Source organism: Dreissena polymorpha, chromosome 10, assembly GCF_020536995.1.
Source record: "Dreissena polymorpha isolate Duluth1 chromosome 10, UMN_Dpol_1.0, whole genome shotgun sequence".
Lineage (NCBI taxonomy): Eukaryota > Metazoa > Mollusca > Bivalvia > Myida > Dreissenidae > Dreissena > Dreissena polymorpha.
In genome coordinates this window covers 60,033,899-60,178,077 of record NC_068364.1, presented here as the reverse complement: position 1 = coordinate 60,178,077, position 144,179 = coordinate 60,033,899, and the positions used below count along the sequence as shown (strand labels likewise).

The following is a 144,179-nucleotide window of genomic DNA, read 5'->3' as shown; positions in this document are numbered from 1 at the left end:
ATTATTGCAACTAATGCAAGCTGTAATTAATATGTGACTACTTGCTATACAACCAGTATCATGCGAAAATTGATCTTATTTAATTGTGGTTCCCTCTTTGAATTTATGTTGCCTGTCGACTTTTAGAATAATGTGTCAGTAAGAAATGTATTGCTTGCTCTACAACCAGCATCATGCGAAAATGGATCTTATTTAATTGTAAATCCCTCTTTGAACTTAAGTTGTCAGTCGACTTTTAGAATATTGTGTCAGTAATAAATGTTTTTCTTCAGTTTCACATGTTTTTTTAAGAAAATTTAGTGAAAGATGCAAATGTGTCTTATTTATTTTTTTCTGTGTCTTCAATGTATCTTATTTATATGTGACTGCGTGCTTATTTTTTTTTCAAGAAATGAAAGATGCAAATGTGTCTTATTTTAATTGTATCCATGTCTTAAATGTGGCTTATTTATATAAGATAAAATGATATACTGCCAGTGTCATGCAAAAAAGGATCTAATTTCTTAATATCCACATTCACGCTTTGTTCTTTATTAGCACCGTCTTTAATTAGGCTATTTATTTAAAGTACAGATTACTGTGAACTTAATAATTGTGCAACGGTGATGTTGATCCATTATCGTTGTTAATTTAAAATGTAGACAACAAGTTAGCAATTAATGAAATCAGTTATTTTGGAAGTAAATCTAATTTTTTCTGTACAGTAGCCAGGTGGATGTGTATTGAGCGGATAAGATAGGGATCACCACAACAAGTTTCTAATACACAGTATAGACTTCCCCTATTATTATTAATTACCTGATTGTAATAAATAAAGTGTTAAAGATCATTTCATGTGAAAAGCAGGATTTCTGACATAATTTCAATCGTTTTGCTTTTATACACAATTTCATGGAACAATGAATATATTGGCGCGATGGAACACAATTTATAAATCAAGCTGACAGTATAGTATCATTTTTTAATTATGTGTAATTTAATTCGCATCTCTCCCTTAACTCGTTCAATGACACGTGAACTTATATCAATTATAAAACATCACGTGCATCATTAAATATTTTTTTTAATTATGAAAACATATATGTTCTACATGGTTTTGTTTAGTTTTTTTTTCTCAACCAGAGAGACATTATAAAACATTGTTATATATAAAGCGCTTTACTTTTCTACATTACATAAAGATATATCGATTTTTTTGTTAAGTGTACGTGCTTGACATATTTATAAAAAGGCAGTGTTTATTTTTGTAATAAAATCGAAAATTGACATTTAATTTGATGCATTCCACATTGTTTAGCGGCCAAGCGCAGTATTCCGCTCTCGGCGGCCGATGGTGTATTGCAATATATACAATGAAAAGCTGGGTTTCTGACATAATTTCAATCGTTTTGTTGACGCGGAAGTGCTTTTTGGTGGCCAAAAATACTATTGTTCCCTTTATTTAAACCTAAATCAGTATTTTTTTACACTTGAAGGTTTGTACAGCGGGGATTTCGGTACCGGCGCGGGTTTATGTGCTTGTTAAGAATTACCGAAATCCCCGCTAAAGGGCAACATATTATCCTGATTTATGCTTTGATTAAACATTGATAACTAAATTGCAAAAGTGTATAGCATATTGTAAATAAGGTAGTACGATATCATTTGTTTCATCAGATTTGTTTGGAAAATACTTTCTGAAGACTTATTATTACTATGTCATGTTATATTTACATATACTTTTGTGTAACCAATGTTTTAAATGTACATTTTACCTTTTTTACATTCGTTTACACATTTTTCACATTAATAAACTATTTAATAATGGAAAAAATATTCTGATAAGAGTGTTTAAATGATTAACACTAATATGATTGTGTACAAATCAACATTAATGCAAAGCCAAAACCCAAACATAATGACATATAGACCCTTTAAGGCGTAATATGGGGGATTGGCGTAAACATGGGTGATTTCGGCTCTGGGCGTACGAATGTAGCAGTACCGAAATCCCCGCTAATTATTTTCCAAAAGAAGTAACCGAATGGGAGATAATACATGTCACTGGTTGCTAATGAAAAAAAAACACTATAATAATTTTGTTGACACTTGAAGGTTTGTACAGCAGGATTTCGGTACCGGCGCGCGTTTAAGTTCTAGTGTAGAATTACCGAAATCCCCACTGAGAGGCAACTTAATGCTGTCAAGAGTGCTTAATAATTAAAATTAATATCATTTTTTTGCACCTTAACATTCATGTGAAGTCAAAAACCATTCATACCGATGACCTATTGACCCTTTAAGGCGTAAATATGGGGATTTCGGTACTAGGCGGGCGAATGTAGAATTACCGAAATCCCCTTTTCATCATCGCACATTAGTGTAACATAAATTTTAACACAATATATGTAGGGAAACTCATATGATTCGCGTAATGTGAAAATGATTATTATGCTATAATTCGACCACGAAACTTGACGTGACTTAATACCGGACATTATGGAATGGAGCTACGCTTGCCGTATTTGACATAAGACCCATTTTCGCAAATTATCTTATCAATTCTTACATGAATTTGATTGCTATAATCTAATGCGTATTCGACACGGAATTATTGTCAAGGTTTTTCATTTTGTCAATATTTATCATAGCAGGGGACATTGCTGACATCAATATGGATACTGTTTTCATTTTCTGTCGAGAAATGATATGACTTATTATCAAGATTATTTTATAGTACGGTAGCGTTCTCTTCACAAGTGAGATTTATTTGTACTGGTAAATTGCTCTTATACTCACCATTCGGACTCGACGATCGGCTCGAATAAAAATGTTAGTCGCTTAAAAGTACAAATTCATCATATTGAGCACGATTATTATTATTATTATTAATATTATTATTATTATTATTATTATTATTATTATTATTATTATTATTATTATCATTATTATTATTATTATTATTATTATTATTATTATAATTATTATTATATAGCTTTTAGAAACTTATACCTTAAAAAAAATCCCATTGGAAAAAAAATCCCATGGGAAAAAAAATCCCATGGGACAAAAAAATCCCATGGGAAAAAAATCCCATGGGATTTTTTTATTATTTTAAAACACGATATAACGCGTTGAAATCGCGAGAAATGCTCACCATTTGTTAAAAGGTAGTGTTTCTGAAGGTTACATGAATAAATCTCTAAAAATCAGAAAAAAAATCCCATGGGATTTTTTTTTTCCCATAAAAAAATGGGATTTTTTTTCTATCAAAGTAAATTGAACGAAAATAAGCACAAATGCTTTAACAATGCTTAAAAAAGATAACTAAGCACAAACGAACGTGTTTTATGTTTTTGAAAATCCCATGGGATTTTTTCTCCCATAAAAAAGCTGGAGAAAAATCCCATGGGAGAAACCAAAATTCCCATGGGATAATGAAAAATCCCATGGGATATTACAAAAATCCCATGGGAACCCCAACTTTGCAAATAAAGTTCATAGTGAAGAAAACGCATTTAACAAGCAAAAATAACCAATTATTAATCACAAGTTAGACTTTTATCTTATACTTTATCACAAATAAGCAAACCTTCAAGAAAAAGGGTACTTAAGTTTGCGAAATTTCGGTTTCGCAAAGTTTTTCCGGTGGCCGTTTGTATCACTTTTTTTGTTCGTAACACTTGTTGTTATTGACTTCGTATAGTTCTTTTCATCGTGTGACTATATTGGTCTACCTAAATAAATGGATAGTACACATCTATGGACTTCATATGCAATGTGCGTTCTGTCTATACCCACTACAAATGTATAAATAGAACACACGAAGATTTTATTTCTTGTTTAAAAATAATCAGTTGACAGCATTAATTGTGAAGTGGGATGTCTATCCACATAGCTCATGCCTTGTCGGAGTAACTATGCTTAATAATGCATTCTTGAACTGAAAAATCATGAACTTTAGATGTTAACATGCATACATGTTTTAACATAAATCGATTTGTTTTTGACATGAGTAAAAATGTAAACCATTGTGGATTTCGGGCATATGAGCCTTGTGGTCACATGTCTGTGTGCGCTATTTTTTCCAAGACCCAGTACCGGTTCTGTTTTAAAGTAAGCAAACACAATCGTTTGTATGCCATACAAATCATCCTAAATGTGCTATCCACACACATCAATTTTTTTGAAAAATCAACAACAATATTTTTCTAAGCAAACACTCAGTCGGTGTTCATATTTTCTCTCTAGACATACACTGTCCGTCCTACGTTCGACATTTAAATCAGCAACATTTGAAAAGTTTCTTCTAATTTACATAAAATATTCCAAAAACATTGTAAAGTTGCCATAACACATATAATATCCAATATCAAGGGAGTGCTGAAAGATTTAAGTTTATCCACTAAAATCATTCACCAATGTGTCGGCTACATTAATGTTCACATTTTTTAATATCCGTTCATTCCATTTCTAGTAGAAACACGTTTTTTTTTTATCAATGCATGCCACATGGCTAATCAGGGACGACACTTTCCGGCTTAACTGGATTTTAGCTAAGATGATACTATCTTTAATCGAACAATACAATAAAAGCTGAAAGTGTCGTTCCTGTTTAGCATCTAATGCTAATCTGGAACGACACTTTAAACACATGCATTAAACCCCCTTTTCACAGGGTACGGTCCATATATAAATGTTACAATAAGTTATTGATTTTCTTTTAACTCATACTTATAATTTTGTTTTTATTGTGTTTCTAAATAGATCTATGTCATGCTTATACTTATAGTAAAAACTTTGTATTAAACTCGTTCAAGTAATCACAGCCGAATACTTTATCAGAAATCTTTCGACGTTGTAGTATGTTTAAATCTCTTATAACATGTAGATCAGTTCGAGATTTGGTTGTTATCAAGTTATTAGGCAATATATTATCCTGGGTACGGGTAAACTGCAATTGATCTCAAATCAATGCCAACTATAACTTCATTTTCGTAAATGCATTTTCAATACAAGGTTGATTTACAAAAGCATTAAGTAAGATACGCAGCAATGTAAACATCTTTTAACGGTCTTTTTACCATTCTTTGTTCGTTGTGATTTGCACATCTAAACACCTGATGATAAAATATTTATCGTTAAATGGTATGTTGAAATCGATTTGTACAATTTTAATCTCGCTCGTTCTTTCAATGCTGATTTCATAATAATGCCTACACGCGGCCGCGTAAATAATATTACCATTGAACGAAAAATGTAACATAATATTATATAAGATTAATTCACATCATCAATATATCAATAAGTTTTACTTCAAGTGTGTGTCATATTCAATAATAGCAGCGTGTCTAAACTACATACAATCAGTAAAATTACCTAAACTTTAAATAAGGATATACCACAGCATGAACTTGGTAATGAACAATGCGCACTATACAATATTTAAGAATTGAATAGTATTTTTCTGCATTTCATTGGTCTATGAACTGTCGGGAAAATTAACGCCTAATTTGCATAAACGCCGACGGCGTTTATGCATAAATTAGGCATGTTTTTCCCAACAATTCATACACCGATGAAATGCAAAAAATGCTGTTCAATTCTTATCATTACAACACGAAATGATCTTAAAACTGAAATTCAACCGTGGTTAGGGTAAAAAAAGTCCATTTTAGTCTAGCGTCTGATTCTATTTTCAGTTTCGGTTTCATCTCCCTCAAACGGGTATATCGTTGAAGTTCGCGCAAAAAAATATAACGTCATTTTATTATTGACCAATAAAAAACAACGCCATTAAGTTTCGCGCAAAACATAACGTCATTATGGCACCTTGTTTATGACCAGAAAGTAGCGCCATGAATATTCATGTTTAAATTGGCATACGATGTGGGTTCATCGGAAAATGAAAAACCGGTCAAGTGAACAAATTATCCAATCAAAATGCAGCATTCATATGAATGTGACAAAAGTTGAATTATACTGCCATGGTTTAGTAAAGTAAGACATAATATTGAATTTAGTGCGTATTTTAAACCTATTATATTGATTACATTCCATTATAACACGTAAACGAAGGTATTGGGCACGGGGTGTTATGTATAAGGTTTGGCATATCTGAGCGACGTTTATGTGCTTGTTATCCAAAACCGCATGAGTCTTACCATGTCTTATTTTCTTAAGAATAATTCCGGTTTTTGTCGACTTCTGGTATAAATATAAATGATTAACCGACTGAGCGTCACAATACAATTGGGAACAGTTTTCAAATTATCGGAAATAATTAGGAAAAGCTCCGATCTCATTAAGTGGCTGTTTGACTTGTTGATGTCACAAGGTGTTGTAGATGTAAGCTAAGGGGTTTTACACGCCTTAAAAGTTATAAATACAAACTTGCGATGATAGTGTGAGACTTTGTATTTTTCATAATTTCTCTATTAAGACTCAGTCAAGTGTCGAAATAAAGCGGAATGCCCTCTTACTGTAAAATGTAGACATAAGTTAACCACACTGTTTAATAACTTAGTATTTGTAAAAACACAAAAGGAAATCGCGAACCATTTTTAGTTTAACTATATATGCCAATTGTAGATAAGCTTATTATTTGAAAATAACACGTAATGTTTTCAATGTTGCTGATACAGATGTCGAGCGTATGGCGGAAAGCGTTATGCCACAAAATAAAACTGCCAATAAAGAGTGTTTGCTCGGACATATATAGTGTTATTGTAGTTTGTTCTCAAGAAAGTTCATAATGGCTATGCGTAGATTACAGTTTTATTAAGATGTTAGTGAGATACAAAACTGATCGTCCCCTTTCGCCAATGTTTTTTTGAGGAACCAAAACCATTTAATAACTCAACTGAGACACCGTCCTAATAAATGTCCTGACCGAATTCCATGACGATTACACAATGAATATGACTTCAATAGTGGTCAATTGTTTTCTTCTTTTATTTGACCTAGTGATGTAATTTATGACCTAAAGCAACCCAGTTTAATACTTAGCCCATATATCACTGTGACACATGTTCTTGCCTGTAAGATTGGACAATATAAGGCATGTATAATGTTCACAAGGAAAATGTTTACTACGCACGACGTACAATGCTCGACGAAAGACGGACAAAATGCGATCGCAAACGCTCAAAATGAGCACGATGTGCTCAAATGAGCTATATAACTACATCCATTACTAAGAAATATGTTTCAAACAAAGCGTCAAGGATTGTGAATTTAATTTAAATTGCATCGTTTTGTCGTCTATGTTCAACCAAAGTAGAGTGTCATAAGTTTGTTTTTTTAATCTAGCACATTAACGCACGCCCATAACCATAGAATCGAGAACACAATGCATATTTCACCCAGTGACATAACTGTATAGTTAAATCAGTATTGAATTAACTGCGCCTACATTTAAATTTCACCAGTCACTTTCCACATTTTCATCAAGACACATAAAGACGGAAATCTTTAATACCAATCAACACCTATCCGCTTAAACGTGTTCATGATGCGCAGTTGCTTATATTCTTCTTTACAAGCTATGTGGAGTGGTTTACATACTACCAGTATTTGCTTTGCTTTTTGGTACAACATTGAGGCTATTTTTGAATGTGAATGTATTCACCAAATTAATGACAATACACAGCTTTCAATGGTATCAAAACAAAATATGAGTACAACCAATTATCGATGTATTTAATTTCTATTTAAAGCGAAACCTCGTCATATAAAGGGCTCTTTTTTATAAAGGTGAGTTGGTATAACGTTTGTTTTGAACAAATTTTATCGAATATCTGCATTCAAAAATAACTAACCAAATAAAATATACATGTGTATTAAAATTTTGTTACACTGAACATCGAATTAGGCATGCATAGAATGCTTTTAAATACCACGTACATAAGATACGATGAAAATCATTAACAATTTCCTTACACAAATAGTTAACTAAACAATATTACGATAGTTCAAGTAAAAATGAACAATATGTCAAAATCAAAATACCTAGTAATGAACAGTTCAAGGAGAATTATGCAATCAGTTTTATGATCTTCAACTTATTTATTATCCATGTATGACAATTAAATTGATGCATTTAGGGTATTTATTACACATATTTGTTTTAAAAATAAACATAAGGATCTCTTAAGCGAGATACTTCAGTTTGATTGCAATTCGTCCCATGTTACATTTGGTACCTCTACCTTGCATACAATTAATCACTTCCTCATCAAATAGGTCTATATCATTTTACTTGCACATTAAATAGCTAAATTGGATTGCATTTGTATTGTTTTTAATTGTAAGCGATAATTCGTTCGTAGGTAATACGTAAACTGAATTAAATCGGTATCGTATTGTTTACTTTATTATCTGCGACTTCAAAGCTTTAATAAACTCAACACCCTTTTTGCAATCATTTCACGCATACAAAACGATAAATGCTCAAATGTGTTCTTAAATATCATAAATATGTTGTCATTTTAACGTTTATTAAACGTGAAAAATATATGTTTATATCTAAGTTGCAGAAACTTTCTTACATTAAACAATTAAAACGAACCTCATTAAAAGGAGAAACATGCATTAATCGTCACAACAAATTGTTGGCAAAATTTTAACAAGACAGCGAAAAAATCCTTAGTAGTATAACCGTCATACAAACAGCGCAATCAGTTATCCAGTCAACACAGTGCATCGACTTTTTTCAAACAAACAACTAAAATAAAACATGCATAAAAGAATTAAAAAAGCATGTACATACATAATCTAATGAAAAGGAATACTCAATTATAGTGTCATGTTTTATATAAATGATTAACGCGACCACCACACTCCCAGATTCGATACAAATGCACAGTTTACACAAACCTTTGTAATATCACCACATGATCAAATAGCTCGTCATTCATTGGTCAAATATGAATTACGAAATTCATAAATATATCGGGATACTGTTTCAAAAGGTTTATGGTATACCGGCGGTCGAGCGTGCATATTGCTTCAATCAGATACAATAGTTGTGTAACCGTTTTCTCCCCACGGTCAGTAATATCGCATGGCCCAAAACAACATGGATTAATTTGGGCAAACAGCGGTAAGTTTGCTGCCACCAGTCCACGTTGAATTTGTGAACAATTATTAAATCCAAACTCAAATGTCTTCTACTAATTTTATTTCACAATCACACATTATTCAAGAAAGCACACTAGAAATACACTATTATGGTTAGTAACAAAAAGTATTTAAAACATTTAAGTATCGATTTCAAGACACAAGTTTTCAACAATATATATTTAAAGCATCCCCTTGTTTCCCTCCTCCACCCCTTTTTAATCCCCAAAACCCTCTTTATATACTAAGGCTGTATGCAAATTTTCGCTAAAATGCAAATTTTCGCCAATATGCAAATTTTTGCAAATATGCAAATTTCTGGAAATTGCAGAAATTGAGAGATTTATAGCAATTAGCAGAAATGCAGAGGTACTCATGGGAGAGATGGCCTGCACCTGGTATTAAACAGAGGTCACTGTGTGACCAGCAATAACATTATAGAAGTATCCATTACTCCCAACTTGAACATAATTAAATGGACAAAATGAGCTTATTAAAAAAATGCAACACTGCCCTCCTCTCGGATTGGAGCCTCCTGGCGACAGGATAATAAGCATTTACTAGACACTCCCACATTCAAACAGTAAATGTACAAACTACCTTCTTTTTTTTTTTTTTTTGCTACTCTAAAAAAAGATAAAAAAATATATGGATAAATTTAAAAACAAAATATTTTTGACCAGGACTATGCCATTCAAAAATTTCATCCACACAAGGTCATAACATATATGTGAAATTCATCCATGAACTGTCCCTAAAAAAAACTGTTAAGAATTATTTCAAAAATTTTTCATCACCATTAAGAAAAAGAAAAAAAAAACAACAACACCCAACAACAACAAAACAATTCAACACAATATCCCTGGCAGATAAAAAGAAATCAGCATCTTAATATATATACCTCACCTAAAGCAAAGCAATATTAAAGAAGTAATGAGACAAACATATTATAAGGCTAAACGGTTTAAGAAAACAGTTCACAATGATAATTTTATCATTACGTTGACAATTTCTTAAAAAGTTATTAATTGCATAAACTATGATACAATGTCGCACACAATTATAATGCATAGAGATAAACCATGTAAAAACTACAACATTTAAATATCAGTTTATTTAAAATATTAAATTGAAATTTCAAAAATGTTAGCGTCACTCAATATTACAGTTCATTTCTGTCTGTAATTATTGTCTTTTTTTTTCTGGTCACTCATTTTAAAATCCAACACATACAACACACAGCGTCAATAAAGTTTTCCCAGCACAAAACTGTTTTTTTGCCTCAGTATACAGCAGTCCATCCCGAACGCACGACCAAAGACCCAGCTGTCCCTCGCATTAGCCACGCACGACCCAGCCACAATGTCATCCTTCGCAACACCCACGCACGATGAAGCCATAAAGTCGTCCTTCGCATTACCCACGCACGAACCAGGGTTTCGAAGAACAAAGTAATCCAAACATTCAGCTACTTAGAAAAACCTTAATTTTGATGATGACACTTAGTTATTCCAGAATTAGATAACACAATTTTTAATTACACCACACATAAATCCAAGAATGGTGGAAACAGGTAAATCCATAGATGGCACAACACATAAATCCAGGATTGGTACCCCGGACACACAAAACCAGGAAACTGACGAATACTGCAACTTAAATCCAGTAAATACTTATCACAAATTCGAATTAGCACTTATTTAAATAAATTTAGAGCTGGAAAACACAATTTTTAATAGCACCAAACATCTGATGAACACTGCAACTAAATCCAGTTAACACTTTTCATAGATTGTGACCATTAACACTTTTATTTAACAGCACTTTTACATGATTTCAGAACTTCAAATCCTGAGCAGCAGAATTACTTTTCTTCACACTGTTATCTGATTTTATTGATGACAATTACTTATAAATAAATACAGAACTGAAATACACAATTCACAATATAATCACACAATAAGTCTACATTTTATCTTTGTGTTTCTGATGTTAACAGTCCAAACTCAAATTTAGAAATGGTTTAACAAAGGTGCTCTTCGCCCAGTCACTGTTCTGTTTGTTAATAACATTTACTGGCTTAATTTTCTGTTAATTTGAGTGTGACTTTGAACAGATGTCTTAAACTAACAAAGCTACAAGCAAGTGTTGATAGGGATAAACACCATTCCCTAGGACAAGAGTTCATTACAAAGATTTGGTTGTTTATCATGGTCAAAGTACTAACAATAATTTGATTGCAGAGACCCTTGACATGATACTAATGGTCATTACTGTCTAATTCCTGGAATGTTCTGCAGTTTGAGATAAACAGTGAAGACATTAGCACTGACAGTGTGTTTATGATTCAAGCAGTTTGAAGAAGGGTTGTTTTGCCAGGCAAGTTAAATAAACATTATACGGTCTGAATAATGTTGCCATCAACATTAAGAGATTCCAACCATCCCATTATATTGCCTTGAAGAAATCAGTCTGTCTTCTATTTCGAAGTTCCCTTCTTAATATTGTAACAGTTGGTGGGGTTGTGATTTTTGTTGTTTCAACTAATCATTTCATTGGATACCAGTAAAAGAATAGTTTCACTTGAAACTAGAACACAATTTTTAAAAAGTCCATCCCTCACTTGAAGCATATTCTTTGAACGTAGAGGCTTGACAAATTAAAATAATAACACGATTTTAAAACATGCTTCCTTAATAATCCAGGTAACACCATGTGATCCCGTATGGTCATGTCCTTATATGGATATCTTCTTAATAAGACGTACTCCATCAACTTAAGGATATACAAATTCAGCAACAAATTGCAATCTGCTGGTGGTTAACTGGTAAAATCATCCATTGATGGTTGAAGGCATTTCACCATCCTGGGATGACACAACCCACGTACTTCTGGGTCAACACATTACAACATTGATCCATCCTCTATCCAGTAAATGACACAACCCATGTCCGTCTGGGTTATTGCAACATTGTAACACCTTTCGGAGAATGATTCACAAAAAGCGAGGACTTGAGCTGGTCATTAGCATTGACAGTTATGTCGTAATCATTCATGAAAAAAATGATATGCTAGATCGTAGTCCAAGTGTCGTTCCCTCTTCCACCCCTTTCGGAGATACTTCTTGACCACTGTCCGAACTCTACCAGTGTACCTGTGAAAGTCCGTCTTCACACTTCCCACACATTATGCAACTGAACACATCATGATTTAAAAAAAAGAGTAAACGTGAATTCAAAGCATGAGAACTTTGCCTGGAAATAGTAGTGTTTCCAGTGTACAGAATATCACATTTACTTTAACAAATTTCGACCATTTTTGTATTGATTCACACAAACACTGTAGCTCTTGACAAGCAGTCATTGTCCTGTGCTGTAACAATCACACTCTGTTGGATCACTTGTGAGGAATTCTGTTTAAACTGTCACAGTTTAAGTGCTTTTTGCCCATTTTGATGTTCACATTTAAAATTGTTTCATAATTTCCACTTGTCAAACCATCTATTTAACTGTAATAATTATTTACTTTTTTTGATGAATTCTTCTTAGATTCTTGCACATAGTTTCATACACTGAAGAAATTTCCATCTCACCAGCTTGAACTTTCTGTGGTTATTCCGATGTGAAGTCAGTCTGAAAATTTCTACATGTTCCATTAAACATCTAGCAGGTGACCCTGCGCGTAATAAATCACTTTGTCCCACAATAACAGCAATTTGACAAATTGAAACAACCACAATTATCAAAATCAGACATGGTGCAATTGCCATATTTCCACTGGCAATAAAACAGTCCCCTGAGGGTTGCTTCCAAAAGCTCAGTTTCATCCTGTTGTCTCTGATTGATGGTTGCTTTGAATATATCCTACTGAAAACTTATACCTGTCCAAATCACAGTTGATTTTGATTATTCATTTCAATTTTATAGTCCAACGTATATCAACTAAACCTTCTAAGATTTAGTTCCAGAGCACCAGCACTGCAGAAATCTGACGTAATGAAGTCTGTACATTCGTGAAAATAAAGTCCTTTTTATTTTCACAAAAATCCTCGAAGTTTCACGTGTTGAAGTCCATATATCTGTGACAATAAATTTTCACAGAAATCCCGCCGCTGCTCACCAGTGTAACCGTTTTCTCCCCACGGTCAGTAATATCGCATGGCCCAAAACAACATGGATTAATTTGGGCAAACAGCGGTAAGTTTGCTGCCACCAGTCCACGTTGAATTTGTGAACAATTATTAAATCCAAACTCAAATGTCTTCTACTAATTTTATTTCACAATCACACATTATTCAAGAAAGCACACTAGAAATACACTATTATGGTTAGTAACAAAAAGTATTTAAAACATTTAAGTATCGATTTCAAGACACAAGTTTTCAACAATATATATTTAAAGCATCCCCTTGTTTCCCTCCTCCACCCCTTTTTAATCCCCAAAAACCCTCTTTATATACTAAGGCTGTATGCAAATTTTCGCTAAAATGCAAATTTTCGCCAATATGCAAATTTTTGCAAATATGCAAATTTCTGGAAATTGCAGAAATTGAGAGATTTATAGCAATTAGCAGAAATGCAGAGGTACTCATGGGAGAGATGGCCTGCACCTGGTATTAAACAGAGGTCACTGTGTGACCAGCAATAACATTATAGAAGTATCCATTACTCCCAACTTGAACATAATTAAATGGACAAAATGAGCTTATTAAAAAAATGCAACAGTTGCAAGCCAAATAAAGACGAATTAGCGCTCAAATAGACAAACAGCACAATGTAAAGTGTTTGAATGATCAATTAGGTATTTGGTTTAAAACCTGCATGCACGCATCTTGGAAGAAACGTAGGTAGTGAATTGCATGTCTGTTCGCAGTAAATAACAGTTTTGTAATATGTTTTCGTGGACTCTAGCTTTCATTCATTAGCCTTATGTTTGAATTAGGAAGTTGTCACCCACATACACTATTCAATTTGTTGTTTAACCTACTTGATTTTAATTGTGAATAGTAATACTAGAAATATTGTACTTGTAAAAGTATTTTGGTTATTATGAAGTATTTCATTATTTATTGTAAGAATCCGTGTTCGGTCGCAGTGGTGTAGTGGATATTGTGTCCGCCTAGAGATCGGGAGTTTAAGGGTTCGATCCCCTATGTGGGATCAGTCTTAAGATTTCCCTTATAGACACCAATTACTGGTTCTAGTCTCAGGAAACGGACTTGAGAGCGTTTCAAATAAGCCTAAGGCTTTCTGTGAAAAAGAGCTTAAATAAATATGTTTAAACTAATTCTTGTTGAGTCTTGACACCTTCATATTGTACATTCCCATTTAAAAGTTCCCACGATGTTCCTATTTTCGATTGTATTGATCATGTCATTTATAACCTTATTTGAAATATTGGTCTACTGTAGATTGGAAATTAAGATGTTAGTTTAACAATTTACAAATGATTCTATGCGGAATATTGGTAAATATCAACATATCTTATGATTTAAAACATTTTCTTTATATTTGTACCAGTCATAACATTCTCTTTTCTATATGTGTCATTGATAATGGAGAAATTAATTTTAAATCGACCTCGACCGTGGTGACCTTACAACTCGATGACTTCAGGTATACAGTGTAATGATCAACATTCAAGTCAGGAATATTGGATTAATTGCGTTTTGTTGAAAATTAGGTAGGGTGTTGGATGATGTGTGATTAATGTGAACTTCGATCCAAACAGCTAGATATAAAATTGTTGGCATCCGAATACACATGTCAAAGTCTAAATGATAATGATCATTTCTAACGTCTGTGTTAAGGTTGTGTATGCGTTTTGAAGTTATATTTTTATCACTCGGCTTTTTTTTTAACTTTTCGATGTGTTATTTTTCCCAAATTAAACGTAATGTTCTAGCGTTTCATGGTCAGGAATAAATATAATTTTTCATTGAAATAGTTACGTCATATATGCTATTTCTGTATGTTTTTTATTTTTAACTATGATATATCATACTTTCAGCTTTGTTTTTTGTTTGTTCTATAAACATCAATGCAAACTATATTTAAAGGAAATGTGTACTTTTCTGCAAATTTAAAAATTTACACATTAATTTATTTGGTAATTTGTCATTAATAATGACCATGTGCATGCTTCTCTATGATGTGTTGTTGATTTGGTCGTGTTTTTTCTAAATTATTGATAATCTATTTTATTTGTTGATTGTTGAGACCAATATAGATGTGTTTAAGGTAAGGTGTTATTGTAATTTGTATATTTTAAGATGCTGCGTATCATCATATGTTCTTAATGTTTTTAAAAATTTGTTCATTTTAACCGAATTTTATACTGATCATATTGTAGAAAGTTAAATTATCTCTAATGTGTTTTCTCTTTGCTATAGTATTAATGTGAGAAAATATGTACAGCTTTGTGCTTAACTATTTAAGATGTACATCAAGGTTAGGTTTGTTAAGTTTTGCAACTATTAATTCATTTGTATTCGTATTTCCTTAAATTAAAGGCTCTATAAAGGTGACAAATCCAATTATTATACATATCAACTGGTCTGATTTTTACCGGATTTCAGTTACTCTTGCATAAAAAACTGCTAATAAAACAGCTTAGGTACAACGTTGTCAAGAATTAGGGAAGATAAACCCGTTTTATAATTGGAAGAAATGTTTACATGTTTGCAACTAACGTGATGTGTATCCTCAGAGCGGTGACATATGCTAAAAATAGCCGAAAAAAAAATCAATTTTAAATCTATTTTTAACAACTTTTAACCTGCAGAAAGTAACTTATTAGATCACTACAAACGTTTTAACCATTTAGAAGAGACCTACTTTGTGGGTGATACCGGAAAACGTTAAAAATCATCGTTATATTTTTGGTGACCTGAGTTACTTTCACTTTCTCTTTTCCGAGTAAACAGCGATGTAAATAAACTGATTGTTTGTAAACACAATTGACTTGGAGGACACTTTATTTTTAGCTCAAAACAAGTTGTATTGCTAATTTGTTATGGTAATGTCCAATAGCATATATATATATATTGTTTTTTTGATAACCTTTATAAATAAAATATGAAAAAAATATTTAAAAATCGGTAAATAATTACGGATCTTCACCTTTATAGAGCCTTTAAGGCTAGGTCGATGTAAATGAAGAGGGAACATAGTGTAGTGCATGCACAGTTCCTGTATTCATTTATATATTATATACTGTTTATACATTTACTTTTTGAGGGAATTCTTTTAATCCCCAGTGTGCATTTTACCATCTAGCTGATGCAATAGTTCTTTACTCACAAAAATCAATTGCTCCGATGCATTATTCTCATTATTCAGCAATTAAAGAGACCTTTGTAAGAAATTGCAAATTGTCTGACCACGCTTGCCTTTGCCAAGACCGTCTTGTAGACGCAACTGAATTAATTGTGGTCGACTTGTATTTTAACCTGTTGTGTTTAAATAGTGCCCATATTGAAAGAACCTCATATTGTTTTGTTTTATAAAATGTATGTAACAAAATTTGATATTCGTTTCATTCATATTTCACATCATCAAATGTTTTGATCTGTTCTTAATAATTGTTGTTATTGATTTCGTATACATGTAGTTCTTTTCATTGTTTGACTATATTGGTCGACGTAAAGAAATGGATAAAACTGTTACGCAGCTATGGACTATGTATGTAATATGTCCTCTGCCCATACCCACCAAATGTATAAAGAGAACACACGATGGAACACTACCGTTATGCTTTATTTCTTGTTTAAAAATAATCAGTTGACAGCATTAATGGTGAAGTATGAAGCCTATCCACCTAGCAGCTAATGTCTTGTCGGGGGAACTATGCTGACTATTGCATTCTCATTCTTGAACTGAAAAAGTGGGAACATTGGTCTAATGGCAGTACGCTGGCTTAGAGATCGATAGGTCCCTGGTACGAATCCCGCCCTTACCACTGGAATTTTCCTGAGAAAGAAATTTATCCAACATTTGCTCCTCTCCACCCAGGTGTATAAATGGGTACCTACGAGGGAAATAAACCTATGTGACGTGGCTGCATTCTGTTAATGTTAATGTTAAAAAAAGCATGACCTTTATATATTAACATGCATACATGGATTAAGATAAAGCGGCTTGATTTTGACATGAGTGATCAAAGCGCTGAAGGCATTTAGTTGTTCGCTATTGCATAATCTTAAACGTAACTCAGTTTATATGAACACAGCCCATTAAAATGTGCACTGTTTATCCTAATATTTATGTTATAGAGATAACGTAGACAAAATAACAACAATATGTCTCTTTTTTTCGCAATTGTTAGCTGCACTGGAAACCACCTTTAGAATTTGTGTTGCCTTGCTAAAGAATAGCAAGCCTAGAATCATGTACATGCTGTGTTGTGTGTATCTAATACTTTATATTTTTCTTTAAATTATTGAGCAACAATTTTGCCGACCTGACAGACTTGTAATGCATTATGACTTGCTGTGAGCCGGAATTCAATCATATCCTAGGCCTAATTGATCCACAGTCGCCAATTTGTATTCTATGTTGAATTGTATTGAGTTGTTTAAGCTTTGAAAAAGCTAGCTGCCCTGCTGGTTGCCCAACTGTAACCAACTTTTGAAATTGAGTTTCCTCGGCTTAAATCTACTGGTCCCAGGCTAACAGGCAGCCACTAAACCAGTAAGTTATTCATGATGTAAGATCTGACCGTGTATTGAACTCATTCAATCTGCAAGTCTGAAGACATTAAAGACACCTTTTCACGTTTTGGTAAATTGACAAAATTACACGATTTAATAATTTGGAAAGCTCTGTTGTTTTCGTTATACTTTTCCATACTACGAGGATTGCTTATATAAAGTATAAAAACATCATTGTATGGCCGAGTGGTCTGAACGATATACTTTAATTCCAGTGGTCAGTGGTTCGAGCCTAGTTGAGGGTAACCGTTTTGTGTTTCTAAAATTGTTTTCTTGTTTTTTAATGGAGCTTTTAAGAGCAATGTTTTAATTTATCAATATTAAGCATTTAATGACAAACTGTGAAAAGGTCCTTTTAAAATGTTTACTAAAATGCCACAAGGGAAAAATTTAGAAGTCATTGGTTGTTTATTTGATTTAAAAGTGATTTTGTTTATTTGCCTTGTCAGCGATGTTACTTTGAAGTTATTATCATATAATTTAAGCTTCATTTTGGGAAAACAGGGCTTAATGCATATGTATTAATTGTCATCGTCAATTCAATACAAAAGAAGAACTGAACACTCATGGGATTTATTAGTGGCACATTGTCTGGTCAAGATGTGTAAGAGTATTTTTTCTTAATATTTCAAGACATGCATGACCTTTGAACTTGAATTATAACCTTGACATTTAACCTAGGAGCATGTGAGGTTTTTGTAACTCATTATCTGGTCATGCGGAATATAACACAAAGTTATATTAATATCCCCATAAAAATGTAAAAGATACAGAGCTTACAGTTACGGACAGAATTCCCCCCGACACCTACTATGACTAAAGGGCAGACAGTGCGAGAACATGAAAAATTGTGTGAACAATCCCTTAAATTGCTGATTACCAGTGGATATAATATTTCCCCAAAACGTACTTTATTTGCAGACACTTTAAAATTGCTCATTATAGAAGTTTAATATTGATCCAATATTTCAACAATTACATTTAGTCCAAGGCTTCAAGTGTTTCGGAAGTAATGATAAGATTAGAACGCACTGTAATTGAGTGTTAATATATTTCAAATTACCAGGCACTACAGTCACACAACGAGTTTGACAGAGCAGTCATGTAATCAATAAATTATGACCTTAATGGATACACTGGGGAGGGTAATTTCGTGTTTGGACTATTGAAAAGATTGAGAACTGAATAATGTTCAACCGTCATAATTGGTCCACAGAACATTTGGTGGTACATAATGTTCACTATAATTATGCAGACGTGTGATCAACTGAAAGAATCAACTTAGCAATATAATGTCTGTGCTATAAGTGTACTAAATAGAAATATGCTTTTTTGCTTTCAAACAAAAAATTTCACATTTCAACAAAACTCAGTTAAATAAATATGAATATAAATTTTAGCCATGTTTGGTTGACAAATCTATGGTCATTATTAACATTGGAGACAGATATTGACACTTGAGAACTTTACAATATGTAATTGCAACCTATTCAGTTCCTCCATATTCTCAAGGGAATAGAACATTTTCATATGACACGAATTGATTGATTGTGCAATAAAAATTTGCGCCCGTTTTTGGTCTGATTTGCTAGATTTTGTATCTTGAAATATTTTTTCATTTTTGCAATATAAAAACCGTCGCCCGTTATGCATTGTTGCGCGCCATACACGGAAAACTAAAGTATAATTTAATAATGCAATACAACTTTTTATATGGTGTGTTGCAATTACTTTTAACTTAAATATAATTGTAGCTGTGCTACTAATGTCCCTTGTACTATAAAGATGACTCGTCAAAAGTTCTTACCATGGGTCATTTTACTCCTGGTTGTTTAAGTCTAATGAAATCAATGAATGACGATCTTTAGAGTTGGACAACCTTCGGACTTGGACGACCTTCAGAGTGAGAACCACCTTCAGAATTGGACGACATTAAGAGTTGGACGACCTTCAGAGTTCGACGACCTTATAGAGTTGGACCACCTTCAGAGTTGGACGACCTTCAGAATTGGACGACCTTCAGGGTTGGACGACCTTCAGAGTTGGACAACCTTCAGAGTTGGACGACCTTCAGAGTTAGACGACCTTCAGACTTTGAGGAGCTGTAGAGTTGGACAACCTTCAGAGGTCGACCACCTTTAGATTTGAACGACCTTCAGAGTTGGACCACCTTCAGTGTTGAACGACCTTCTGAGTTGGACGCCCTCCAGAGCTTGACGACCTCCAGAGTTAGACGACCTTCAGAGTTGGACCACCTTCAGAGTTGGACCACCTTCGAAGTTGGACGACTTTCAGAGTAAGACGACCTTCAGAGTTGGACAACCTTCAGAGTTGGACGACCTTGGGGGATTTTGAAACTACTATGACAAGCTGTGGACTCATATATTCCGGAACATATCATGGATCTTGGAGGCTTGATTTGTATTATCTGCTCAATAAAATTACACTTGCAGTTTTTACATTCTATTATTGTACTGATTGTATTATTATAGGATGAAACATCATTTACTGTCCGTTATAACGATGTGTTAAAAGTAAAAATCGCCAATACAGTTAGTTCAATGAAGAAGAAACATGCGGAAATAAATCCCTTGGGTTTGTTTTACATATCCTTCATAAAGAAATACATTTGTAACATGAATATTAATCAACTGAAATGATCCAACAAACTGAGTTAACGAATTCGTCACGTGAAATCACATCAACCAGCCCCCCTTGTACCATTTCAGCCCACAGGTGGTTAGCGTGTGGCTTTGGTATTAATTAGTAAAAACATCATTTAGAATGAAAAATAATCGAATTCTAACAAAAAATCACATGTTCTTATTCAACGCAGAAATGAATTGCCTTTCTGGCAATGTACATATCTTGCAATATGTTTACCAGTTATGATGTGTCAAATTTTAAGAAATAACATGATACACAACTCGCGTGACCTACTAGTCATCGATCAGACCCGATCGAAAACTGAAATCTTCACGGAGTTAAGGGCATTTTCCCTGCAAAGTTCACGGACCTAGGTAATTCAATAAAACGTATGTAAAAACAGTCTTATCGTTCTTGCCGTTGCATTATGCAACAAAACTAACTGTCCGGTTATTTTACGGTAAATGACTATTTTGTTTAGTTTGTTGCTGAAACTTTTGAGAAATGTTTTTCTGTTTACTTGTGTTTACATTCTGATTTTCACAGGACTATATACTCCGTTTAAGCTGCTGTTCTTCAAACTTGAATTTTTGCTCATTTTATGTGGACCTGTGCACTTTTTAACAACCTAAAGAGTTGTATGAATCTATACTTAAACACAATTCAGCTATTTTCCAGTAATGACGCGGTCATTATTTATGTGCTTGAAAATTCCATTCTTTAGCGGTCACAATATATCCATTTTACATCGTTCAATATATCAATTACATAAACTTAACAAGGATAAATCATAATTAATGCAAACATTTAATGTCAGTAGCATTTGATAAAACATAAATATCGGAATCAAGCTTATAAAATTAAGACATTAAGTTGCAAAACATTTCGTGTCAACTTCCGTATCAGAACTTTTCTATACATCAAAGTTGTAAGGGTAAAATAAGGGTATATCTATTTAAACGAAAGCTGTCAATTACAAAGTGCAAACACACATTAAAACGACCCTGTTTACAACTACCGTTACCAGCGAAAAACTTAAAATGAATCAGGAAACGATAAATTATCTAAGACATCAGATGATATAGATACATAAATATGAAGCTGAATTGTAACATTCACTTTCCCTAGATTTTCTGACAATCAGTAAATGTTTCATTTAATTTTAAGTGTTATAATTAAGATTAAAAACTAAATGTTGAACAACTAACACCAGCGGTATCAAAGAAGAGTTTAGAATGTTATTTACAATAGTCTTTATAAATCATGTGACCCCCGGTGCATGATTTGAACAAACCGAAGTCGGTAGAAGACCACCTTCATCTTTACACCAGCTCTAAATGCATCCATCGTTTGTGGGACACATTCGGGACCCCATGCTAATCATATTCACGGTCACACCATGAATACGACTTATGACACACACACAATTTATATATAAATTGTATGTAGTATATAAATTGTATGGAGTCTGGGGAGTCACTTAGTTCATAATATTGGCACACCAGGAGTGAGGACATCTGAAAATGTAAAACCCTGAATTTGCCTATATTGCAGGCATATCTCACATAAACTATTTAGCTCTTTAATTTTTCAAATGCAAACCCATGAAAAAATACAAGGGCTGTTCATAAACAACGTATTCAATAACGGTTCATAAATATGTTAAAAAACTATTTATAATCGCATTCAAGAACTGTGCATAAACACGTTCATGAAAGATTCATGTACAAGTTCAATACATTTGTTAAAAATCTTATAAACTTAAAGTTCATGAACCAAATGTTTATTAACATTTGGTTAATTTCATGAATGATACTGGTCATAAAATACACAGTAAATGAACTTAGTAGTTTATTAAGTACAGTTTAGAATATTTTTATAAATTTTCTGTAAATCTTGCCAAATACTTGGCATTAAATTATTTCAATAAAACAAACTTGTTACAGTGTACCATGTAGGGTCCAATTTTGTATTGCCTTTTTAAACAATGTCACCAAAGAAAAAAAAGACTCATAATAAACAATAACTAATCTCTTTTCGCAATATTTTCAAGTGTTATTAAATAACAAAACAACTAATTTGTGGTGCTAAATAGCATCTTATAATTTAGAGTAAGATTGAATGCATTATCCTCTCATTTTAATGGCTTAAGTCAACATATTTATTTAACTCTTATGGATTTTCATTTTTTTAAAGTTCTTTACAGGTCATTAACTTAATGTTTATGATTTTGTTGAATCTTGATAATGACATCCAACGGTTGAGTTCATGAATTGTTCATAAATTGACTATGATGTAAATGTATAGTTCATGAACAGTCATATAATCTTTCTCGGGAGCAGAAACAGTTATTGGCAAAATTTACTAGTACAGAAATAATTTTAAAAATTAAGTATTATGGACAACTACTTGCAGATAATTTAATTGGAAGTACAAGACATTTCAAAATTGTTAACTGAATAGGATTACTTTACTTGTAATTTGATTCCATTCCAAGCATGGGGCTATTTTTCATGGATGTTATGAATGTAAAACTTGTAATGAAAGCATTCAACGGCTTTCAATTGAAATTGCCTGACATGACAATTTTGCAAAGAGTTAAACAAGGTGGTTATTTAGAAAATATTTAACGCAGATCATTAAGTTTGTATGGATATAACTGTATTCAACCATTCTGAAATATCCTATTGATAGTTTTGACAACTAACGTGTAGATAATCAATATAATTGTGTGATTATTACGAAGCATGTGGTTATTTGATCAGACCATATTCACCATAAATATATTCACTTGGGAGGGTGAATTCAGTTTTGAGCTATTAAAAGTATTTTACAGATTTCAAATATAATTGGACCATAGAATAAATTGAAAATTGTTATTTGCACTCACGTGTCAAATTATTTATTCAACTCAAAGGATCCGATGTTTTGCAAATCGCATACTAAAGAGAAATATATAAACACATCTCCCATTGTTCTGTTCCCACATTAACATTTAAGTGACATGAATGAAATTGAGATAAGATAAGTGACGTCTAAAGGGATCACTTTTATTCATAGATGGGGTTTCAATACACAGGGTTAATGTCAATTAGTTACATAGCTGGGTCATTACAATGGCACGTGTAATGTGTACAATTGATGTTGAATCACTAGTCACAATTTTGATGGGTTGGTACTTGTAGTGTTTCATCTACAGAATACACTAGTTAGCACCATTATAGGAACTCCATTTAAGGAACAAACACCATTGAAGGTTATACTGGTTTTATTTACATCCGTACTCGTCAAGCATACAAAACAGTCTGTCTCTGAACATGCTATCAAAGAGGCATTCATGCCGTAGGCGTGTCCTGCATGTAGGCGTGGCCAGTGCAAGCTATACCACAATCCCTCCTTTTTTTCAAACCAAATAATGCATGATCAACAAATACATACTCTAAACATAAACCCATACGTTCACAAACAATTCATGATAACAAATTACACCATGCATTTATGAAACAATCTAAACTAAATTTAATCAAAACAAAAACATCACAAATGAAAACATTTTATCAATGAAAATAAAATAGCACGCCGCTTGTACTAGCAATGTTCTCACACAATTCCCTTTTATCGTTAACATGAAAGTAATGAGCGACCACACTGGCTGTTAATCAATTTCCGTTTATAAGCCATTTTACACTCGGAGCATGATACACATGTCAGTTTAATAGAAATTTACTAGCATCCGCGGGATAAGCGCCACGTGTGTTGTCTCGAATGAACACCAGTAAATTACATGCCTATTTAGCGGTGCATTTACACCAGTTTGAAATCATTAAATTTCTCGGGCATTTTCCGAACCCTTATCGGTCTGTCTTTACCCGCAGATGATACATTAATTTGACAATGTTCACTTTTAGAATTGTTTACATTTGAGTCTGTCTGAGGATTTTGTTCATTCATTTTTTTCATATGCGTTACATTTCGCCGATACTCGGTACCATCATCGGCACGTACAACCACGCTATTCCCGTTCTTATCTATAACTGTGTACTTATCGGAACTGAACGGAGTGTCGAGTTTATTGTTTCTATTTTGCTTCAAAAGAACCTTGTCGCCTGGTACAATTTCGCTCTCTTTTGCATTTCGTTTCGCGTCGGAGTATACTTTCCCTTTCCCCTTTTTCTCGGAATCACGATCACGTATTTCGCTATCTTCCCGCCTATACGTATTAATTTCAGGAACACATGTTCTTATCTTACGACCGAACAGCATCTCAGCAGGTGACATACCCGTTACTGAATGGGGTGTGCTTCGATACATTATCAGGTAATCATCGAGGTCTAATCGCCAATTACGATTTTGACTTTGAGATATGCGTAATCGCTTTAGTATTGAACGGTTCTGACGTTCAACCTCCCCATTTGCTTGCGGCCACAAGGGAGTATTTCGCCTGTGTTCGATTCCTTGAGACTGCAAATAATTTTCGAAATGCTCGCAAACAAAACTACTAGCATTGTCTGTACGTAGAGATAATGGCAAGCCATGCGTCAAAAACCATTTCCTTAATATTGACACTAGTTTTTCGCTAGTTATTACTTTGGTGACCTCAAGCTCTACATACCTACTGTAATAGTCGACACAAACAAAAATGTAATCACCTGATGGCAACGGACCTAATACGTCCGCGGCTAAATCTTGCCATGGGGCACTTGGTAGCTCGGTTCTCGTCATCGGTTCGGGATTTGTTGACTGGCTTACCAACTGACAGCTTTAACACATTTTACAGTAATTTTCAATTTCCTTATCAATACCCGGCCACCAAACTTTGGTCCTCAAGTTGCTTTTCATCAACACGATTCCCGGATGACCTATGTGACCTAAGTCTAATACGCGTTTGCGTAATTCACGCGGGACAACGATTCGCGTACCCCTAAGTACTAAGTAACCAATTACACACAGTTCATCTTTGATATGTATGAACTGATTTTGCTCGTGTCCCGTTCGTCACGCTTTCGCGTAATCTGCTTATCTCATCATCACGAAATGATACCTCTTCTATTTCTCGAGTGGTCATAGCACTGGGTGTTGCTTCGCGCGCAACAAATTTAATGTATTCGTGGTCATCTACACTATCTATTGTCCTAGAACTGTGCTTGAGCGGAAGTCGCGACAGTGCGTCTGCAATATTGTCTCAACCGTTCACATGTTTAACCGTAAATCGGTACGGTTGCAGCCTAAGAACCCATCGCTCAAGTCTAGCGCACGGTTTTGACCTTGGTCCGTAAATGTATTCAAGTGGCTTGTGGTCAGTAAGAAGCTCGAACTCGATACCATAAAGCCATGGATGAAAACGCTCTAATGCCCATACTACGCTTAAACCCTCTTTTTCAGTTTGTGAGTATCTCCTCTCAACATCAGTTAAGCTTCTACTGGCAAAACTTATTACGCGGTTTTCCCCATTTTGAACCTGCACGAGCACAGCACCTAGTCCTACTGGACTCGCATCGACTATGACCTTTGTCGGCGCGGTTTTATCGTAATACCCCAATGTTTCGGCACATGCTAGCCTTCTTTTTAATTCTTTGAACGCGTCCTGTTGAGACCGACCCCATTTAAACACCGTTTTCTTTCTTAACAGATCATTTAACGGCGCGGAAATCGTAGACAAATTCGGTATGAATCTTGCGCAAAAATTCACTAAACCGAGGAAACTTCGAACCTCGCTCGCGTTTCGCGGCTCAGGCGCGTTTACTACAGCATCGACCTTGACCTGCGTTGCCCCTATCCCTCTCTCAGACAGCTCATGACCCATAAACACTAACTTATTCATGTAAAATTGACATTTTTCCTTGTTAAGTGTAAAACCTTTGTCTCTCAATACACATAGCACATTATTTAAACATTTATCATGTTGTTCTTTCGTTGCAGTATGGACAATAATGTCATCGGCAATGCTGTTAACACCCTCACAGCCTTGCAATGTTTGTTGCAAAATCATCTGGTACATCTCTGGAGCACATGTTATTCCAAACATTAAACGTTTATACCTGAAAAGTCCACTGTGTGTTGTAAACGTCGTGATTTCTCGTGATTCTGGGGACAGTTCAATTTGATGATACGCGTTTTTAATGTCCAGTTTGCTGAAATACTTGCTGTTATTCATTTCCTGCAACACTTCGTTCACTGTTGGTATTGGATACCTAGTCCTTTGTATGGCTCTGTTTGCCTGCCTCATGTCAACGCAAAGTCGAATGTCGCCATCATTCTTTGGTATTATGACGACAGGGGACACCCACTTCGACGGTCCACTTACGGGTTCAATGACATCTGAGTCGAGTAATTCTTTGATTTTAGCTTCCAACTTCTCTCGTAACTGATATGGCACGCGTCTGGTCGGTTGCACTACAGGTGTTACAGCCTGGTCAATGGGCACTTCAAGTTGATAACCTTTCAGTTTTCCAAGTCCCGTAAATAATTCGTTGTAATTATTAACAACATCCGATATTCCCGGGGTTTCCATTTGACGCACTATTTTAAGTACGCCAAGTCGCATAGCTGTATCACAGCTTAATAAGGACTGTCCAGATCCCTCAATGACAACAAATTCTGCGTCATCTACCGCTACACCCTTGTAAACAATCGTTGACCAAAATACACCAGCAGTCTTCAGTGGTTCCTTAGATCCATAGGCATACAGTTCTGTTTTCCTTGGCTCGTCCCTGCATTTTATGTCATTTCGTTTCAAGAACTCCCACGTTTTCCTATCCACAATGTTGCAGCTGGAACCGGAATCAATGATCGCCTTTATTTGTACACCACCAATTTCGACCATTATCGATGTTGCTGTCGGGTACTTATTTTGTACAGTAAACGTGAACTGTCTGTCATCAGTTGTGTCCACAACTTGACGCACAGTAGGCGGTTTCTTTTTCGACTTTTCACCCGATCGGCATTTAATCGCAAAATGTCCTAAATGTAGGCGTGTCCTGCAAGTAGGCGTGGCCAGTGCAAGCTATACCACAGTACTGTAGAAAAAAATGCCTTCTGTCAAAAACAAAGCAAATTCAATTTAATTGCGTCAAAATACAATAATCTGCGGCTATTGAAATCTCTAGTCATATTTAGAAATGCTTAAAAATAAACAAATTTGACCAAAGGCAGTGTTTTTTTTTCAACGTTTTGGGAATGGGGCCGGGTCCCTTTGCATTGGGAAAATTCGCGGCGTTTGGACTAAAATCGGGGAAATTAGTGATGTTGTTGTTGTGCAAAAAATGCTTCAAAAATGAGGATAGCAGTGTGTCAAGTATTATATTTACTAAGGTTGAACTTATATGGATGGGAGATGAACAACATATTGAGATCTAACAAAAATCCCATATGAGAAAAATATATACTTTTTTTCCATTGGGAATGGGTCCGATTACGGGACATGATTTTGAATGGTTTACAAACACTGCAACCCAGTACCATAGACTCTCTTTAAACGAAAAACACCATTAAATCAGAAAGTGTCGTCCTTGATTGGCTTGTGCGAATTGCACAGGCTAAGCAGTGTGCACAGGCTAATTTGGGACACCACTTATTTGACATGCATTAAGCCCCGTTTTCCCTGAAAGACGCCAATGTGTACAGATTTCAATCTGTCTTCAGTGTACCAGTGGTGAAGTATAAACACGCAAATGCGGTGGTTTTCGTTCTTAGCGTAGTAAAGAGCAGACTTTCTTGCAACGCATACCACTAACCTTAGTTGTCCGCGGCGCTAACTAAAAATTGGCATCAGTGTTCAATGCGGGAATCTTTGCCCTATGGTTACATGTCTTGTGCGTGCTATTTTGTCTAATTTGGCTCTGTACCAGTACCTTTCCCAAGTGAGCAAACAAAATCGTATGTATACCATACATATCATCCTGAATGTGTTATCCACACATATCAATATTTTTTCAAAAATCAAATACAATATGTTTTTCAGCAAGCACTCAATCTGTGTGCAGAATTTGTCTCTCTAAATATACTGTCCGTCCTACGTTCAACATTTTAATCAGCATCATTTGGAACGTTACTTCTTATTTACATAAAATATACCACAAAACATTGTACAGTTGCCATAACACATGTACCATCAACTATCAAGGGAGTGCTGGAAGATTCAAGTTGATCCACAATAATCAGCCATCAATGTGTCGGCTACATTAATTTGTACATTTTTCAACACCCATCCATTCCATTTCTAGTTGAAGACACGTTTTTTATCAATGCGTGTCACATGGTGTTGACTATGACTTCACATCGCACTTACCTATGACTTGACCTTCCATGAGCTCTACGACTTGACCTTGCTCTGACCCATTATCACATTTGTTAAAAAGTTCACGATGGCGCCTGCGGGGTGCGTGTGGTCAAGCTCGCAGAACAGGTGGCAGGTATTATCCGACAAAGAGCCCTGTTTTCTCGCAACGAGGCCGAAAACCCTGTAAATAAACATTTTGGATCTCCCAGGGGTGATACGTTTCCTCCTTTCAGCTGTTTTGTTGTTTTCTGGATGTGGCGGTAGGACTGTCAGAAGACCAGTTCGTTTCTGATTAATACCTTGTGAACGGATTGACCAATCGGCTTAATACTTTTCGTGTGCATTGGCCTTTGCCAGTAAATGACCCTTATTAAAATTGGGGTCAATATGTCAAATGTCAAGGTCACTGCCTCACTAAGAATGAAAACTGTTTCCGATCAAAACCTTGTGAACAGTGGGACCAATTGGCTTAATACTTCCCATGTGCATTAGCATTTGACAGTAGATGATCCCTATTGAAATAGGGGTTACTAGGTTAAACGTCAAGGTTACTGTCCCACTAAGAATGTAAATTGTTCCTTATCAATAGCTCGTCAATGAGTTGACCAATTGGCTTGATGCTTCACATGTGCTTTGGACAGTAGATAAACCCTATTGACATTGGGGTCACTAGTTCAAAAGTCAAGGTCACTGTGACATTAGTGTTTAATTGGTTTCTGTTGGATATGTCATCCAAGGATTGAGTGATGGGCTTCATACTTTGCAGAAGTCAGTTTTGTTGCAAAAATCCTGTGTCAAGGCCCTGTTTGGGGGCATCTGTGTCCGAACGAGCAGCTCTTGTTCTATTAGTGTGTTTGATTTTCAAGGACCTTTAAATATTGCTATGACAAAATAGTAATAATTAATTTCCATTCTGAGAAAACTGGGTGTAATGCATATCCATAAGTGTTGTCTGAGATTAACAAGTGCATTTCACACTAGCTAATCAGGGGCGACACTTTCCGCCTTGATGGTACTTTTTGTTTAAAGTAGGTCTCTTCTTAGAAAAACCGTGTCTTGGAAGAAAGTGTTGTCCCTTAATAGCCTGTGCAGACTTCATAGGTTTATATAGGACAACACCTTACGCACATGTTTTAAGTGACATTTTCCTAGAGGAACGCATCGGAATTCTATGAAGGAATATCCTTTGATATTCCCTTTTTTCGTTGCAAAATGAAGAAAAACAGGTGTTTTTTTCTCACTTTTATTGCATACAAATTTAACCTTGAATCAAAATGCATGAACAGGAATTATCAAACTTGTATATTTCCTAAAAAAGTGCGTAAATTTACGAACATTTTTAATGCAAAAAGAACACATTTGACATCAACTAAGAAATTATTCGTAAATTTACGAACATTTTAAGGGAGAAAAATCAGAAGTTTTTTTCATTGCTTGTCACCATGTGGCATAAATTTATGAACTTCTTTTTTTTTTAAAGAAATATATGATTAACAAAACCATACTTCGTAAATTTACGCACTATTTAACATTTTCATTGGTAAATTCATAAATAAAACCATACTTCGTAAATTTACGCACTATTAAAAATTTTCAGACATTATTGGTAAATTCATATTCTTAGCAATACCATACTTCGTAAATTTACGAACTAGTAAAACTTTTCAGAAATACTTCATCAATTCATATATTCTCAACCAAATCTTACTTCGTAAATTTACGCACTATTAACAATTTTCCGAAATATGAGGTCAATTCATATTTTCTTAACAAAACCATACTTCGTAAATTTACGCACTATTATATATTTTCAGAAATACTTTGTAAATTCATAGATTCTTAACCAAAAAATACTTCGTAAATTTACCCACTATTAAAAAAAAAAAACAGTCATAGATTCTTAACAAAACCATACTTCGTAAATTTACGCACTATTAAAAACTTTCAGAAATACTTGGTGAATTCATAGATTCATAACAAAACAAACTTCGTAAATTTACGCACTATTAAAAACTTTCAGAAATACTTGGTGAATTCATAGATTCTTAACAAAACATACTTCGTAAATTTACGCACTATTTAACCTTTTCAGAAATACTTGGTAAATTCATATTCTTCTACATAAAACCATACTTCGTAAATTTACGCACTATTAAAAACTTTCAGAAATACTTGGTAAATTCAAGATTCTGAACAAAAACATACTTCGTAAATTTTCACACTATTAAAAACTTTCAGAAATACTTGGTGAATTCATAGATTCTGAACAAAAACATACTTCGTAAATTTACGCACTATTAAAAAAATTCAGTATTTGGTGAATTCATAGATTCTTAACAAAAACATACTTCGTAAATTTACGCACTATTTAACCTTTTCAGACATACTTGGTAAATTCATATTCTTCTACATAAAACCATACTTCGTAAATTTACGCACTATTAAAACTTTTCAGACATAATTGGTAAATTCATATTCTTAATAATACCATACTTCGTAAATTTACGAACTAGTAAAACTTTTCAGAAATACTTTGTCAATTCATATATCCTTAACAAAACCATACTTCTTAAATTTACGCACTACTATTTTTTTTCAGAATTACTTCATCAATTCATATATTCTCAGGAAAACCTTACTTCGTAAATTTACGCACTATTTACAATTTTCAGAAATACCAGGTCAATTCATATATTCTTAACAAAACCATACTTCGTAAATTTACGCACTATTATATTTTTTCAGAAATACCCCGTACTTTGTCAATTCATTTATTCTCAACAAAATCATATTTCGTAAATTTATGCTGCATTAAAAAATTTCAGAAATACAAAGTCATGTACTTGGTCAGTTCATATATTCTTAACATACGTCGAGCATTTACACACTATTATATATTTTCAGAAATACACGGTACTTGGCAAATTCATAGCAAAACCAGACTTCCTAAATTTACGGATTATTAAACAATTTCAGAAATACTTGGTGAATTCATAGATTCTTAACAAAACCAGACTTTGTAAATTTACGCACTTAAAAAACCCCAGAAATACTTGTTTAATTCATAGATTCTTAACATAACCATACTTCATAAATTTACGCACTATACATTTTTTTCAGAAATACTTGATAAATTCATAGATGTCATCATTGTTGGTATTTATACGAACATTTTCAGGGAAAAGGTCTTTTTTTTTGCATTAACAATCAACATTTTTGATGTTTCGTATTAATACAAACTATTATTAACTGTCATCTTTGTTGGTATTAAAACGAACATTTTCACAAACAAAGTCATTTTTTGCATTAAAAATCAAAATTTTTGATACTTGTATTAATACAGCTATTATAAATTGTCATCATTTTACATATTCATACAAACATTTCCAGGGATAAAAAGTCAGTTTTGTCACTAAATATAGTCAGTCGCGAGAGAGCCAAGTCTTTTTTAAGGAGAAATTTGCACAGATTTTCTCCCATATTAGTGTCAGATACTGTTGGATTGTTTGTGGATTTCTTGAACTAGATTGTCAGGTTTTACAACAGGCAAAGTTTGCAATTTGAATTTAATGTCTGGTGCAACATGACTTTCTGACCCATCAGAGCCTTCGACATCATGCTCTTGTAGTACCTTAACTTCTGCAGCATCGGCTTCAAAAGCTTTTTGCTGAGAAAAAACTTGAAGATTCGCTTCTGATTCTGCCTTTTGTTTCAAAAGAGCTGCTTCTTGTTGAGTATATTTCAGTTTTATCTTGGCAGATTCGGCTTCTGCTTGTTTCAATGCGATGAGTTCACTCCTACGGCTAGAGGATCTCGAACTGTGTGTCTTCACACCACCATGGACAGAGTTTGGCTTCATGCTGGATATGACTTTTTTTAATATTGATTGTTTATTTTGGTCAATCTTTTCCAGCGCATGTAACTTTGCTTTTTCCTGTAGCGACATGTCTGTAGCGAGAGCCGATAATTCTTTAAGACTTGCTTCACATTTCACATTTTTTAAGTACACTTCAAATTCGTCTTTAACTTTTACGGAACTTTCATAGGTAATTGCTGTTCAATCAGGTTAATTTCACCAACATTACTCTCATAAGTTAAACTACTTACTATGCACAAACTTTCAGTCACTTTGCGCCATGAAGCAGAACAGTGCTTCCTAAAGTCATCAATTCTCTCTTCATATAGAGCCCTTCCTTTTGCAGAAAACGGACGTACATGCCGTGTTGACATACAATAAACTTTCTTAAGCCGGTTGAAATACAGATGAGACTTTAGTGCGACCAATTTTGAACATGGATTTAGTTTAATGTCCAGTACCAGTCATCACCATCTGCTACTAGCAAAGTGTAGGTCAATTTACTTTTCTGTTCTGGAAACAGATAGCGGACCGATCGTGTCGAAAAAGAATACTGTATGTGGTGGTATTCAGTATTTATTCTTAGATTCAACTCGATGTATGTGGTAAATTGCTGCAATAAAACAAAATAAAAGATGTTCAGTTCTGCAGTAAAGAACAATGAAAATGATGTATTGTAATCAAAAAATACTTTAAATGACTGAAAAAAGGTAAAAAGTATAGCCTATACCTAAGTAATAAACAATGACATAGTTACGAAAGAAAAGCTTTGGAAATTACCCTAACATATAGGACATATAGCCTCAACTGGGTCGAAAGGGTAGGTACGACGTAATTTGGGTACGAATAGCATTTACTGAAAAAACCTGAATGAATGAATATACCTCATAAATAATTACTGCCTTAACAAAATACAAGTTATATAGCATTGATAGCATGTGGAAACTTACACCATGCAGGGCTATTAACCGGTATAAATGTCTTAAGAAAATGCCGAAATAGCAATATCGGCAAACGCCTCGATTTAAAATTCGTAGGTGAACAAACACTGATATATCCAAGGGAAGTAAGCAGCGTAATATTATACGGTTACATATGATCGATATAGCCAGCACACAGGTTTTGTTAAAAATGTATACAAATTGCTAGAATAATTAGTTTGTTTCTCATTGATTGTGTTTTGTTGTTTGACAATACATTTTTAAAAGGATAAAAAACAAAACAAAGAAATGACATAGAAAAACAAATTTTGCTTTCGTGTTCGCTGGGTCGTCTGCACTGAGGAAGGTATAGCGTCCATGACCTTAATTTATGGAAGACAAAATTGTAAATATCTTTGATCCTCATCAGTTTTTTTGCCAAAAATTATATACATGTACTTAAATTAGTATTGAATTCAGTATTTATGAAGATGGCTGGTCTTCTGATAAACAAGAATTGTAATCAGGCCTTCTTGTATAAATTAATCATGTTAATATTGCCAGAAACCAGCTTTTTATGGCTTTGTACTTTTAAATAAAATCTACCAATTAATCGCTATTTACAAATAATGTTTGAAATTAGCAGGAAATGATTTTCAGTGCGCAAATATTATGATTATGCATTAAATAAGTGCAAGACATATATTGAAGTATAAAGAATAGGCAATAAATATATATTGCTCCATTTTTTTTTTATCTATAATGAATAGGCAATAAATAGTGCTCGATTTATTTCTATTTAAACAGGGGCGTAGATAATGGGGGGGGGGGGGCAGGGGGCGGCCGCCCCCCCCCCCAAATATTTCGGCTAGTCATCGTTATATTAATAAACGTAAAATCCCAAAAAAATCGCCCCCCCCCCCCCCCCAAAAAAAAAAAAGTATTTTTGTAATCACGCGCCGTCAGTGCAGAAGCCATGTGTCCCCTCTCCCTCTGCTCTGAGGTTGCCAATAGTGATGTGTCATTATCCCTTGTTAGGTGTCATAAACTAGGGGCCTGGGTAAATGTCATTGCGTTAATTGTTTTATTGTTCTTTTCCGTGATTGCACTGTCGGTGTTTTGATTAGAGACAGGCGATTCTTTTAATTTTAATTGATCGCTTTAATTCAAAGGTAACTGCCACTTAAAACAATTTTGAGTAAATATACGCGTGAAAAACAGTAATTAGTTTGAAAATATGTTTGTTCTCTTAGTAAATCAGTTATTATTTGATTAGACATCATTGAAACAATATCATATATGTAATTGTTTAATGTTCAAAATGAGTATTCCTAATCAGCCTCGAAATTTTGCGTTTCCTAAGCGTACAATCGGGAAGAAAAAGCCAGAACAGCGTTCATTCCAATCTTGTTGGTTTGATTCCTTCACATGGCTCCACTACGATGAGGTATGTATATAAGTATTAAATTTTAATTTGCGATCGTTCTTATCTTTTATGAACCTTACATTGATCTAAATACAAACGAAATTTAGAAAAAAAGACACAACATACAAAAAATACTCGTATTGTAAAAAAAAATATTGCTTAATAATGTTTCTTATTATTATCATTAATATTTAACACAAAATTTATTACAATGTTATTCTTTTCAGAGCCGGGACCTTGCGTTCTGCCATCTCTGCATGGCGGCCAAGAAGTTGGGCAAGATCGGCAACACGAAGGTGGACGTCAGCTTCATCAGTGACGGCTTCTTCAACTGGAAAGCGGGTACCGAGAAGTTCCGGAAGCACGACGAAAGCGAGTGCCACAAGGAGGTGGTCGAGCGACTGGTGACGCTTCCCGCCTCGACGCGTGACGTGGGAGAGATGCTGTCAGCGGGGCACGCTAAGGAGAAGGCCGACAAACGGAAGCAGCTGCTGCAAATCCTACGCAGCATACGGTTCCTCGCATGCTCGAAATGTGGATACATTATTTACTAATCATGTCATATTGTATTGGTTGTTGTGTATTTTCATGTGGACGAATGTCAAACGAACCTCTTTATGTTTCAGAAACTGGACCGCCGCCCCCCCCCCCCCCCCAAATGTTGGGAGGTTATCTACGCCCCTGACTTATAATGAATTGGCAATAAATAATGCTCTATTTTTTTATCTATAATGAATTGGCAATAAAAAGTGCTTGTCTTTTTATATATAGTGAATTGGCAATAAATCGTACTAAACATTTTTCTGTTACAATGGATGGGCAATAAAGAGTACTCAATGTATTTTCTTTCTCAAATAAAGTGTACAGAAATCGGGACTAAATAATGAGTTGACAACATATAGGGTTAGGGCTTTCACTGAAGAAACCAATTTATTGCTTATTCGTTAAATGAATTGGTAAAAAATGCTAATGAATTGGATTTCTCTGATTTATTACCAATTTATTGACAATTTTGGTACAATTTGCTTAAGATTTTTTTTGTTTGGGATAGTGTTTATTTCTCTCAAGTTACAATCCTCAACTCGTTTTTTTTGTTTGAGTACAATTGCAAAAACACAACAACTCAGCTTTGTTCAAATAATCAAGTATGATATAAACATTATTGTGTCCGATTATTTTAACAATTACGTTCCCAATTATATGAAAAATCCGAATTTATATAACGCGACCCTGTAAACTTATTTCCATTTTTAGTAAAATATATTTATTATTAATTATTATTTAATTGACAAATATTAAAGGCCACTAATACAAAAACAGTTATCAAAGGCAAATTAACATATTAAAAATAACAGTGACCAAATAACAACATGAACTCATCACAGAAAGATTAAACAACGATATTTATTCGCTAGTTTATCAAGAACAGAACAGAACAGAATATTTATTTGACTTAAGCATAACAAACTTATCGTTAATCGTTCTGTTCAGTTTATCAAGAACACTGTTTGTGTGGTATTCATAAATTAATTAAAGCGCATGAAATTGTAACGTAGCGGTTTAGCACAAATTGTTAAGATACTGTTTCTTCGAAATCACATCCTTGTATACCAAGAGTCTATGCCATAGATATGTTCTGTTCTGTTCATTATATAGTACTATAACGACTGTACAATCAATTATCGCGTGACATTAACCAAGCTCGTCGAAACGATTTAAACTTCAAAAGACTCGAAGCGACTTCGATCCAAACAAACAAGACTTTAATGTATTATAGCTCAATAAACCCTCTACTGCCATACTAACTTACACTCAACAGCCACACATCGACACGCACTCACGCACGCACGCACGCACGCACGCACGCACGCACGCACGCACGCACGCAACGCACGCACGCACGCACGCACGCACGCACGCACGCACGCACGCACTCACGCACGCACTCACGCACGCACGCACGCACGCACGCACTCACTGCACTCACGCACGCACTCACTCACTCACTCACTCACTCACTCACTCACTCACTCACGCACTCACTCACTCACTCACTCACTCACTCACTCACTCACTCACTCACTCACTCACTCACTCACTCACTCACTCACTCACTCACTCACTCACTCACTCACTCACTCACTCACTCACTCACTCACTCACTCACTCACTCACTCACTCACTCACTCACTCACGCACTCACTCACGCACGCACGCACGCACGCACTCACTCACTCACTCACTCACTCACTCACTCACTCACTCACTCACTCGTATTCATATCACCTACCTTAATCCCACTCTTACCACTCTTATTTACACAATGATACTCACTCATTCACTCACAGAATACATGCACTATGTTTTACCATAAATGTTCATTGTATTATATTGGATTTTTAATGTCTCTTATAATTCAAATTTGAATGGTCATTTACAGTTGTTGTAATATATGTGTTTTTATATCTTGTATATACTATGTTGTAAATGTAAATGGATGAGACTGAAATAAAATAAAATAACAAAATGTAGTGTACAAATTGTAACCGGGACTACGGAAGCGCTTCGAGCCATCAGAAAATATGACCCTTGCGAATCCGAGAAAAACGACCAAAAAAATTGTATGTATTACAATAAAAGCAAATGGTACTTCGAGGAGACTTTGAGTCAATGGGAAATTCGAGCGAATTGATTACAAGCCAACGAGATTCGACTTTAATTCTTTAATTTTGTTTATTCGCATCGAGTATTGTATCGGTTTATCAAACATTAAAGTTCAGATTGTTATCTATATATCTTGTATGACGGATAATTCGGGAAGACATACAGTTTTATGAGGGCCATAAATAATCAAAGTTCGCAAGCTATTACAATCCTGGGTCCGAGTTCCTTAAGAACTCCACATGCCTCCTATCCACAAAAAGTGGTGCACGCACAAAGTGAGCTGATAACATCGATGATGTCTCGTGATCTTGGCAACGGAGTGTTATTTAATTCTTTTGACACAATCTCTTAATGTTTTGTGTCTCCAACTTCATTTTTTTTTAGAATGTGACCACCTGAAATATGTTCACATCTTTTCTTAAATAACTTATCTAAATAATCTAACTAAATAATCTTTTACATTTTTCATTTCATAGATCACAGTTTGAATACTTTTTTAAAATATTAAAACTTATATACCTTGATTGTTTTATATGATATTATTAACAACCGATATTGAATATTATGTAAGTGGCTGAAATGTGTGCCTGATACATATATTAAGACTTGGACAGTGTACTGTTCTTAACCTGAACAGATAATATCTGCAATCAACTTATAACTGCAAATATTGAGTAATGCAAAAAAAAAAAAAAAATGTACATGCAAACTGATTGTAGGACATAAGCCCCCCAGGACAAACACCCCCCCCCCCAATGAAAAAATGAACATTTTGACAATTGCCCCCCAATAGTAATAACAGGTAGGATATAAGCCCCCCCCCCCCAGTTCTTATTTTGCATCTGGATATTTGCCCCCCAGTGCTTATTTTAGGAGTGGACATTTGCCCCCCCAATGCTAATATCATATGTTGTTTCCATTAGACTAGTATATCTCTGTATTTGGATTCAGTATTATTTCATATCTCATAAATATATAATCATAGAAACTTGGATCATTATAATTCGAAATAAAAAAGGTCCAGAAACTCACTTTAATTGCCTAAAACAAACATCTTAAAGAATTTGAATTGTTTTTTAATTAATCAATCAAAAGGATTATCAGCTTGTTGAAGGTGTTACATGTGGCTTTGATCATATACTTGTTAATGAAAATTAAAGGCTTCTGTATTTAATCAATCAAAAGGAATAAAAGGTGGTGATAATTGGACATGATTATCTGCTCAATCGAGTAATGTCGTTTAAAATTAGGCACTGGGTGGCAAATGTCCACTTCTAAAATAAGCACTGGGGGCAAATGTCCAGATGCAAAATAAGCACTGGGGGGCTTATATCCTACCTGTCATTTCTTCTGGGGGGCAATTGTCCAAATGTTCATTTTTTCATTGGGGGTGTTTTGTCCTGGGGGGCTTATGTCTGGATCCCATGCAAACTTGTTCACACTTCGTTTAATTGTCGATTGTTTCCTATTTAAGTGTGGGAATATTTTATATCTTAATTAAGTTAATTAACCTGTAAGTAATTTTTGACCGTGATACAGGTACGTCCACTTGTAAAACCAACGGTTTGTATCTGTGGTTTGCCAACTTCACATTTTTTCTGTTAAAATGGAATTTATTTGACGTGCGCCTTCCAATGAAGGTGCAATATATATATAATAGAAAATTTGGAAGATTTCCACTGTATATCGAGAGTTATATTAGAATGATTAAAAACGTTTTGACACTTTACTCGGTTTAACATGAAAATAGTATTTTAAACACCATTTAAATGATCAGTTGAATAACATTACTGTTAACCATTCTCGTACAAACTGAGCCTCACTGGTAATATCCTCACTCGGTTAAGATAGAAACATTCATCCCGAAGCTAGCCCAAGTCTCACTATTGCCGGTAGAGCCCCGGTCCATCCCGGTTTGCTAACGCCGGTCGACCGGCGAGAAGCGGGATGATTTGTAGATTTTTTTTAACGCGATCACACTATTTCCCGGTGCCGCCCAGGTTGAAGCAGGTCAACAACCCGGCAGAGTCCCGGTCAACCCCGGACTAGCTACAGTTTATCCCGGTGAAGCCCCGGCAGAGCCCCAGTTGTCGTCGGTAATGCCCGGGTGGAGCCCCGGTGAAAGCCGGCAGCGTTCATGCAGAGCCCCGGTATACCGTAACTCCACCGACACTCACCGGGGCTATACCGGCATCAGACCCTGGAAGAACTACGGCAACGCCCCGGTTTAACCACGGTCGTCGCCGGTAATGCCCAGGCGGAGCCCCGGTGAATGCCGGTGGCGTCCTGGCATGGCGCCGGTTTACCGATGTACCGTAGCTATACCGGGACTCTGTCGGCATTCACCGGGGCTCCACCGGGGCAAAACCGGCGACAACCGGGGCGTTGCAGTAGCTCTGTATGGGCCCCGGTGGAGCTACGTTGCCGTCCCGGTTGTTCCCGGTGCCGTCCCGGTTTTTTCAAATAATTTAATACTTTACCGATGAAGCCCCGTTTGTTCCCTGTTCATCCCAGTCGTCCCCGGTGAAGCCCCGGTTCACCCCGGTAGAGCCCGGATCACGCACCGGGGCTCAGCCGGCATCATAGTGAGACTGGGCCTTAAGAAATCGACTTCGCAATATCTATATTAGCAATGTTTTGCTAATTAAAATTTACGTGGTGGTCGGGAATTTTTCTGGCTGGGTTACACAGATATATATTTGCAAAATACCTTTATCGTCCCACAATTAAATATGGAAATTGGTCGGAAATATATTGTTTAATATCGAATCCCGGACAATCGCTCCTACGGACTATAGCTCCTACGCTAAATTTGACAGGGCGGACAGTCGCTCCTACGATGATTTGACAGGGCAGACAGTTAATGTTATTATGCCCATGCATACTCAGGAAACATTCGTTGCGTAAAAAATATACAAAAAAAATCACGAATGAATAGAGACTGCACGACTTTGTTAAATATTTATGAATTTATATAAAATGTGTAAATCTTGTGAGCTATTATATTCCGAAAGATCACCAATAACTTCCTTTCGTATGTGGTCGACTTTGGCGTATCATTCGTATGAGAGGGGATAATACAAAAATTAAACTTAATTATAACTGAGTGTCAAATATATTGAGGTATTATTTGATTAACGTCTTGACATCATAAAATTGTATTTTCCTGCACAAAACAAAAACACATTTCGAGTGTATATATAAAACGAATCACCATACAAAACAATCTTTAAAGAATCTGATTTTCTGACCTAGTTTTGAGTTATTTCACACGCGCTGTTTTTTAGTTATTTCAGACGCGCTGTAAACGGTTTGTTAAATTTTACAGAAAGGTAAGTAATAAATTGTTTATCTAAACACTTTTTTTCTAGGTTTATCCCGCTTTTATTGTTACCGATATGTATAATGAAAATAAACAACGGATTTCCTTTTATGTTTATCTATTCCAGAACTTATAATAAATATATGAAAATAGCATCTCCATTCTGTATAGATAATTGATATGACTACATTTTTTAAATAACTCTTAATACATGATTATTTACAGTTAACGTTCTCAAAATCATGATGCTTTTCCTTCGATATTTTTACAACAGAAATGTACCTGTTAGAATGTAACATATCTCATGCAAAGAATATTGTTTATTTGTTGAACGATAGGCGTTACTGCTTAAGGTGAATAAATATTTTGGTTTGGTGATTTGGAAATGTAATTCACGCTTCCTTTTGAACTTGCGTAAAATATGTTTTGCAATAAACAGAAGCTTTTTTTATCGAATTATCATGTCTAGTGTGGAAATTAAACACCTTACAACAAGTATACAATAACGTTCATATACTGTCTCTCTATTCTCTTTTTTTTTACTTTAAATTACTGAATGTAAAATAATTGATACATTTATTTGAAACAGCACAACTAAAAAAATAATGCATATGTTTAAATCTGTTAACGGATCTAAATGCAGTCTGTAATATACTGTTCATTATCTCAATACATATTTTATTTATGATTATTATCGATCTTGTATTTCTGATTACTTTCTATGAATTTGGTTCAGTGCGAAGTAGTTAACAAGCTATTAGAATCTTAGATCACAGTTCCTTTAGAACTCCACATGCCGCCTATCCACAAAAAGTGGCGCACGCATAAAGTGAGCTGATAACATCGATGATGTCTCGTGATCTTGGCAACGGGGTGTTATTAAGTTCCTTTGTCAAAGCCTTTTTGTGTTTTGTAACTCCAATAAGATATTTATTTCCCCATTTTTTCAATTCTTATCTAGTCGTTTTCGTTACATTATTTAAATCGCAAAGTTAAACACGATTCATGCTTAATGTCAGTCATTATTGAACATGTGTTTGTAAGCGTTTAAACAGTTATATCCGTTATATGGTATGTACATGTACTCGTTCTACATTGTATTTCATTTGTGCTTTTTGCGAAAAAAATAATTATGACTGGGGCGGGTCCATTTAATTTTTCTATTAATTTCAAGTAGTTTTCAAAACATCAAGAACAAAACACTGTTACTTGAAAGCAAAACTACTAATTAGTAATTATCAAAGTTGCAAATAATATAAAACTATGATTGTACACAATATGCCCCTAGACAAGAAACCAATACACGTGCACATTTAATTATAAAGTTTTTTTCTTTTAAGGAGTAGATCTCAAATGTTTTAAACAGTGCAGGATAACACTAATTTTCATTGCGGTTATAAACAATTCGAAACAAATAATTACTCTCGTATATCAATGATATTTCCATACGCAGGAAAGCATATGACAAAATGACATACTTTTATTTTATGCTTTCCGGTGGTTTATAGAGAAATATCAGTGAATTAAAACTGATAATTTCACTGTTTCAAACAATGAAAATTATCAGTGAAAATTATCGATAATTTTCACTGTTTGCTGTGAAATGACGTCATTGTTTTGACGAAATGACGTCATTATCCCAGCGAAATTCTTTATTTAACTCTTTAACAATGTATATAAACTGTGAAAGCATAAAATAAAAAGAACATTTGTTGGATTCGGTGGAATATCGATTTTAATTCACTCGTGATCATAGAAAATATATATTTTCACTCGTGGCTGCGCCACTCGTGAAAATATTATTTTCTATGATCACTCGTGAATTAAAATCGATAATCCACCGAAGCCAACAAATATCCTCTATGTAATTGGACCCAATCTCAGGTACAAGCTATCAATACATATTTAAGGAATGTGGTTTAGTGTGGGTTATACAAAGTAAAAGCGCGCATACTATTATTATCCTTGACTCGAGTTGCCTTACATCTCAACCGACAACCCACTAATTAGGTTGCACACAATCTATAAAGCTAAAAAGGTTCATGGCTTACTATCTTTGGAACATTACGTTATTAAATAATAATGATATTTTAACAATTTTATTGTTTTGAACATCCAGACAGTATTTTGTTCTTTCTCTAATGATGATGATGATGATGATGATGATGATGATGATCATCATCATCATCATCATCATCATCATCCATCATCATCATCACCATCATAATCATCATCATCATCATAATCATCATCATCATCATCATCATCATCATCATCATCATCATCATCATCATCATCATCATCATCATCATCATCATCATCATCATCATCATCATCATCATCATCATCATCATCATCATCATCATCATCATCACTTGGGAAAAAAATATAAGAACGGAAGTCTTGGGTAATAAGAAAACCCGCATCTTACAGAAAATTAGATCCATATAAACAAAGCTATGTACTGACACGTCTCTTACTAAGAAACTATTATCTTGTTCATAGTTAACCGTTGTTTAGTAATAAATATCACCAGGGAAAGTGCATTTGATTTTCAAACTGTTATATATTTTGTCTTACATGTAAAAAATAATTATTATGATCCAATTTAACTAATCATGTATCTAGTTGTTCAAAAATAACTATGTTATTTCTAATTAATTAATTTCTCTTAATCTGTGTTTTTTTCCATATATCAACATTTTCAATTATTCAAATGCATCATCTGTATATGAAAGTCGATGAAAACTTTAGTTCATTATAGATAAAAAAAATAGAGCATTATTTATTGCCAATTCATTATAAATAGAAATAAATCGAGCACTATTTATTGCCTATTCATTATAGATAGAAAAAAATGGAGGCATATATATGTATTGCCTATTCGAATGTAGGTAAAAATGCCTGAGGTAAAAATGCCATAGGTAAAAATGCAAGAGGTAAAAATGCCATAGGTAAAAATGCCAGATGTAAAGTGGTAAAAATGCCATAGGTAAAAATGCCATAGGTAAAAATGCCAGACGTTATATAGTAAAACAGATTTTTGAGCAATGTTTTTTAAGGATAATGAGTATTGTACGGAAACAATTTTTTATTTGAACTTGTTCAAGTGTCTTACTAATACATTTAGACTGTAACTTTGTTGTTTTGTGCTTTATTCATTCTGTTTATTGGTTGGGATTTTTTGTTTCTTTGATGAATCGGTCATTAAAGGAAACTTGTTAAATTCATTGTAAAAGCTATTGGATTTTTATTGATGTAATGGAATCTTTAGATTTTTAAAGATAATAAATTATTAAACTATTAAAGCAATAAACAAGCAGGGTTTTGATGGTGATTATGTTTACATTGATTATTAAATGAGGCATGTATTGATACGTCTTGCTAATTACAGCATTTAAACTTAGAGCCGATAATATAAAGATTTTTAGAGAGTAAATTTTCCCCCCACAACTAAAATTTTGTACATAACATCTAACTGTATTTTTTTCTTTATCAATTGCGGATTTTAAAAATTCACTTAACTTTGTTAAAACAGAAAGAGCTTTCTCTTACATCATACATTCTCACAAGTAATATGTTTGTACAAAATGCATAAACATATTATTGGTGTTATTTTGATGCATGTGTATTGTGTATTTATTATTATGGTTGTTTGATGTTTAGCTATATATGCTTAATGTCGCAAATAAACTCGCTGTTCTGTTCTGTTAATTTTATAATATTGGGATTTATTGTGCTCGAATCAAAGTCAGGGGAAGTCTACACTGTGTATTAGCAACCTGCTGTGTTGATCACTTTCTTAGGGTTACTAGATTTACCGAAAGCGCGCGCTTTCGGTATCGGGATACCGAAAGCGCAATGGCATTACCGAAAGCGCATTGGATATATGCGTTACGTATACAATAGCAGGAGAATGTGTGTGTGTGTATTTCAGAGTTTATTTACAGGTCCTACTGGCCTCTTCACGAGGTTATAGTAGCCCGACCTGCCCCTGTGACCTTTCAGGGGAGAAAGATTAATTTAGAGCCAAAGTAGGTCAAATTTACCCCGGTTTCCCGGGTATTCGCCAAAGAAATAATTTAGATCCAAATAGACCAGTGCACGGTGGCCAATGAGACCTTAATGTGCACTGGTAGTTAGACAATCTCAAAAGACAAATTCATGTCTGAACGCAGCACCGCTGCAGCACACAGCTCCGCCTTTATGGCCCACTTGTTGTCATCAGCTGTCGTCTTCATCCCCGAGACGGTTTCCCCAGCGCGTTGAGCGCACTAGGTACCGCCGCCCCGGGGTCCCTCTTTAAAGCCACCCCCTCGATGTTCTTGGGTTCCCCCCTGGCGCAGAAGCGCAGGACCCAGGTCCGTCCCGTATGTCCCCCACACTGGTGGTCTTGCTGTCCCGCCGTCCCCGGCCCTCTTCAGACGGGACCTCTGGCAGGTCCGGGCCGGCGAACTCTCGACGATAAACAGCGGGTGACAAGTCCGCTGCATCTTGGAGAAGACAGCAATCCCAGCAGTGTGGAAGACGTCCGGCTCGAGGGTGACGGACTCTGCTGGATTAGCAGAGCCACCCGCAGAAGTTCCCCTCTATAAGGAAATATGTACAGGTGAGAAAATCTTCTGCGGGCGACTCTCGCCTCGGTCGCGACGCGCACGCTCCAGCAGCTGACCGAGAATAGCAGGAGAATTAGGAACAAACTGTTAATATAAAATAGGGTTACTAGATTTACCGAAAGCGCGCGCTTTCGGTATCGGGATACCGAAAGCGCAATGGCATTACCGAAAGCGCATTGGATATATGCGTTACGTATACAATAGTAGGAGAATTAGGAACAAACTGTTAATATAAAATGTTTCTTGCCACATATTTAAATGTTTATTTATTTGAAATTTATTGAAATGCATGCACGTTATTTGATTTATAAATCTTGTTCCATCATGTTATTATTTACTTCAGTTGAAATTATGTATTTAATGAAAACGCTTTGAATATTTTTTAGTTGTCTTTAATATAATTTCGAACTTCCAGAAATAACACATCGTTTTGGTTATCAGTTAGTTCTGGGATACCATATAATAGTTTGTTTGCATTAAGAATGTGGTATGGACGAATTTTGGTAAAAAGCACGATACGTTGCTCGGAGAAAAGAGGACATTTGAAGAAGAAGTGATCTACGTCCTCGACATGACTATTACAAGCGCATTTTGGATTGTCACGTAAGTGGTTTAAATGTGAATCGGAATTTCAGTCGCTACAGTGGTTTCTTAGTCGAGCATGTAGAATGTGTTGCTTTCGTTCGCCAACTAGGAAATACGAAGGAACTGTAGGAGGATTGCACTTTCGCTTTACTGCACTTTTAAAACTAGAAAGCGTTGGTAGAGACCTTGTTCCGATGTCAAGGTCGTTCCATAATTTAAGAGACGTGGGAATAGTTGAATTTGAGTAAATCGCAAGTCTGCGGGCAATTGTTGCATAGTCGCCACGATTACGTTAGAAGTAAGGAATGTTGTCTGTTGTGACTGAGAACCGATATCCAATCACCAAACGAGAGTTGCATCCTTTTTTTCACTTCATAACCCAACAATGATATTCAGTTGCAAAGCAAGTATCAAAAATACACTAGCATCGCATCAAGTCTTCTAAGAAAAGCCACGTCCTCCTTGTTTACCAAACTTCAAATTAAAAATAAAACGCTCTTTCGAAATAATGACAAATGTTTAAATTCACACTTAAAGTTTTAGTAATTTTGCATCAATCATTTACTTATTTGTGCCAGTGCATTTACGTCGCTAACTATAAACGTGATGTTTACAATATTGACAGAGCGCGTAACATGCTTCTGAGAAAGCTTCACGCTTCAATGGCAATATATATTTTTTCTTTATGTACAATGCAGAAATTCGCTTTGCATCAACATCACCCTTTGCAAAACATGTTTCGCGGTAAATATTTTGTAATAACGTTTAGATGTAAACAGACAGACCACAAAAACATATTAATCAAATTTTTTTTTAACAGGTTGTTATGGACAAATGTTTAATTTCGTAGCTATTTTCAAGTGCACCAGGGAAGAACGAACTGCTGAACAAAAACGTGCATCCTGCACGACATTGCCTAATTAATCATTCGTTGTTTTGCTTTGAGGTTAGAAGCCTGCACAAGATTACGACATTGTCTAAGTAATCATTCATGGTTTCGTTTTGTGGTAGGAAGCCTGACAAATGATGTGCGGTAGTCGGGCGTATATGTTTCTCACTGTCACTGATTTGATTTATTAAAGTTGCACATTTTACATTTCATTACTATTCTTGGAACATAACGTTTTGTTATTGAAATTTACGAAACGATTTACGAAAAAAACAAAAACCGGACACGTGTAAACTGTTTGGTAAAATGACGATTTTCAAAATAATTATCATATATGCAAAAAATAATGTATGCATTATATTGAAACAAGCGAAATTCAGAAAAAAAGTTTAAAAATATTGGTTCATTAACGGATAATCATTATTCGAAATCGGTAGAATAATAATCCGTTTATAATGCTAAGTTGCAAATTCGTCGTGTTAGTAGAGCGGTTATGCTTTGCACATAATCTGGAAAGGCTGCTTGGAAGCGAGGTAGATTTTGCTTCTAAAGGAACCGGGTTAGAATCCGGTGAACAACAATATTGTGTATTCAACTCAACTTATGTTGCTATTATATTTAGTGAGATTGTTTCCAAAATACGACAATCCGTGAACAAGTCCGTTTAAATTGATTTTATTTACAAGAAACACGTTTCTTACTCACATACAGTTTGATGTAGCACTACCACCACACCAAATATCATACAAACGCTCCTCAAAAATTGAACCCGCGACCTCCCGGTCTCAATGGGGAGCACAACTACACAGTTGCTCCGAAATAAAATGTTTGTACTTTATTAAATGAATTCGATTTAAACTATCGTATTTAAGCTATCCCAACAGCGGTCGAGCGCAGATTCATGCACTTGGCCACTAGATGAATAATGTTATGCAGTTATTCTGGGCAAATTTATAATTTCAAAACATTTTAGTTGATGATTTTATTCACGTTCAATAAATACATCAGCCTGCTACTGTGCTACAAATGTGTGTCTTATGCCGTTCATAACTACATGATAACTGAATTTGTTAACCGTCCGCAATAATAATAGCGCCTTCAAGCGTTCCATAAATAAACTGTGAAGGAAACACATTTTTTGTTGAATAAAATGGTCGAAAATCAATGATCACTGTGTTTGAGATGGGTTTTTTCCATAAAATAACTTCAGTGTCGTATTCAGTTAAATCGTGAACGGCGCTACTTTTCAAACCGTATACCCTTAATTTGTATTTGACAATTGTAATCCATATGATAAAAAGTGTATTAGCAACCTGCTTATACACATGTGTCATCTTGAGTTTCCTTTGAGATTTAATGTCACATCAAAATGAAACACATTGCCGCTTCAAATTGTGAGCTTTTGGAAACAACAATATATATGTGCTATAACCGTATGCTTCTAATTATTCGGATTTTTCTTATTAAGTTCTCAGTAATCTGCTCCTTAAATATAGGTCTCGATTATTAAAGACGGCGCTAATTACTTGTGGAAGGTGGAATATAATTTCTTTAGCGCATTACACACTGTATGTGTCAATTGTTCTTGTGCTTGAGAAAGTGTGTGCTCGGGCTGGTTTTTTTTTCAGGTGTTAAGTATCTCATTCAATGCAAGTGAATGGTTGACTTTGTATTATTGTGCACAAGAGTGACGACAAATAAAATAACACACGTTTATTTATTTTATTCATTTCATAACAGAAATACTCTTTTTATAACTAAACAATCACTACTGTGAGGAATGCAACATGTTTTTAAACAATTAACCGGTTAAATAATTTTTGACATCCATTAATTGAGTCGCGTTTTGAGAAAACTGGGCATATTGCATGTGCGGAAAGTGTCGTCCCAGATTAGCCTGTGCGGACTGCACAAGCTAATCTGGTATGACACTTTAAGCACATGCAATATGCCCAGTTTTCTCAGAACGCAACTCAATTAATCCGTTAACTGAAAGACTGAAAAAAACTAGCTATTCGATGTACTGCTTTTAAGTCGGGTGGTTGGAGTGCATAGGTAACAGGAAGCCCATTTCCTTTCACCTGAAACACATACACATGCAAATTAATAAAACATATTTTTGAGAAAAAAAAAAGAAAAACAAATAATGTATCATCATATTAATCCTTTACGGATGTTAACAAGTATTGCGATCTCAAACGCTTCCAATAACTTGTTTAAACGTACCGTAGTGCGCAACTGTAAAATAGTTCGATAAATACTACAAATAATCTACCGATACCGAAAGCGCGCGCTTTCGGTAAATCTAGTAACCGCTTTCTTATTAGCTCAATACACAGGCACCTGGCTACTGTACTGGAAAAATTGGATTTACTGCCAAAATAACTGATTTCATTTATTGCTAAATTGTTGTGTACCTTAAAAATACTTCAATAAATAGTAAACGCTCTACCATTGTCTTATATTTATACCGTTTGAAATATTTAATGACAATTATTGCAAGCGTCCGTTTTATTTACCATTATTATTTTAAATACGCTTTCAATGGCAAATAATACAGGTAAAATCATTATTTGATGTGGATATCAGTACAGTTAATAAATGTTAATAAATGTCTATATATTCTAACCATATCATACGCAATTGTATAATTCTGAACTAATATTATTTACTTAAATATGATCGAGCTAGAATCAACATCAACATGGATCAACATCACCGTTGTACTTTTTATTTAGTTTTCAGTAATCTGTCCTTGAAATAGAGGTAGCCTAATTAAAGACAGCGCTAAGTGTGAAAGTGGAGATTAAGAAATAAGATCTATTGCATCGCACTGGCGGTATAGCATGTAGTCTTAAATAAGACACATTTAAGACATGGATAACATACAAATATGACACATATGAATCTTTCATTTCTTCAAAAAATAAGCACGACGTAGTCACATATAAATAAGACACATTTAAGACACAGATACAATATAAATAAGACACATTTGAATCTTTCATTAAAAAAAAGCATGTGAATCTTTAGAATACATGTATTACTGACACATTATTCTCAAACAACATGTTCAATTAAAAAAATGTTTCCGTACAATACTCAATATCCTTTTACAATGAATTTAACAAGTTTTCTTGAATGACCGATTCATCAAAGAAACACAAATTCCCAACCATTAACAACATGTTCAATCAAAAAAAAAAGTTTCCTTACAATACTTAATATCCTTAAAAAATATTGCTCAAAAATCTGTTTTACTATATAACGTCTGGCATTTTTACCTATGGCATTTTTACCTATGGCATTTTTACCACTTTACCTCTGGCATTTTTACCGCTGGCATTTTTACCTATGGCATTTTTACCTATGGCATTTTTACCGCACACCGCCTATTCTTTATACTTCAATATATGTCTTGCACTTCTTTAATGCATAATCATAATATTTGCGCACTGAAAATCATTTCCGGCTAATTTCAAACATTATTTGTAAGTAGCGATTAATTGGTAGATTTTATTTAAAAGTACAAAGCCATAAAAAGCTGGTTTCTGGCAATTTTAACATGATTAATTTATACAAGAAGGCCTGATTACAATTCTTGTTTATCAGAAGACCAGCCATCTTCATAAATACTGAATTCAATACTAATTTAAGTACATGTATATAATTTTTGGCAAAAAACTGATGAAGATCAAAGATATTTACAATTATGTCTTCCATAAATTAAGATCATGGACGCTATACCTTCCTCAGTGCAGACGACCCAGCGAACACGAAAGCAAAATTTGTTTTTCTATGTAAATGAACATTTCTTTGTTTTGTTTTTTATCCTTTTAAAAATGTATTGTCAAACAACAAAACACAATCAATGAGAAACAAACTAATTATTCTAGCAATTTGTATACATTTTTAACAAAACCTGTGTGCTGGCTATATCGATCATATTGTGGTGGAGACCGGTTTGACTTGGCTGTTCGGACCCCAAATGCGGTGACTTCTGGGAAATGGTCTTCAGTTCCGGTTCTGCTATTCCTAGACGACTGTGTTGTATTACGTTCTCCTTGGAAATCCAAGATGTCCTGGGTGATCCTCAGTTCGAGTGATCCAAGCCAGCGACAGAGCGTAAGTACAGCTAATTATCTATTGTCTGGTTTACAATAAATGGCGCTGCGAGCAAAAACTCTATACGTATTTTAAATTTCTAATTGGCCATTATTAACAAAGTAAATTGTCAGCCATCTTGAATTTTATTTAACAACATTCCTGTTTGTCTGTTATTTTAAACATTTGTTAAGTAACTTTAGGTCATATAGTCCCTATTTACCCTAATATTAAAATAGTATTACGCCTTTTTCCGGAACTCAGGCTAATTACTATATTTTAAGTGTGTTTGAAACTTTCAGATTTCGTCGAACAGCGTACTATCGAACCGTGTAATTGCATTCTAAATTTAGTCTTTCTGTAAATAGTTATCTCCCTGTTGTTCAATTGTATTTCATATTTGGTTTTCCACTAACGTTGTCGTATTTCAGGCAAAGGCAAGTCATTATCAACTGTATTATATTCAAATTTGGGAATTTTTTACTTTCGTTTTCTTAAACGTAAACACTTGAGGCTACACTACAGTAAACACGTTTAAGAAATATATATTTTCTTCTCAGTTAACTTTAACACAACTTCTGTATAAACTGCTGTGCTTTGTCGGCTGGTCACTTGGTGTAATTATTCACTCGGTGAATGTTGTTCACTTGGTGATATTTTGTTTCACTACGTGATTTATTTCATGTGGTGAATTTTGTTTCACTTAGTGACTTTTATCTGTTCAGTGACAGTAACATCACTTGGTGATATTGTAATCACTCGGTGATATTTCCACCTAGTAATATTTTGTTTCACTGCGTGATTAATCTCATGCGGTGAATTTTGTTTCACTGAGTGAACTTTGTTTTGCTCGGTGATATTTTCACCGTGATATTTTCACTGTGTGATATTTTCACATGGTGACAATTCTTTTCACCTAATAATACTTTGTTTCACTGCGTGATCAATCTCATGCGGTGAATTTTGTTTCACTGAGTGAACTTTGTTTTGCTCGGTGATATTTTCACCGTGATATTTTCACTGTGTGATATTTTCACATGGTGACAATTCTTTTCACCTAATAATACTTTGTTTCACTGCGTGATCAATCTCATGCGGTGAATTTTGTTTCACTGAGTGATATTTATTGTACTCGGTGATATTTTCACTATGTGATATTTTCACTGTGTGATATTTTCACATGGTGACACTTCTTATCTTCACTCGGTGATATCTCCACGCTATCATATCTTTCTCATTTAGTGATTCGTTTCACTAAATGGCATTTTGATTTTTTTGTTTCACCAGTGATATTGACATCACTGCGCGGTATTTTGAACTATTGAGTTGTTATTTATTTGTTTATTTAGTGATTGTGTTCACTAAATCAACATTTTGACTATTTTTTTTAGTTTCACTTCGCGTCATTTTCGCTGAGTAATATTTCCTCTTAGTAACAGAGTTTATTTAGTGATTAAATTCACTAAATGTCATTTTGATTTTTTTTTCTTGAGAATTTCTTCATAATTGCAGTTTATCTTTTATGATTACGTAGCATTGCTACTTCAGCATTTTCAAAGAATACATAAAAAATAAAGGATCCATTTCAATTTTGTTTTTGTTTATTTCTGACTGCAATTTCAGCATTTCCCAAGTGACATAATAAAATAAATAAACAAATAATATTTTGAGTTTGTCTTTAATACTTACAATGGCAACCTATAATCCCGCTGTCGATATAGACACGGCCTCATCGGATGAGTTGCAAACCTTGCCAGGCATTGGCAAAAAGGTTGCAGACGCAATTGTACATATTAGGGACAGTAAAGGTTGCATGACAAGGGAGCTTATAACTCAAATCCCACATTTTCGGGAATTCGAAGGGTTCTGGAGCATGGTACGCTTCAGCAAATCGGAAAAGGAGAAAAGTGAGGGTGAGACTGAGGTAAAAATGAAAGAGCAGGTTGACGATGACATAGAAACCATACAAAGGTTGACAACGGTCATCGATCAAGCTCGGTTGAGTGGACCACCGTCGGCCCCAGTCGACTCTTTTAAAAGTAGAGAGTCGGGGGCACGGCTAAGGTATAAGGATGGTTGGAATGAGAGCATAGAACATCCATATCCGGAGTACCCGCCTATGCCGACGCATTCGGGGATGTACCTGGGTAAACACGGAAAGGTTGAAGAAGGTGGTTATTCATACTCGGGTTTTACGCCGATGCATTCGGGGATAAACCCAAGTAAGGAAAGCAAAATGGAAAGTGGGGGGCAGTACCCGGGGTACCCCATGCCCATGTATCCGGGAATGCACCCTGGTAGTTGGCAGCCAGGTTATCCTTATCCTTATGCTTGGATGGGAGGGCCAGGGGGGTATATGTTCCCACCCATGCCGCCAATGCCGCATGGGTATGGGGCTACGCCACAGGCGGTGCCAGACAGGGTACCCACTAATGATGTGCCCTTGAAGCCTGAGGCCAAGGAAGGGGCACAGGGGGCTCGAAAGAAAATTGCACCCTCAAACGGGGGCAATATGGGAGGAGCCGGGTTGGGACAACAAAAGGCCAGGCTCCAATCTTTGCCCAAATCATTGACGTATGATGGCAAAGGGAGTTGGCAGGCTTTCTTGACGAAGTTCGGGAAGTTTGCCTCCATCTTCGAATGGACGGAGGAGGAAAAGAGAGATTATCTCTGCTTGTGTTTGACAGATAGGGCCAGTGAGTTCTATGCACTGACTACGGATAGGAACGTAGAAATGACCTATGCGGCAGTGGTGGAAAAACTGGAGAAGCGGTTCGGTTACCGTGAGTTGCCGGAGACGGCAATGGTAACATTCTCGAGTGCGACACAAAGAGAGGAGTCCCTTGATGAGTGGGCGGATAGAGTGTTGACGTTAGCCGGTAAGGCATTCCGGGAACTTCCGGATGCCTTCATGACCCAACAGGCCATATTGCGGTTCTGTATGGGGGCCCGTGAGAAAGAGGCGGGAGAGCAGGTGATTAACCAACGCCCACAAACTATAGAGCAGGCTATAGATAAAATGAAGTGGGCAATCCACACGCATGGCCTGATGTATGGACGTCCAAAGGCGGTGAAAAAGGTAGTATGTGCAGAGGATGTACAAGTGGCGGAGGTGAGGGTTGGAGAACAGAGCAAGATAAACGGGAGGGTTGATGCTCTGGAGAAACGAGTTGGAAGGATGGAGGAGAAGATGGATGCGGTTATGGGTAAGTTGGACAAACTACTGGAAAGGCGGAGTAGGAGTCCAACGACTTCCCCAAGCGGGCAATGCTACAATTGCAACGAAATCGGACATTTTAAGCGGGAATGTCCGAAGTTGTGTAGCAGGACTCTGTCACCTGTCAGTAATGACCGGTGTTTCGAATGTAACGGATATGGGCATATGAAGAAAGATTGCCCGAATGTCACACCTGATGAGCAGGGCAAAACCCTTGGCTCAAAGGAAGGCAAAACAGTAAGGTTTGCAGATTTAAACGGAAAGGGGGTCAGTGTAAGTGGTCCTAACATGACCCCAAAGGAAAAGGGCCAATCTGTTGTTGTATGTCAGATAAGGTCTGGCTCAATGTTTCGTATTAACGCGACATTGGGTGATGGCCTTGTGGTACAGGCTGTTATTGACACAGCGGCGGAGGTGACTTTGGTGTCTGATAGGGTGTTCAAAAAAATACCAGGTGATATACCGGTATTAGAACAGGTGTCGGTTATGACCGCTGGTCGGGATTTGTGTATGAAAGGCGCAATTGTTGGCCCCGTCAAGATTGAGATTGGGGGTCAGACATTCACTGAGAAAGTGTATGTCGCGCCAATAGAAGACAGCATGCTTTTGGGACTGGACTTCATGAGGAAGCATGGAATAAAGATTGATATTCCTAGGTCCACAATAAGCATCAGGGACACAGTAGTGTCATTGAGCGAGGAAGTGGTGAGTGATAGTCTTAGAGTGGCTAAGATTAAGGTTAACAAGTTTATGTCAGTTCCACCGAACTCTGTAGCATTGGTACCCTGTTCTGTGGAGACTAAGCTTGATACCTTTGTTGTTGAGGGGGTAGGAGTGGACCTCATAGTGCCTATGTCGGTACATACAGGTGAGGGAAAGTTGAGGCTCGCTATGCTGAACCCGTCCGATCATTCGGTAAAGGTTAGGAAAGGGCGAGTTGTGGGTAGAGCGGAAGAGGCTAGGCTTGTAAAACCGGTGCCACAGGAGTTTTCTCCTGACCGGTTTGTGGAGGGGCTGGAGAATCGTACTGAAGCAGAATTGCCAGAGCACCTTCATGACCTTATGGAAAGGGCACGAGTAGACCTGACCATAGGGGAGCGACTGGCCAATGATAATGATTTCTGTTTTACACAGAAGTGGCTGATGCATGGAACTGAGCCACCTGATAGTGAGCGTGACTTGGTGGTTCAGTACGCATGCATCAAATGAGATGATAGCAACGGTGTGAAGTGAGGTCGATTGCAGTGACAGGTTGAATAACACTCCAAATGGTGGTTCAGCCGTGTGATGCAATCAGTTGGTTGAGCAATATAAATGTGGTAGGCTGTGTAGGTAGAATCGGAAGGCTCCTTTTGGGGCTAACTCTGGTTGTTGGTAGAGGAGGTGTTAGTGCCTGTATCGGGTTAAGTTCCGAAAGCCAGACGTGGAGGAGGTCCTGTCTATGCCTAATGGTATAGGAAATGGCGGAGGTGATCGTGTAGAGAATGCCATTTTCATCTGATTGACAGGTGAAGGCAGAGCTCAGTTTGATGGTTCACTAAAACCTAGTTAAGCTGAGGGGAGCAAGATAGTTTCCGGTTTGGGAGAAGTAGAAATTATTTCAATGAATGACTAGACTTATTGGCATGTTCGGTTGAATGGTCTCTATAGTTGTGACAGTTTGCAGTGAGTATGAAGTGATTGTATGTTGATGGATTGGCAACAACTTTTTGAAACAAACGAATCTTTCTTGAATTACAATAATCTTTCAGTTACTTTGCAGTATATTGCATGTCGGATTATACAATATTAAATACAAGAGTAAGTATCTTATGCAACCATCCCTTAAAAGTTATTGACGTAAGGTACTCACAAATTGAAAGGCAAAGTATGGTTTTAGAAATACTGTCAATTATTATGATGTCCTTAATAGTGGACCATAATTGCTGAGTGGTAATTGGTGAAGGCGTGATTACACATTTAGCTTTCAGAACAACTGTGAACATTCCCTTAACGATTATTAACGTCTTTATTTGTTAAGTTGTGTATGATAAATTGTATGGAATATGGGTTGAATTGTGCAGGTTGTTCATCATTATTTAACAAGAAATCTACGTAATTGTCGGCACTAAACGTCGATATAGGATGAAATAATGATATGAACCGGGATTCAGATGTGACATTGATAAGTGTGTGCGAGTGCTTGATGTGTGTAAATGGGGTTACCTTAGTGAGGGTTTAGGTATTGATGCTATCCCAAACAAAACAGCAGATTGGATAGGGGTTGTTAGTTATGTGAGGAGTACATTGCAAGGCCAAGCATAGCCTTGCTGAAAAGGCCATCGTCATCTCTGATTCAGAGGTGGAGGCGGAAGCTCCGGTCGAAGTTATACCGTAGTCTCGGCAGGCGGAGGGTGCTGATAGTTCGGCTCTCCTCCGAGGTTGAGGACTCCGGTTGAATGTTAGGCAGTGTGGATGGCAAGGAGGTGAGGGTGACGTGGGTGTTGGCTCCAACCGGAGAGGACACAAGACTCAGTCTCTCAGAGATGGAGGTGGATATTTCGGTTGGATGATGAGGTGGAGGTGAGAGAGATGGCCGTAGTCCCAGAATCTGGGAGGGTCCAGTTTGAGGAGGATATGCAGGTGGTGGGAAGATGGTGTGGTCTGAGAGTGGGGGTGCCTAGAAATGCGGCGCCGTCCGCATTGGGTTGTCACTTTCACTGGAGCCACACATTAAGTAATCGGTCATGAGGGCCCAGTGGGCTCGTACACCGGCAGGGGGGGAACTAGAGTGGTGTATAGATTGGTGTGGTTTTGACCAGATTTCTGGTGGGTCATGTGGGGGAAGGGCTATGAGCTGTGTGGTGTAATATATGGTGTAACCTGGGGACGGGCAGCTCAGTGGGTGGGAATAAATAATTTTGATATTCTCCTGATGACTTAAATGCCTTAGATTTGGTTATGTATTAAAAAATTATAAGGTTAAACCTTAGACGGGGATTGGAAAGCTAAATTGGGCTAGGGAGGGGGGCTTGTTAGAACGGGGAGGAGTGTGGTGGAGACCGGTTTGACTTGGCCGTTCGGACCCCAAATGCGGTGACTTCTGGGAAATGGTCTTCAGTTCCGGTTCTGCTATTCCTAGACGACTGTGTTGTATTACGTTCTCCTTGGAAATCCAAGATGTCCTGGGTGATCCTCAGTTCGAGTGATCCAAGCCAGCGACAGAGCGTAAGTACAGCTAATTATCTATTGTCTGGTTTACAATAATATGTAACCGTATAATATTGCGCTGCTTACTTCCCTTGGATATATCAGTGTTTGTTTCACCTACGAATTTTAAATCGAGGCGTTTGCCGATATTGCTATTTCGGCATTTTCTTAAGACGTTTATACCGGTCAATAGCCCCGCATGATGTAAGTTTCCACATGTTATCAATGCTATATAACTTGTATTTTGTTAAGGCAGTAATTATTTATGAGGTATATTCATTCATTCAAGTTTTTTCAGTAAATGCTATTCGTACCCAAATTACGTCGTACCTACCCTTTCGACCCAGTTGAGGCTATATGTCCTATATGTTAGGGTAATTTCCAAAGATTTGCTTTCGTAACTATGTCATTGTTTATAACTTAGATATAGGCTATACGTTTTACCTTTTTTCAGTCATTAAAAGTATTTTTTGATTACAATACATCATTTTCATTGTTCTTTACTTCAGAACTGAACATCTTTTATTTTGTTTTATTGCAGCAATTTACCACATACACCAAGTTGAATCTAAGAATAAATACTGAATACCACCACATACAGTGTTCTTTTTCGACATGATCGGTCCGCTATCTGTTTCCAGAACAGAAAAGTAAATTGACCTACACTTTGCTAGTAGCAGATGGAGATGACTGGTACTGGACATCGAACTAAATCCACATTCAAAATTGGTCGCACTAAAGTCTTATCTGTATTTCAACCGGCTTAAGAAAGTTTATTGTATGTCAACACGGCATGTACGTCCGTTTTCTGCAAAAGGAAGGGCTCTTTATGAAGAGAGAATTGATGACTTTAGGAAGCGCTGTTCTGCTTCATGGCGCAAAGTGACTGAAAGTTTGTGCATAGTAAGTAGTTTAACTTATGAGAGTAATGTTGGTGAAATTAACCTGATTGAACAGCAATTACCTATGAAAGTTACGTTAAAGTTAAAGACGAATTTGAAGTGTACTTTAAAAAATGTGAAAAGGGAAGCAAGTCTTAAAGAATTATCGGCTCTCACTACAGACGTGTCGCTACAGGAAAAAGCAAAGTAACATGTGCTGGAAAAGATTGACCAAAATAAACAATCAATATTAAAAAAAGTCATGTCCAGCATGAAGCCAAACTCTGTCCATGGTGGTGTGAAGACACACAGTTCGAGATCCTCTAGCCGGAGGAGTGAACTCATCGCATTGAAACAAGCAGAAGCCGAATCTGCCAAGATAAAACAGAATTATACTCAACAAGAAGCAGCTCTTTTGAAACAAAAGGCAGAATCAGAAGCGAATCTTCAAGTTCTTTCTCAGCAAAAAGCTTTTGAAGCCAATGCTGCAGAAGTAAAGGTACTACAAGAGCATGATGTCGAAGGCTCTGATGGGTCAGAAAGTCATGTTGCACCAGACATTAAATTCAAATTGCAAACTTTGCCTGTTGTAAAACCTGACAATCTAGTTCAAGAATTCATCAAGAAATCCACAAACAATCCAACAGTATCTGACACTAATATGGGAGAAAATCTGTGCAAATTTCTCCTTAAAAAAGACTAGGCTCTCTCGCGACTGACTATATTTAGTGACAAAACTGACTTTTTATTCCTGGAAATGTTTGTATTAATATGTAAAATGATGACAATTTATAATAGCTGTATTAATCCAAGTATCAAAAATGTTGATTTTTAATGCATAAAATGACTTTGTTTGTGAAAATATTCGTTTTAATACGAACGAAGATGACAGTTAATAATAGTTCGTATTAATACGAAATATCAAAAATGTTGATTGTTAATGCAAAAAAAAGACCTTTTCCCTGAAAATGTTCGTATAAATACCAACAATGATGACATCTATGAATTTATCAAGTATTTCTGAAAAAAATGTATAGTGCGTAAATTTACGAAATATGGTTATGTTAAGAATCTATGAATTATACTAGTATTTCTGGTGTTTTTTTTAAGTGCGTAAATTTACGAATTTACTGGTTTTGTTAAGAATCTATGAATTCACCAAGTATTTCTGAAATTGTTTAATAATGCGTAAATTTAGGAAGTCTGGTTTTGCTATGAATTTGCCAAGTACCGAGTATTTCTGAAAATATATAATAGTGTGTAAATGTACGACGTATGTTAAGAATATATGAACTGACCAAGTACATGATTTTGTATTTCTGAAAATTTTTAATGCAGCATAAATTTACGAAATATGATTTTGTTTACAATATATGAATTGACAAAGTACGGGGTATTTCTGAAAAAATATAATAGTGCGTAAATTTACGAAGTATGGTTTTGTTAAGAATATATGAATTGACCTGGTATTTCTGAAAATTGTTAATAGTGCGTAAATTTATGAAGTATGGTTTTCCTGAGAATAAATGAATTGATGAAGTAATTTTGAAAAAAAATAGTAGTGCGTAAATTTAGGAAGTATGGTTTTGTTAAGGATATATGAATTGACAAAGTATTTCTAAAAAGTTTTACTAGTTCGTAAATTTACGAAGTATGGTATTATTAAGAATATGAATTTACCAATTATGTCTGAAAAGTTTTAATAGTGCGTAATTTTACGAAGCATGGTTTTGAATTTACCAAGTATTTCTGAAAAGGCTTAATAGTGCGTAAATTTACGAAGTATGTTTTTGTTAAGAATCTATAAATTCACCAAATACTGAAATTTTTTAATAGTGCGTAAATTTACGAAGTATGTTTTGTTAAGAATCTATGAATTCACCAAGTATTTCTGAAAGTTTTTAATAGTGCGTAAATTTACGAAGTATGTTTTGTTATGAATCTATGAATTCACCAAGTATTTCTGAAAGTTTTTAATAGTGCGTAAATTTACGAAGTATGGTTTTGTTAAGAATCTATGACTGTTTTTTTTTTAATAGTGCGTAAATTTACGAAGTATTTTTTGGTTAAGAATCTATGAATTTACAAAGTATTTCTGAAAATATATAATAGTGCGTAAATATACGAAGTATGGTTTTGTTAAGAAAATATGAATTGACATCATATTTCGGAAAATTGTTAATAGTGCGTAAATTTACGAAGTAAGATTTGGTTGAGAATATATGAATTGATGAAGTATTTCTGAAAAGTTTTACTAGTTCGTAAATTTACGAAGTATGGTATTGCTAAGAATATGAATTTACCAATTATGTCTGAAAATTTTTAATAGTGCGTAAATTTACGAAGTATGGTTTTATTTATGAATTTACCAATGAAAATGTTAAATAGTGCGTAAATTTACGAAGTATGGTTTTGTTAAAAGTCTGGTTTTGGTAAGAATCTATGAATTCACCAAGTATTTCTGAACATTTTTAATAGTGCCTAAATTTACGAATAATGGTTTTGTTAATCATATATTTCTTTAAAAAAAGAAGCTCATAAATTTATGCCACATGGTGACAAGCAATGAAAAAAACTACTGATTTTTCTCCCTTAAAATGTTCGTAAATTTACGAAAAATTTCTTAGTTGATGTCAAATGTGTTCTTTTTGCATTAAAAATGTTCGTAAATTTACGCACTTTTTTTTAGGAAATATACAAGTTTGATAATTCCTGTTCATGCATTTTGATTCAAGGTTAAATTTGTGTGCATGCAATAAAAGTGAGAAAAAAACACCTGTTTTTCTTCATTTTGCAACGAAAAAAGGGAATATCAAAGGATATTCCCTCATAGAATTCCGATGCGTTGTCAGGGTAGTTTATATATACATTTTCTAATCCATTTGTTTCAAACTTGTCTAAACCTTTACCAATTAGATACGTATTTAGAAGCATTTCTAATCCCTTATGAAGTTAAATTTAATTAAAGACCTTTCTTACAAAACTTAAGTTTTAAAAGCTTTATTTCAAACACTTAGTTTCTAATGAGCAGCAAACAGCATAAAACCTGAACAGACTGCGACTTACTGGTTTTATGCTGGTTGCAAAAGCCATTTTCGCTTTGTTTCTTATGGGGGAAAGGGTTTAAAGAAATGTAACTTTTGTTACTGTTATCCATAGAGTACCATATGAACAGACGCAGTTTTTATGCAAAATGTTAGTCTAGAATACTGCATGAGATATCCACATAACTAAATTGCTGTCTCTTATTGAGTGGAAGTGCAATGTAAAAGAACAACAACTCTGGCTTTGATATTATCAAACATATTGGTGTTAATAATTGATGCTTAATTTTCCTACATGACATTCCTGTATTTTTAGTATGAATACCTCAGGAAGATTATTCGAGCTAAGAAGAAAGGGTTTAAAGGGATCTTTTCACGCTTTGGTAAATTGACAAAATTGAAAAAAGTTGTTTCAGATTCGTAAGTTTTCGTTTTAGTTATGATATTTGTGAGGAAACAGTAATACTGAACATTAACCATGCTCTAATATAGCCATTATATGCATCTTTTGACGATTTTAAAACCTAAAAATTATAAAGCGTTGCAACGCGAAACGATTGAATAATTTGGAGAGTTCTGTTTTTGTCGTTAAATTTTGTGAAACTACGAAGATTGCTTATATAAGGTATAAAATACATCAATAATGTGTACTCGGCGGAATAGCTCAGTAGGCTAAAGCATTTTTACTTCAAGACTCTGGCAGGACTCCAGGGGTCACTGGTTCGAAACCTGCCCCGGGCAATGTTCTTTTCCTTTTTATTTTTTTTTTCTTGATTTTTTTACTGGAGCTTTTATGATCCAATGTTTACATTTATCAATATAAAGCATTTAATGAGTAAGTTAAAAAAAATGCCAAAATCTCTGAAAAGGCCCCTTTAAAGAGTTCCAAGAATATATACGCACGCTCAACTTTCCCATCTTAGCTCTACATAAAGTGGTAAGATATATATGCATTTCTATATGGTTTACAATTTGTTGGTAAACACATTTTTCTTCTTTTTGTGTTTATTTTGTAAAATCTATAAAATCAAAATAATGTGTTCAGTTGTATCATATAAAAGTAGAAATGTATAATATGCATCACTCAAATCAATTTAGACATTTGAAGATGAAATTCTCAGAATTATAGAAATTACAACAGTTCCTATTTGGTAACATTATTCCAACAAGAGCAATACAATGTTCACTGTAGTTTTACAGTGTGTATTTTTATCAGTTTAGGAATGGGGCCTTGGCTATTCGAATTCTGAAAAATCGCATTGTGTTGACTTTCATTGGGGAATTTTGTTGCTGTTTTTTTTCCTAACAAATACATAAAAATTGAGGATAAGTCTTTTCAATAATATGTACTTACTATTTTTATTATGTTATGTCACTATGTTGTGCTGGATAGGGGTATGAAAAAATGTTACAATGTAATTGAAATCTTCAAATAGCAATTTAAGGGTGTCATTTGGGAAAAAAATATTTTGAGATTAGGAATAATACCTAATTCTGGCTCCAAATTTGAAAAAACAAAAAAACACTGTTTTATATAGTGGATCTTTGACTGTAGACTCTTATTTATTCACAGCTATGCCGTTCATGCCATCTTATCGAGATCTGATATTTCTGGCTGTGGATTATGGAAAATAAGACATTGCTTTCTATCTGGCCAACACTGGTGCTGACTTGATCAGCAAAGAAAAGGTACTTTAGTTTAAACCTATTTATTTTAGCTTGATTGCATTAAAAGCCTCAGGCTTATTGAAACTCTCTCAATATAAAGAAGTGAAGTCCGTTTCCTGGGCCTAGAACCAGTACTTGGTGTCTTTGGGGGAAATCTAAAGAAAGCACCCACATTGGGGATCGAACCGTGACCTCCTCAATTGCTAGGCGGACACCATATCCGCTACACCACGGCGACCTATAAAAGGCACTTTAAATATTCTTTTTCACCATGTATCCTAAAAAACATTAGCCAGTAGTGCAATGAAAGTCATAAACACAATTAAAAGAAGAACAGTGCACTGTATAAAAAAATAATTGTTGATGACTTGATCAAGACAGAAAGATATAAGCTGCTCTTTGTGTTGAATGTGCCATCCCTGCTTAGTCCGTGCAGTATGCACATGCTAATAAGGGACGACACTTTACGCCTGAACTTGATGTTTGCTAAGAAGAGAATTAATTTCAACAAAAAATGCAATAAAATTCGTGAATTGTCTTCCCTGAATAGCCTTTGCCGATATCTAGCCTAGCTGGGAAGACACTTAACCCACTTGCATTAAGCCCCGTTTACGCACAACCAGACTCATATGATACGGCGTTTGTCATCTGTTTGTAGTGAAAGGATTGAAAACAAAAACACGTGGTTCTGGAATGTCCTTTTATCGATCCATACTGCTGTTTAAAAATAATTGTTGAATATTCCTAAGAAATCAAAATGCACTAAGAGATAATATTTTAGATAAACATGACGTTTATGTGCACCTTTTGCAGTACGAGAAGACACAACCAGACAGCACAAAAGACGTGAAATTGTACAACCCACCCGAGAGAGCAGAACACCTCGGCATGACTGACCTGGCAGCATTCCTTCAGGTCAAGTTGACCTATCAACGAGAAAAGAGGCGACAGCAGACTCCACTCCTGCCTAAACGTGCCATTCAGAAACACTTTGATGTCAACGTCAAAGAGTTCGAGCGATCCAAGTCGTGCGCGTTTGTCACTCAGTCGGTTGTGTGACTTCCTGGATTCTCTACTTTGTGACATTTTGAGTGCCCAACTTAACTTACAATATACTGATTTTATACCATGATATAAATTGGTGCTCATAGGAATTTTTACATGGCTTATCGTATATTGTGTAATATTGCCTAACTTTTATTCTTCAGCGAACTTGTTTGTGACTGAGTGCTTTTATTCTACACCCCATGGCCTCTAAAATACTATGTTTGTCACGTTTGTGTTCTTTAAAGTCATAACCCCCAAGGTTAGACAGGGTGACCAATGACTAACAGCAAGACAATTTTATAAGAAATTTGTAACAGAAAAAAAACTTGTTATCAAAAGAAAGTAAACTATAAATTAAATATTGCTTAATATTGGAAAGATATATAAATTTATGCCATCACACTTAGCTGTAATTTTATTAGTAGTTTGAGAATGTCATGGATAATTACATTTAGATTAAGGAAACAGGAAGATTTTTACGGTCACCTTGTTTAAAGCACATTGTATTCCTGTTCTTGGTTTTTATGTCTAGTCATTTCATTTGCATGAATAATAACCACGCACATGTTGAGTATGCAATGGTTTAAGTGCTGAGAAATTGTTAGATATATTCGTGTTTTGATGTGAAGTTTAGTCTTATAATAAATAAATTATAATTTTGCAGTTGAAATTTTCACCAGACTCAAAGGGTTGAAAGTTTGTTTTAGCTCCAAGTCATATCATCTCTATATACATTTCACCACAAGACATTCGGCCCCTACATCTGTTTTTAGTTCATCTAATGAGGTATAGGCATTACATGTCCATTGGCAGTAGTCAGATATTTATATGTACATCCTGGACAATACATCTCCTTATTAGACACTTTTTTTAGTAGTCAGTTGTGTTATTCATAATCCAGCCGGAATTAAACCGTCAGATATTATAATAAGCATCACTTCGATATTACAGTCCCCTGAAAACTAAAGAGGTGCTTAAGATCATCAGATATGATAAAATGCAGTCTTACCGAATTATAATCACCACACTTACCTTCGCGAATACACTTTTTAGATCATTTTGAACATCACACCAAATGAATGTACATAATCAGTTATGTTTATGGTCATAATGTAGAATTAACGATTACGCGGCATGACAGGGTTTTGACAAACACTCAAAAACAGAAAAAAAATTACTATGGACATGCTTTGATTTACAATCGTTAACAGCTTTAAAGTATTTATGCATCCTATTTGATAAAAAATCAACATATTTAATAAGTTATGTTTCAAGGTTTTGTAAAAGATTACAATGGACAGTATATTGTTGAAATTTACGACAATAATTGCGTTATGTAGCCCTTGATATATGCAGCAGATATGGCACAATAATTCGGTTACCAAACAGCGCGCGCTGTGTTTTAAATACGATGTACGGTCAAGATAAAGTTTGTCATTAAGTAAGGAATATGAAGGTAAGTAATTAAACACACATATCAACGTGATTCCATAAAAATCATACTTAATAACTACAATGACTAATGATGCGTTAGCTTTTTATTTGTGAGCGTTAGCGCACAAATAATGTAGAGGCAATTTTGCAAATAAGTATGGGATTAACTACGCTAGGAACCGTAACCCGTGACTGCCTGTGTGGATAACTGCAGTAAAATTAAGCAGACGACGAATGCTAAACGCGTCTGCTCTAACCACCGCATCTGCCTGTTTATAGTTCCCACTGGTACACTACATAGTGTGTATGTATTCAAAAGTATTTAACAGCTTGTAAGACAACGTTGGCCAGTCTAGTGTTTATCATTGAAATCTGTACCTATTGGGTGCTTTCAGGGAAAACAGGGCTTAATGCATGTCAAATAAGATTAGCCTGTGCACACTGATTAGCTATATCAATGATTTGAAAAAAACAACAACACATCTCGACCTGTGTTTTAAGACACACTCTTTATAAATTTGAATTGGTTGTTGTCATTTCAAACTTGCAATATAAGAAGCTGTAACATAATTTTGAAAACGGAGTTGCGTCTAAGATTATACAACAGCAAAAAAATTCAGTGCCTTCAGCGCTTTGATTTAACAGATCATACATAGTAAGAGGTCTGTACAACAAAATCTTAAATGAACAAACACAACACGATAAAACAATCCACTGGTGTGTATGCGGAAGTGATATTGAACACGTGTTTATATTTTGACACTATTGAAATATATATAAAATATATATATACTTTAATGCCAATGCCATTATTAACATTGTTAGATATTTAAACAATGCGTGACTACAATTTGAATAAGATAGGACATTCTGGAGCTGGATAAATACGTCGGAGAAACCTATTCTGGCGTTTACTCGACGGTGGACGGCTCTCAAAATATTGTTGAAGGGAAACATGCACAATTCATATTAATGGTCGTAATTTAATTCACATGATGTATGTTAATGTATTGGTACAATGATACAAAAGCGTGCACTATATTATTGAGTTTATTTGTTTTTCAATTAAATATTGTCTCTTATTCACCTAACGTAACATATGTATTACGTATGTTATATTTTATTTCCTTTTTGCTTAAAACGACTTTTGCAAACAAAGACATGTCGTTTTCTATAGACTGAAAGCGGTAACTAAACCCAATGTATGATGTTTACTCTTCACACTGTTCAAACATTGGCCTCGTCATTTAATGTTATCTTAAAACACTTTTTGCCATAAACACGTACATGTGGCCGTTTTATTTGAACAAAACGACAATATTAAAGGGACCGTCAACCAAATTGACGAAAAATGACAAGATCTAAAATACCGTTTTTTTTAAATTATTAGTTTGTATTAATTAAATAATGTAATAAAATTTCGCGATGTGAAATCGAAAGTACATCGCTAAAATAGGTGACATAACGATATGCACACTATAAATAACGCAAGTAGATTGATCATTTTGTATATAAGATATATGCAATTCACTACGCATGCACAATTTGCATTCCTGGGTTTACCACGCGACGATGATGATCAATCTATTTGCGTTATTTATAATTAAGTGGTAGTTACCTGGTACATATACCCAGTACAATTTTATTACCGAATATACTGAACATATGAAAACTTAACAACTTTTTCAAGTAATGTAATTTACCAGTCGTGATATTTTTAATCAATATAAACTATTAATTAAAAAACACACGGTATTTTAGAACTTTTCTTTTTTTCGTCAATCTGGTTGACGGTCCCTTTAAAATTGATTATCCTATGAAATAATGTACACGGAGGTAATATTCGATTTACTGGCGGTTTTTACTGACATTTGTTTGTTATCTGTCAATCGATCGTTTCGTCAGCCTGTATACATGCCTTCATTTATATTTTTATGGACGTATATATTTCACATGTAAAGAAAATATTCATTATTATACAAACACGAATTTATATTTAAAACATATCATATAAGTTGTAAAGTTTTTTACTATAATATTGTGTAAGAATACCAGGTGTGATTAAGACACATGTTTTTTGTCGTGCTTGAGCTAAGAAAGTTTCAATGCGTTTATCTTTAAACGTCCTTATGTTTACGACATATGATTGCTTGTGCAAATAAGGCCCCGAAAGTACGAACATTTGTTAAGTTAAAGTTAACTTCGCTCAGAAATCTATTTGTAGAAAGGTATAATAACAACTTTGAACCAGAATAAACATGCGTCATAAATGAAACATTTTAATACAAGATTAAAATTACCCTATTATATATAGAATGTTCGTAGTTGCGGGGCATTTCTTTATACTTCATCCTGTCATGTAACAGCTTATAACATATCGTTTACTCTTATAAGTTTATTCTTATGATGGAAATTAATATGGAGATATATCTTAATAATATGTATCTTATAACATATCGTTTATTCTTATGAGTTTATTCTAATGATGGAAATTAATAAGGAGATATATCAATAATATGTATCTTATAACATACCGTTTATTCTTATGAGTTTATTCTTATGATGGAAATTAATAAGGAGATATTTCAATGATATGTATATGCAATGTTAAGATGAGGTTTGAGAATTTAATAATACATTTTTGGGAGATATTTGCATAAACTAAGACCTAATTTAAGATTTATTTCAAGTAAGAACAGATATACGTTTACACCCAGGGTGGGGTTCAATAAAATGAAAAGTCAATTAGATAAAAGAATCGAAGGACATATACTTAACAATGAGTTCAGGGTCAGCATATAGACACGAGATTAAAAGTACCCACACATGGTCATCAAACAGCACAGATGAAAGGGTCACCTATTTGTATAGGATACACAAGTTATGGCACTGACAAATATAACCGGATTACTCTATATCAATATAAATTGATTAGATTTTAGTATATTTGCCAAGCAAGTAAATACATGAATAGATTGTTACTTTTAAAACATTCTAATAAGTCAACCAATCCGTAATAAGCCCGGACCTTGGTGACCAATGGAAATTACAAGTAGATTTTATGTAAATTAACCTGGGGATAAAATGCAGTGTTTTAGTTAGAAGTGGAGAATCTGCGGTTAGATTTGAAAAGAAATTGGAGAGTTGTCACGTCTTCTTGACGTGGCGGCCATGTTGGCTGCCGCGCTGTAAAATTGTATTTCGTGTACATTAGCAAGCGTTGTGTTAAAAGAAATATTCGACATTAATAAATCGAGATGAAATCAGAAATGAACTTTGGTTGTTACTGTGTGTTATCAACGAACAATGTGTAATTACGTGACAATCCCGACTATGTAATAAAACTTAAAAATAAATAAGCTTTAACACTTAACAACTCTATACATTATGTATACGTATTATGTAAACGCCGTCGTAAGTACAGATAAGGGACGAACCTTTTCTCTAAACGATAAACAAATGTTATCAAAAATCGGTTACGACTGATTTATCACTGCGTGTAAAAATCAATTTTTACACAGCAAAATATATCAGATGATTCGCAACCTACAGCTTTTGCGGAGTGAAAACAATGTAACGGTATATTAATATACTACTACCGCTACTACTAGTTCTATTACTATTACTATAACAACGTCTATTATTATTATTATTACTATTATTATTATTATTATTATTATCATAAATGTTAGTTGTCGTATGGTTGTCGTACAACGTTAAGTAGTAGTTATTGTAGTAGTTGTATTTGAAGGGGGAGGAATTCTGTGCGAGTTGTTTATGCTGCTGTTGTTGTAGTTGTTCATTTGGCTTTATACGTTAAGTACGTTTGCTTTTTCTTTGTGCTCATGTTCTTGCGGCATCATACCTATTTTAATTATTTGTTGTAGTTTGTTATTTTGCTGTTATTACTGCAGTAATACTTCTATCGTATAAAAATTGATGGCTTCAATAGATTTGAAGTAGGAGATCCATGAAATCACATGGACATGTTATTTTAAATGGCTTAACAATTATTCGGATCAATTCGCGTGAAGCAAGCCAACTTTATGATCAAGCGGCAATGTAAAATATAGATAACTTGCCTGATATCGATCAGAAAGCTTTATAGAACGTGAGAACTGAATTTCGATCGAAAAAAAGGAAACAACCGTGGACGGAATGATTAATGAGTGGCACTCTCAGTGTAAAATACACTATATTTGGTTGGTTGCAACAACGTTTCACTTGAAATAGGATAAATATATGTGTTTAAGTGGTAGCGAGTGTCTTCAAGTACATATAGTGTATTTGGCTATGTAAGCTATTTTGCCAAAAACATCAAGTGAATAAGCGAACAGAGCGAACCATCATTTTAAATAGTGTCGGTGTTACGATCAAAAGCAAACAAAGAGGCCAGTCAGGTAATCTAGACTCATAAATTAGTGGCTTACTTCAGAAAGTAATCTCTGTTTTACATGTACGTGATTCAGGGCTTAGAAAGCCGAAGGATACACGTGAAGCATTTGTTACTGGGGACGACAGTGACGTTTGGGATAGAATGGCGTACGATGGTGGCAAACCTTCATCAACGCTCTGACTGTAACCATACAGTTACTCATTCTGCGGATAAGTTCAATCAATGGAAAAGAAGCCAGACGTTTTCCAATAGCAAGAGGAACATGTTATAAACTTGGGCAAAAGAAATAAGGACGGTGTGGATGCAAGTGAGGATCGGGCTAATTGTAATTATATAACAATTATATATATAAACTATCAATCGCATCTCTAAATAGTAAATATAAGTTAAGAAGTCAACAATACGCAACTTAAACAAACAAACAAACAAACAAAACGTTTCCAAATATCTGAATGAGTTTATGCACTTACAAAAGACGCATTTATTTCAGACCATTTCGATCTCATAGAGTTTTACCCTAGCATTGGCACATTGATTAATAACCAGCGGGACATAATCACATTTGAATGCAGGATCGACACATTTGGTTCCATTTTGAACAGCCGTGAATGACACTTTGCGAGCAGGATTTTGCTAATATTTCTGTTCAAGATCAAGATTTGAGAGACCTCGTTTTCGCTAAGTCTGTTCAGGTCTACACAACAGAGAAGTTTCGCCATCACTTTGCTTCTGGTTCAAATGAAACGACTCGAATCATAATGCTCCGAGACATTAAATATGATATCGAACATACTAATAAATTTGCATTGGTTGATGTTGATAATTTTCTGGAGGCAGACGTTAACGAGTTTCTAAAAGATGCAGCCATCGGTTTGGCTGGACTTGTACTGGTTGACGACATTCTACACTTTCCAGAACTTTTCAAAATACGTTTACTGGTTCCCAAATTTCTAAACTATCCAAGTTGTATCAAAACTCAACCGAATGAGATCATGAAGAACGCCGACTATTTAATGGAAATGTGTGCACTTTCTTTATTGAAATCAATACGGCTCTCTGTACACCAATATGAAGGAAACCGTAGTGGTTCGGGTGAGTAAATTCACATGTGTTCATTGAGCGTGCATACATTGAAGTCTTATACAATTTACATGTTACACTTCTGATATGGTAAACGATTATGGAATGTGAACTCGTTTCAGGACGAAAAACGGCCTACCTTCTTGATCTGATTGACCTCATTGTGTCAACATACGAAAGAAGTTTCAACTTCTCATCATCAAACAAAGACTAACTGAAAATAAATGAACTTATTCACAGAGTGTTGGTTAGTTTGAAGTATGATGAATTCAAATCACGGATTTTAGCACAGGAACAAAAATATTCAACTACATTAATCATAAAATAGAATCAGGTTATCTACATGTATATAAAAAGTATAATTATGGTTTTATTTTTAATACATTTTTAGTTGGACGAAAATAACTAAATTTAATAACACCCATATTAAAAAAGTACTAAAAAACAATCGTGTTTTATCTGTAATTATTCACACATTTACATCTAATCCATTTCTAATGTATTAAACACTTGAATCAATTCTTCTAAACCCCATCATAAGTGGTGGCGAAACAGGATTATTTCTAAAATAAAATGTGTGTGGCATAAAGAAAAAAAAAGTAACATGTAAACAATTCTACTCCACTGAAACTTTTTTTTAACTTTTTGGTGGATAAAAACAAATATGAATAGATGTAGCTAGACAACCTAACTATACATGTTTTTGATGGTGGAAATATAAACCTTCAACTCCGCGAATCCAACGCTCTTATACCAATTCTCTGTTCTCTAATACCAATACCTTAGTTGCATTTTGTCATATAAACTATGCACAACGTGTACAGTTTAGTTTTACTAGCATATGTTTAAAGTTCCATTAAATAAACAACACATTAGTTACTTACCTATAGTTAATCATTTTGTAAGAAAGTGTGTTTTTTCCAAATGGCTATGATTTAATGTCAAATTTATTTAACCTGATAATTCATACAATCCATGTTTATTTTCTTTTTACTCTTTTCTTTAAATGTTGAAAATTATTTTTTAGTTGAATGATTTATATATTCAATTATTTTTCCTATTTGCTTATAAATACTGTTTGTATTTTATAATTGGACTATCATTCGATCTTTTCTAAACCTTAAATAAATAAGAATTCGAATATTTGAATGTATGCATATGGTGAATAGACGAATAAGTATGCTATGGTAACAAAGTATCTAACATATTTTTTCCCAGTTCATTAATTGTTTACATTATGAAGTAAGCCATTTTGTGTGCTATTTTTATTGTATATATTCATTCGGCATTTAACAAAAAGGTCATCAATCGTTTAAATGGACGTCTTTAATTAACAAATACCAGCATGATTATGCGTCAAATATATATTCAGTTTGTACTATTTTCATTGGGGTATGTATATGTAATAATTTATGTTGTATTTTTATTGTAGATAATTTTTCCAGAGAGAGATATAAATTCAATATCATATTCACTATTTCATTGTTGAACTACCACTTGCTGTATAGTATGAATTAATTCAAAGTGTTGCACCGCTTCAATAATATGCCAAAATAATCGTGTTGTATCGTGCCAATGATACATGTTTAAGTTCTTTTGATGTATGTTTGATAGTTTGTTGTCAACAATATGTATTTATACTACCATAATTATAGAAACGATGCATGAGCTTGTGAGTCTTTTAATGCTTTTATGTCATTCACCTAATAACAACACACAAATTTATTAAAATAATGTTCTTCTTATCTAAAGGTTTTAAAGAGTCAATTCGACAAAATATTACCATGAGCTCAGCTTTATATCATACCTGTTTTAAAACGCCATCTTATACAGTAGTAGTATTAAAATTATATTTTTTTTATCGTTTTATCAACGGATCAACTATCAGTCGATACCTGATAAAGACAGTATCACTATTGTGTTTGGTGGGATTTTGATTCTTTATTTTATGCTTTCCGATGGTTAATAGCGAAATATCAGTGAATTAAAACAGTGAAGAATAACAGTGAAAATTATCGATATATTTTATTGTTTTACCGGAACTATTTGTTGATATCTTTGGTTTCCTCATTGTGACCCAAAATAAAAGGCAAAATTACTGAGGGAGACTACTCTGCATTGATGTTTATAAAAACATACGAATGAGCTTCCTTTTAAAATACATAGGGGATTCCCAACGGGGAATTATTTTGTCCGCAATGACAAAAATACACAAATAATCATTTGTAAGCATACAATAAAAAGAAAATGTGTTGGATTTGGTGGAATATCGATTTTAAACAATCGTGTTCATAGAGAAAAAATATTTTCACCCCAGGCTTCGCCACTCGTAAAAATATCATTTTCTATTATCACTCGTGAATCCATATTCCAACAAATCCAACAAATATCCTCTATTTATTTTTACCGAAATGAGTACTTATACTGTTTAAGTGTGCTGTTCGCAAGTATCGTAATATTTTGTTAAAGTATGTATTCTCAAATTCATATGCCTTATTATGTTTGTAATGTGTATTTTGGCTTGTTTTATAACTATTGTACTACGCAGACACTCGTATGACGCTGTGACTACTATAAAATTTACATAAACGAGTTTGAAAGCTCAAAACCTTATTTTAGAATTTCCGAACTCACCTTTAGCAAATTTAAAGTAAATTAACGTTCATGAACTCATGCGAAATTAACAAGAAAAGCTAAAGTTACATTACTTTAGTATTAGTTACTATTAGTATTATTATTAGTATTACTATTAGTTTGACAATATCATGGATAATTACATTCGAGTTAAGGAAGCATCAAGATTTTGATGGTCACCTGGTTTACAGCACACTTTATTTATATTCTTGGTATTTATGTCTAGTCATTTCATTTGCTATACAAACCACGCACATGTTTAGTATGCAATGGTTTAAGTGATGAGAAATTGTTATATATATGCGTGTTATGATGTCAAGTTTAGTTTTATAATAAATACATTATAATTTTGCAGTTGCAATTTTCACCAGACATTTTACGTACATGTTCTTGTTGCATACGTCAAAGTGGTGAAAGTTCGTTTAAGCACAAAGTCGTTTCAACTCTATATATATTTCACCACAAGACTTTTGGCCCCTAAATCTGTTTTTGGTTAATAAATTCATCAATTGAGGCATAGGCATTACATGCCAATTGACAGTAGTCAGATATTTATATATATATCCTGGACAATACATCTACTTATTAGACACTTTTTTATAGTAGTCAGTTGTGTTATTCATCATCCAGCCGGACTTAAACCGTCATATATTATAATAAGTATCTCTTCGATACTACAGTCCCCTGAAAACTTCAGAGGTGCTTTAGATCATCAGATATGACTAAATGCAGCCTTACAGGATAATAATCAACTCACATACCTTCACCAATACATTTGCATGATCATTTTGAACATCACCCCATAGGAATTTACGTATTCTGTCATGTTTATGGGCATAATGTAGAATTGACGATTACGCGACCTGACAAGGTTTTGACAAACACTCCAATAAGCAGAGAAAAAAAACACAACATGATAAAGGCCATGTTTAAAAAAAAACTAAATATCAAGTGATTTTTAGGGTTTTTTATTTTTCAATATATTCACACGTTTTAACTTCATTTTCCTTTTTATATAACTAAATAAGTTTGTTCATGTGTGCGTGCGGGTGTGTGTTTTGAAAATAAATGCCGGCTGCTCTATTCCGATCATTTTAATGATCCCATCATTTTATTTACCACTCTTAAAACGTTATAAAAAATGGTAACCATGATAATCTTAAACATCTTTAGATTAGTTATGCATCCTCTTTAATAAAACAGCAACATATTAAATAAGTTAAGTTAGTTTGTGAAAGATTACAAGTGACAGTATATTGTTTTTAAAATTGCGTTCATAGTTTATTTAATTTTATTTGATAATACAACAGGCAATTAGCCCATGAGTATACATGAGATGTCAAATACAATATACATAACACAAAGTCACTGTTCATTCAAATTATAAACATAAAACATAAACCGGTACATTGTAAAACTAAGTATTGGGTATTTTAGAGAAGACAATATACAGCGAGAGGCTGTGCAGAAATATATAAAAAAAATCCTACCCTAATCGTAACATGAAGTATAAGTTTTTCTTATTTCCCATGCTTTAAAATAAACATAGCTAAATTTGTAACAATATTACTATTTTGAGAGGTCAATAAATCTATAAACTTTAACATATATGGTCTTTCTTAATAACATGGTTTTAAATAAGCTTTTCTTACATCAGTATATAATGTTCAAACCATAACAAAGTGGTATTCATCTTCTAAAAGATTGCATAAAGGACATTTTCTTTCTTCATAAGGAATAGCTATTGGTTTTTGCCATCTACCCGTTTCAACTTTAAGCTTATGTGCAGAGACTCTTAATCTAGAGAGAGCCATTCTGTACTTTGGAATGTTTAAATCACTTAAATATGATTTGAATTTAAAATCGGATATTAATATGTATGTTTAGCTCTAGTTGATTCACTCAGTTCGGTTTTCCAATTTTGCATAAACATATATGCAACTCTTACTCATTTTTTTTCAAAAATATGTCTACATCCCCAACCCCTCGCTTCAGCCACATATCGTTAAAACTACAATTACCTAAAAGACTTTTTACCATGTAGACCCATGATATGTTATTTGTGTATGTTTCTTATTCTCGGAACATAAGATCATAAACAAGTTTTACATATTTAATATCATGTGTGTTTACTATCTTTAAAGAATATCTAATTACATTAATGCTATGTCTGACAGATAACGACGTTCTTCCTAGTTCTCCATATATAAAGTTATTCTGTGTTTGCCTTCGGATTCCTAATAATACTTTGCAATAATTTAAATGTATTCGTTCTATCTTTATATTGCTCTGTAAACCCCATATTTCCGAGATTTTAGTAAAAATCGGGAGAATTAATTTATCAAACATTTCCAACCTGTGTTGTATTGTAATGTTATAAAATTTTGACATATATTGTCTTAATATAAAATAGCTTTCAAAGACTGTCCACACAGACTATCAAACGTTTTGGAAAAAGAGCCCCCCCCCCTGAGGAAAAGACAAAACCCAAATATGTAAGTTATCAAAAATTTCTAAAACGTTGTTATCATATAGGAATCTCATATTTCGTTCTAGTCTTCCTCCTTCCTGCCATGTCTTTAGTTTTTTGTGTATAAATCGTTAACTTCCTTCGACCACAGTATTGTTTTAACAAATCTAACCCTTTCTGTAAACCGGTTTCACTTTCTGAAAACAAACCAAAATCGTCGGCATATAAAATTATGAATAATTTTAAGTGTCTAAATTTACTCCATCATAAGTATTTGTCAGCAAATATTCCTCAATGTCATTCAAATACATCGCAAATAAAAATTGACACAATGATTCGCCCTGACGTTTCCCTACCAGGCATGTAAAACTATTGCTAACCTCATTGAACAGTAAGGGCCCAAGGACAGACCCCTGGGGTACTCCTTTATCCGATCTTATGTATTGTAGGATTTCCCTTTCAGTCCTTAAATGTTCAAAAACAAAACTTGACCTCTCGTAACACCTCATCGCTGTCCTACTTTGGAGCCGTGTTCTGTATCGTTACCTTTGCGCTGTCAATTTCATGGGATCCCACGATTGTTTTCACATGATATCTATTTTTAGAATTCGCTGCAACGGCGCTTTTGATTGGGGATTTACATCGCTTGTCGTGTTTACATTTCTGGAGTTCGAAATCATCTGGTGTTAGGTGTTTTTATATGTGTGTGACAGCTTCTGCGTTCGACGTATCCTGTTGGAGTTTATGTTCCGTGCACAACCGAGGTACGTTTTCACGTTTTGTTTTAGCTCAGTTTGTTCAATAACACAAGAGATAAAAAGAAACTATTCGGGAAACATGGCGGTAATTGTTCTGCCATTGACACAGAGTCTGGCTGGATATTTAATTTGCACTTTGTGCCTATTCAGTCTAGCATTTCTGGCTTCTTATGATTTATACAGGCTTGATCGTGCTTTTGATATCTCTTTAGGGTACTGCCTATCAAGTCCAAATCGGCTCCCTTTTAGTTTATAAGCATTTTCCATGATTGCCTCGGTAGCCACGTAATCCCTCAAACGTACTACCGTTTGTCTTTTAGCATCTCTACTTTTAGGGTCAAAACAACCCATTCTATGTGCTCTTTCAATATGCATATCATTAGTGTCAATATCTAGCTCATCGCTAATAAAATTCATAACATCGCATATTAAGTTAAGTTTCAAAGTATTTTTAAGAGAACAATTGACTTCATATTGTGGACATTTACAACAATTAATTGCGTTATATGAAATAAGTTAAGTTTCAAGGTATTGTTAAAGAGAACAATTGACATTAAATTGTGGAAATTTACAACATAAATTATTGCGTTCTTATTAAATAAGTTAAGTTTTTAAGGTATTATCTGAGATATTAACTATATGATTCTATATTCTCAAATCTTTTCTATAAAGAAGGAATGTAGTTGACAGTTGTTAATAGTTTTATTTGATCGTTCGTCAAAAAGTTGTAATTCTGTTACTCTTGTATCTTCAATGCAATTGAGTAATTAAATAGTAATTAAATTGAATGCGTTTTAATTCCCTTTTATTATTGTTTAATATGAGTTACAATGCTATGACGTTAAATTTTATTTACACTTAAATGTATTATGAATATTGCTGGGCCAAGTGTGAGGTTGAGCGCTCTATAACCAGGTTTAAACCCCCAATGCTTTGCATTGACCGTTCCAAGGCGGTGACCCCAGCTTTATTCATATTTTGTGTTTATGTTGGTTTGTATTGTGCTGTATTGTGCTGTTTTGTACTGTTTGGGCAATCGGTCACTTGCCTTAAATAAAGGACCAACTAATTGTTTTTAATGAAAATTCAATACTGCTCCAGCAGCTGGAGTTTCACTTCTTTATATTGTTTAAGAGACAGTTGACAGTATATTGTTGAAATTTATAACAAATAATTGCGTTATGTAGCCCTTGATATCTGCATAACATATGCCACAACATTTCGGTAACCAAACAATGCGCTGTGTTTTAATTGCGATATATGGTCAAGATATAGATTGTTATAAAGTAAGGAATATGGAGGTACATTATTAAACACATAAATCAATGTGATTCTATAAAAATGACATTGTATAACTACAATGACTAATCATGCGTTTGGTTTGTTTAACGGATAATACATAGTAAGATGTCTTTACAACGAAACTCTTTTATGTCAAATCATTAATAAAAAACAATAACACCCTAAAATAATCCACTGGTTGTATGCGAAAGTGATATTGAACAAGTGTTAATATTTTGATACAATGATGTGTTTGTCGAGACAACACTTTGGTAATGCATGTACATGTACTTAAATGCAATTATATATTCATTTGTTTTGATATTTAGACAATGCGTGACTATATTCTGACAAAGAGAAGACATTCTGGATAGATACGTCGGACATATCAATTTGGCGTTTACTCTACGGTGGACGGCTCTCAAAAAATTGTTGAAGAGTAACATGCATTATGCATATTACATGTCGTATTGAAATCCATATTATGTATAATAATGTATGCTTACTATGATACAAAACCGTGCACCTAAAGTAGCATATGTATTTCGTATGTTGTATTTTATTTCCTATTGGCTTAAAACGACATTTGCAAACAATGACGTGTCGCTTCACTATACACTGAAAGCGGTATAACAAAACCCACCGAATTATGTTTACTCTGTGCACACTGTTCAAACATTAACCTCGTCATTTAATGTTTAAAACTCTGTGTTCCACGAACACGTACATGTGGTCATTTTATTTGAACAAATCGACAATATTAAAATTTATTATCCTATTAAAAATGTATGCACAGGTAATATTCGTTTCACTTGCCAATAATGATGTTAAAAGACTGAAGCAAACCTATTAATACTGCTGTGTCTGTGTATGTGTGTAGTAATGTCTGGGCGGTTGTGCTGAAATGTGTTTGTTATATGTCAATGGTTGTTTCGTCAGCCTGTATACAGTCCTTCCTTTATGTTTTTACTGACGTATATATTTCGGATGTAAATAAAATGTCCATTTATAAATATTATACAAACACGAATTTAGATTTAAAACATATCATATAAATTGTTATTTTTTTTACTATAATATTCTGTCAGAATTCGAGATGTGATAAAGAAACTAGTTTTTTTGTCGTGCTTGATCAAAGAAAATTCAATGCGTTTATCTTTAAACGTCCTTATGTTTATGACATACACATGTATGATTGTTTGTGCAGATAAGGCCCCGCAAGTACGAACATTCTTTGAGTTAAAGTTAACTTCGCTCCGAAATCTATTTTAAGAAAGGTATGATGACAATACTTTGAACCAGAATAAACTTGCGTAATAAATTAAACTTTTTAATTCAAGATTAAAATAAGCCTATTATCATCGGACTGAATGCAAGTAAAAAAAAGGGTCAACCAAATTTAAATCGTTTACATCATGCACACTTTTAAACATTTAGTCTCAAACTTAATATAATTGAGAAGGTTCGTTGTCTCAAATTATTGTATATACTAGTACTCGTTTTAGACAAAATTTAATTTTGATTAATACAATAATAATATGTGTTTAAGTTAAATATATAGAATGTCCGTAGTTGCGGGGCATTTTTTTATACTTCATCCCGACTATGTTAAAAAACTTAAAAATAAATAAGCTTTAACACTTCACATCTCTACATTATGTATGAGTATTATGTATACGTCGTCGTAATTATAGATAAGGGACTTACCTTTTCTCCAAACGATAAACAAATGTATTCGAAAATCGGTTAAGACCGATTTGTCACTGCGTGTATAAATCAATTGTTAAACAGCAAAATATATCGGATGAGTCGCAACCTACAGGTTTTGCGGAGCAATAACAATATAACGGTTGTTAATATACTACTACCGCCATTACTAGTTCAATTACTATTACTTTAACACCACCTATTATTATTATTAGCTCGGCTGTTTTTGGAGCTATGGTATTATTTTTGTTATAATGTGGGGAAAATTGCATTTAAATAATGTCCTTGTAAGCACCCGCCACAACCACTTAAACAAGAATCACATTAGAAGGTTTCATCTGGAGAAGACCATTCTTCTACCGAAATTACTGAAATATCATTGTATTTTGGCAAAAAGTTGTCCACCATTTTAAATCCAACTTCATGTCATCTGGTATTGCATGACAATCATGTTCATCGTTCAATGCATATAACGAGGTCGCTAAGCTAGTTCAATAGTCTGTTGATAAATATACGGCTCGCTTAATCACACGCTCCAACAAAGTTCAGCTTGCCAAGTAATTGTTGAACTTCTTTCAAAGAAGCAACTTCTTTTCTAAATCAATGCTCCACTAATAACATTAAATCAATCAACCTATCTGGTGATATTTCCATAATCATTTTAATAGTATCGAACATAACACCTTTGAAAATTATTCTTGTAGTTGGTTTTACAGATTTATATGTTGATTCTTCCAAACCACATTTTTGTCAAATATTTTCTAAACACAAATATAAAGCAAACTCAGCATAGTCTACTTTTTCAGCACCTGCAAAATCATCTTAATAATTTGGAAAAGTTGCACCAAGTTTAAGTAATATATATGCTACACAGCATTTGGTACTCTTTGACAAATGTAAGCTGCTTACCTTAGTCCCATGGAAAAAACAGTATCACAAAATATGTGCTTTTTATATATGAATGACACTAAATTATAATCACCGGGACAAATGTTAATCTGTCTATAAGTCCGTTTAAGATCATTTTTAAACAACAAACAACAATTCCCATTTGCTTTTATCAATTCACACATGTCATCTATTTTTGGAAACACTAAATTAATAAATTCCCCTAGAAATTCCGACTTGTTAATAAAGTCGTTTGAGGCAGAAACCTTGAAAACTCAGTCCAAAATAATTATCCTTTGTGTGACATCCTTTTTTGGCACATAGTTTAACGGGGAGATTTTTAACTTACTAGTAAAAGGATTAGATTTAAAAGGACCTAACACAGAATTGTAACTCTTTTCTTTCAACAAATAATTGAACATTGCTTCTGGATATTCACTAGCTCCTCTATGATTGTAATTCCTCCACACTGAAAGCATGGTTACTAATGTAGCACTATACTTTACTGCACCAAAGGGAAAACCATACTTTAACAATTCACGCACTGTCTAATGATTACAATCATGTAGCATTTTCGTAATAAATTATGTATTAATTCTATTATTTACTGGGATTTAACAACCAATAAAATTTAATTGTGGCGAAGCTTTTACGTTTTCATGAATTCTTATCTTTTCACATATATCCTTATGTGAATTATGTGTAAATGAACAAATTTTGTATGATTTTGAATGTGATCAGATATGTTTACCTAAATTAGAGTTTAAATATTCTGATTTAAAACAGTATATTGGTATTTTGTCGATTATCGCATCGTCTTTTTCATATTTGTTTGAAATAATGTTTAGTAACATCAGTCGACTGGGACATTCTTGTGAGCATTCTGGATGTTCCAGCTTCTTGTCATCTTTTTGTCAACATGTGGCACAACTGTATTTTGCCTTTTGCGTGTGATTAGTTTTGTGTTGACATGTGTTTCTCTGGTAAAGCTCACAAAACCGCACACTTGACTCTTTTTATATAGTCAGAGAATCTAGTTTATTGCTTTTGAATGTTAGAGATATTGATTTTTGTTTTTATTGCTTGAATGTTTCATATGGAATTTAATTAAAATAGCGATTTCTAAATATTGAAATCCATCATTTCATTTTTTCTTCACGAGTTCAATCTCTCTAAGCACAGCTGCATAATAACATTTCAGCCCTTCATATGCCATTCTTAGATACATTATGCGTGCGAGCAATTCCAATCTACCATTTCGTTCTGTTGAGTTGGTTCTACAGTCAAATATGATTTCTAATTCTCCTGCTATAAATAAATTTAAATCCAAACTTTCAAATGCTATATTTTTGCTTATGAATTCATATCTTAGATATATGTGTGGGTATCTTTGAGACTTCACTTTTTTTTTCTTAGATGTAATTGCAATGCCTGACCTTTTTCTTTTAACTGCCTTGACTGACTGTTTTGAACGAATTTGAGATGTTTCTGAATAAGAGCTAGAATCTTCATTATAATACATAGACTCTTGTTTTGAATAGTTATTAATGGATGCCATGTCAACATCATATTCAGAGTCATCTAGTAAACCCAGCGTTGATGTTCGCTTTTTAACTTTATTTGTAAGTAATTTATCTTTTTTCAAGTCATCAATTATAAGCTTATGTTCATGATCTCTCTTTTTACTACCTTTACTTTTAGTTTTACTGTAAGTGTAAGAGTAAAAAAGTACTTTTACTTTACCCTCTAGGTATTAAATCTTTGCCTTCTTTTTTTCCCGCTCATTTTTTTATTCATGGAATTCCTGATTTTTTTGCGAAGTTTTACTTCTTGTTTCATAAGGTTTTCGATTTCTTTCTTCATGTAAGAAAGGTAATCGTCATCTATTGCGTCGTCCTGAAGTAACTGGAGGACGCCATTTTCGTTTGATTCTGCTGTAGCCTATAAATGGTTTACTTCGGTCGACTTTTCTATTTTTAAACTAGGTTCGCCCACGTCCGCCATCCCTGAAACGTTTAATTTCTTATAGTTGATCGTGTTGGTGTCCTTCTTTGAACGATTACTCATGGTTATCCTCAAAACGAACTTTTTAAAGACTTTTGTTTATGATTTATTTTCAAATCACACCACACAGGGGTTTAACCGGACATCGTATCCGCACCATGCAATGTTCGCGGTTGAATGTCGAATTCGAACTGTGAACATTTTGCAATTGTTAATAAATAAAAAAGCACACCCATTTATTTAACATTAATCACTATTTATACAATGAATAAAGTCACAGTGAGTACTTCATGACTCTATTTGATAGTTACATGATTTTAACGATTGTTAAGTCCATTTTATACTGTACAGAACGAATGAGGATGTCAGAAATCTCTACTTAACAAGATTCCTGTCTCCCCGAATTTAGCACAACTGCCAATCATCAAAATTTTCAGCACAATTCAAATTCACTTTTTTAACGCTGTGTGTTCAACACTTACAAAAACAAGTATGAACTAATTTTCAAAACCCGTGCGCTCGAGTTTAAAATTCAGCCAATCCTAAAAATGGTCAAAGTTAACTCCGCTCAGAAATCTATTTTTAGAAAAGTATAATTACAACTTTGAACCAGAATAAACTTGCGTCATAAATTAATCATTTGAATTCAACATTAAAGTTAGCATATTATTTGTTGGTGTTCGTTATTTTGCTGTTATTTCTTCAGCAATACTTGTATCGCATAACACTAGATGGTTTTAAAAGATTTGAAGTGACAGATCCATGAAATCACATGGACATGTGTAATTTAAATGGCTTAACCTTTATTCGGATCAATCTGCATGAAGCAAGCCAACTTTATGATCAAGCGGCATGTAGAACATAGCAAACTAGCCTGATATCGATCAGCAAGCTTTATAGAACGTGCAAACTGAATTTTGATCGAAAAAAGGGAACAACCGTGGACGGAATGTTTATCGAGCGGCACTCTCTGTGCAAAATAGCATATATTCACTTTTAGAGAGCTTCGGGTTTGACTCTTACCAGACACAGCTTTGCTTCGAAACAAATTCACAATAACTAGATCAAAAAATAATTGGTTTACCAAATAACAAAAAGCGCGTCAATCCACAGAGAACATACGAATATCTTACACACGAAGGTCCAGTACTATCGTTGTGTATAGTTGAGCTGTTTGACTAGATAATTTTTTTCAATAAACTATAACGTTGATCGTTAAGTGCGGCGTTGATCTGTTAGATGTGTATTTTTATAATAACAACCGTAGTTAAACTGTATATTGTAGTAATATAACCTTACTACAAGGTTACCTATACACATAGGTAGATGTAGATCTCGTCGATCATGGTGTCTTCGACAGGATCCAAACAGACAAATTAACAATAACTGTAATGTAAAACTTGTTCTTGACAGATCCGGACTTGTACACTGGTTCCCAGCGTTCTTCGCGGCTAAGGTACCAAACTGTCGAAACGGCCCCATGGCAATTCGGCCATTTCACCACATTCCTCCCCGTTTTATAGTCCTCCATTGATACCTCGGGCTCGATTAGACTCAATTTGGGCGAGGGAGGGCGGTCGGGGACTTTATTGTTCCTTTGCCTCTCCCGTTTGGAATAGCGCGTTGTAGTCAACAATGAAGCGGTACATAATCTGGTTCATGGTGCCTTAGTCTTTCGGCGCAATAAATCCCTTGCCTCACATGAACACATTGGGTCCAAACACAATTGCCAGGGCCTTAGGGCTCATCTTGTTGATCCCTTGGTTGCAAGCGACAATGGCAAGGAAGCGTATAACGAGCTTCAGAAAGTCGTAATGTTCTAGCAACTCCTTTAGCAGAGGGTTTCAGAGGATGCCTGCGATGGCCATGATGTCGCCACACTGGTCCAGGTTGGCGTCTCCGCGGGAGTCGAACTGGGCCCTCAGATTCTCTATCGTGGCATGACTGGTACTCGGCCGAAATATGCCCTCCTAGTTCATTCCATGATGTTTGATATGCATGCAGATCTTCTTCACAATGACCGGCACACGGTTTCCTCACTTACGAGTAAAGAATGTTCGGGCACCTTGCAGTGCCGGACGGTACTTCAATCTGCAATGTTACATTACAAGTTCGCACCTGACACACTCCTTCAAAAGGCACAGACGTTAAGGTACTTCTAGTGTTATCTTAGCATGGTTGACTTTGGATGCCCGACTAACGAGGTCAGAAAGTGGGACTCCGAACGTTCGTTAATCTTACGAGACGCTTCATACCCGCATTCACGATCTTCTTGTTTCTATCCATCGATGCATCAGATCCCAGTGGCTGTATATATTGTATAAATTGTCCGTAAAAAGGATGGGTTGGTCACTATGCCGGATGGCTTATCCCAAACAGTATTCCCGGATCCTATTCTGAACAGCATGAAGTTCACAAACTATCTACATGTCCCACAACAGGCCGGAAAGCTAATGGGTCCCAGCATTCTTCGAATCTGGCATTGCCATCGATCGGAACGGTCTTATAACGGTTCGGTCATTTTACGACATAACTCCCTGTTTTAAAGTCGCCCCTCCTAATTGATAGACGCTGACCTCATGCGCGCACATAACCCTTCTTCATGACCTAGCCCTCTTTGACCTGTTTCTCGTAAATAAACATGGGTCAGTCAGACTCCCATTTATCAGTATCTACCTGAACAATCCCTGGCACGCATTAAATTGATTAACCAGACCACACATTACAGCATAGACACAACTTAAATCACTCTACTCCATTTAGGCTTATATTTAACCTTTTGTCCACATTTCCCCATACTGCATATACCACAATGAGGGATCCTGTCACCTGTCCCATGGTTTGACCTTACTCCTTAATCATGTGACAAACACAGGATCCCTATGCGTGCCACACCCAAATCCGTGCCGGCCCTACAACTGACCGCATCTAGCTCGACATTGAACAATGTCGGCCATAAAATTGACCGCACAACCTCAGTAAATGTCAGTCGTACAACCGACCGCATCTAGTACAACCTCAAACAATATCGGCCATAAAAGTGACCGCATCTCGCATAACCATGAATAATTTCGGCCATAAAACTGACCGCATCTAGCGCAACCATGAATAATGTCGGCCATAAAATTGATCGCATCTAGCTCAATTTTGAACAATGTCGGCCATAAAATTGACCGCACAACCTCAGTGAATGTTAGTCGTACAACCGACCGCATCTTGTACAACATCAAACAATGTCGGCTATTAAATTGACCGCATCTAGCGCAACCATGAATAATGTCGGCCAAAACATTGACCACATCTAGCTCAACCTTGAACAATGTCGACCATAAAATTGACCGCACAACCTAAGTGAATGTAAGTCGTACAACCGACCGCATCTAGTACAACCTCGAACAATGCCGGCCATAAAATTGACCGCATCTAGCACAACCATGAATAATGTCGGCCATAAAATTGACCGCACAACCTCAGTGAATGTCAGTCGTACAATCGACCGCATCTAGTACAACCTGGTTATCTTGTTAAACTGGTACCTGTGTCATGACCTGATTCGGCATAGGCTGTGCCCCTTGCGTCATTGCATGGTATTGTACAGGGTACATCTCATGTGCCACGGGCACCTGAGTCAACGCCTGGTATGGGCCTGACTGAGCGCCATGTGTGAGCTGTTAGTGAACAGGCTGTGCCTACTGCGCCAAGGCATTGCACTGTACAGGGTACACCCCATGTGCCCTGGGCACTTGAGTCATTGCCTGATATTGCTCAGTCTGCTCTTCGACCGGTTCAGCGACTGGTCTACTCCATACCACTCCCCCTCCTCATTATATCTCATTATATCTATGCTCGGAATCAGGCCTAGATGTACTGAACCCAAACATGACTTACATCAAATGTTAAGTAGATATAACCAATGTAAAATTTGAGATGTCCATCCATCATGCACGTTGGCTAATGTAGTTAAGTTAATGAATTATTTAACAACTAAATTAAATTACAATTACTGAAAACTGCTTCAGTTGAATTGTTTAAGAACTAGTTTCATTTATTTGAGGGAATACGGTAATATACTGAATGGGTGCGCTCATGAACAAATTTACAGTTTACGGTAATCCAACAAAAACCTTTCCAATATATCGTTGGCCAGAATATTCGAAACACATTCCAACAAACCAATCTTGATATTACAGGAATGTGTATTGCTGTAAATAGCGCACAACAAGAGACTTTTATAAAATTTACAAGCCACAATTTATGAAGCGTGCACGCAGAGAAAACAAAAACACAATTAAATGCCCCTTTAAACTTTAAATTGGCATTGAATACGAAAACCACAATGAGGTCATATGATTTAATAATCACAACCTCAAAAATTTAATAAAGGAAAACACGTGAAAGTATGAACCTCACTAGTAATGAACTTGTGATTCAATCACGAACAATATTTTTACAGACAAAGGACAATTTCAGAAATTCAATGGTTATTACACAATAACCAACGATTGTTGTTATTGTAGTGTCGGTTGTCTTCACTACAGATTTGACATTGCCTGTAGGAAAACACTAGAAGTTTTAGTAGGGACTTGTGTAATTCAACACGGGTCACAGCATCATATGATAAACAAGGACAAAATAAATGGACTTCAAATTCATTGAAATAATCAAATGCCACTCAATACGAAGAACATTGTACGATTTGAAATGTATAAATACTTTATTAAGTATACACATCACCAATAATTCTTACCAATAAGAATTAATAATGTTAAAGGGGCCTTTTCACAGATTTTGGCATTTTTTAACTTATTCATTAAATGCTTTATATCGATAAATGTAAACATTGGATCGTAAAAGCTCCAGTAAAAAATCAAGAATAAAATTAAAAAAAGGAAAAGAACATTGCCCGGACCAGGTTTCGAACCAGTGACCCCTGGAGTCCTGCCAGAGTCCTGAAGTAAAAACGCTTTAGCCTACTGAGCTATTCCGCCGAAAACATATACTTGAAGTATTTTATACCTTATATAAGCAATCTTCGTAGTTTCACAAAATTTAACGACAAAAACAGAACTCTCCAAATTATTCAATCGTTTCGCGTTGCAACGCTTTATAATTTTTAGGTTTTAAAATCGTCAAAAGATGCATATAATGGCTATATTAGACCATGGTAAATGTTCAGTATTACTGTTTCCTCACAAATATCATAACTAAAACGACAATTTGCGAATCTGAAACAACTTTTTTCAATTTTGTCAATTTACCAAAGCGTGAAAAGATCCCTTTAAACTGTGAAACTATCAAAAATAAATTGATGAGAGGAATACTTTTCTCAAACGTGAAACTGAATTGATAGCAATGCGGTGATTCGCCTTACTTTAGGCAAATCAATGATATTACAAACGTACAGACAGCTAAAGCATAGGATGGTAAATAGGACAAATTTGGGTTAATTACATGGTTCAAATAATCAAATGACTTTTAAACTTGAAACTGGCATTGACTATGAAAAACACAAAACACAATGTGGCAATATGATTTAATATTTCAAAAACCATAACAAATTAGTAATTTGTAACAAGTGAAATTATTCAACCTCACTTGTAGTTAAATCCTGATTAAATTACAAATCGTAACACTTGTAATTGATAAGTAATCTCGTTGAGTTTATAACTACTCAAGAGAAATGAACGATATTCACTCTCTACCTCACTGAATAAATTGCCATTTTCCGCTGCAGAAATTGTTTAAAATCACAATCGAATTGCAGTGAGTAAATACTACAGGGCAATGTAAACAAGCACTGCTCTAAATTTAGCCGTGTGATGAATATTGGCACTAGCAATCCCGAACATTCAATATTGAAAACCTAAAAATAGAAAACACAGATAAGGCACGTACACGGTTCACAAGACCGCAATCGTACGCAATCACCCAAACGTCGAAGTCAACAAATTATCTGACAAATACCGACGAAATCGGTTTAATACGATGAATGCTGCTTAAATTGCAATTAAGATATACTCATTTAATAAAAATGTATGCAGTTTTTAAGGAAACAGACGATGACAATTATTCTTGAAAATTTTTAAGATAGCTGACTCGAAATTTACCGAGTCAAAATATATGACTTTTAAACATCAAAAAGTTCGGAGCTCGCAGCGCCATTTGTAGTAATATAACCTTACTACAAGGTTACCTATACACATAGGTAGATGTAGATCCCGTCGATCATGGTGCCTTCGACAGGATCCAAACAGATTAAAGTAACAATAACAGTAATGTAACACTTGTTCTTGACAGATCCGGACATGCACAATGATTCCCAGCGTTCTTCGCGGCTAAGGTACCAAACTGTTGAAACGGTCCCATGACAGTTCGGCCAATATGATATCCTCCTCCTCCTCCTCATCCACCTCCTCCTCCTCCTTCACACATACTACTTATGCGAAAGCCTATTTAGAGGCGTAGTTTGTTTATTTATAAGTTATGAAAAAATTGTTATTTATTAAGTCTCAACACAACAGCTTATCGATATAAAGGCTTTTGAGAAAACTTGCACGTTGAAATTGTCATGATAATTGATTATTTGCTGAATGCTACCCCCCTCTCGTTCTTAAGATACACATGCCTTTTAACTTAAAGTTCAAGATTGTTCATGATTGTTTTGTACTGTTTCAATGTATGTATCTACACACGTTTTGGTGGATTACAACAGCGTTTCACTTTTACTAGGATACATATATGTGTTTAAGTGGTAACGAGTGTCTTCAAGTACATATTTGGTGATATAAGCTATTTTTCCAAACAACTCAAGTGAATAAGCGAACAGAGCGAAACAGAATTTGAAATAGTTTCGGTGTTACAAACAAAAGAAAAAACAAAGAGGCAAGCTAGGTAATCTAGACAAATAAATTAGTGGCTTACTTCAGAAAGTCAACTCTGTTTTACATGTACGTGATTCAGAGCTTAAAAGCCGGTCGATACATTTGGAATACTGTTTACTGGGTTCGAAAGTGATGTTCGGGATAGAATGGCATGCGATCGGGGCAAACCTTCATCAACGCTCTGACTGTAGCCACGCAGTTACTTGTTCTGCGGATAATATATGGAAAGGAAGCTAGACGTTATCAAATTGTTAGAGAAAAATGGTATAAACTTGGGCAAAAGAAATAAGGACGGTGTGGAGGCAATGGAGGATCGGGCGTAGGCCACAGAAGAGTGGGTGAGGTGATTAAAAGAAAGGCTAGATTTGGATGATATGGGTTCTACCTTCATGTTTAACAGAGTCAGCTATCGGGATAGACAAAGTGACGAGCTGCAAGAGGAGGTAAACTATCTAAAATTGTAGTTGATGTGGAATAATCTTATCTTAACGAGCATTCAAAAAAATATTTCAACCGGCAACTAGCAAGCGGAAGTGTCGGAACAGAAGCTTAAGGAGCCCATGAAGTCAACTTTGAAGCTCTCTAAAGATATGGTGGATTCCATCCGGTTTGAGCGAATGCATCGGTCATCTGGCCACCTGATATCCCGAAAAACGAGGAATGTTGTCTTGATATTTTCAGAAACGCGAACGAGTGTGAAAGGAGTTGAAACAGCTGAAGGCTAATACATGTTCCATGTTTCAACAATTCCCGAAGGCGGTATCAGACGCGCGCCAGAAACTTGTAAAACAGATGAAGGACGCTAGAGGCATGGGTTAAACGTGCTTGGCTGGTAGATGATACCCTTGACCTGAACTTTCAACCGGACATTAATTAGAGGGACGCTGAGGTTCAGCTTTTGATTCTCTAATAGCAGAAGAAATAAAAGATAATGTAAATATGACAAACCTTAAATTCATGTAAGCATGCGTGGCATTCTTACCAGTTTCAGATTAGTAGCAAGTTTCAGGTAAGTAAATTGCAAATTGTTATTGCATCGCTGTTTACTTTGCTTGTTTACTTTATCTCTTAAGTTGCATATTCATTAAACGTAAACTTTCTTTAAACATTACATTACATTTATTGAAGCTGATGGTCCAATGTAAGAAACTGTGCAACGACTGTATCTATGGATATTTAAAGAAACCGAGAAATTAACAGCACAATGTAGGTTAATACAATGACACAAGCACATTCTAAATTGAATCGGTGCATACATTGTAATTTATAAAAGATCTCACATAAGTTAAAATGTTATACTTTAATCACGTACTCGAACTGTGTAACATATCATGCACACACTTTTCATAAACGCGAATGATTTAGAATACTACTGTGCTCTCAATACTATTGATTTTACAATTAAGATTGTGGTTTTGAGGAAGAGTATATACATTGAAGTTTAATTTAGCTTAAACAATCCATTTATGAACTATTTCATAAAAATGCATACAGCTGTATACGGTATATATTATTAGCTTTTTTATTAGATTGTAAGGCTCAACGGGATACACATACAACTCGGATGGCATTAATGAGAAGAATTCGCCGTCTGTTTACGGTATAACTGCAAGTTATTTCTTCACTAAGAATTTATCATTATAATAAAATCCCTTAATTTGATTTCAAGTGTAGTGTTATAATAAAGAATGTCTCAAACTTGTGAGCATTCATGATGCTATCAAATGTATTCCTTTCTATTAATTAAATCATTCTGACTTTTTAGTAGGCTGCGCTTTCGGAATGATAAGTTGCAAAATATGTCGCTTTTTTGTTAATCTGAAGACGTCCCAAATAGTGCTTGTATTTTTTGCAAATTGATAAAGGTGTTGTAATTGTGATACAAATAACAATAAAATTCATCATGTTTGAACGCCATTTACCATATGAAACCATTTGATATTTGAAAAAAAAAGTATTTCGTAATTATCAAACTGTTTATTGCCCAATTTACATATTTAATATTTGATAGTCTGCAAAAGGAAAAAAGGCCACTATGGCACATCGCAGGAGGAATAACGACCTCATCCCGATTCATAGATTACAACGTTTTTTCGCCGAAGCAAATCGTATGTGTACTTTCCTCAAGTATTGAACATTTATTACAAAATCGATAAGCTCAGTTAATTGCAAAAAATGAAAGCTATTATATAAAACTAATATATGGCATGTTTGTGCTTTCATACGGATATAAATTATCAATCGCATCTCTGAATAGTAGATATTCGTTAAGAAGTAAATAATATACAACTTAAACAAACAAAACGTTTCCAAATATCTCAAAGTGTTAATGCACTTACAAATTACGCATTCATTTCAGAAATTGCAGAAATTGACCGTGATATAATCACACTGGGTCACCGCGACATGATCACATTTGAATGCAGGATCGACATATTTGGTTCCATGTCGGAAATCTGTACAACGATTAGAGAGATACTGACAATTTGCGAGCGGGATTTTCCTAATATTCCTGGTCTAGGTCAAGAATTGAAAGACCTCGTTTTCGCGAAGTCTGTTTAGGTCTACACAACAAAGACGTTTCGCCATCACTTTGCTCCTGGCTCAAATGAAAGTACTCGGAACATAATGCTCCAAGATATTAAACATTATATCAAGCATTTTAATAAATTTGCATTGGTTGTTGTTGATAATTTTTTGCAAGCAGCCGTTATCAAGTTTCTTAACAATTCAGACATCTGTGTGACTGGACTTTTACTGTTTGGCGAAATTCGAAGCGTTCCAGATCATCCAAAAATACTTTTTATCCAAACTCACCCGAATGATGAGGTCATGAAAAACGCTGCACGTTTATTGGAAATGTGTGCATTTTCTTTATTGAAATCGATACAGAGTACTGTGCAACAATATGAAGGACACAGTTATGGTGCGGGTGAGTAAATGCATATGTGTTCATAGAGCGTACAAAGATTGCAGTCTAATTTAAATGTACATGTTATATACTTAACAATGAACTGATTCTTTGATTTTGAACTCGTTTCAGGAAGAAAAACGGCCGAATTACTGGATCTGATTGACCTCATTGTGTCAACATACGAAAGAAGTTTCAACTTCTCATCATCAAACAATGACTGAATTTACTAATTGACAATAAAACATTAAAAGCAATTTTTTCACAGGTTTTTGGTTAGTTTGATGTATGGTGAATTGAATTCACGGATGTACTGGAACTAAAAGATTCAACTATATTAACCTGAAAATAGAATCGGGTAATCTACATAAAAAGAATTAAATTTAATACCCGAAGTAAAATAAATACTGAAAAACAATCGTTTTTGATCTGTAATTATTCAATAATATCCTTATCTAGTCCAATTCTAATTTATTAAATAATCGAATCAATTCTTCTAAACCGTTTCATCAGTGGCTGACAAAACATGATTAATTCTTAAATAAAATACGTGAGGCATCAAGAAGATGAACTATAACATGTTAATTACTCCACTGAAACTTTTTTAACATTTTGCGTGATGAAAAATAAATATAAATACATGTAGCTAGACTTACTAACTAAACATGCGTTTGATAGTCGAAATATGAACATTCACCTCAGTTGCATTAAGTCATATATACTTTTCATAACTTGTATAGTTAAGTTTTGCTGACATATGCTTATATTTGTATATTTTATTTTTCTATATGCCTGTTTATACTGTTTGTTTATTTAAATTCGACTATCGTTCGAATTTCTAATTCGTAAATAAATCAGCGTATGATATGGTAACTTTGTATCAAACATATATTTTTTCTAGATTTGCTAATGTTTACATGGGTAAAAATATAAACATTTTTTCATTCGGCATTGAACAAAAAGTTCATCTAACGTTCAATTATCAACATGATCAACATGATAATACATCAAATATATATTTAGTGAGTGATGAAGTATTTCTCAGTTGATTTAAGAGTGCATGGGACCATATTATCTCGATACTTTTTTGCATTGGGATATGTATATGTGTTTAATGTATGCTGTATTTTTTATAGTAGATGATTCTGAAAAGCGGGAAGTATAAATTCAATATGGTATTAACGAATTGATTGTTGAACCTTACAATCATACCACATGCGGTTTAATCAAAATTAATTCTCTTTGTTGCACTGCTTCAATAAAATGTCAATATAATCGTGTATGTATCGTGTCCATGATACATGCTTAAGTTCTTTTGATGTATGTTTGATAGTTTATTTTCAACAATATTTATTTACACCGCCATAATTATTGAAAAGATGCATGTAGTTGTGTGTCTTCGTATCCATTTTCTTTTTTCTATATCATTCACTTAATAGCAACATAATATATTTATTAAATTATGTTGTTTTTATCTAAAGGAACATCTGATCTTTTTATCTTCTTTTGCACTCAGTATTCATCGAGTCGAGTAGACAAAATCTTACCATGAGCTCAGTATTAAACACCATTCAAAAACGCCATCCAATACAGTAGTTGTTTTGAAATTATCTCTTATATATTGTTTTGCCAATTGTATACCTGACTCAAGACAGAATCAATATTTAGTCTGGTTTGATTTTGATTCTTTATTTATACCGAAATTAGTATACATATTATTTAAGTGTGCTGTTCGCAAGTATCGTTATTTTTTGTTAAACTATGTATTATCAAATTCGTATGCCTTTAATATTATGTGTATAATGTGTATTTTAGTTTGTTGTATGTTCATAATTCTACTACGCAGAAATTCATTTGATGTTATGACTAGGATAAAAATACATAAAACGAGTTCTGAACACTTAACTATAGAATTTGCAAACATACCTGTAAGAAATTTAAAGTAAATTAATGTTCATGAATTCATGTGAAATAAACATTTAAACATAAAATTATTCAACGTATATAAAAAGCAATTTCTGTATTTAAACAACATTTTTATAACTCGCTAGTACAAAAAAAGGAATTGTTTTTGTTAACAATTGGCTTAGAATAAGGGCCTATTATCACGAACATACTCAGTCAATATGCTGACACAAATTTAGTTTCTTTTCTTAATATTTTCTATGTGTTTGGCCATCATGCTTAATTTGGTTTTCAAAGAAGTGTTCATAAGTTTTGAGTCTGACTCTACCATAAGATTCATGACGAATATGTGCATATTCCTATAGCTGAGATTCCAAATTGTTTGTGAACGGACCGAAATTTTAAATACTCAGCTTAGTTTTACTGTTTTTGAATCTTTTATTTTAATAAATTTTAATAAACATTTCAGACTTAGATATAACATTGTCTTCGATGATGTTTAACATTAAAATAAAATCACTCTTTACAAATATTAGTGATGTCAATTGTTTCTTTGTCATTTGTTTTGTAAACATTCGTTTCAAATTAAGACTTTGTACGCATTTTGTTTTATATTAAAACATATCTGAAAACATTAAAATGAACGAGTGTATTGCTTCATTCATACTAATGTGTTACAGTATCATTTGTTGCTATAATGCAATGTGACGAATATGATTGAAGTGTCCCATTAGCAATAACATCTTTATATAATAAAGCTTTGACAATAAACTTTTAAAAAGTTTAATAACAAGAAAATTACAGTGTTTTAACAGAAAATAACGTGTCTCTTACCGGGATTCGAGCACGTTTAAAGCTAGTCAAAGATCATGTGACAATGATCTTTAATATGGAATGATTACGATTGCATACAATTCTAATTATTATTCATCAATACGTTTTCGTACTATTATCATTTTTTAAACCATTCAAGCGTAAACATATATACAAGTTGACGTCTTGACGAATCGGTCATTCCGGTCTACTATTTTTGGGCTACAGTAAGAAAACTAGTGAAGTCTTTAAATGGTTGCAGCTGGCAGGCCGGAAGATGCAAGTTCAAACTTTGGGTTTTGTTAATTGAGGCACGATGAGAACAGTTAATCTGCTGCTGCGTAAACTTGAGCCCGACATTCGAATCTCGAGTATTGTTGTCACACATCCGCGCTACAAGGATGTCTTTTATGTCACTGTTGGCTCTGTCAACAGACCCCTGGCTTTGTGGATGTCTGGGTTTTCCATGAATCATACTGAGTTGTGGCCACTCAACTTTGGACCCATAAACGCTCTGTAGAATTGATGTAGCCCGAAATAGTAGAACTATATAAAACAGTTGGTATGCGACTTTATTACCTCTTTTCGTTCGAAGGAAGTGGTATAAAGACAATACATTTCGCAAGGTGGCACTAGTAAAACATTTTACATTTGAACTGCCCTAGTAAGGAAGACTGCATGCCTATCAGATCTACCTGACAACGGGAGTTGAATTCTCTGGACATAAAGAAAACGCTATAAAACTCTTCGTTCAAATAATTAAGTGTCCAACGTGCAGTCGAGGCAAAATAGGAATAAAGGATAAATGTATTGTACTATGCAGTAACATAAAATACAACAGCACGCGTATTGCCATTCCATTTCTCTTCAAATAAATATAAAATATTGAAAGAAAATGCAGTTAAAAACTATCGTTTCATCAAGAATAAATATCAATAATGGGAGTGGGAGTATTTAGATGACCTTTCATGTTTTATTTTTGGATGACAGCTTAAAGGGGCCTTTTCACAGATTTTTGCATGTATTGAAGTTTGTCATTAAATGCTTTATATTGATAAATTTATACATTGGCCTAAAATCTTCAGTAAAAAACAATTGTAACCCTTCACTTTTTTGTAAATAATAATATTAAAATGCTAGGTTCGTAGAAGTAAACGAAGTAGATATAATAGTTCTAGGAGTAATTTATTCTGTAGATATCAAGGAGATATATTAAGAATACAATCTGAAAGATATATAAACAACACAAATATTAAATTATCACATTATACAAAATAGAAACTATGTAGCTATTGATGAATACATGAATAGACATAGTATATGCATATAATACATATTAAACACATAACATAAATTATTGAATATATATCAAAATTAGAGTATATTGACGTCACCCGGTGGTTTAACATCATATGAATGAAGCCTAAACAATTGTTTAAAATAATATAAAACACAAAACAATGCCACAACAATAATACATATGTAACTTTTAAGGAAAGAATGCTTTAATACATCCTATCAATCACTCTCTCCTGTTGTGACGGTTAGAACTGCAAATTAAGTGCACGTGTATAAATATGTCTGCCAAGCCATTTCCAAAGAAAACTATTTACTTTAAAGAATTTCAATACAATCCAAATTTCACTCGCACAACATTGGTAAATAAATACACAGGACTCATTTGAACAATGCATTCTGATAATACAATTATACCAACCTTATAAATGAACCCACAAAATTTAATAAACTATCAATTACAAAACCGACATCTTTTCATGAAGAAATTCGCTACCAACTGAATAAGGCGGCAAACTTAATCCAAGGGCAGATAACCAACATTAAACTCAAACCGAAATGTACAAGAAAAAAGACAAAGGGTAAAAACAACCATATAAACATGGGAGACCACTTCACATAGAATTTGTGACTGGTTACACAATAATAGAATTTAAAAAAAAAGGAAAATAGTAACCCTCAACTGGGCTCGACCCACTAATCCCTGGAGTCCTGGAGTAAAAGATTTCCGCTTAGACCTTCGACCATCCGTGCTCATGATATGACGGGGTGTATTTTTAATTTATATAAGCAACCCTCGTAGTTTCACAAAATATAGCGAAAACAACAGAACTTTCCAAATTATTCAATCGTTTCGCGCTGCAGCGCTTTATAGTTTTCAGGTTTTCAAATCGTCAAAAGATGCAAAATATAATGGACATTTTAGAGCATGGAAATTGTTCAGTATTACTATTTCCTCACACATAAACGAAACTTAAACGACCATTTGAGAATTTGAAACATTATTTTTAATTTTGTCAATTTACCAAAAAGTGAAAAGGCCCCTTTAAAACATAGCCGCACGCAGACGGTTTACAAAATGGTAAAACAAAATAACCTGATTGATTGTCTCAGGTATTTAGTTTGGTTTGTCCTTGTAAACATATAAATACTAAATAATCTACTTTGCTCTACTGATGCCTCTATACATAAACCCATGTCAATAGAAAGGCATAATTGGCATCATTCAGTTTTTTAAATGTATGCATGAAGCCAATGTTACAATTGAACACTTAATTTGATAAATAACATGATACGTTTTAGTATGAATTCTATGCTACCATTTAACTTAACAAACCAATTCACATATGCGAAACTCATGACATGTAATATACATATTGTCGACTTGACTTCAAATTCTACTAGACTGCAGTAGCCATGAATGTCCAACGTTTTATTCGCGTCAAAATTCCTTGTTGTTATTATCCGCAAATGTTGTTTGGAATAGACTGCCTTGTTTAGATATTATTATTAAGAGGCATTTTGGAATTCAGAATACAAACCAAGTGAAACTTTAGCTGCACCTGCAACACAAAACGTATTAAACAATTTAGTCCTTTCTTAATAAACCAATTGCTGAACAGTAAGATACAGGGCAACTGCACTAGACATGATACAGTAATACACAACAAACAAAGCGTAAAAAGTGGTAAGCTTTTAAATACATTTAAACATTCCTTCTTGCAACTTCCTCAGATGTTGACGTAAATAAATGTTCTTGGATGAGCTGTGAGAAAATATCGAATCAACGTAATGCAGTTTGTGATGACTGCCAACAATGGAGCCATGCGAATCCCGCGTGATATGTTTCATCAACAACAGCATAAGCAGACAGGGATAACGCTACATAGCTCGTTGTATGGTATTGTTATAAATACTAAATAGAATGGAATGAGTGGATCTCAACACAATCAAAACAGATTAATCTGATTCAAATTACAGTAAAGTTTGGTTTTTACTCGGGCTTATCAAGGATGACACTTTCCGCCTAAACTGGATTTTCACTGAGAAGAGATTAAAAAAAAACAATTTAAACGGTAAGTGTTTTCCCAATTAGCCTATGGGGACTGCACAGGCTAAGTTGGGACTACACTTTACGCTAATGCATTAAGTCCCGTTTTCTCAGAGCGCTTCTCATATCCTACCACATTCAGCAGTATTGTGTATCATTAATATCGTGCATGTCAAACACATTATTTTGAAAACCTTACAAAAGCATTCAAAGTTTGCAATTCCCCAAATGGAGGCAAATAGTAATTTCATCATCTGGTCTTTCCTTCCTTAAGTTTATAATAACTTGAGAAGTATGGAATTGAAATTACAGAAAAGTGCAAAGTACAGCAACCATAACTCTGTCACCAGAATTTACAGAGTTATTGTCCTTATATAAGTGTTCTTGTGCGGAGCATATCTCCCTACGTATTTGAGGTATTTAATGAAGCTTACTCAATTGAGAAAGGACATTGAAAGAAAGTGAAGAGGTCAAGAACCACAACTATCTTTTCATTGATTTGTGAGTACGTGTGAGCCCTTACTTATATTTTTATGAAAAGATAATGTATGTCCCGTTCTGAAAAAACTGGGCTTAATGGATGCCATCTGCACAGGCTAATCATGGACGACACTTTCTGTTTTACGGTATATTTTCGTATGTCTTGTTTTAGTGAAGTTCCAATTAATGCGGAAAATGTTGCCTCAGAAAAGCCTTTGCACAGACTGATCCGGGATGACACTTAGCACACATGCATAGAGCCCAGTTTTTACAGAACGAGGCTTATATGTTTATAAACGTTTGTTCAGTACCAGAAGGCACTACCAGACGGTACAAAAGACGTAAAACTCTACAACCCACCCGAGAGAACAGACAACCTTGGCATTACGGACCTGGCAGCATACCTACAGGTCAAGTTGACATATCAACGAGAAAAGAGGCGACAACACACTCCCTTCCTGCCTAAACGGGCCATTCAGAAACACTTTGATGTCAACGTCACAGAGTTCGAGCGACCCAAGTCGAGCGTGTTTGTCACTCAGTCAGTTGTGTGACTTCCTGAATTCTTCAATTTGTGACATTAACGGTGCCTTAATTAACTTAGCCTAATTCTGTGGAAAGAGGACTTAATGCATTTGCGCAATGTGTAGTTTCAGATAAGCCTGTGCAGTCAGTCAGGGACGACACTTTTTCTAAGAACAGAGTTCCTTGAAATGAAAAATTCCATAAAAGTGGAAACTGATGTCCCTGATTGGCCTTTGCCGACTGCACATGCCGTTCTGGGACGACACTACTCACAAGCATTAAGCCCCGTATTCCATAGCACGAGGCTTAATTGATCTTTTAAGTTATCATAACTTTGTTTCTTATCTTTGGTGCACAATAGTTGTATATTTAATTGATTCTTTACTTTTTCGCATAGTGTATTATGTTTCATCATTGGTATTATACTTTGAGATATCATTGATACTTAACCTTGCCATTTCATGGATTCTTTAATTTGTCTTGTGTTTAGTCATTTACTACATGCATGTATACAAAACTGCACAAAGTCTTAGCTGAATACAACTGACTATACACAGATTAAATTCCATGATATAAATTGGTGCTCATATGAATTTATACATGGCTTTTCGTATATTTTGTAATATTGACTATTTTGTTATATGCCAAAGCGAACTAGTTTTGTTTGTGAGTGCTTTTATTCTACACCCAATTGCCTTTAAAAATACTACGTTTGTGATTTTTGTTTTATTTAATGTCATAACATCCCAGGTTTAACAGAGTGACCAATGACTCAGGAAAACAGCTAGAACATTATACAAGAAATGTGTAAAAGAAAAAAAACTTGTTATGAAAAAAAAGTAAACTATAAATTACATATTGCTTAATAATAAATATGGAAAAGATATATAAATGTATGCATACAAACTTTGCTGTAATTTTATAAGTAGTTTGACAATATCATGGATGATAGCATTCAAGTTAAGGAAGCATCAAGATTTTGATGGTCACCTGGTTTACAGCACACTTTATTCCAGGGGCCGTATTCACCAACAATTCTTTAGCAATTCTTAGACTTGAAAATAAAGAAAATTCTTAAGTCTAAGAAAAAATTCTTAAGTCTTATTCACGAACTCATTTTGTTAAAGAAAATTCTTAACAATAAAGAATTTTCTTTAAAATTCTAAGAATGCTTCGGGGCATTCTTAGAATAATTCTTTAAGCTTCCAAGATGGCCGTTCGCGTTATGCCAATCGGGACTCCTCGGACAATTCCGCCATATCGGCGATCGTGTGGTGTAGCCCACTGTCCGATGCGTTCAGATTGGCGTTATGCGTTACGCCAATATCTTGTTTGAAAACGTCGAAAATGTCCCGCGTAGAAGATTGTTTGACAGAGAAAATCCTCTAGACGGTTTGTCGGAAATGGAGGTTTATAGGAGATACCGATTTATTCCGGCAACTATACTGACCTTATTAAATTTGGTCGCCGATTCTCTGGACTTTGGAACGCTGCGGAATTCTCCTCTCCTGCCGATCCAGCAGCTGTGCATATTTCTTCGTGCCATGGCGACTGGATCCTTCCAACTAGTCGTAGGAGACACTGTTCGAGTCAGTCAGCCATCCGTATCAAGATGCTGCCGACGAGTTGGACGAGCAATAGCTCGACTAGCTCGCCGTTACGTACGGTTTCCTGACAGGGAAGAGTGCAAAACTCTAAAATCCAGATTTCAGTCCATTGCTGGTGAGTGCCAGATTTGTGTTTGTCTAAATGACCTTGACTGAGAACATTTATCCAAGGGAAATCATTCACTTGCACTTCATTTTTGTGGGGGCATTGTCGTCGTTATTGCATAAACAACATACGCAGTTAGGACCAACAATTTTTTGATGTGATTTTTTTTAATCAAATGATTTATACACTATTTTTATTCAGTAATTTTTATCACTGTATCCATTTCATGTTTTGTACGATACATTCTGCATTATGCCAAATGCAAGTTCACAGAAAGGTGAAGCATACGTTAATTGAAGGGCGATGTCACCGGAGTTTAGTCCAAAGTGGATACTTCTCTCATGTCGTTTATTCACAGTTATTGTAATATTATATATCTTCATTCTTAACTGAAAATGACATTTTGATAATTACGACATTGTGGTTATTAATCTGCCGTTAAGCGTTATCGATCAAAATGAGAATATAAGTATTTATTATGTGTGTTTCTCTAAGAGTTTTATGTATAGCTTGGTACATTATGCAATTATGCCTAGGGCAAGTTCACAGGGGATAGAGGCCTAGCATATATAAACATAAGGGTGATGTCACCCGAGTTTAGTCCAAATTGAATCTTTGTTTCATTATGTTCCTAATTCGCAGTTATTGTAATATTATATCTTCACTCTTTACTGTAAATGCCATTTTGATATCACTCCATGGAATATAACAGTGTTATGATTAAATAATTATACATTTATGTACCCTTCTTTTAATCTCAATTCACTCTTGGTTTTAGCATGGTATCCTCCACACCTGCATATGTATCTGTCTTTGTAAAGTCCCCCCTCAAAGGATGTGTGGGATTTTAACAACGCTGTTAGTCTTCCCATCAGTCTGTAGGTCCTCAATACCTATTTTATTTCCGCTCCATGTCTATAAGACCATTTTTTGCAGATTTTATTACAAATGGTACTCCAATGTTACGGGAATTAAGATGTTGTGCTGAAGAAATGATTCAGTCATGCCAGCTGAATTTCATTTACCTGTCCTAAATAAATGAACATAATTGTTAAATAATAATCTTATTGATTATTCAGGATTTCCAAATGTAATCGGACTGATTGATGGAACTCATGTTCGCATTCAAAGGCCAAAGAACCACGAAGCCGATTTCATAAATAGAAAAGGCTACCATTCTTTGAACGTGCAAGTATGTTATCTTGTTTGCTTTTGTCACAACAAAGTTTTTCAGTACTCATAATTATGTTTTTTTTTTATCACTGATGTATGACAATAACTAATATTAAATATTCTATTTTCAATAGCACTAACATTATTCACTATGATATCAGTATAATTAAAAATTAATAGTATAATAAATTATGTATTATTATTTTATATTTAGATGGTATGTGACCACAGCAAAAAAAGTGAGGAGCTTAACAGCTAAATGGCCAGGAAGCACACATGATGCGAGAATATGGAGAGTGTCATCTACGGAACCAGTTCGAACAAGGTAGCTATATATCAGATACACATGTCTATGGTTATGAGTCATAACTTATGACTAAGCAAATTACATACAACTTGTGTCATAAAGGGTTAAATACATTTAACACAATACAATAGGATTTAATTAACATGATATGTTTTATGAATAATTAAAATACTTTAGTCTGCCCGCCCGCCGACATTCAGAAATCTGATAACTACTTTTTTCCTTCTGAAAACCTGGTTAAAACGGATAAACACTTGTGTCATTTACCTTTGACCTCAAAATTGCTAAGCGTTTACACGTTGACTAATTTTATTAACAAAAGAATGTTTTATTTCTGAACAGGATCTCATAATGGCTTCATTCTTGGAGACTCTGGGTACCCATGTACACCCTACCTGATGACTCCTTTCCGAACCCCCGAAGCACAGAATCAAGAGCAGTTTAATCTTGCTCTGTGCAAAACAAGAGTGCTTGTGGAGCAGACCTTTGGTATTATAAAAAGAAGATTCGCAATACTCCATTACGGGAAAAGGACTGACTTGGCGACAGCAGTGACCTATATCACTGCGTGTGTAGTTATGCACAATTTTGGAATTGAACATGGGGATATCCTTGAAGAGGATTATTTGGATGATGTTTTTGAAGAACAAGTTTATCATGAAAATGTTGAAATAAATGCAAACCATGTTGGTAACATTGTAAGGCAACAACTAGTTCAGAGATTTTTCAATTAAATAAAATAATGTACTGAGTTAAACTTCTCTAAACAGTGTGATGAGTTAAACTTCTCTAAAAAGTGTGATGAGTTAAACTTCTCTAAAAAGTGTGATGAGTTAAACTTCTCTAAAAAGTGTGATGAGTTAAACTTCTCTAAAAAGTGTGATGAGTTAAACTTCTCTAAAAAGTGTGATGCGTTTAACTTTTAATAGTCTTTAACTGTACTGTACTATGTGTGAATTAGTCTCATAACTTTTAAGATTGTACAAAGCTGTTTCCACTGTTTTCCAGATTTTAGTGGAGACTTTGTTATTTTAAAGAGAGGTAACTCTGTAGTTCATCTTACAGTTTCTGTAATTTTAACTCAGGGGTAAGCTCCCTTTCATTTCACTGCACTTCTTATCTTGATATAATGTTCTAGTCAACTATTTATCAACATTTTATGTTTAACACAAACACTTTCTCAGTCAACATGATGTAATAATTTTGGTTATAAGACAAGATGAATAACATTTAACTTTAAAAATAACATGTATGTCTTTACTATGGAGCGGTTTTCATGTCAAAATTGTAATGCACATTATTACAAACTTGTTATGCTTGTTTATAATATTTTATGAACAATGTTATTCCAACACTTTTGAAATGTGTGTAAATGTACTTTTCTTTTGGTAATTTTCATTTAAGCTTTTCAATTGTTGTGCTATGAATTTGTCTGTTTAAGAACGGCAATTTGCAATATTGAAACCTCTTATTGCCTAATTCTAAACTGTAACATGTTTTCCTGTGTCAAGTTCTAATTCTACCCAAGAACGTGACTTTATTATGTTGTAAAATTAATATGTATACTTTCTAAGTACGGTTCTACTAACCCTACCCAGGAAACTTGATTATGTTCTCATTGAATTCATGTATTTCTGTGTCAAGTACTGGTTCTACCCAGGAACATGACTTTATTATGTTGTAAATATGTTGTTAAATTAATATGTATACTTTGTAAGTACTGGTACTACTGGTTATAATAACCATACCCAGGAAAATTACTTGATTTATTGTTATATTCAATTAATATGCATTCATAATGAGTACTGGTTCTACCCAGGTTTTTTGTCTGAAACTATTAAAATTATTACACACATCAATGTAATAATATTACAGACACTCACTTGTTGTTATCAATATTGCCTTGAGCTAAGCAAAAAGACTTTTCAAACACAAAAATTAATTTGCATGTGTATTTTTATATTCATGAAAGTATCCTTTGGTACGTCTACCATAAAATAATTAGCTTACAAGAATTACGGCAAACAAGCATGCTTATCTATGTTTTAGTTATAAATCTAGCGGTCTGTGAGATAAATCATAACAAAACTTAAATTAAGTTGTGATAATATGAAATTTATTATGAATAAAACATCCAGAAAATCTGTGAAATATGTAGTACTAGATAATCACTAACAGAAAATGCAATTACAGTACAAACAAGATATTTTTACTAACAAATATCCACAGCAATTTATTGTTACTGCAAATAGTTATATTTAATTAAACAAGAGAACAACAGAAATGGTAGTTTACAAACATAATTGTCTAATAAGGTACACGATGGGCTGATACCAGCAATAATTCAAACAAATACACTTATAGATAGTAAGCTATTTGAATATTGGCAACAGCAGTGACATATATTACTGTATAAAATGTTGACATATATGGATACCATGTTGGTAACATTGTAAGACAACACTTAGTCAACAGGTTTTTACAATTTAAACAAATAATGAAAAGAATAACATCCATCTATTTAAGTAAGAATAACATTCATCTTCTCAAGTAAAATGACAAATTTATATTAACAAGGGCTGTTTGTAAAACATGCATGCCCCCCATATGGGCTGTCCATTGTAGTGGCAGCCATTGTGTGAATACGATTTCTGTCACTGTGACTTTGACCTAGTGACCTGAAAATCAATAGGGGTCATCTGCGAGTCACTATCAATTTACCTATGAAGTGTCATGATCCTAGGCAAAAGCGTTCTTGAGTTATCATCCGAAAATCATTTTACTATTTCGGGTCACCGTGACCTTGACCTTTTGACCTCAAAATCAATAGGGGTCATCTGCAAGTCATGTTCAATCTACCTATGAAGTTTCATGATCCTAGGCGTATGCGTTCTTGAGTTATCATCCGAAAACCATTTTACTATTTCGGGTCACCGTGACATTGACCTTTGACCTAGTGACCTCAAAATCGATAGGGGTGATCTGCAAGTCATGATCAATCTACCCATGAAGTTTCATGATCCTAGGCGTATGAGTTCTTGAGTTATCATTCAAAAACCATTTTACTATTTCTGGTCACCGTGACCTTGACCTTTGACCTAGTGACCTCAAAATCAATAGGGGTCATCTGCGAGTCATGATCAATGTACCTATGAAGTTTCATGATCCTAGGCCCAAGCGTTCTTGAGTTATTGTCTGACAACCACCTGGTGGACGGACCGACCGACCGACAGACCGACTGACCGACATGTGTTAATTGTTGTTAATCTAGTTTATGTGTATGTTGTGTTCCATGCTTCAGTTCCATGTCTCATTTATAAATATTTGTCATTTTTGTGTGTGTTCCATGATTCAGTTCCATGAATAATATACAGGTTAATTATCTATATGTTGCTAGCATTGAAAGATTTGCAAAAATGGAATATTATAATACATATAAATGTACATGTGAATAATAAATAATTGTTTACCTCTTTTACTCTGGTTTTTGTTGGCCATTTTCATTGATTTGGTATTGGTCTCTGTAAAACAATTATTCAATCATAGGAATCCTGAAAGTGCATTGAAATAGATTTTGCAAAAATTAAACCTCACTTTCATACCTGCACTTTGGTGTGGAATCGACCTAACTAGCTTGTGACCCCACACAATTACATGGATAACATAAATGATGTTGCATTCAATTGGAAAGTTATATTTCAATGTTTCATTTTTTTATTTTTGGAAAAAACACAGTGATATTAAATGCTTCATATGATAGGGATGAATTGAATATGTATGCATTTGGTGAAATAATGTTCTTATAATACTCACTGGTCCCTGATGAGCATGGCCCAGCTTCATCTTCCACTGCACGTTGGAATACACTTGACGTCTTCTGAGCTCCTAGTCCTTCAAATATAAAACAATTTTTGTTTTTAATGAATATAATGAAAATAAAAGTAATGCACCCCTTCATGTATTATTAACAAAGTTTATCATAAAACTAAGTTAACTCAAAGGCTAAAATTCTTGGTGACTTTTGTTTAATTTAAAATGGACTTTTTCAACCAATTTACCTATTTGTCATGAATTTACTTACGCAATGTTCATACTTTAATAAGTTTTTCATATTTATTTTTCATTCACCAAAAATTAACATAAAAATAAGGCCCCTGTCACTTACCTCTTTCATCTATCTTGAACGTCATGCAAGTGCTACCATCTGTGTAATAAACGAAGCAAAATGATCTAGTATTTAACAACAATATTAAAAAAATGTATATATTATCATATAAAAGATATTTTGCTCAACTACACATAGCTTTGGCACCCCATTTTAACAATATTACAAAGTGAGTAATGAATTGATAGAAATTTATTAACATGCTATGTTTAATACAAAAGCTCACTCCATTTACCATCATGTAATTAACCAAGATGAAGAGCATAATCTACATTAATTGTTTACCTATTGGCATCTTGCCCAGTTCAATTATGTTGATTGAAGCACCCTCTGGAGCTAAGAAAATAAAGCCATACATATAATTTTAAAACATTTTACAGTTTATAATTAACAATCACACATCACTTTTAACATGGACTGAAAACAATACCAACAAACAGACTAAGGTGAGTTATGATGAATCTTTAATAACATACTTTTCTAATGCACTTAAAAATGATATGTATTTCATTCTGGTCATAAATTAATAGTATCTTTGTTAAACATTAACTTCATTGAAGAATGAATACCAAAGCATAATGCCAAAAAAAAAATGATATTATAATAATAAAAAATGACAAATGGTATTATATTCTATATAAACTGTACAAACCATCAGTGTCAATTGCATTGGGGACCCCTGCCACAGAGGCGGAATCCCCAAAATGCTGAAGGAGAATCCCCTCCGGAATGGTGAACTCTTTCACCCGGGGCCCTCCTCCAGTGCCTGGCCTCCTCATCTCATCATTTTTTGTCTTTGCTATAGTTATATTGAGAAGAAACTGTGTAATTTAAGAGTCCAAAATAAACATAAGGAGCAAAAAGGAGCAAAAGTTACACCAATGTTTGATTTAATGCTATTTTTAGCAATTTTCATGTATCTTGATTTGCACAGTATGTACATTAAGTATGCTGGACCGGTGATAATAGCAATGTACCAGATAGTTATTAATATAACAATGTTTAAAATTTCATAAAATTCCTCAATATATATAATATAATTATTGATTTTTCAACAACATTATTACATGTACATAATAGGCTTACAATATAATCATGAACCTACATGTATAACAAAAAATCAATTACAAATTTCAGCTAATTTTTACACAGTAACTATGATGTTTCACTTTTCATGTGAAATACAATAAATGTGGAACATTTTATCTTCATTACATAAGAAGCAGCAAGAAAAATAAGACAGGAGTACATCTCTTAAATTTCACTTACTTTTGTCTTTCATGTTATAGTATTTTTTCTTCACCTCTGAACCTGCGCGCTTATAGGTGGAAAATTGGCTGAAATAAATGGAATGCAATTAGGTACATTTTTTAAAATCAGAAATTGAGTCTAAGAAATGATTTGTTTATTCCTCAAAACATTTTTCCACATTGCAATCTACATTTCATGTGTGTTTGACACAAACAATTTTGTTGATGAATTATTAACAAATGAATTAGTAGAAATACATCATTAATGAAAAATGACACAATATGGGTTTAGTTGAATATTTTGGAATATTTGAAACCGGGTAGCACAATATTTTTACCATAGTGAAGCATTATAACTTTATATTATGGTAAATATTTTGTGCTCAAATCATCTACTGCTTTTTATATTTATGTCACATATTATTTAACATTCTGTTCGTTTTTAAACATTGCACAAATTAAAAATTTTATTATAATCAATAATTAAAAAACAAAATAATGAATTAACTGTACAAATATTCCTTCTGCTAGAATTTCCAAAATTTGGAAAATTGATAACACCAAAAGTACAAACCAGTTTAGAACATTTGCCACGGCTTCCCAGCCTCTCCTTCGAACCTCTCCAATTTTGAGTGCGCCACAACCGGTCATTGGGCCGAACAGGACATCATAGTTTTTAATTATTTCCTGGGCTATTACAGTTTCCTCCTGTTCGGACCAACGATTTCTACTAGTAGCAACGTTAGCGTTGTTGTCCGCCATCTTGTATGTTGTGACAGAAGACACGTAAACGGTTCCGAGTTTTATATGCGTTAACGAAAATTTCGGGTACCAAGGTCGCTTACATCAATAACAAATAATTCTTAGTAAAGAACGCTAAAAATAGCGTTGGTGAATACCGATAAAGAATCGACCTAAGAACGTTCTTAGAAAAGTAAAGAATAAAGAATTTTCTTTATTCTTTATTCTCAAGTAAAGAATTGTTGGTGAATACGGCCGTTCTTGGTATTTATGTCGGTATACAGTCTTTTCTCCCCCTGGTCTTTTCTCCCCCTTGGACATTTCTCTCCCTAGTATTTTTTCCTCCTTATACCCTAGTCTTTGAATTTAAGTCTTATTTGGCTGTATTCATGTATAGTCATTTCATTTGAATGCATACAAACCACGCATATGTTTAGTATACAATATGGTTTCAGTGCTGAGAAATGGTTAGATATATGCGTGTTTTTGATGTGAAGTTTAGTTGTATAATAAATAAATTATAAATTTGCTGTTGAAATTTTCACCAAATATTTTGCGTACGTTCTTGTTGCATACGTCAAAGGGGTGAAAGTTCGTTTAAGCTCCAAGACATTTAAACTCTATATACATTTCTCCACAAAACATTCGGCTCCTTAATCTGTATTAGTGCATTTATTGAGGTATAGGCATTACATGCCCATGGGCAGTAGTCAGATATTAATATATACATCCTGGACAATACATCTTCTTATTAGACACTTTTTATAGAAATCAGTTGTGCTATTCATAATCCAGCCGGACTTAAACCGTCAGATATTGTAATAAGCATCGCTGCGGTATTACAGTCATTAAGGGGTGCTTAATATCATCAGATATGATTAAATACATTTTTATGATCCTTTTGAACATCACCACAAGATAATTTACGTATTCAGTCATGTTTATGGTAATAATGTAGAATTAAAGATTACTCTACACGACAGGGTTTTTTACAAACACTCCAATAAGCAGAGACAAAAAAAAACACTAAACGACTATGACCTTGTTTTTTTAAATTAGATAATGAGTGATTTTAGGCTTTTATTATTTAATATATTCAGGCGTTTAAACTGCATTCTCCTTTTTGTATAACTAAATGTGTTCGTTTGTGCGTGTGTGTGCGTGCGTGTGTTTTGAAAATAAAGGCGGCAGCTCAAATCCGATCATATTTCGTTCTTCCGCAGACATGCACCTTGAAACTTGGTTTTATTAACCGCTCTTAAAACGTTAAAAAAAGATTACCTGGATTTACAATTGTAGACATCTTTAAAGTTTAACTTCATGCATTCTATTTGATAAAACAGCAACATATTTAATAAGGTAAGTTTCAAGGTATTGTAAAATATAACAATGGACAGTTTATTGTTGAAATTTACGACAAATAATTGCGTTATGTAGCGCTTGATATCTGAATAACACATGACACAGATTTCGGTAACGAAACAACGCGCTGTGTATCAATTACGATGTAGAGTCAAGATAAAGTGCGTCATTAAGTAAGGAATTTGAAGGTGAATAATAAAACACACAAATCAACGTGATTCCATTTAAATCACATTTTATAACTATAATGACTAATCATGCGCTAGGTTTGTTTAACAGATCATACATAGTAAGATGCCTTTAGAACGAAACTCATAAATGTCGACATTTGCAAACAAAGACATGTCGATTTGTCGATTCACTTAAATCTGAAAGCGGTAACTAAACCGATTGAATGATGTTCACTCTGCACACTGATCAAACCTTTGCCTCGTCACTTAATGTTATCTTAAAACTCTGTGTGCCATAAACACGTACATATGACCGTTTTATTTGAACAAAACGACACTATTAAAATGGATTTATCCTATGAAAAAAATGTATACACAGGTAATATTCGATTCACTTGCCAAGTATGATGTTCAAAACCTGAAGCAAGCCTATTAATACTGCTTTGTCTTTATCTGTATATGTGTGTAGTAATGTCTGGGCGATTGTGCTGAAATGTGTTTGTTATCTGTCAATCGATCGTTTCGTCAACCTGTATGTTATGTAATGTTTTCACAGACAATAATATACATCAGATGTAAAGAACGTGTCCATTATTATACAAACACGAATATTTAAAACAAATCATGTAAGTTTTTATGTTGTTTGTTTTACTATAATATTGTGTAAGAATTCGAGGTGTGCGAAAGAAACATGTTTTTGTCGTGCTTGAGCGAAGAAAGTTTCAATGCGTTTATCTTTAAACGCCCTTACGTTAATGGCATAATGATTGTTTGTGCACATAAGGCTTCGCAAGTACGAACATTCTTTTGTTATTCAGAATTGAATACAATATAATACAAAACATCTGCTCAAATTTCAATTTTAGAAGAGTTTGAACATAATTTAATGCATGTATACGATAATTTTACCCATCAATTGAATTTTTAATATAGAGAATTAAAGCTTAAATGTGGCAGATTCAGCTTCACAAAGAAAATATAAAATGGCTACATCAGCAGGAAGATAGTTGTATCTGTCGAATTAACGAACAATCTCCAATGTTATATTTTATACTTATTCAAACTAAGTGATTAGAAGTGTGTTGCTAATATAACATCATGTCACATAATGAATGGTCCTTTATACACACTGCAGGCCATTTATTAAAGTCGTTTAACTATTTTATAACTATGTATGCAAGTGTTCTCATTTCTAAAACAGATTTCTACACTATATTTTAATTGTCAATACAGCAAATGAAACAGTTAAAATACTATCCATCGGTAAATTTAACAAAAATCATTGTTTATCATAACATGACAAATATATATTGATACTTTATATCACATAAATAAATATGTTACTACATATAATGCAATTTTTGCGCGTGGAACAGCCTTTTTATCGCTCCACAAATGCGATTATCGAAAATGCCCGCGCCATGACCGGGCGTCAATAGGACAAAACCACTTGCGAAATTTTCTAACGTGCGCTTTTGACGTCATAGAACGGAAAAGATACCCGACTGTTTGAATGCAAAACCGTAAATTATTTTGATCTTTACTTAGATGTATACTGTTGGGGAAGTTTAAAACAATTATGACGCATAGTGGTTATTCATTGTACGAGCTTTTATACAACCGTGATTAACTGATTTTTTCTTTGAACCCCCTCCCCCCCGCAGAGTCTTCGTGTTTAAATACTTTGTTTTTCTACTTTAATCCGCACTTAATACTTATGTACATCGATCCGAATTTTAAATGCACTAGAAAATGATTTTAAGTAACTTTCTACCTATAGACTTTTGGAACAAATTACGTCACTACTCTTACAAAGTTATGACGTGAATGCAAGATAGTCTGTCACCGAGACGAGCCTATCTAAACGTATTGGGTAATTGAAGAGAACCCAATAAGGAATAAAAACCATTCATATAAATATATTGGATATTGAAAAATATGATATTAAAGATGTCAATACGCAGTGACGACGGGGCTGGAATCGATAAAAACGTCGGTAATTCAAAATTGGTCTTCAGGCGTTACCATCACTTATGCTATAATCGTGTTGCCGTTGCTATTACCGTGCTCTGCCCCGGTTACGCCATTTAAAAACCGCGCTCACTTACACGGAAATATTCAAGATATATATATATTATTGTTCGTATTTCCATCAAATTTACTTGTTACATTAAAATTAAACCTATATGATATATTAGTATTAGTATATATACGTATTTGTTCATGTTCAAACTATGTGTCGGTAACCAATATATGGTCGTTTTTGAGAAAAGTGATGTATAGATCTACTATAAAGTGTCCTGTATATATTATATCTACATAAACATATTTGAGAGAGACCGATTTTATAACAGCAAGTTAAAACAAAACAAGTTAAATAAAGGCATCGGAGAAACCGATGATTATTGGAGGTACGTTTGAGGATTGAACGAGTTTATCATCGATATAGATTGAATGAAAATAAAAAAGGGTCAACCAATTTTTAATCGTTAACGTCATGCCCACTTTTCAACATTTAGTCTCAAAATCAATATAATTGAGAAGGTTAGTTGTTTAAATTTGTATTATTATACTCTTTTTAGACAGAATTTAAGTTTGATAAATAAAACAATAATGTGTGATTAAGTCAATTATATAGAATGTTCGTAGTTGCGGGGCATTTCTTTATACTACATCCCGACTATGTAATAAAACTTATAAATAAATAAGCTGTAACACTTTACAACTCTATAAATCATGTATAAGTATTATGCAAACACCTTCGTAAATATAGATAAGGGACGAACCTTTTCTCATAACGATAAACAACTCTTATCGAAAACATTGATACTGCGTGTATAAATAAATACGTACACGGAAAAATATATCGGATGAGTCGCAACCTACAGCTTTAGCGGAGTGATAACAATGCAACGGTATGTAAATCTACTACTAACGCTACTACTAGGTCTACTACTATTACTATAACTACGTATATTATTATTATTATTATTATTATTATTATTATTATTATTATTATTATTATTATTATTATTGTTATTATTATTATCATAAATGTTGGTCGTCGTGTGGTTGTCGTACAATGTTACGCAGTAGTTATTGTAGTAGTTGTGTTTGAAGGAGGAGGAGTTGTGTGCGAGTTGATAATGCTGCTGTTGTTGTAGTTGTTTATTTTGCTTTAGACGTTTAAGTACGTTCGTTCTTTTCACTGCGCTCATGTTCTTGTGTGATTATTATTCGTCGTTGTTCGTTTTTGCTGTTTACTTCAGTAAAACCTCTATCGTATAAAATACATGGCTTCAAAAGACATGAAGTAGCAGATCAACGAACTCACATGGACATGTGCACTTAAAACGGCTTAACACTTATTCGAATCAATCTGCGTGGTATATATATTCATTTTGCTGTAGGATAAAAGCCAACTTTATGATCCAGCGGCAATGTTGAAAATAGATAAATTGCCTGATATCGAACTAAATTTCGATCGAAAAACGGGAACAACCGTGGACGGAATGCTAAAAGAGTGGCACTCTCACTGTAAAATACCCTACATTCACTTTTGGAGTTCGACTCTAACCAGGCACAGCTTTACTTCGAAGCAAATTCACAATAACTAGATCAAACAATAATTGGTCAATCGCGTCAATCAAACAAGCGCGTCAATCTGCAAAAAACATACGAACATCTAACACACATATGTCCAGCACTATCGTTGTGTATGATGTAATTATTTGACTAGATATAATGGTCCAAGAAACTATAATATTGATCGTTATGTGCAGCGTTGATCCCAAAGATTTGTATGTTCATAATAACAAACGTAGTTTAAGTGTAAATGATATACATACTCCTCCTTCTCCTTCTACTATCAATACTACCACCACTACTACAATGCGATAGCCTCTTAACAGGCGTAGAATTGTAATACATAAGTTATACAAACATGGTTATTTATTAAGTCTCAACACTACAGCGTTTCAATATAAAGGCTCGTGAGAAAGCTTGCAAGTTGACTTTGTAATGATAAGTGATTATTTTCTGAATTTTACCCCCCCCCCCCCCCTCTGTATTCTTAAGATGCACACATTCCTCTTAAAAGCAAGTTCATATATTGAATTGTGCTGTATCAATATATGTATGTTCACACTCTTTGGTGGGCTTCAACAACCTCACATTTACTATGAGAAATATAATGCGTTTTAAGTGGAAACGAGTGTTTTCAAGTACATATTTGGCTATGTAAACTTTTATGTAAACAAATAAGGGGAATAACCGAAAAGAGCGAAACAGCATGTGAAATAGTGTAGGCGTTGCTAACAAAAGCAAACAAAGAGGTCCGCCAGGTTATCTAGACACATCAACAGGTGGCTTACTTCACCTAGTAAACTCTGTTTTACATGGATGTGATTTAAGGCTTAAAAAGCCGGTAGATACACGTGAAATATTTTTAACTGAGTACGCAAGTGACGTTCGGGATAAAATGGCGTTCGATGATGGCAAATCTTCGTCAACGCTCTGACTGTAACCATACCGTTACTCGTTCTGCGAATAAGTTCAGTCAATGGAAAAGAAGCTAGACTTTATCTAATGGCTAGATGGAAATGGTAATAAACTTGGGCAAAAAAAAAAGACGGTTTAATTGCAATTGAGGATCTGGCTGAGTCCACTAAAGAGCGGACAAGCCGATAAGAAGACAGGCTGGAATAGGGTAATATGGGTTCTGCCTTGATGTTCAACAGGGCCAGCTATCTGGATAGTCAAGGTGACAAGCTTCAAGATGAGGTTACCTATCTCGAATTGTAGTCGACAATGAACAACCTTTATTTATTTAAATATTTAAATATTTACGAACATTCCAGAATACATGTCAACCGGAAACGAGCCACTGTAAGTGTCGGAACAGAAGCTGTGGGAGTACGCACTCCAGCCACTTGAAGGTAAGTAAATTGCGAATTGTTATTGCATCGTTATATACTATTTGCTGTTTGTGTTATGCCTGTCATTGCATATACATCAATCGTAGACTTTATCTAAACGTTACATTCCAGTTATTGATGCTGATGTTTTAATATAAGAAACTGTGCGACGACCGTATCTATGGATATTTAAAGAAACTGAGAAATTAACGTCACAATGCAAGTTAATACAATGACACAAGCACATTCTAAACCGAATCAGCGCCTTGTTTATAAACGATCTAACATAAGTTAAAAATTAATATTAAAATCACGTATTCGAACTGTGTAACATATTATGCACATTTTCATAAACTCCACTGATTAAGAATACTAATGTGCTCTAAGTAGTATTGATTTTTTACACTAAACATTGTGGTTTTAAAGAAGTGTATATACATTGAAGTTTAATTTAGTTAAAACAATCCATTTATGAACTATTATATATAAATACATACAGCCGTATACGGTATATATTATGAGCTATCTTTATAAGATAAGGTTCAACGGGATACACGTAGGACTCGAATGGCATTTATAAGAAGAATTCTGCGTCCGCTTACGGTATAACTGCAAGTTATTTCTTATTAAGAATTAATTATTATATTAAAATCCCTTAATTTGATTTCACATTGTAGTGTTTCACTAGGTGTTGTAAGTGTGATACAAATAAAAATGAAATACAGCACGTTAGATCGCAATTAAATCTTTCTTCATTTTCAATTTTTTATTATATGAGACAAAAAAAAATTAACATAAAATGCTATTTCTTAGTATGACACTGTATATTGTCGAATTTACGTATTTAATATTTTGATAGTCTGCAAAAGAATATGAAATACTCCTTATTCCCATTCATGGTATGTGTACTTACTTTAAGTATTTAACATTTTTTATAAAATCGATAAGCTCAGTTAAATGCAAAAACAAAAGTAATTATATAACAATTATATATGGCATGTATGTGCTTTCATACGGATATAAACTATCAATTGCATCTCTGAATAGTAAATATACGTTAAGAAGTCAAAAATATACTACTTAAGCAAACAAACGAACAAAACGTTTCCAAATATCTAAAAGAGTTTATGCACTTACAAAATACGCATTTATTTCAGACCTATCAGGCGAACCACTCCCTCTCTTGACACATGAAATCACATTGGGTGACCGTCACATAATCACATTTAAATACCGGATCGGCTTGTTTGGATCCTTGTCAAGCAGCTGTGAAATTATTAAAGAGATACTGACACTTTGCGAGCGGGATTTTCCTAATATTCATGGTCTAGGTCAAGAATTGAGAGACCTCGTTTCCGCGAAGTCTGTTCAGGTCTTCACAACAGAGACGTTTCGCCATCACTTTGATTCTGGTTCAAATAAAAGGACTCCGAACATAATGCTCCAAGATATTACACATTATATCAAATATACCAATACATTTGCATTGGTTGTTTTTGATAATTTTCTGCAAGCAGCCGTTATCAAGTTTTCAACAATTCAGACATCCGTTTGACTGCACTTTTACTGTTTGGCGACGTTCTGAACTTTCCAGATAACCCCAAAATACTTTGTATCCAAACTCACCCGAATGAGGTCATGAAGAACGCTGCACGTGTATTGGAAATGTGTGCATTTTTGTTATTGAAATCGATACAGCGTACTGTACAACAATATGATGGACACAGTAATGCCTCGCGTGAGTAAATGCATATGTGTTCATAGAGCGTACATGCATTGCAGTCTAATTAAAATTTAACTGTTATGTACTTAACAATGAAGGAATACTTTGATTTTGAACTCGTTTCAGGAAGAAAAAAGGCTGAACTTCTGGATCTGATTGACCTCATTGTGTTAACATACGAAAGAAGCTTCAACTTCTCATCATCAAACAAAATAAGTATGGTGAATTGAATTCATGTATTTACGCACAGGACCTAAAAGATTAAACTGTATTAACCTGAAAATAGAAGCGGGTTATCTACATAAAAATTCTAATTCTGGTAATTTTGTAAACACATTTTGTTTGGGCAAAAAGAACTAAATTTAACATACATAGTAAAAAATACTGAAAAACAATCGTTTTTTATCTGTAATTATTTTATCTGTAACATTTATATCCCCATCTTATTAATTTCTAATATATTTGACAATTGAATCAATTCTTCTAAACTATATCATAAGTGGTGGACAAAACATGATAACTTATGAAATAAAAATTATGAGGCATCAAGATCAAGAAGATGAACTGTAACATGTAAATTACTCCACTGAAACTATTTTAACTTGTTGGTGGATAAAAACAAATAAAAATAAATGAAGCTAGATTGACTACCTATACATGTCTTTGATGGTGGAAATATAAACCATCAACTCCGCGAATCTTACTCTCTCTCTATGCTCCAATATCAATATGAAGCAATTGCTTGTATTTATTCATTTTGTAAGAAAGTGTCGTTTTTCAAATGGCTATTATTAAATGTAGACTTTTTCGACCTTCTAATGCATACAATCCATTTTTATTTCTTATTTACTCTTTTCCTTTTTTAGTTGAATGATTTGTATGTTCAATTATTTTTCCTACATGCCTATTAATACTTTTTTGTATATTAACATTTGACTATCGTTCGATCTTTCAAACCGTAAACAAAAATAATTCGAATATATATGCATGCATATGATGAAGAGAATACGTATGATATAAATTTGTATATAACATATATATTTTTTTCCAGATTTTTAATTGTTTACATTGTTAGGTAAGAAATGCTGTGTGCTATTTTTATTGTATATATTAATTCGGCATTGAACAAAATGATGACGTCGCTTATTAATTAATATCAACATGATTATTCATCTAAAGCATATTTAATGATTACTATTTTCACTGGAGTATTTATATGTGTTTAATTTATGTTGTATTCTATTGTTGATAATTTTACAGGACAGAAGTATACATTCAATATCGTATTCACTATTTCATTGTTGAACCTTACAATCATACCACATGCTATATAGTCTAAATTAATTCAAATTTTTGCATCACTTCAATATTATGCATAATAATCGTGTTTTTATCGTGTCAATGATACATGTTTAAGTTCATTTGATGTACCGGTATGTTTCATAGTTTGTTGTCAACAATATTTATTTAAACTACCACACTTATTTAAACGATGCATGAAGATGTGTGTCTTCGTATCCCTTTTAATGCTTTTTATGACATTGACTAAATAGCGATACACATATTAATTAACATGATATTGTTTTTATCTTAAGGAACATCTCATCTTAGCTTCTTTTGCATTTAGTAGTAAAAGAGTCGAGTTGACAAAATAATACAATGAGCTAAGTTATATTTCACACTTTTAAAAACGCAATCTAATAGACTAGTGTTTTTTGAAACTATTTATTGATTATTTTTTACCAACGGTGCAACTATCAATTGATACTTAATACAAGGCAGTATCACTTCCTTGTTTGGTGGGATTTTGATTCTTTATTGATACCGAGATTTGTATGCATATTGTTTAAAGCGAGACTAAACGATTTTAAATGTGTTAAATATATTGATAAAAATATTTAACAATAAAACAAAATATTATATTTACAATTATATATTGAAGACGAATTTCTTAAAATGCAGCAAAAAAGCGCCCTGAGCCGATTGTGACGAAGATATTTCGTACACATTTTCCTACAATAACCGAAGCATTCGTCTTTTTATTGTGATCGGAGTTAGTGTTCGTGTGTCGTATGAATAGATATCGTTGCAGGAATTTAAACTGAACCGTTAAACTAAATTTAGATTCACATCGTACATGTATGTTATACATGCTGGCGAATTCGACGATACAGACATTTTCGATTTCAGAATTAAATATCTGGCTTATTTCGCATTTTTCGACACATGATCTTCTTAACTTTTATTTCAATGTATATTGAAATTTATGTATAATATTTTCTTTACACTTTTTATATAAATTCATAGATATTTGACAAAATTGGTCGTATAGTCTCCCTTTAAGTTTGCTGTTCGAAAGTATCATTAAATTTTGTTTAAGTATGTATACTCAAATTCATATGCCGTGTAAAGTCTGCATTTTTTATTTTAACTTGTTTTATAACTATTGTTCTACGCAGACACTTGTTTGACTGCTATAACGTTTTCATAAACAAGTTTAATAGCTTAACGCTTAATTATAGAATTTCCAAACTCACCTTTAAAAAATTTAAAGTAAATAAACGTTCACGAACTCATGCGAAATAAACAGTAAAAATAAAGTTCCATTACTTGCTAGTACAAAAAATATAATTCGTCGTTGTGAACAATTGGCTTGGAATAAAGACCTATGATCACGAACATATCCAGTCAGTATGCTGACTTAGATTGAGTTTCTTCATTAAATATTTTCGATGTATTTGACTCTCTTGCTTGATTTGGTTTTCAAGGAGTTGTTTAGAAGTTTTGAGTCTGAGTCAACCCTAAGATTCAGAAAGAACATGTGTATTTCGTATAGCTGAGATTTGAAGTTGTTCGTTAGCGGACCGATATTCTAAATGCTCAGCTTAGTGGGATCTCAAATCTCGTCTTTTGAGTTGAGCAAAAGATTGAGAATGTTCTTGACACCGGACCAAGGTCTTTTTAACTGTGTTGAGTCTTTTGTTATAATACTTTTTATAAACATTTCAGACTTAGATAATAAAATTGCCTTCGGTGATGTTAAAAACAGCGCGACGTTTTAAAATTAAATCACCCTTTACAAAAAAAATGATGTAAATTGTTGTTTTTTTGCCATTTGTTTTGTTAACATTTGCTTCAAATAAAGGCTTTGTACGCATTTTTATATTAAAACACATCTGAAAACATTAAAATGAACGAGTGTATTGTTTCCTTCATACTAATGTGTAACAGTATCATTTGTTGATATAATGAAATACGACGAATATGTTTGAAGTGTCCAATTAACAATAGCATCTTTACATAGTAAAGCATTTACACTAAACTTTAAAAAATAATAACTATAAGAACATTACCGTATTTTATCAGAAAATAGCGTGTCTCTTACAAGGATTCGAGCACTTTTAAATCTAGCTAAAGTTCATGTGACAATGATCTTTAATATTGCATGATTACGAATTCATACAATTCAATTTATTTCAATACGTTTTCAAACTGGCATCATGCTTTAAACCTTTCAAGCAAAAAAAAAATAGATCTACAAGTTGACGTCTTGACGAATCGGTAAATCCGGTCTACTATTTTATGGCTGCAGTATTAAAACTATTGAAGTCTTTAAATGTTTTAGGGCTGCAGTATTAATGTTTGCAGCTGGCAGGACGGAAGATGTAAGTCCAATCTTTGGATTTGGCTAATTAAGGCACGACAGGAACAGTTTATTTGCTGCTGCGTAAACTTGAGCCCGACATTCGAAGATCGAGTGTTGTTGTCACACATTCGCGATACAAGAATTGCTTTTATGTCACTGTTGGCTCTTTCAACAGACCCCTGGCTTTGTGAATGTCTGGATTTCCATGTACCATACTGAGTTGTGGCCACTAAACTTTTGATCCATAAATGCTCTGTATAATTGATGCAGATCCAAAGAGTAGAACAATATAAAACAGTTGGTGTGCGACTTTATAACCTCTTTACGTTCGAAGTCAGTGGCATAAAGACAGCACATTTCGTAAGGTGGCACTAGTAAAACAATATCCATTTGTACTGCCCTAGTAGGGAAGACTGCTTGTCTATCAGATCTACCTGACCACAGGAGTTAAAATATCTGGCCATAAAGAATAAGCCTTAAAAACTCTTCGTACAAATATTTAAGTGTCCAACGCGCAGTTTAGGCAAAATGGGAATAAAGGGTAAATGTATTGTACTAGGAAGTGACATAAAACACAGCACGCGTATTGCCAATCCATTTCTCTTCAAATAAATATAAAATATTGAAAAGAAAATGAAAAGTTAAAAATTATCATTTCATCAAAAATAAATATCAATAATGGGAGTGGGAGTATTTAGAGTATTTAGATGACCTTTAATTTAAGTTTTAAGCGTTTATAAAAGGTTTTATTTTTGGATGACAGCTTAAAGCATAGCCGCACGAAGACGGTTTACAAAATGGTAAAACAAAATAACCTGATTGATTGAATCAGGTATTCAGTTTGGTTTTTCCTGGTAAACATGTAAATACTAAATAATCTTTTTTGCTTTACTGATGCCTCTTTACATAAACCATTGTCAATAAAAGGCACAATTCGCATCATTCAGTTTTTTAAATGATTACATGAAGCCAATGTTACAATTAAACACTCAATTTGGTAATTTACATGATACGTTTTCGGTTTAATTATTTGCTACCATTTAACTTAACAAACCAAATCACATTAGTGAAACTCTTTATGACATGTACATATTGCCGACTTTACTTCAAATTCTACCAGCCTGCTTTAGCCATGACTGTCCAAATCAAAGTTTTGACAACGTCACAAGTCCTTGTTGTTGATATTATTATTATGAGGCATTTTGGACTTAAGAATAAAAAAACAAGTGAAACTTCAGCTACACCTGCAACAAAAAACGTATTTAACAATATAGTCCTTTCTTAATGAACCGGTTGCCGAAAAGTAAGATACAGGGCAACTGCACTAGACAAGATACAGAAATACACAACAAACAAAGCGTGAAAAGTGGTAAGCTTCAAATACATTTAAACATTCCTGCTTGCAACTTTCTCAGATGTTGACCTAAATCCATGTTCTTGGATGAGCTGTGAGAAGATAGAAAAAAAACGAATCAACGTGATGTAGCATGTGATGACTGTCAACAATGGAGTCATGCAAATCCCGCGTGATCTGTTTCATTAACATCGGCATAGGCAGACAGGGATAACGCTTCCAAGCTCGTTGTATGGTATTGTTATAAATACTGAATTAAATGGATGGATCATAAGACAATCAACACAGATTAATCTGATTGAAATTAAAGTAAACTCGTATTACTGCTCCGTTTTAACAGACAACACATTACTTCATCAATTGTTTAGCAATTCGTCTATAAAGATTTCTGGTATATGTTAACTAGATAAAATCGGGCTCTCCGATTGCATTTTGTAATGCATCCGCAGGAATTTGACGTTGCATCGAAGTGATTCGATGATTCCGTTCATGTTCGACATTCAAACGTTCGATGTCATCAACAGCATAAGCAACTCGATAAAACACAATTTATGATGACCTACAACAATATTCATTTATATCTTGTGAATTAATAACAGTAAACGAAATCAAACCTGCATGTTGTGAGAAAATATCGGAAAGGTATTGTCGACGGTATTTACCCATAAATATATACATTAATAAAACATGCATTTTTCTCTCTTGTAAAGCAGATATGTAGCTACAAACAATGTTATTTTTATGAAAGTGTAAAGAAAAGAACAACACAATACAATTTGGACTTTTGAATATAAATACGGTTCTATGGAAACATGCTGTATTATACTTAGAAAAAAATATTATTCGGGCATGCGAATTAAAAAATTATAATTTAAGCACTACTTATATGATCTTGAGTGCAATGAAATTCGCAGGTCCATGATTAAAATTGATGTTCAATGAATTGTAATTAACATGTTAATTGTCTGAACTGATAATAATTGTTTGTTCTTATGTAAAATATGTTTAGGTTCAGTGCATCCTTATATATGTAAAGAATTTAATTAATTACAACAGAACATTCTTATGTCTAGTATATCAAATATATCAAAATAATACAGTTTACTTTGAAATTTACTTGTCATTTAAGTAAGCCAGAAGGTGATTAATTAGCATATTGATTGAAGGATGTTAACATATTGAATTCATGATTACTATTGACTGATTGACGAATCTATCATTTATCTATTGATAGGTAAATAATTTAATGAATTGTTATTATAAGTAAGCAAGCATTATCGTATTTAACAATTTAGACATTAAAATACATATGATATTTGCAAAAACCTCGTTGGAAAATGCATTATATATGATATAAATACATATGTCAACTTTTTGAGATTATTTTGGTTAGAAATATTGCAAACACCGTGGGTGTATTTTAGACGTTCTGATACGGGACACGCGAACAATTCAGTCCACAGGTTGAGAACGCACAGCGGGCGTTGCGAAAAATCCAATCTGAACAGGGCGTCAAATTCGTCAACGAAGTCTACGGTACTGATAACTGAGACGATCACAATGTCACTACAACGGATCCGTGTTGGCACCATACACTGCAGGTCACATGATGCTTCTCCGACTAGAAATGTCTGGGCTTGTGTCATTGGGGTGACGCCTTTACTATGCTGCTAATAGATTGATTGACTGCCAATCTTTAGCATAGGCGTTATTATTGTCGCCTTAACTCTTCACAGTTTTTTGCTGTAAGACAGCGTCACGACGTCACTGTCGAGTCTTTTTCAGCTCGGTTACCGTCTTCCTTGTCGAAAATTGTCAGCTCTATTTACTACTTCCTTTTCTGAAATTATAAGCTCGGTTTACAACTTCCTTGGCGGGCATTGTAAGCTCGACTTGGTATTTTCTTATCGGGCGTTTTCAGCTCGGTTAACTACTTTCATGTCGGGCGTTGTAAGCTCGGTTTACTACTTCCTTGTCGGACGTTGTAAGCTCGGTTAACTGCTTCCTTGTAGGGAATTGTCAGCTCGGTTAACTGCTTCCTTGTAGGGTGATGTCATTTCGGTAAACTACTTCCTTGTCTGGCGTTGTCAGCTCGACGTACTACTTCCTTGTCGGGCGTTGTCAGATCGGTTAACTTCTTCCTTGTCGGGCTTTTTAATTTCACTGAAATCTCCCTTGTCGGGTATTGAAAGCTCGATTAACGTCTTCCTTGTCGGCCGTTGTAAGCTCGGTTAACTTCTTCCTTGTCGGGCGTTTTAATTTTGGTGAACTCTTCCTGTCGGGCATTGTAAGCTCAGTTACTTTCGTCCTTGTCGGGCGTTGTCAGCTCGGTTTACTACTTCCTTGTTGGGCGTTCTTAGCTCGGTTAACTTCTTCCTTGTCGGGCATTGTAAGCTCGGTTAACTATTTTCTTGTCGGGCATTTCTAGCTTGAATAACTGCTTTCTTGTCGGGCATTATATTCTGCGTTAACTAATTCCTTGTCATGCGCTGTTAGCTCTGTTAACTATTTCCTTGTACGGCACTGTATGCTCCGTTAACTTCTTCCTTGTCGGACATTGTCATCTCAGTTAACTACTTCCTTGTCAGGCATTGTATGCTCAACTTACTTCTTCCTTGTCGGGCATTGTCAGCTCGGTTAACTTCTTCGTTGACGTGCATCGTAAGCTCGGTTAACTGCTTCCGTGTCAGACATTTTAAGCTCGTTTAACTACTTTTTTGTCTGGCATTGTAAGCTCGGTTAACTTCTTCAATGTCGGACATTTTCAGCTTGAGAATGGTTAAACATGGTTAAAATATTATTAGAAAGTTGTACAACTGCAGTATTTGTGAATATTTCCTTGAAGTTGCGTTGACTACAAATGGATCATCGTCATGCAGGTACAATTGTCGTGAATAATAATCACAAATAAACATTTGTTTCTTCATAAAATTGTATTTTTAATAGAAATATACTACTACTTACATAGCAGCATATTTTGATTCATGATATAAGTTTAAAAGCACACCAACATCCATCATCCTCAGGACGTTGTTTATATTCAGGGTTTCATTACAGTTTTCAACATTGTCATTTTACCAGCCGACTAAATAACGTTGTTTGGATAGGTCTATATTTCAATGTCGCACTTTACTTAATAAAAGTCAACTTAATATTTTTTCTTAATTGCAATTAGAAAAGAGACATAGATATAAGTGTAACATGGAAAACGATCTGTTGAGTGTTTTCTTTCACATCCTTTTTGTGGTACGGTTTCATTTAATTGGAAACAATACAATTCTTAGACGAAATATTCCATAACAGTTTTGGAAAAATAATAACATATATTTTGCTTCTACTACAAATATGAGGAGAACGTAACATATGAATCGCTCTGTACGTTCGTCATTACATCCGCTTGCATGCTTATGTTTGCATACTTGTATTAACAGGGGATTAATGCATTCTTTAAGGTTCAAATTACTCAATTTATATGTTGTCTCTTTAGCAACTTAAGGAGTTTCACAGTTAAATGAAGGAATGTTAACATATATCAGACGGCGTGTCACGTACAATTGCAATAAGGCTAGCTTTGAGGTTAATGTTTTACCATTAAGGTTAAAGGTTAAAATACAGCACTTATTTTCGAAGCTCTACATATGCATCAAACCAGGAATATGAGTTTATAAGTTTAGCGATAGATCTTGATTATATTATACTATTGAGTGTTGACATGCATTACGAGTGTCGAAGCTTAGTCCGACTTCTACTTGAACGTTTCCGGTTCGATGAAGCGATTTGCAGTCGTATGTGTGCAGGAAGAAGGCAAGTGGATCCGATCCTTATTTCAGGTGAGCGCTAAATTTATAGGGACCTTTAGTTGTTAAAAATAATCATACAAATCAAGTTTCGACCTTCTCTGTGTACGAGTATTCAGTCACATTTTCGTATGGCCGGTTCTATTGGACTCTTCTCAGAAGAGGAGAGAGCCGTTAGAAGAGCTCAGAAGAGAAAGAAGAACGAACGCACCGCAGTTGACGAGTTGGCAATGAGCGATGTATTCATATAAGCGCGTATGGAACATGTTAACATAATCATAGTGTAAATTCACAATAATTCAATACATTTAATATTGTTTTACTCATTGATAAATAAAATAACAAGCATTATTAAACTTAAACGATTATGCTGCTGGTATTACATTATTTTTCTTATAATTAAATAGGTTTTGAACACAATGTTCGTTCTCGGTAGTTGTGGTTACAAAAATAAAAAAATCTTCAATAGATATATCTTTGCGACCATTTAATAAGTATATAAACCCGCAAAAGTCTAACAAATTTAAGAATAAATTAATGTTACCAAAGCAAGTGTGGATGAAAACAAGCAATAAATATGTCGATGCTATACATACAGCATATAATAAATGACTGAAATGGTATTTGTGTTGGAAAACTACCACTTGCACACATGTATTAAATATTCGTACGTAATTTAAAATGTTTTTATTTTTTGTTTGCATCAATAAAATCGTTTTGGAATTTGTATTTTGGTGTTAACTGTTGTTTTTTTTTCAGCAAATGTTTTCATGGAATATGGAGGAAAATGAATAAATATAGGAGGATAATAAATGAGCGCGCCATTTAAACATGTATAAGAAAACTACATGTTCTAAATTAACGTGCATTTACACTATACTGTTACTTTCCTGAAATCATCAACAGCATTGTGACACAGGATGCGTTTGTGTAAATACCATAATGACTTCATTTTGTATTTACGTTCAATAAGTAAATATGTCAACAAACACGAAGCTAATTTGGTCAAATTTATAATTTAAATCTCGTGTTGTTATTCAACTTTCATGTTTCAGATGAGAGTTATCATGAGACAAACACGACGACAATGGCCATATCATTTTTTTGTATTAGTTGTTTTCATGCCGCTCACATTTCAGCCATATCAGCCAGGATGTGATAAGCGTTACTTTCGTATTAATATTTGCCCTTTATCTCGACTGCATTCACTGTGAATTTTCTTAGCGGGACCAGTAATTTGGGACACGCTAAGAAATTTCGCATCAAGTAAAGTCGAGATTTTGGGCGACTATTAATACGACATAAACGCTTGTAACTTTCTTGCCGTTATGGCAGGATAGTGATCAGCATTTCAACGATTAATTAAAGTAATGAAGGGTATGAAACGAAAAAATCCCGTCTCGACGTCACCATCTTGTTTTTCACGTGATTACCTCCACTGAGTATGAGACGTAGTTTACCCAAAACGGACTAAATGCGATCCATAAAGCTTACCATGTGCACGTTACGGTGTCCGCTAAATAACCTTAATTTGGAAGGAGAAGTGGTGCTGAAATTATGTATGCAGGCAACATACTTGGCAAGTCGGGTAAAAGGCAATGCTACTATACAAACAGTTTCCACTTCCACAATTACTTGAGAAATCGAAATGATTTCATGAAAATTAACAATAAGACTACTCCAGCTGAGTATGACAGCCGTTTGCAGTCCATTTTCAAACCAGCTCATCTTATTTTCATGTATTGCAATAATGTAAGTCTTGTGATGGGATACAGACAAAAAGAAAAAACAAATCATTTTCCGACATCGAGTCTAGAAAAGTACCGGTTCCTGTCTACATGTGTTACTGATTTTAAAAGATAAAAAAGCGATTTCATATATTGACGGTTTCGTGTGTATTTATTTATAGATAACAAGATGATATTATTTCTTTATTGGTAATTTAAACTTCGCATAAAACTCAATATATGAAATCTTTATTAACAAACCTTAGCATAAAAATCCCATAACGTTCTTAATAGCAAATAACAACGCAAAAAATAAAATTTATTTATAAAAACAACAAAGTGATCACACAAAAATGTTTTCCCAGAGATTTATGCTATAAAATGTGTGACGTCACCAAGAAATCAAATTGATATATTCAAGATTGTCAATGTGACGTTATCAAAATTGTTCCCATTACTTTAACATAACTTAACATGTAACGTCATCCACAAATACTAAATTGGCGTCGTCAAGACACTGTGACATTGACGTTACAATAGATTTCGTGGCATATGTAACGCCACATGGGCTTTTCCTCAAACGTCACCGAAAACTTTCCATATAACGTCACAAAGACTATCCGTTGTTACGAATATATTTGTCTTTGCATAAAACTTATCTTGAATTATCTTGGCAACGTCACAAATGCTTAATTATATTTTTTATTCCACAAGTGTCGCGTCCCGTTTCGACGTCAGATGATGTAACCCTATGCGGTTTAATTTTCAAGTCCTAAACCGATGGTATAACATCAGGTACTGAAACAAAATGAACAAAACCATAATATGTCAATATGCCTTGTGAACGTGTCTATATTATTGTGCATACATGTGTAAAAAAGGCGCACATTCACTTCATGAACATGCTCTTTGCGGTAGTGGAAACCCATGGCATTCCATCATAACCATATTATATCAATCAAGGAGCGTAGCATTGTTGATGGAAAATGAGTCCTAATATTGGTTTTATACAAACATATTGACACATATAAATAAGGGATTGAACATAATACTAAAATGATATTCGAAAATTCGTAAAATTCGTTTAACATTGTTCGAAAATATTCGATTTTTTAATCTTTAATTCGATGTCCAAACTATCGACCGTCTGGAGCATTGTAATGTTCCTTATTGCCAAACCACCTCTAAAAAGCGTATCTAAGATAAATCTTTGAAAAAGCTTGTAAAGATATATGCGCATGATATGGCTTAAAGTCGAGTTTCCGTGGAATTTAAATTGTGTCATTTTATCGCATCATGATGCTATGTTTTCATCTTCAAAATGTATATTCGTATATGTTCATAATTCAAAATGTATATTCGTATATGTTCATAATCGAAACACATATTCTTCTTTTTCTCAGGGTATTGGAGTGGTATTATAACAACACAGTGTTAATCTGCGATATGATAATTTATGGTCACCGCGATATGTCACCCATAATCGTATATTTTTATATGTCAATGTTTTCTTTCCAAAATTTTGCTTTACCTCTTGATAGTTTTACTGCCCGACTGAAGCGCGTCCCGGCAGCATTTCTACAACAAACAGAATATTTGAACTTTTATTAAATTAGATTTAAGAAAACAATTAAACTAAAACACCCACAAAAAGGAACTTTAAACACGCTTAATTTGGCTTTAAGTTATTGAGCACAAACCGTTCGTCTACTTTATCATTTTTCCTATTTTCAGCAATGTTTTCTTTGACCCTAAATATTCTGCAATCCATTTAACCAAGATCTCAAGTGAATAGTACCATGACCATAAATAAATGCTAGTTATCAAGCACCCGGTATATTTCTATATGTTGTGTCGTTGGCATTGACCATGCCCAAACTTTTATTGTAATGTCAAGTCAGGTTTATGCATAACGGGAACACAAATTCATTCGAATACCTCATTTTTGTATCGAGTTATTACCCAAACACCATTAGTCGTTGCCTATACTGCACATCAAGTGATGTTGACCTTGGTCTATTTGGTTGCATATGCCTACCCAAGCATGGCCTTTACATCATAAAAACGTAAGGGATATGATAACAATCACTTAATTCGTTCTTGAGTTATTGAACGTAAACAAGTATTCTATGTTAGTAACTATGAGCCCGAACCCATTAACACAATAGAAAATTACACTCAATGCATTGTTATAACAAGATAGCTTTACATGAAGTTTCAAAACAATATTTCAACTTGGAAGTCTTGGCAGGAACCGATGTTCAATTAAAAATATTGTGCATGAGGTGGCGGTTGTGAACTGGATATGGTATACGCCTAGTGGTCAGTAGGTCCCGTTAAGGATCCATTTTCTTGAAGCATTCTCAAAATGTTTTCTCAGGACACAAAGAGCTAGCGATACCCAAAACATGAACTGGAGCCTCAATAATACAAAGGCTTCCAATCGATCGAGGTATTTAAACTTAAAATATTGATAATTTACGGCTCTTAATAAATGTGCATGCAGTAATCTTAAACTATTAGTAGATATGATGTTTATATTGATAAAACGTGTATAATACTAATGTAAAGATTGTAAAAATCGAATAACTCTGTTGTTATTTTGTTTCGTATTTATATGTCAATTAAAGGGGCCTTTTCACGTTTGGGTATATCGACAAAATTGAAAAAAGTTGTTTCAGATTCGCAATTTTTCGTTTTAGTTATGATATTTGTGAGGAAACAGTAATACTGATCATTTACCATGCTCTAAAATAGCAAGTATGTGCATATTTTAAATATTTAAAACCCCTAAAATTATAAAGCGATGCAACGCGAAACGAATTAATAATTTGGAGAGATCTGTTGTTGTCGTTATATTTTGTGAAACTACAAGGATTGCTTACATAAAGTATAAAATACATCTTGCAGTGTAGACAAAAGGATGGCCGAGTGGTCTAAGGGTAGACTTTTTACTCCAGGAGTCCAGGGGTCAGTGGTTCGAGCCCTGCTGAGGGTTACCTTTTTTCTTTTTTTAATTTTATTCTTGATATTTTACTGGAGCATTTTATATCCAATGTTTAATTCTATCAATATAAAGCATTTAATGACAAACTTCAAAACATGCCAAAATCTGTGAAAAGGTCCCTTTAAAATAAAAGTACAAAGTCAAAATACAGATGAATCTTACGTTGCTCGTAGCAACACGTCCCCGTTATTCCAAGTGATATGAGAGGCACTGTTCGGCACGATATTTTGCCACGTGACTCCGTCATCCGCACTGTACTGTACTCCCAGTTGCGGGTACGTTGTCGACACTTCGATCTGTCCGGTTGGCAATACTCTGCATAGGAAATTAAAGACATTTATGTGCCGAGCTCTGGGAAAACGGGACTTAATGCATGTGCGTGATGTGTCGTTTTAAATTAGCCTATGCAATCTGGATTTTCGTTTACAAGAGTATTCCTGAAAACGAAAAGTCCATTAATTTAATGTAATAATCTCAATGTTCGGAATTTATACGTTTTCTGTTTCCTTGGTTACTGGTAATGTTTTTTTATCGTAAGCGTGTATCAAATAAATGAAAAACTTCAAAGTTGAAGAGTTCCAATTGTTTGCATCGCATTCGTTGATTGTGTGAAATTGTCTCAATGCAGGCTCGTGCATGACAACCTCACATATTCAAGTCTTGCGATACAACATACCGGGGCAAAGTCATGAAACGTTTCCTTCTTATAAAATAAATAAGGACTTGACACATATGGGCACGTTCGTTAACCTACCTACCACCTGGCGGAGAGATTCTGTATTTCACGCCAATTTTTTCCAACCGCGCGAACTCTCGTTCTCCGACGGCTCTGGCGAACGACTTCCATTCGTCTTCGGAAGTGACGTTTGTCGCCTCCTCGAACGCTGCCTTGTGCCAGGCGCGTTCTGCCAGCGCCACCAAGCGCGGAAATATCATGTAGACTGACTCGTCACTTGTGCGCACTGTCTCGCTCCATAGCGCGCCCTGCATTCCTGGAGTTAACTTAGCAAATAAGGGACCAAATATATATGAAAAGCTGTTCCTCAAACTGTTTCTTCTGATGAAATTGATATTATAAAAATCTGTAGTTACATCTTGCATGAAGTAAATATCAATTCATTGTTTGAAGTTGTTTCCGTATTTTCCAGTCTACAAGACGCAACTTTTTCAATGAAAAAAGTTGTATGCCTCTTATAATCCGATGCCTCTTAAACGAGAACAAAATCAAACGTGTTTTTATAAACAATTTCATACATGTATGAGTGACTGACACACACACCAAAATTGTTTACGAATCAATGCAGTTATTCCTGGTAATACCTTGTATACTGCAGTATACCGAAACTTATTTGAAGATAAATATAATATAAAATAATACAAAATTATAAAAAAACTACATTACGATTTTTCCGAAACATTCCAATTATAACAAATTATTACAAAATACTTATACCACAGAATATATCAATCAGTCATATGATGGTGAATCTTTGTCGGTTTGTCGGTTTTCAAAACAATCAAATAAAACATGATTTTTAACAAAAATGTTTCGTTTACATGTTGTCATTTGTGAAACATTTTTCATTTTAATAATAATTCCAAGTGCAAGTGTTTCAGTTTCGGTGAAATGTTTGTATTAGTGGATTTCTATAGAAGGGTGGGCCTTAATTAAGATATATTGGAATATGTTAATTATATATATATTTTTGATCCTCCCTAATATATTTCGTTTCACGAGTTGATTAAATGTATAAGCTTTTACACCTCTGTCAACGGTTTCGGGAATACATTAGCAAAATATTGTAAAGAAAAAGCCATGTTTATTGTTAATGGGAAACTGCACTTTATGCATATTCGTAATGTATAATCCCAGATTAGCCTGTACAATCCGCACAGGCTAATCAGGGACGACACTTTCAGTTTTTTATGACATTTTTCGTTTAAATGAAGCCTCTTCCTAAAAATCCAATTAAGGCGGAAAGTGTCGTCCCTGATTAGCCTGTGCGAACTGCACAGGCTAATCTGGGACGACACTTTACGCACATGCATTATGCCCAGTTTTCTCAAAAGAGACTAATTTAATCACGAACCAATAATGTTCTCCGGCTTTTCCAACGCTGTACATCCCGACATGTCATATCCGCAGATGTCCTTTTTGGCCAACCGAAAGCCGCTCCGGTCAACCCGAATGTTGTCATAGAGACGCTCCGGGCGGAAGTCAAACACGTTTCGCGTGTCGGTGTAGCGCGCGGCCCAGTAGAGCCCCCGTTCCTCCGGATCTGGTTCTTGGGGATGGTCGAAGTAGAGGTTCGTAGCCTGACTCAATATTACCTGAAACAATCACATAATTACATTTACTCCACGTATTCATCGAGTGATCCGTATAAATATATCTTACAATAAAATATACTGTAAAATAATTATTATTCGTCGGACATTCATTTTCGTTGATTTCGTAAATGACTGGCGCGAGTTCCTCCTCTTAACAAATTAAGAAATCAACGAATTCACTGGCAAACAAAATTACCATTTATTAAACTACGAAATTTCCTGACGTCAAATATAAATAATTTTACAATAATCATAAATAAGTTAATAAAATGATAGCATATACTTAACCACATTTTAAAACATTATTTATTTATTATCTAGAACATTAGATTAATGCAAACATATTCATAGAAAAATATCTACATCATAATGTGCTTCTGATGATTATAGTATGGTCTTTTTTAAAATATTCACACTCGAGGGACGATACTTTCCGTGTTCATTGTATTGTATTGTATTGTTTTCAAAGAAAACCCAGTTTAGGCGAAAGGTGATAAGCCTGTGCGGAATGCATTTAACCCGATCTTCGAAGAGCGTGTGGTTGCATATTGGACTTGACATCCTAGACGGTTGTATTCATTTCCGTCAAATATTGCATTCATCATATGTAACAGCATGTAACAATAAATATTTGTTTACTCCTTAATTTATTTCCGGGAACTCAAATTTATAGATTAGGATACTGAAATATGGAGACGTTGCAGTGTTCGCGTTTGCGTAATTATGATATATAATTCATAATTCATTGTGACAGGGACGCAAAATTAACATAATAATTGACGTACCATGACTAATTGAAAAAAATGTCAACTAATCTTAAAAAAAGAAATGCATGATTGGCGTCGCACTGAAGTGCGGCGACTCGTATGTAATACGTTTTTTTTTTCGCTTATGGGAAGAGAAGTTATTTTACGGATCAATGTATATATTTGTGTGGTCAGAATATCTTGCATAGTGTTTTTTTTGTGTGTAAATTAGTGTAAATAAGTACTGCATGTGTGCCTATTACATTTACTACAACATTTATTGCAAATAATGCAAAGCTAATTCTTTTAATTAATAACTAATCACAGGGACTTGGAAATAATAAAAGATCACAGGGACTGGGCAAATACGCAAACCGGTGAAAGTTTCTGGTTTTGTATAAAAACAAAACATAATCAAAATATATTTATTTTGTGGTTTTTCTAACAATAGCGCAGACCTTTGCTGTTCGAGTTTTGGTTAACGCTTATTTTCTTCAATTTTACAAGACGACAGCGGTTACAAGGTTTATTGCTTTATTGATAACCGTTACACTACAGTCACTTATTAATATCTTAGTTAGAAGGTGATATTTCAAGCGGTTCCGTAGTGTCGTTGTTACACGCTTCACATGTGAGAGGCCCAAGGTTCGAGCCCCACTAGAATCAAAATTTTTATTTGTGTTCTATGTTAACTTTTTGTTTTGATGTAGACATTTTAGTTTAAATAAATATGCTGTTTTATTGTAACCATTTTCTGTTTTTATTATGCCCATGAAATATATGTGTAAGAGGGTGGGGGTTCGTAAACACATTAAAACTTTTACAGTTTTTTTTATATCAATGAGTACTCAACCCCTATCGTAAATGAGAAACGTAAGAATAAGTTCAGAATCATCTCCCCTTGAAGTTGAGAAAAATATGAAATTACGCTTACAAGATGAAGCAGATTTTTTAAAACCTACACAGTTCTGTTCCATTAATGCAAACTGAACACGGATGCAAGTAAACAAAAGGAAACCAATGTAAATAAAATAAACTATGAAATATTTGGGGGGTTACAACACAAAATCATAGATAATGGTTATTTGGGGGTTATAACACGACACATAGATAATGGTTATTTGGGGGTTATAACACAAAATTATAGATAATGGTTTTACCAGTATCTTTTTCTATTATGTTTAAAATAATCGGCCAATATATTAATATTTACAGTAGAAACAAATCGTTCCATGTAACTTCATTGAGTGCCTTTTACACTGAAATTCCCGACGCACTTTGATGCTTTGCATCAATACTTATCTAGTATAGCATTGTAATTAACCTCCGCATTTCCATATAAAATAAAATTACACGGTGACTGTTGAAAATATGAGGTATATTAACCGTTATAAATCTGAGGATTTTTTTAAAGACTCAAACGATAATAATAATTTAACCGCAATTACTCATTCCAAACACAGGTCACTCAAACATATCTGTTTGGGACTCGACATATTTGCTAGCACTGTCACCCAAAGTCTCAGTGAAATGTTTGATGAAAAGCCAACACAGAAGTTACGATGTTGCTCCGGATACATAGGAGACAACATGTAGGTTCAATTCTAAAGATGTTAAATCGTCTCAAACGAAATCTTACTGGCAAGGAAGGGATTCACTTGGCTCCGCTTCCTCAACCGCTTGCTACTCTTGCTCCGTCTGCGCCCCTCTTAACCACTAAGATTGCTACTAAATATGTACAAACTATTACACAAAGAAATGTAATACCTTGTAGCCGGCGTTTGCGTATTTATACGCATTACTTCCGCTGCCCCACTCCCATATGTTGTTCCAGGGATTTACACACACCTCTCCTTGCCGGTTGAGGTCCTCAACCGGAAGTGGATCGTAGCCGTCCCAGGATCCGTCCTCCCACCCTGCTAGCTTCAGGCCGCGTTCCGACGCCATTTTAGCGAGGCGAGAAACGAAGTAGTTATTCAGACCTGGATCGGAGTACGCCTTTTGTCATTTCGGTTACTCAAAACTGTAACTGCTGTGTTTAATTTTTATTACGTGATGCCTTATCGAAACAAATTTGACATGCAACACGTGTATCACATAAAAAATCTTAACACATAAACTTGCTGAAATGAACACACATTCTTGATATAAATAACTTGTTACAAACATAAAAAATCTTAACATACCATTAACGCATGTAGCTTGCTGAAATGAACACATACTTTATATAAATAACTTGTTACAAACATGAAATATCGTTACGTAAGCTCAGCAAACTGTTTAATTTGTTTAGCTTATGTTAATAATGATATAAGACTGCAAATCTCGTAATTTGAAGGAACTATCTCCGAAGTAAGAATTTGCATCTTCAGTTTATGACCATGTTTATAGTAATTTTTATATAAGTAGCAGACACTAGAAACTGCCCCACCACCTTAATGGGAATTTTTTATGACTGTTTTTTATGATAAACGAAATTAACCAACACCTTATAGTGCTGTCCGGCTAGCACAGTGGTTGCTACGGTCGCTTTTTACCCAGGCGACCCGAGTTCAATGCCCGTTAAAGGGAGAATGTGAGTTTGTTCGAATGAAACACAACAACAACACTTTCAGTACCAAAGAAAGAACTGAAAATTGCAGCTACAATTCAAAATTCGTCCCTGCTTGCGTGAGTCTAGAAAGTTAGTTATGTTAGAGCGCTAGGGGAACACTTCGAGTCCACACATACTGGAGCCTCTGGCTCGGAATGGACCTCCTTCGTTATACACACACAACCAACACCTTATGTGCATTCAGCCTGCACAATGGTAAAAATAGGATTTTCAGAAACTTACGAAAACATGTTCGTCAAATTACCCAATTTTGTGGGAGCAAAGATCATAGTAGCCAAGCGACAAAAGGAAGATTTTGCTTTTTTATTTTGCATGTAAAATTGGTCAAGAACTGAAGTTAACATGTTTCAACATTTGTCATTATTAATCGTATACAATATTATATGGCTCTAATCAATATGAGACAGTTTGAACATTAAACACAAATAAAGTTTATATTACAACCACCCATCCAACTGCTGTCGCTTTACAGACGCCATCGTGCAAAATACTTGATAAATATGTGGCTTTCAGGAAACAAACATCATTTCCAATATATATTCCGTCCTTTTGGAGAGGGGGGCGTTGGAAACACCTTCAGACATAGCGGCCTATTTAACTTACTATTTCCTTAATATAGCAGTTCATCTCCTTTATAGAAATACTACTACCTTGTAATGTGAAGTGGTTCTACCAAACACGGCGCTAACCGTACAGTTCCTCTAACAATTTGTTCCCTTATAAAACCTTCCTAATTGAACGTGAAATAATTCAACCGACTGACCGTGTGTTACCCTGCACTGTAATCTTACTTTAAAACATATAATGCGGTTTTGTCTCCCGCTATTCATCCTTTAGGATAGCGAGTCCAGATAGTGTCCCGCCTTACCGTGTGTGACCCTATACGGAGGGTTGTCACGCAGGGAGCGGCTACACGCGTCGGACGCCGCCCAGGCGCCATGAGCCACCTCGTCCCCTCCGAAATGGTAGATCTCCAGGGGCTCAATGTCCGCGTGCAGGTCTGGGATTTTAATAACGTTTTATTGACAAATTATTAAGATTCAAAAAGCTCTTGCGCGTGGCATACGCGCAAACAAGAGCTTTTAACTCGTTATGATTCGTTATAAAAATACTTTTTGTACGTGTCCCTTTAGCAGTGAAAATAATGCTCGATTGGTCATTGTCGGCGCAGGTACTACTTACGTATGCTACTCTTAAGGTTACTACACAGTGTCCTAGGGTACGGAAAGTACGCTTAAAGGAACTCAGCCATCCCCCGGAATACATTAAGTATAGTTTCCTGTGACCGGTACTTTGGTGTGTACTTAAGAGTACCCGACATACGATTAAGTAGTACCTGAGCCGAAAACGACTTAATGAGCGCAAATGAGTGAATTTATTCTTTAAGATTTGTTATTAAAGGGACTTTTTTTTAAACAGATGTTCGTCTATTTTATAAAAATTCATTAAATATATTTACGTAGAAACATAACAATTAAAACAAAAATCCAGGAAAAAATGTTGAAAGACATTCCATTCAGTGGAATTCGAACCCAGGACCGTTGGGTCAAAATCTAACGTACTAACATTGTGCTATCCTGTCTTTTTACATCTTTCTATTAATGAATTGAATGTCCGTTTTGAATATAATATACACCATCTGTTTTGAATATATGCTGATTTTTAGCATTTTTATTTTACAACTCCACGAACAAGTTCCTTTGAATAATATCAGAAATATAAACAATAATCATCTTGTTATTTTAAACGCATACATTCTTAAGAATGTGTCACATTTGTAATCCAAAGGTTATAACGCCACAAACAAGAATATCAGTAACACTGGTGGATGCTCGATAACAAAGCGCTTTGTCGATGTATGGATTAACTGTTTCGAAACAAGAAATTGTTCTAGGGAAATTACTCCCTGGAAACTGACTGTGCTGAGCCCAATGTATTATTTCGCGATTGATTGATTAAATATATAAAGCAAGTTTATAGTTCAGTTCGCTTTCGAGTTTGGTAGGATTTCGTCCATTAAAGGGACCTTTTCACAGATGTTGGCATGTATTGAAGTTTGTAATTAAATGCTTTATATTGATAAATGTAAACATTGGATCTAAAACGCGCAGTAAAAAAAACTTAATTAAATAAAATTAAAGAAAGAAAAAAAGTAACCCCAAACTGGGCTCGAACCACTGACCACTGGAGTAAAAGTTTACGCTTAGATCACTCGGCCATCCGAGCTGATACAATTAGTGATGTATTTTATACTTTATATAAGCAATCCTCGTAGTATCACAAAATATAACGACAACAACAGAACTTTTCAAATTATTCAATCGTTTCGAGTTGCAACGCTTTATAATTTTCAGGTTTTTAAATCGTCAAAAGATGCATATAATGGATATTTCAGAGCATGGTTAATGGTCAGTATTACTGTTTTCCCACTAATGTCATAACTACAACGAACATTTGCGAATCGGAAACACTGTTTTTTTTTAATTTTGTCAATTTACCAAAATGTGAAAAGGCCCCTTTAGGTCGAAGCGTTGCTTCAACATACTGAGTCATACATGTGGGTGATTAATGCTGAAAACTGGTTGTGTGTGGGTGTGTGGGGTTGGGGAAGTGGTGTGTGGTGTAAAACAGATAAAGTTCAGCAGGATATCCATACGCACCTATAACGCTGTCCATGACCTTTCCAATAAACCTGTAGGTGGACTCAATACACGGGTTGATCGCGTCATCCATCCAATTTTGCACGGATGCATAAAACGACGAGTCTCGAGTGTCTCTCAGACGAAACTGGGAGGCGGCAGTACAATTTCCTGTAGCGTTCAGTTTCCGGAATCGACTCTCCATAGACGCCACCGCGGCATGTGAGTGCACCGGCATGTCGAATTCGGGGACTACTTTTACGTGGTGTTTCTTAGCGTAAGATAGTAGTTCCTTGTATTCTGCGGCGTTATAGAATCCGGAGCCGGAATTCTCAGGGAATGGCCCGGAACCGAACTGAGGTATTAGGCACTCGGTCTCGGACAAATCGTGACACCTCCCGCCAACCTAAGACATCGGTATTTGATCTTTAAAATTGTATCTAATTTTGTTTAGTAAATCTTATTATTATCAAATCTTGGTCATCCGCATGCGATCGAAAATATATTGTGGAATGGGTTACGAATGGGAAGCTACGAGCTCGATTACATCGAACGGCTAAGGCATATTGAAATACTCTCGAGCCCGTTTCCTGGATAGAACCAGTATTATATGTCTCTAAGGATGATCGAAATAACGCTCCCATTAAAGGATCGAATCCATGACCTCCCGGTTGATAGGCGGACACAATATACTCTATGACACGGCGACATCCTACCTTCCGTTAATTACGTATGTGAATTCAAGAAATGTTCGAAGCTTACTTGGGTGAGTTCCGGAAGTCCGTCGATCACCAGTCTCCATCCCTCGTCGTCCGTGAGATGAAGATGTAGCACGTTCATCTTGTACATCGACATCGCTTTAATCAGTCGTTTAATGTTGACGACGCTGTGGAAGTTTCGGGCGACATCAATTTGCATCCCACGCCAACGAAAGCGCGGCGCATCTTCAACTCTCAGTTCCGGTATGCGTCCGTTTGTACCGGATATTACGCTGCTTAACGTTTGGACAGCATAGAACATCCCATCTGCGTCTTTTGCAGTGCGTGTTATAATGTTGTTTTTGACGTCTAAAGCGTATCCTTCTGTTTCAATTTCGTTGGCGTATGATAAGACAATGACGTTAGCGTAAGTTGGCGTTATCGAGTCTGTAATACTCACGCCGAGCTCATCTGCGTCAGAATCATAGGCAAGTTTATTAGAAATAAATGGTTGCGACACTTTTCGATAATAAAATTAACAATTATAAAATTAGCATAACCACCCTTAATCCGCTACAATCAATCAACCGTAAACTCGTGGTAATTCGAAGGACATTTCTTTTTGTAAAAAACATTTCTTTGAAAAAACACGAAATTTCATGCCGACAAATAAATATTTTCTCACATTGCCTGTCAACAGCTTAAAGAAAAATGTACAACATTACATATCATTACAAAACGACAATAAAAAATATCATGAGAAAAATATAATAATGTAAATACTATAAATACTTTAAAAACTTATCTTCATCCATTAATTAAAGCAGTATTTCTCCTTATATTTTTAATAATTTGTTTTTTTACTGTATTATATGCACTTGCAATATTTGCAAAATGTGTGCAAACGAAAGCATAATTGAATTAAATATAGTTATTAATCGGTTTTCTTATTAATATAAATTACACAGAGTACCGTATACTTATAATAAGCCTAGTTCTCGGAAATATTAGCTGCATCAATTTGCGTAAATTTACATCCCAGATTAGCCAGTACAGTCCGCACAGGCGAATCAGGGATGACACTTCTCGCTAAAATTGATTTTTACTTAAAAAAGTCTTCCTTTAAACGAATATTTCAATACAAGCGTCTCATTTTACAAGCAATATGAGATCGAGGTGGCGTAGTGGATATGGTGTCCGCCTAGCGATCGGGATGTCACGGGTTCCATCCCCACTTGGGGAGCGTTCATTACATCACCCCCAAAGACACCAAGTACTGGTTCTAGGCCCAGGAAACGGACCCGAGAGCGGTTAATTAGCATGAGGCTTTCGATGCAATCGAGCTAAAATAAATAGGTTTCAACTTTCAACAAGCAATTTACCTTTGATATACTGAATCATGTCCGAGAACAGTCCGTTGGACGTGTACACTTTCCACGTGCCTTTATCAAATGACGTCGGCGGCCTGTCCTCGTTGACTTGTAGAGACTTTGGAGTCGGAATGATGAATTTAGGGACCTATTAAAGCAACATAAATACTAAAAATTCAACGAATATTTCTTTTTTCCGTAAAATTAAGTAAACCCATAACAAATCAATGTTCCTTATAGCAATAGCCAAAATTGCAACGCTAGATGTGGCCCGGTAACCTAGATTTAACGAGATACAAAATGGTCGTTTTTATTTCCCGCGACGATATTCGAACAACGTGTGAACTACGTCGTGCTTCCGACGCTGCCCAAAGCCAATGTCGAGTTTTTGTTTTATGGTATAACTTTGTTTTTACGAAATATTTTACGAAATATTCGTTGATTTTTAGTATGTATGTGGCTTTAATATTATTTGTAATGTGTCTCATAAATTCCATACTATAAAACCTTCTTGTGCAAATCACGTTTTAAATTTTCGTATAATCACATTCTCAGTATCAATATAAATACAAAAGAAACATTTAATGTGATCTTGATTTTTTCCCGGAAAATAAGCAAAAAGTAAAGCAAAATAAAAAAAATGTAAAATAGGCTTCACATTCAAATTACATGTATAGAAAACACAATCCAGCTTATTAGGTGAAATCCAAAATTTATTGCAAACAGAAAAACATATCGAAAACAAAATAAACATTAATGATGTAGTAATACAGATGAAATACATTTATATTCCAAAGAGCATTATACAAATTGTATATGAACTAATTATTTTCCCCAAGGAAACATGTATTCGGAACTCCGTTATTTTACAGTAGAGAGGTCTATAATTACATATAAGTATTCTGATATAACTGGGCTTAATGCATGTGCGTAAAGTGTCTTTTCTGATTAGCCGTTACGGTCGGCACAGGCTAATCAGGGACCACACTTTCCGCATAGACTGGAGTTTCGTTAAGGAGAGATTGCCTTAAAACGAAAATACAATAAAAATTCTGTGCGCATGCAGACATATTTTTGGCGCCTATCGGTATTTATTTCAAGATTTTTTTTTGTCCCAAAGTAAAATAAGAATGCACTGTCTGTTTAAGAATTACATAAATCTTATATTACCTCAAAAATGTACAATCAACATCATCATGTGAATGAAGATCTTAACACGATGTATTATTTAAAAGAACAATTAAATAAAACTAAACAAATACAATTAATGTTAACCTGTTCAAACTTAATTTATTTATTTATGCCGACAAAATTAAGTTGTAATATCAGACGCACATTTTACATGTAGATAAAGTTCATTTAGACCTAAATTTACGCCGATAGGCATAAAGTATATGCATGAGAGGAAAACATTGTGACTGCTTATTTATACACATATATGTATACCTTTTTACTTTTTACTTAAATGGTATGTCATGAAAGCAACAAAAAATGTGTGTACCTCTTGATATAAGTGAAGTTCCTGATTATGTCTTTATCTACCCACGGGTTCAGTTTCTTAACATTTCCGTTCTTAACTGAAGCTCAATATTACCTACCACGTTCTCGGGGATAAATCTCAGCTTCTCCATACTCACTTCCGGTGTGAAGGGTTCATACTGGTCCCCTTTCCATCGCTTCCGCTGGAGTACGTCCTCAAATGGTTGGACGAAATCAAGATCTTCAGACGCAGTGCACTTCACGATACGCGGCTTAATTTTGACGTCGTCAGAGGTTACATACCAACGAGGCATAAAGTCCGTTCTCGCGACAGACCACAGGCTAGCGCTGATGTTGAATTCCACAGATTTACCGGGTGAAATAGGTTGAAATCCAGCCATCGGCGCCAAACTATACAAATCGCCCTGGACCATAGTGATTCTAAAATTCACAGTGTCAAGGTCGTTGTGATGAAATCCTGGGAACACGCCTGGGAAAAGGAGAAACATGCTATAAAAGTACATTTTCCAGCCCTGTTTTGGTATGTCTTCGTGACCATGGTTACCGAGCGTTAACTGGACCACGTGATTGGGAGCGGACGGGATTATGTTGGTAACGACCTTAACTTTTATGTCCAGTTTCTCTGCAAGCGCGTCGAGGTCATTTTGTGAGAGTCCTTCGCCTGTAAAAAATACATAAATAATAAATAGGTGTCAGAGAACACGTGGAGCTAGTCAATACTTTAGTAAATCATTTAAACAAGAATCATTTTGTGGAACTTTAAAACCTCGCAACCACGAGACCAGTTTGCATCTAGTCATTTTAAGTTAAAAACGTTTATTGAAAAACTATTATATGTTAAACCAAAGCATAATGTTATATAAACTTTACAATTGTGCACAGTGGAAACATACTATAGTTTTATTTATACCTTTGATAGATAAAATATATTGTTTGTATTATATACAAACAAGCAAAAGAACTCTTATGACACGCCAAAATATTAAAACTATCTTACTTGTATTGATAATTATATACCCATAAAGCTTAAAGAATAATTTAAAGGTAATTTATTAAATACATAAATGCTCCATTGGTAGCGCTTTAGATAGTTATTCCGACGGTCCCGGTTAAGGTAAGTAACCACATATGTGCATGAAAGTACTTCTTCTTCTTTTTTATAATTATTTAATACTATTTTTATTATCGTTTTGTTAGCGAATACATGAAATGAGATTTAAAAAATGCGAACATATGTGAACAGGTCACTTTAATACGTGTTGCGCTAAGACGTTATGAAGATAAACTATTACAAGTTATATGTAAAAAAATAAACGATTTGCATATATTTTCAGTAGTAAGAAAACTGCGCGGTTGGGCCACTGTCGTTTCCCTTCCGTAAAGAAATATACTAAAGCAGTTTTCCTTTCATGTCAACATGAAGAAATCACAATTTTATAAATTTATGGTCTTTCCTTAACCATAAATTTAGAACAAGTATTAAAACTTTCGAATAACACCTTAACCATGAAAATTCAATTTTCTTATTATCGTGACGGGGCGGCTGGAGGACTTTC

The 144,179-nt window shown here is 34.5% G+C and overlaps 3 protein-coding genes and 4 long non-coding RNA genes across 9 annotated transcripts in view; 5 read left to right on the top strand and 2 right to left on the bottom strand.

Annotated features, from left to right (window-relative positions):
• The first annotated feature begins 56,226 nt into the window (after nucleotides 1-56,226).
• LOC127848619 (uncharacterized) lies at nucleotides 56,227-64,434 on the top strand. The gene is made up of 4 exons (XR_008034600.1): nucleotides 56,227-57,539; nucleotides 61,763-61,829; nucleotides 63,020-63,135; nucleotides 63,928-64,434. It is a non-coding gene; the product is annotated as an uncharacterized LOC127848619 (long non-coding RNA).
• Nucleotides 64,435-69,591: 5,157 nt separating this feature from the next.
• Nucleotides 69,592-74,057, top strand: LOC127848129 (uncharacterized). Its single transcript, XR_008034372.1, has 2 exons — nucleotides 69,592-71,083; nucleotides 71,194-74,057. It is a non-coding gene; the product is annotated as an uncharacterized LOC127848129 (long non-coding RNA).
• Nucleotides 74,058-76,794: 2,737 nt separating this feature from the next.
• LOC127849339 (uncharacterized) lies at nucleotides 76,795-95,100 on the top strand. The gene is made up of 5 exons (XR_008034852.1): nucleotides 76,795-76,939; nucleotides 90,376-91,294; nucleotides 91,706-91,802; nucleotides 92,054-92,626; nucleotides 92,738-95,100. It is a non-coding gene; the product is annotated as an uncharacterized LOC127849339 (long non-coding RNA).
• A 5,894-nt stretch (nucleotides 95,101-100,994) lies between these two features.
• Nucleotides 100,995-102,886, top strand: LOC127848605 (putative nuclease HARBI1). Its single transcript, XM_052381155.1, has 3 exons — nucleotides 100,995-101,396; nucleotides 102,467-102,579; nucleotides 102,775-102,886. Exons 1-3 carry the CDS (start codon nucleotides 101,078-101,080, stop codon nucleotides 102,817-102,819), a joined length of 477 nt encoding a protein of 158 aa, XP_052237115.1. The 5' UTR covers nucleotides 100,995-101,077; the 3' UTR covers nucleotides 102,820-102,886.
• Nucleotides 102,887-105,007: 2,121 nt separating this feature from the next.
• LOC127848604 (uncharacterized) lies at nucleotides 105,008-109,085 on the bottom strand. 2 transcript variants are annotated; one of them, XM_052381153.1, is made up of 8 exons: nucleotides 108,857-109,085; nucleotides 108,302-108,369; nucleotides 107,685-107,831; nucleotides 107,318-107,368; nucleotides 107,033-107,071; nucleotides 106,681-106,758; nucleotides 106,338-106,388; nucleotides 105,008-105,545 (listed from the first exon to the last, which is right to left on the bottom strand). In XM_052381153.1, the coding sequence occupies exons 1-8, from the start codon at nucleotides 109,042-109,044 to the stop codon at nucleotides 105,538-105,540; spliced, it is 630 nt and encodes a 209-aa protein (XP_052237113.1). In that variant the 5' UTR covers nucleotides 109,045-109,085; the 3' UTR covers nucleotides 105,008-105,537. The 2 variants fall into 2 exon arrangements, with proteins under 2 accessions (XP_052237113.1, XP_052237114.1); XM_052381154.1 differs by lacking the exon at nucleotides 105,008-105,545 and having other exon boundaries at nucleotides 106,387-106,418.
• A 4,278-nt stretch (nucleotides 109,086-113,363) lies between these two features.
• Nucleotides 113,364-120,374, top strand: LOC127848945 (uncharacterized). 2 transcript variants are annotated; one of them, XR_008034831.1, is made up of 5 exons: nucleotides 113,364-113,470; nucleotides 115,415-115,492; nucleotides 116,007-116,074; nucleotides 116,629-117,209; nucleotides 117,321-120,374. It is a non-coding gene; the product is annotated as an uncharacterized LOC127848945 (long non-coding RNA). The 2 variants fall into 2 exon arrangements; XR_008034830.1 differs by lacking the exon at nucleotides 116,007-116,074.
• Nucleotides 120,375-128,490: 8,116 nt separating this feature from the next.
• The window catches only part of LOC127849157 (beta-hexosaminidase-like), a 17,857-nt gene continuing 2,168 nt past the window's right edge, over nucleotides 128,491-144,179 (bottom strand). The window contains exons 3-12 of the mRNA XM_052381876.1: nucleotides 142,722-143,284; nucleotides 141,136-141,271; nucleotides 139,818-140,224; nucleotides 139,077-139,461; nucleotides 137,285-137,416; nucleotides 135,570-135,784; nucleotides 132,816-133,056; nucleotides 131,484-131,717; nucleotides 130,888-131,040; nucleotides 128,491-128,516 (exon numbers count right to left, since the gene is read on the bottom strand). Coding sequence (XP_052237836.1) covers nucleotides 128,491-128,516; nucleotides 130,888-131,040; nucleotides 131,484-131,717; nucleotides 132,816-133,056; nucleotides 135,570-135,784; nucleotides 137,285-137,416; nucleotides 139,077-139,461; nucleotides 139,818-140,224; nucleotides 141,136-141,271; nucleotides 142,722-143,284 — 2,492 coding nt within the window. The remainder of the gene's footprint in view (nucleotides 128,517-130,887; nucleotides 131,041-131,483; nucleotides 131,718-132,815; nucleotides 133,057-135,569; nucleotides 135,785-137,284; nucleotides 137,417-139,076; nucleotides 139,462-139,817; nucleotides 140,225-141,135; nucleotides 141,272-142,721; nucleotides 143,285-144,179) is intronic.

Excerpts from the sequence above, each read along its gene's own strand:
- LOC127848605 (XM_052381155.1), top strand. The coding sequence starts at position 101,078 with ATGGAGGTTTATAGGAGATACCGATTTATTCCGGCAACTATACTGACC. Across the intron at positions 101,397-102,466 it reads CAGATTTCAGTCCATTGCTG|GATTTCCAAATGTAATCGGA; the intron begins GTGAGTGCCAGA and ends TTGATTATTCAG. Across the intron at positions 102,580-102,774 it reads ACCATTCTTTGAACGTGCAA|ATGGTATGTGACCACAGCAA; the intron begins GTATGTTATCTT and ends TTTTATATTTAG.
- LOC127848604 (XM_052381153.1), bottom strand. The coding sequence starts at position 109,044 with ATGGCGGACAACAACGCTAACGTTGCTACTAGTAGAAATCGTTGGTCC. Across the intron at positions 108,370-108,856 it reads GTGGCAAATGTTCTAAACTG|CCAATTTTCCACCTATAAGC; the intron begins GTTTGTACTTTT and ends CATTTATTTCAG. Across the intron at positions 106,759-107,032 it reads GTTCAAGATAGATGAAAGAG|GACTAGGAGCTCAGAAGACG; the intron begins GTAAGTGACAGG and ends TTATATTTGAAG.